General features: G+C 38.0%; 3 protein-coding genes and 2 pseudogenes across 3 annotated transcripts in view; 4 read left to right on the top strand and 1 right to left on the bottom strand.

Moving 5' to 3' along the window:
* Positions 1 to 235, top strand: part of LOC129085732 (heat shock cognate 71 kDa protein-like) — a 2,016-nt gene extending 1,781 nt beyond the window's left edge. Inside the window, 1 exon segment of the mRNA XM_054592169.1 lies at positions 1 to 235. This exon segment is cut by the window's left edge and continues 1,227 nt beyond it. Within this exon segment, the coding sequence (XP_054448144.1) occupies positions 1 to 205 (205 nt within the window). The 3' untranslated portion in view covers positions 206 to 235.
* A 27,846-nt stretch (positions 236 to 28,081) lies between these two features.
* On the top strand, positions 28,082 to 38,713 carry F3 (coagulation factor III, tissue factor). The gene is made up of 6 exons (XM_054592168.1): positions 28,082 to 28,334; positions 29,475 to 29,586; positions 33,482 to 33,672; positions 35,515 to 35,693; positions 36,234 to 36,393; positions 37,737 to 38,713. Exons 1-6 carry the CDS (start codon positions 28,229 to 28,231, stop codon positions 37,868 to 37,870), a joined length of 882 nt encoding a protein of 293 aa, XP_054448143.1. The 5' UTR covers positions 28,082 to 28,228; the 3' UTR covers positions 37,871 to 38,713.
* Positions 38,714 to 54,365: 15,652 nt separating this feature from the next.
* Positions 54,366 to 54,908, top strand: LOC129085730 (histone H3.3A-like; annotated as a pseudogene).
* Positions 54,909 to 55,834: 926 nt separating this feature from the next.
* LOC129085641 (fatty acid-binding protein 5-like) lies at positions 55,835 to 56,281 on the top strand (annotated as a pseudogene).
* A 5,634-nt stretch (positions 56,282 to 61,915) lies between these two features.
* ABCD3 (ATP binding cassette subfamily D member 3) lies at positions 61,916 to 128,763 on the bottom strand. Its single transcript, XM_054592167.1, has 23 exons — positions 128,526 to 128,763; positions 112,695 to 112,734; positions 105,557 to 105,655; positions 101,584 to 101,672; positions 95,809 to 95,878; positions 94,406 to 94,503; positions 93,933 to 94,056; positions 91,519 to 91,575; positions 89,447 to 89,589; positions 86,545 to 86,614; positions 84,249 to 84,318; positions 84,062 to 84,159; positions 83,293 to 83,384; positions 81,614 to 81,705; positions 81,459 to 81,522; positions 81,289 to 81,352; positions 75,391 to 75,468; positions 75,222 to 75,287; positions 75,035 to 75,124; positions 74,195 to 74,314; positions 68,074 to 68,178; positions 65,452 to 65,508; positions 61,916 to 63,508 (listed from the first exon to the last, which is right to left on the bottom strand). The coding sequence occupies exons 1-23, from the start codon at positions 128,633 to 128,635 to the stop codon at positions 63,431 to 63,433; spliced, it is 1,974 nt and encodes a 657-aa protein (XP_054448142.1). The 5' UTR covers positions 128,636 to 128,763; the 3' UTR covers positions 61,916 to 63,430.
* Positions 128,764 to 144,179: the final 15,416 nt, after the last annotated feature.

Here is a 144,179-nt window from a genome sequence, read left to right as displayed (position 1 = left end):
CTGGCTTGATAAGAATCAGACTGCAGAAAAGGAAGAATTTGAACATCAGCAGAAAGAGCTGGAGAAAGTCTGCAACCCAATCATCACGAAGCTGTACCAGAGTGCAGGGGGCATGCCAGGAGGAATGCCTGGGGGCTTCCCCGGTGGCGGAGCCCCTCCCTCCAGGGGTGCCTCTTCTGGGCCCGCCATCGAAGAAGTTGATTAAGCCAGCCTGTTGAATAGATTTAGCATTGTTCCACACAAAATACTGAAGGACCCAAATTTATAGCAAATTCCATGGCAGTTTTAAAAGTTGAGCTGCTGTATAATAAAACAGCATTTTTCATACTTGAACATGGACTGTGTGCACAGGGAAATAATACACTTTATAAGCACTGTATTGTAAAGTGGAAAATGCTATGTCTTAAATAAACTACTTAAAATTGGCACTATAAAAAAAAAAATCCTGAAGTTGAAGAGTATAAGTGAAGTGAAGAACATACTAGAGGAGGAAATAAAATCTCTAAAGAATGGGAATTCTTCACTGAGGATGTTACTTTTATTTATTTCTCAATGCACAGTAACTGAAAGAGCAAACAACGCAGTTATCTTTCCTAATGACACTGGTTGCTCTGAGCCGTTCCGAGCAGCTCACTGGGGATTAATAGAGGGCCTGCTATGTGTCAGGCACTGTTTGATGTAACAAAATAGAGAAACAGAGGTTTGGCTGGATCTGTCTTAATGAAAAGCTGCCTTCGTGGACCTGTAACTTCTAGCAAGTTCTCTCTCTCAGTCATTTCCATTTCCTAATGACTCAGGTGTCTCTGGACAGTTTCTCCTACTAACCATTCTCACACCTTACCTAACTTACCTGTTCGTTCAGCAGATATGCGCTGTGCCGCCTGTTGGAGATACAGTGAACAAGGCAGATTCAAGAACTGACATGCAGCGCGCAATGTCATGCAGTATAGGTAATGTGATGCCAGGGGGTGAATGTCCCAGGAAGAAAAACAAACCCAGGCTAGAGGGTGAGGTGCTTCTAGATAAGGTGGTCAGGAAATAACTCTGGGAAGGTGACACATGAACAGAAACCTAAATAAAATGTGACGGCCGGAGGAAGAGTTCTAGGAGGAGGGACCACCTACAAAAGCTAAGGTGGGAATGAGCTATGCCTGAAGGATTCATAAGAAGGCCAGTGTCGAGTGCAGGCTCTTCTTTCAACACATATCTTGGATTCAACCCGCCCTTCTATGCCTTCCACCCAACCCACATCCTTACCTGTAGCGCTCACATTTAGGTTATTTCAGGACTCTTCTTTGTTCTTTTTGCCCCCAGTCTGTGTTCCGCACAATTCATCCTACATCCCACTGCTAGAATAATTTGTCCCAATTTCATCACATCGCTTCACAATTAAGAAGCTCCGATGGCCCCTTACTGCAGCTGAGTCCTTTGTTTCCTCCACAAGCATTCACTGGACTCCTATTCTGTCTCAGACACTTCACCAGGCACTGTGTATACACTAATGCACAACAAACACCAGGTTCCTGCTCTCACAGGGCTTGTATTCTTGAGGAATGAGACAGACACTAAACAAATAAACAAACAAATATTAAGGTAAGTTCACATGACGATAGGTGTCAAGAAGATAACACAGAGAAATGGTGACAGTAGGGATAATCTAAGGCAGTCTGAGATGGTCTAGAAACTCTGGGGCCAGGGGCTGTTCCAGGAGTGGACAGGCCGGTGCCCAGGCCCTGAAATGGGGCTCCTCAAAGGCTGGCTCCTCACCGGCCCTCCTTTGGGAAGTCCGCCCAGCACAGCTGGGAAACAGGCCACCTCTTCTCTGAGTGACTAAAGCACAGTGTCCATATTTTCATTTGGGTGCTTGTCAAAAGGTCAAGTTTGTCTTCCTCCGGTAGATTATGAGTCCATGCAGTACAAGAACCCAACCTAATTCATGTTAGGCTACCTGGAGTACCATCAATCACCGGTAACTCTCTGTGGAACAGGATTGAATGCTTGGTGTCCTCATCTGGCAGGTAGAGTCGTCCGCTGCTGAGCAATAATCCAGCCTTCACTCACATTCCTGGATTTTGTTCAGCCATCGTCGCTGCTGCTCCTGGCCTCTTCTGGGTAAAACTGGGCAAAGTGTACAAAATTTCATTAATCTATGTCACATGAATATAAAATTCTGGAACACAAATTGTTTGCCTAGTTAGAATAACTTTCCTCTCAAGAATGAATATGTTTTAACTTCTGGATTAAAATTGTCAATAGTTTAACCTTTTGAAATTGATAGTGACATTACAGTGACTTGTGAAAATGTTTTATCTTGATTTAGTAGTTTTATTTAAAATTGTTTGTTGTAAAACTGTCCATGATCTAATCATTCAACTAATATTATTAATAATTAATATTTTAAGCACTCCTATCTACTAGATATAGTACATATCCCTGGGTATACCAGGGTGAATAAAATGTATACACTCTGTTGCCCTTGTGAAGGTCACAGTCTTGTCAGGGATACAGGTAAGAAACAAGAAAACAAACAAATGTATAATTATTGCTTATGATACTTGCTATTGAAGAAACAAACAGCACACAGGTTACAAAATAACAGGGAGAATTTTTGCACGATGAGGTCAGGGAACACATTTAAACCTTGTCTCAGCTGTGTAGAAAAGGAATGGATCTCACAGTCCTTAATACATTCTAAATAATTGACTTAATTCTGGAAGGTGGTTTCCAATGTCCTGTGACCATTCTGTTTTTCTACTTTCTTATTAAAAAAGCTTTGTCTTCCCATTAATTAGAATTCACTGTGTGTTTACAGTGTATTATGTCCCTGTGAAGTAAGCATACTTCCCAAGGAGACGACGCTCTGTTCCTCATCTCCCTAAAGCATAATCTTGATCATTCATGTAACTGGTCACATGACAGCGTTTGTGGTAGTTTCCTGATGACATTGTTCTCCCTGAGAAGTTCCAAGTGTGTGGATTTCAGTGGGCTCACATTGGTCCCGTCCCACAGCCACACAGCAGAAGCCCTTTTGGTCAGGCAGTTCACCTGCTTAGAACACGATGTCTGTGGAACGTCTTGGGGGTGTTCAGGGTGGAGCCTTGGGACCACGTCAGTCCCCTGGCCACAGGCCTCATTCCGCCCCTGACCAGAGACTTCACAGATTTGTGCTGTAGGCCCTGTGGGGGACCATGGGAAAGCGTAGATTAATTAAAGCAGATTCTATATGCCCTCACAAAGCTACTTACAGGAGGGGGCTTACGAGTTCAATTAGATGGTTCATTCTAATCTTCTCACCCCCAATCTTCTCAGAAGAAGGACAAAGAAAACACGGGAGCATGAGAAGCACAAAGCAGCTGCTGATGGCTGTGTCTGTGCACGCCCAGCCCAGACACGGAAATTACTGTGAACTCCAGTGACGTAGAAAACAAATGTGGGGTGTACCTCCCCGCATTCCTGAAAGAAATGTGTCAATATTAATAAAGAGAAGGACAATCAGATAGTCACAGGACAGGAGTTTTAGACAGAGAGTACTGATCTGGTTTTAAGCAATTGGAGGGGCCAGGAGCCACTAGCAAAGAGACACATCTAGGATTGTTGGACAACTATTAATTTATGATTTATCAAATAAGAACAATGTATGCTTATTCAGGGCCTGCAACAGGGAAGAAATGATAAGAGAAGCAATTAAGGGAGACAGGCAGGGAGACTCCAAGTGGGGCTGAGTGACATAAATGAGCAGCCATCACATTTCTGTTCAGACAAGTTATTTACCCCTGGGGAAAACAATCACTCAGTTCTAAGACTGAACTGAAATAAGGACCTTAGAAGTAAATCTATCATTATTATGAGAGCCTGTAATTCCCATAAACATTTCTCACCAGTGTTGGATTTGTCCTTTATTCATTCACAAAAATTTGTTGAGCATCTACTATGTGGCAGATACTGCTGCCGCTGGGTCTTCAGTGCCTCCAAAGGAAATAGAGGAAGTCCCTCATAGACCTCACATTGTGTTGGTTGGGGGAAGGCGGTCTAGGGGAGACAGGAAATAAACTAATAAACAGGCAATTGCTATGAAAAGCACTAAAGCAGGTAATAGGGAGCAAAGGAGCAGGGTGAGGAGAAGGGGGCCTTAAGAAAAACCCTCTTTAAGGGCTAATACATACAGTGGTCAATGAAGACCACTCTGAAATAAGTGACATTAGTGCAAAAGGTGCAGGGAGGTGTGGGAGAGAAGGTCATAAGCAGAAGGGGAGAAGCAAGTGCAAAGACTCTGGGGCAGGAGTGTGCTTGGCATTACAAGGAATAGCAACAAAAGCATGTGCCTGAGCAAATGTGGGAGAGAACAGAAGGAATGAGACCAGAGATGTGTGTAGGCAGAGGCCAGATCCAGTGGGGTCTTGAAGGCTACGAAAGGACTGGGGTGGGAGCTGTGGAAAGGCTTTGAGTAGAGACGTGATGGTATCTAACGTAGACTTTAAAGAGATCACTCTGGCTGTGTGTGCAGAATAGAAGTGGAAGCCGGAACCCCAGACTATTAGCCCATTGTTAACATGAGCTTCATCAGCCATACCAGGAAGCCCAGACTAAGGTGAGTTAAAAATTAATTCCTTGGGTCAAATGATAAAACCATAGCATTTCAATTAATCAGGAAGTTTGTAGGATGAAATAGTCTTATGACTGCACTGCCCAATATATTAGCCTCTAGCCACAGATGTCTCTCGAGATTTTGAAATGCAGCCAGTCTGAACTGAGATGTTCTGTAAGTTTAAATTACATTGAGTTCTGAAGACAGGTACTGAAAACAAAACAGAACATAAGAAAAAACCCAGAATGTGAAATATCTCATTAATAATTTTATACTGATTACATATTGAAATGATAATGTATTGATATATTGGGTTAAGTAAAACAGACACTTTTTCTCTCCTCAGATCTTTTATAACATATAACATGCATGAGCATTTTATTCCATATTATATTGTTTTCTAGCAAAAGCCTAACTTCAGTAAAATGACCAGGGCTTATATTTCTTTCTTTATACACTCCAGGGCCCAGTAGCCTGTTTGTTACACAATATGTACTTTGAAAATGCTTGACCTTGTATTGAAAGGAAGGTCGTGAATGCTAAACTGTTGGCAAACTGCTCACAGAATTATTGAGAACCAGTTCATCTTAACACAACATTCATGGAGAAACCAATAGACCAGTTGCAATAAAAAGAATAACATGGATCCCCTTCTCAAAGGAGTTAATTTGGCAAAATAATGACAGAGAAAAAAAATCTCACTTTTTAGAGAGGACCACATTTTCCAAATGAAGTCAAAGGCTTTGGTAACAGGCTCTTCCTTTTTCTTCTGCTACCTCTGGTCCCTACCACCTGCTGATCCCGTTCCTAGTGAGTTCAGTCCTGTCAGTGGTGGCTGGAAACAAGGCTTGCCCCGGAGCTCATGGAATCCAGACGTTAGGGCCAAGATATATCTTCACAACAGGGAGGAGGCAAGCCCTCATCAGTGCTAGAAAAACAAACTCTTGAAATTAATGTCACCTATTTCTTTTCATTTTTTCCTCCATATTTTATATTTTACTACAACATGACAAAAGTAGATAGAAAAATGTGTTTACTTTTTACTTTTTTAAATGTGGTTACTAGAAAATTTTAAATCACATATGCAACTCACACTTGCGGCTCACGCTGTAATTCCCATGGGACAGTACTGGTATTACAAATTGAATTATACAAAGAAATCCTTTGTTATTTCAAGACTTACTGAAAATTTTTCTAAAATGTATTGTCTGTCTTCAGACTTTAATAAACAAGTTATGCAAAGCATAGCTAATGTGACTGAATTCAGTTAATACGTGTCAGTGATTCTGTATTACTAACGCTTTATTCTGAACATTTCTCAGGAGCCCAGTGGTCTCGAAGATAGTAAAATGGCTCTTCCATGCTGGCTTTGTCCTTAGAGGGGCCCCTGGCCTGGGGCCCTCGGCTTCACAAGTTCAGTACATGCACTTGATAAATTTCTTGGCTGAGATCTTAGGAACACATACTTTGTGACTTGGTATGAGAACAGTGACTTTCCAGAACAGGTTTTTCTGGGCCATTCTTACTGGCCTCTTGCTAATTCATCTTTTCACCTCCCGAAGTTGTATCTGTCTTTGGTTGGACCCCAAACCTAGACAGGACAGTGAAAGCTACAGGGTGGATCCAGGTCTGGGAGGCTCGAAAGGTGATGGATTCACACGAGTGAAGCTTTGGCTTGGAAACGGGCTTGGGAGGCCTCCCAGAGACAGCTGCTAACATGAATCACCTCGGGCCGCACCTCTCCTAACCCTAAAGTGACTTTCCAGCATCTCGTTTCCCGGGAATGACCAACTCTCGGGAACAAGTTAAATTGTTCAAGTTCCCCAAAGAGGGCCAACTTTGCCTTTTTGGAAGGCTAATTTCTTCCTAATTTATAGGAAGAAACAAATTGTTAGGGATCAGAACGTCTGGGTCACAGAGTCCCTTTGTTCTGCTCTCTGTGAGAAAGGCTGCTCTGCTCAGGAGAGCAATCCATCGGAATTTGGAGGTTGCTTGATAGGCAAAAGCAGGGAATAGGGGAGATAGAAGGGTATCCAAAACCTTTGTAAAAAGGGAAAAATAGATACCTTCTGAAGAGTTAAACCATAAAGTCAAATCACCAAAGTGATCAGAGAGGAGCCATTGTATTGATTAACTCCGAACTCAAGATCTACTTATGTTCTGCATACACATCTCATCGAAGAGTTAGTAGAACAGAATGATTCCAGAGCAAGGCTTGATTGAAGTATTAGCATATTTCATGGAGGAATGTGCTAATAACCCATAGAAGCAGAAAAGGCGGTGTTTCAGAAACAAACTTAAGCACCATCCCAAGACACTAGCGGGTGTCCTGAGTGGAGGTGGTCTGGAGGCCAGTGGGAGCTTCGAATGCCCAGCTGTGGAGAAGGATTCATCCAGCTGTCAGAGCCCGGGCCGTTCATCAGCTGTGTCCTAGAACAATGTTCCCTGGTTCTGAATGCAGCATCAGTAAGTTGATAGTTTGGCCTCCTCTGCAACTTTTCAATGGAAAAGACCGTGCTAGTGAGCCCAGTTTGATTACCTAGTCTGCCTACGAGTTATGTTTTTCCAGCCTGGTAAGTTAATTGGACTTATGGTTGGAGATGGCCATCTCTTATGGATTTTTTAAGCATGGAATTCACTCACAAAATGAAGCACATAAATGAATTGTGTTTCCAAGGCTATAAGACTTACTGAAGTGGCAAAATCACTAAGTCCAGCCCTAGCTGCTGTGGCTCAGCAGATTGAGTGCCGGCCTGTGAATCAAAGGTTGCCGGTCCGATTCTCAATCAGGGCACATGCCTGGGTTGCAGGCCAGGCTCCCAGCAGTGGGCGCTCAAGTGGCAACCACACATTGATGTTTCTCCCCCTCTCTTTCTCCCTCCCTAACCCTCTGTAAAAATAAATAAAATCTTTTTTAAAAAATTCACTGAGTCCAGCTAGTGCATTCCTTCTATTAAGAGCCCTCTGTGTTACTAAATTCCACCACCTTCTAGTATATTCTTCAACAGTGAGCACAAAAAATCATGTTCCAATCTGGCTAAGGTGCCCAACCTGGAATCTGCGAGTCCAATCAGCTAACCACAGCCCCATATTTTGGAGAACTGTGTAGACTGCTGGTGTAGAGAAGGGAATTTTCACTGAGCTGAATTTTCACTCAGGAAAATCAAGAGTGCTTGGTGGACAGATTGCAGAATTAAAAAGTCTCAACTGAGTACTATTTTATTTCCATTTTGAGCAGGCCCATGAGAATAAATAGGTAACATGCCCTTTAAGGTTAATTTGTAAAACCTACAGACCAGGGAAGAAAGCTGAAAAGAGACGTTAATTATATTGATCACACCTATTCTAAATAAGGGTGATTTCACTTGGGTTCTCATGGTATTCTCATTAGGAAATTCTGTGCCTCTTAATCTCAGAATATCTCAGTCCTTAAATCTGTGCTAGCTCATTAGCCCAGCTATGCTCCAGACTCTTTCCTAATCGTGCCTTTCAAGTCTATGCAAATCAGCATTCCGGAGGGTGGTTTAAAATGAGGACTCCTCATCCCCACATTCTCATTCATCTACTTGGGTTTCCTTTCTAAAGATCATAATGTGAGTTGACTGGCTTACATTTTTCCTGTTAAGTAACAAAAGCAATGACTAAAAGTATTTAACAGAGAGATTAAATAAAATTAAGTTAATGGTATAGTTTGCCTATTCTCCCAACGACAGAAGTCAGTTCCTTTCAATGGAGCTCATAGCACAAGCATAACCCTGATCTCATGCCCTCCAGCTTAGAGCTTGGTCAGGCCAGAACTTAGGTTACGTCTCATTATGGAAAACACCTGTCTATACCCTCAAAGCCAGATATTTAGGACCTGTATTCCTAGTAACACCATCTAATATTTTCCAGGTCTGAGCTCAGAGCTATGCAAATTTAAGCATTCCTAACCTCTTTCTTTTCATATCCTACTTTCAAAGACTAAGCCATCAGACATATGTTTGATAAACAGGCAAGATGAGTAAACAGAAAAATAAATTAAGGAGGTTGATGTTTTAGTAGAAACAGAATTAGTGTGTCCCACCCTGACCTGGTGGCTCAGTTGGTTAGAGCATTGTCCCATACACTGAAAGAATGCGGGTTCGATTCCAGGTCATGGCACATACCTAGGTTTTGGGTTAAAATCCCTGGTCAGGGCACATGCAGGAGGCAACTGATCAATGTCTCTCTTTTCTCTCTCTCTCTCTCTCTCTCTCTCTCTCTTCCTCCTTCCCTCCCTCTCTTTCTCCCCCTTTCTCTCTCTCTCTAAACATAATTTTAAAATATCCTAGGGTGAAGATTAAAACAAAAACAAAAACAGAGTGATTGTGTTCCCGCAAAGATCTTAAGTTCTGGGTCACTTCTGAACATCTCTGGTACTGGATGGGAGCAGGCTTTGAGCTCTCGATAGACCTTACAGAACATGAGTCACATTACATACTAGAGAGTTGATGGGAAAGGAGAAGAGCCAGCTCTCAGTAGCCAAGTCTCAGATTTGTAAACGTTGACTGGGGCCCGCAGACAAGTCTTTCCTCTGAAGCAGGAAATAAGAATGTAAAGCCTTATTTCCATTTGATGTCAGAAAAAAAATTAAGGTTTAAAAAATTGAAGTAATTTTCCCAAACTTACACAGCTTAGGAGATGTGAAGCTGGGATTCAAACCCAAGGGCCATGCTCTTTCCAATGAGTCTCAACAGCCCAAACCTGCAGCCCTGAGTCATCTGCCAGGTATCTGGAGATATCTACCCTGAACCTGGCTTTGGGTGCACACTGGCATCCACTGCTGAGGGGGAATATGGCTTTGGTACAGGTACAAGGTGGCCTAGCATTGAGTGAACGACAAGTCAGGTACCATAACTACCTCCAGGCTTAGAAGGCAAGCAAAACCATTGTCAAGGGAGTGGTCCAGTCTCTTCAATCAGGGACGTCTTAAATAATTGCTCCAAAAGGAGTAGAAATTAAACATTCTTTAGCATGCATAGTATTTGGATGAATGCTAATTAATGACATAAAGCACTTACTTATACCTTACGGGCCATTCCAGGATTTCAGAGATCTTCTGTGAACAGCTGATGATGACATTACCTTATGAGGTAGGTGCTTCATTCCCCAGGGCCATCAGAAGGAAATCAAGGAGTTCACATGAAGTCAGCAGTAGTATTCGCATGCTGTATCTATTAGAGTCTAATCAGAAACCAGAAATCTCTCTGGGTTCCTAAAACAGAGTGGATTTAATGCACGGAACCATTACAACAGAAATGAAAGAACTGAGAAACCAGAGAGGACACTGGGAGGCAGTCTCAAAAGGAACAAAGCAGGCATCTGCTGCTATCCCTAGGGATGGAGGGACAACAGGTGATGGTGCCCGATTCCAGGGTAGGACTGCCACGCTGGGTCCATGGGTGAGGTGAGGCCAACAGTGGGCATGCTGACCAAAGTGAGGGCTGGAGTGGAGAGAAATACCCTGGCTTCTCCTCCCTCCTGCCCTCCAGCCTTGTACCAGTTCCTCCCAATGTCTGAACTTAGAAGCTGGAGGCCAAGGGAGGCTGGGAAATGCATTTCCCTAATACCATATAGGGCTGGACAGAGAAGGACCAGTCTTGAACCTAAGGGCAAATATACACTATGCAGAAACCAACAATGTGGTGGCAAATAAGCAGCAAGTGTGGTGATGGGCGGGATGCGGTGGAGAAGAGAGAGATTGAAAGGACTACTACAGGCCACTGATGGAAGGGGTAGGTCGCATGCAAAGACTTTCTTCTGTTCATCCCCAACAGAGTGATTATCAAATGTATTATAGCACTTTTAGGAAAGTGAGGAAGAAGGACATAATAACAGGCTAAAATCCAGGAAGCATAAACTCCAAGGAAGTATTAAAGAACGACACATGGTTGCTTTGCAAAACACAGGTCATTATAATAAAGCTGGTCTAGAAGGATGCAGATTAAAGGCAGCCCCTGACTGAGGCACAGCAGCCAAAGCAGGAGAGAAGCAGCCCCAGATCTGGTGGAGGGTGGGAGGCTGTACATCAAGGCCCCCCTCGCATCTAAGTCAGGATTGCGGAGGGCCCTGCGGAGGGCCCTGCGCAGGCTGCAGCTGTACAAGGCCCTCCTGTCCCTGGGATGGGTAGCCATCATCTATTTATTCATTTCACAGAAATCTATTGAACCCCTACCACTTGCCTCTGCGGTGTACCAGGCACTATTCTAAGCACTACAAAACAAAACAAAAAAAAGAAAAACGAAACACACAAATAGTAGGAACACCCAATCCCTCGTGTAAGCCAAAGCAATGCAGTCCACCCCATCTGGGAGAAAAGGGGAAAAGGCATGTCCTGGCAGAGTATGGGGAGAGAGAATACTCAACCTTCTTCTGCTATTCCTCATTCTGGTAGACACATTAATGTCAGTTAAACATGCAATAGGGACTTATCTGCTTCATAAATAGAGATATTACTACAAAGAACATATTTTCCCCTAGTTCAACTCAAATATTTATTGTGTGACAATTCAATGTCTGGCATTGGAGCTACAGCAATAAACATTTTCTTTAAAAAGCATTGCCCTTGCCCTCAGCATAGTAGGCCTGGCCAGTTGATCAAATTTCAAATCTGGAAATTGCTGATAGAGACCTGAGTCCTCCACGGGTTCACGGGGTGGAGAGTCATTTCCCCACAAGGGCAGAGGGGCGGTGATGCCGCTTGGGGCCAAGTGAAGACAACCTGGGCCAGCTCTGCGGCCCTCCGGTGACTACCTCTCAGGGCTGAGGGCTGATTTTCAACAAAGAAAAGCCTTTTTTATTCTGCCTCATGTAAAGAAGTTCTCCACAGCAGCATGCAGAGTAGAACAACAGAAGAAAGTTAGCATGAAGCAGGTTCATATTTTTGTGAATAGGTCAAGCACAGAGGACTTTCAGGGGTCTGTATGATACCCTAGTAACAGACACGTCTCCTAGTACATTTGTCCAAACCCATAGAATGCACACCACCAGGCGTGAACTGCAATGTAATGGGGAAGGTTGTGCATGTGTGGAGTGTAGGAAGCGTAGGGGCAATATTTGTACCTTCCACTCAATTTTGCCATAAACCTAAAACTGCCCTTAAAAAAATAAAGTCTTAGTATTAAAAGAATGATAAAAAGAAAAAAAGGAATCTGTTTGGGCAGGATAGCAGCTGAGTAAACTCCCTAGAAAAACCAGCCAGACAGGAGACGGCCCCTGAGCCGGCTCTGCAGGGGCCGGAGGGCGGTGCCAGCGGGGGCCTCCCAGCCTCCTCCCACCCCCCCACCCAAAGGCGCAGGGCTGGGCCCCAGGGTATTTTGGTCTAATTTTCTCCTTTATAATAACGATTTGCAAAAAATATCTAAGTAATTTAACTAGTCCAGTACTGTAATTTACTTTTTGATTTGTTAATATTTAGAGGAGAAGAGACATCTGATCTGAAAAGTGTTTTATGTTGTTAATCTTTTTTTTTTAATGTTTCTTCTGGGTTCATAAAGAAAAATTAGACTCCATTCGTTATCCAAGATACTCTTTCTCCTGCTTAGAATTGAATTCCTCGGATGGTACGGTTGTGTCTTAAAAGTAAAGATACATTTCTGTTTCGTAACAGAGGCTAAGTAAAGACCTTGAGTATTATCTCCCTGGATGTACTTGTTGCAGAATCTCTGCTTCCTGGAATATCTGTTTGCCTTGAAAGTTAAATTTTTAAACATAATCAGGGCTTTAGTTATCCAAGGGTAGGTCTGTTTACTGAGTTACAGAGTATTGGGTATTGTGTAGCCGTTTGTGCAGAACTCTCAGTCAGTGTTTTCCAGAAAAGATAAGGGCTGCTGGCTTTCCTCACCTCCTACAGCCTGCAGCTCAGCAAGACTGTGCATCTTCCATTTTATTCTAGCCCACTTTACCCCATGGCTTCCTGCTGCCTCACTTTAAGTGAATTTGTCTAGGAAAAAAGTTAATCTACCCAGATCTGTTCTTAATCAGTAGTTTGATCATGACATTAACCTAAGGATTTTTGTTGCTTTCATTCAAAAGAAACAAGCCCCAAATGGAATCACTTGTGTTAAACCCCACGTCAGCAAACCAAGACTTAATACCTATGCTAATCACAGTTTCAGCTTCTCCCAGGTATGTGATCCAAACCAGTCAGGCTGGCATTTCCTGGCCAGCACTAGTGGGGTCATCTGCCTGATGGACCCTTGCTTTCCTCCAAAGCAAGGTGACCTTGCCTAAAATAATCCTTTTTTTGTTTGTTTATGACTTTCTTGTCCTGCCCCATTTCTGCCTTTAAAAACCTTTCCTTTTCTGCAGCTCTTTGGAGTTCCCTTCTGTTTCCTAGAGGGGTTGCTGCCTGATTCATGAATCATTGAATAAAGCTAATTTAATACTGAAATATACTTAGTTGAACTTTGTTTTGTAACAGTTTCAGCACCTGGAGACATCTGTGAGGTTTTAGGCTTTTTCTACACGATCAAAACAATGTCACTATTGTCATTGGCCAGGGCAACCAACTCTGAACATTACACATAAATCCAACAATTCTTTGGGGCTGAGGGTTGGGTGAATTTTTGTTTTGTTTGCTTCTTTGGCTTGTTGATTCAAGCAGCTGGAGTCGTTTAACAGGTGCAGGAGGGCAAGATCTGCTTCAGGACCTGCCCTCCTCAGTGTTAATTTTAAAAGATTTTATATCAAGGTTAATGCCATGAGAATTAATGAAGTTAGCTTTCAAAGCAAGCTGAATTCACCCTTGGAGAGAATAAACAATACAAGAAAAACCTAAAATGAACAGAAGGGCGTCCAAATATTCCTGCCTACCACTTACCATGGAATACCGAGGAGAGAGTAGGTCCTGGCAACAGGCTGATGTTTGCCAGAGGGGCAGGCATCACGGAACTGGGTGATAAAGGTGAAGGAATTAAGAAATACAAATTGGTAGTTACAAAATTGTCACAAAGAATATAGTTGATAATATTGTAATAACAGTATTATTCAAAATATATGGTGCCAAGTGGTACTTGAAATATCAGAGAAAACACTTTGTAGAGAATGATTGTCTAACCGCTCTGCTCTACACCTGAAACAAATACAAAAGAATATTGAATGTAAACTGTAATTGAAAAATAAAATTTTAAAAAGAAAAAGAAAATAGGCCCTGGAATTTTATTTAAAGCCGTACAACCATTGCTTGTTTTGCTTTGTTTTTGTAAAGGCACTTTTTTTCCCTAGTTTTCAAAGTCTGGGTTGTCATTTTACATATTTACAATAATTCAAGTTAGCCCGATGAGACTGAAAAGATAAAATAGTTCCCCACCCAGAACTGGTAACTCCCTTCTCAGGCCTTTGCAGCAGTTTCTGTTTTACAGACTCAGCACAGTGTCTCCTGTGTTATTGCACATATTTTTCTGTCTTCCTTGCCCTACGGCCCTTTGAGGGCAGCAGGAGCACCTTGATCTTTCTGGTGCCCCCACAGGACCTCACCCTGAGCTGATGCATATTGAGCTCCTCGGGTGTGGTGCTGGCAGGTTGGATCATGGTCAAGTACACACACTCTGGAACCAACCAACTGACTTTGAGTCCCAGCTCAGCCACATCTCAGTGTTTTCTCAAGGGGGAAATTATATAGTGTCTGCTTCCCAGGAATGTCCAGAAAAATAAATTAGATAATCCTAGAAGAAAGTAAGCACTCAAAACATTTTGGATCTTATTAGTGACCAAATCACAACGATCTAGACAGAAATGTTTATCAATGCTGGCAAAAAAAATTACTTATGAAGTACAATGGCCAAAAGAAACCTACTCCTTTAGATTGGCACAGAAGGGATCTGGGAATGTTAGGAAGTGTGTACTAGGGGAAAACCACCATTGCTTGTCCAGCATCATCAAGAAGGCTTTGAAGAACTGAGGTTACAGTTGAGCTCTTAGTTGAAGGGAGAATCAGGTGAATTTACCTGGAAGAGTCTCATAGGCAAGTAGGAGAATCCCAGAAAATTGGTCTGTGCCTTCCTCTCTGAGCTGTCCCTCTCAAGTTCTCTCCTTCCTGCCACACTTCCCCGAATCACACATCCCTGCTGAACTTGGAAAGGATAAACACTGAGGAGAAGGTGCAGAGCCTGTCATGCAACCAGCTGCCACCTAGCCTTCCCCTAGCGCGTCAACCACCCTGTCCCCTATGTGTGATGTGCCATACAGGTGTACCTGCATAAGTTATTCTTCCCTGAGAGCAGTGCATTCATTGTGCACTAACTGCATGGCTGGGTCTCAGTCACAATGGATAGTGTTAGGGCTACAGTAACCATAATTATTGCATGTGCTAATGCTGAACTAAAATAAATAGACTTAGAAGCAAGTGACCCCTAACATCTAACTGAATTCCAGTGACAAAGAAATGGTAGGTCTTCCCTGGCAGGGCTGTTTACTTGGTTGGAGCGTCATCCTGTGCACCAAAAGGTTATGCGTTCTGTTCCCGGTCAGGGCACAAACCTAGGTTGCAGGTTTGATCCCTGGTCAGAGTGTGTAGGGGAGGTAATCGATCAATGTTTCTCTCTCACATTGATGTTTTTCTCTCCCTTCTTCTGTCTTTAAAATCAATAAATATATCCTCAGGTGAGGATATTTTTTAAGTATTAAAAAAAAAAAGAAAAGGTAGGTCTAAATTTGGTCTTTACCCATAACTACTTTATATCTAGAAATATTTGAGGCTTTGAACTAAGTCAACTTAGACAGTATGTTCACAGATTCATATTCACAGATTCATAGTTATATGAATTATATATAATTCAGTTATATAATTCATATAACTATGAATTATAATCCTTAGAAGATGTCAATTAAAAAATTTAACAAAAAGTTTGGAAATATTAACTATTCAATATGAGTATATATCAACCATGAAAATAAGCTTTGGCCCACATGTCCAAGTCTCTGAGGTAGCAAAACACAGAAGATGGGATCTGGACCACTGTTTCGTTGTGACCATTTTACACTTAGAGAAGCTGAAAACCCGAGAAATCAAGTGGCTTACACACCTGGGTGCACACACATATGCGTTTCCATAACCACTTATAATTTTAACACCTAGCTATCCACAAGGCCTTAAAGTCCATTGTACTTTTTTCTGGGATTAACTGAACTGTTTGAATTAAAGGTTTAACTTCTTAACTTCTTATAGAAATGCTGACTTAGAGAGTAAGTGTCCTGCCTACAGATCACAGGCGCAGAAGAAATTAAAGAGGCAGCATGAGCGCTTCCTTAGCGACCAAAAGTGCTTAGGTCAGAGGTCCAGGGACTAGGTCCTCACAGGGCCCATGTGAGAGCCAGTATACCATGATCAGAGATCGAAGCAGAGACTGAGGTACGTGGAGGTTACCTGGGGAGCTACCAGACGCTATGAGAAAGAGTGCAGTAGCCAGAGCTGAGACTGCAGTGAAAGAAGCTGCTGTCCTGGACAACTCAGAGTGAATGGCGTTCTCTGTGAAAGAACCGTGGAAATGACCACTTGTGCCTGCCCATTGTTATGGTGACCCCTCCTTGTACGAGGTTGTGGTGAACATCCCTACCCTGGGCTAAAAAGCAGTGGGAATCAGAATCTAAATACTGCCTGGTCTAACTGGAGTTACAGTGTGACCTTTCCTGGCCTATTTGGATGGAGGCAAAGTGACTTTCTCACGTGTGGGCACAAGGTGCTCATTTCCCTCCTGGGATATTTGGAGGCAGCCAGTAAGAACTCATAGTTCATGTCCCTACAGTCAGCTCGAAATTTTTTTCAATTATAAAAGTAAAGTTCTCTCTATCTTCCCCTACAAGTCCGCAACATCACACACACTAACTCAGTTCCTGCTGCCCCACGGGATTTTTTTCTCATGACGGCCCTAATGATTATTGGAACCTGATTTCCAAGTGATAAAAATGTTTCTGATAGGAAGGTGATTTTTCCCGGGATTAACCTCAGTCACAAGTTTTCAGACACCAGCAACGTTTTCCTACGCAGTTTTAAGGGTGATGTGGAAATGGCCCCGTAGGCAGGGAGGAGAGGCAGTGACTGTTCAACAAGTTCCATCTTCAGCCTGGACATTTGTATCATGATAACAAATAGGACACAGATTCTTAACTAAAAAAAAAAAGGCATGTGGAAGGCTGATGGATAAGTGGAGGTGATTATGGGTTAAATTGACTCATCAGCTCAATAATGCCATAAACAGAGTCAGTCAGAAGAGTCCTTCTAATCTACACTCTAGTTTATTAATTGTAATCATAATCCAAATTTCTTAATGAGTAACAGAAAGGCTGGGAAGAATTTATTTCATGTTGTCAGGGCAGGGGAGGAAGGAGCCATTTTCAGGTAGGACCTTTTTTTCATCTTTTCTTTTTCTGCTCCAGAGAAGAAAAAAATCTGGCTGTGGGAAAACATTAAAGACTGTATGAGTTGGAAACAAAGCAAAAGCAGCAGCCCTTTATTCTCAAGTAAGACCAGGTTTTGGCTTGGTTTTCATCTGGAAATTCCCCTTATTTTGAAGCCAGAAACTTCACAAAGAGTCAGCTTCACAAGGCAAGGAACATTAGGGAAAAGGAAAAAGGGACTCGACTCCACGTGCTGGTTGGCCCGGTAGTTAGGGAGGCGCACCCTGGAGCTCACCTGCTTGCTCTCGAATCCCGTCTATGTAACTTTGAGCAAGTTTCTTAACCTCCCTGGGCTTTCGGTTAATTCATGTGTATAAAATTCTACCTACTTCTCACAGGGTTGTACTGAGGATTAAATACATTACTACCTAGAGGGTGCTAAAATTATATTTTATGGCCATTTTTATACTGCTACTGAGTGCCACTGAATATTTCCAAATGATCATTTGCTTTTTCTGCTGGCATTGTGCCATCAGTGAGAGGAAGTAAAAGAGACTAACTGTTAAGAAGACAAAGTTACTTTGCAAATTTCCTGGATTCTCTGAAAGTGATATCATGGCAGGATTGTGTCTAGTTTATCATCCATTCATTTAGAAAATATTTGATGGTAGCACATAAATATTAGAAGTACTAGCCTTCAGTAAAGAAACAAAGCAGACACACCCTCACCTACGTGACTGTGTGATACTTAGACCTGAGTAGAAGAGAATGACATCAAAGCAATCTCAATACAGGGCAATGAATGTAGTAGGAGGGTAAGTGTGGGCTTCTGGCTGTTGTTCAAGTGGAAGGCTGAATCTTCAACGGCCCTGTAACCCCCAGGTGCCCAGCACCGATCAGGCACATAGTAGAGGCCCAAAAAACATTCATAGAATTAGGGATACAGCACTTGTGCTGTGTTGTATGTTTCATGTTGGTCTTTATCTCATAATCTTTAGAGCAAGAAGACCTTCATTTTTGTGTTCCCCAGCACCTAACATCATGCTTAGCAGATAGGGTAGGGAGTCCATAAACATTTATTGAAACATCTGAATGACTGATAAAACCTAATGTGTCTCCCCCTAGTCACATGTTGAGGCCATTCTTTGACCCAAAAAAGTGAGAAACTTACCAAGGTCAGTAGCCAAGTCATTTTTAGCAATTGCATCTTTTGGTACCCATTAAGATTACATGTGTAACTGGTTTTCTGCTTAGTTGCCAGGGCCTCTTTCTCTCTAAAACTCCCCTCCTTTAGTGTTAGGGTCCCATCCTCTCCTCCCCCATCCCTCTGGACATTTCTCTATTTTCTCCCTGGGCCATCTTCCTCCTCCAGCAGCCTAACATGGTCACGTCCCAGGGGCATCTATTGTTTCTGTCAAACCACTAACTTTATCAATCTGCTTTCTCCAGTAGCTAACCCATCCCCTGGCACCAAAGTGGACACAGGACCCAGACCCAGGAGTGAGGATGTGTCCCAAGCAGGGACAATCAAAGTCATTCTCTGGCACTGACAGCTGGACCCTGGTGTGATGAAGCTGAGAGGATGTGGCTCCGAGGCTGTTGGCACCATCCAGCCCTACCGCAGGGAGTTTATCTGCGGGAAAAAAAAAGAAAAGAAAAAAAAAATGGAGATCTGCTGAAATGAGAGGCAGGAGAGAGCAGGCAAGAGCAAGAGAGAGAGAGACCCAGTCTCGAAGGCCCTGTCTTCTGTAGCCCTTCCATTGGGCTATGAGCTTCCCAGACTCATAAACCTACACATTCCCCTTTCATTTGAGCTAGGCTAAGCAGGTTGCTGTGCCTGCTAAGGGATATGTTGTTACTATAGACCCTCCCTTGGAGACATTGTCCACTTTCACATCTTAGACCAAACCTCTAAGCAAATGACTCCCAATTTCTATCTGCAGCCTCAGTCTCTTCCCAAGCCTGGATACATACCCCATTTCTAGCTCTGAACATTTTTCCTGGAAGTCCACTGCCCTCTGACTTCAACATGCACTCTTCCAGGCACTCTCTTGACCTGTAGGGCCACCTTTCTCTGTCCCAAGACTCAACTCTCTCTCTCCTTCCTGCCTTACCCATAATCAGGCACTAAGTCCTACTGCTTCTTCCTTCATACTGTCTCCTATAGCTGTCCTTCCTTTCTGTTCCTCCGCCACCATGTGAGGTAGAGGCCTAGCTCCTTGATGTGTCCTCCTGACTCAATTCTTCTGACATACCAGGACAGGAGAGTAAGCTTCTTAAGATACTGTCTGCTGAATCAAGGTCAGACTTCTTCGCAGAGCCCACAAAACTGGCCACAAGGGTCTTTCCAGCTTCCAGCCACATTTCTCTCCTGGAAGACCCCTGCTCTCTAAACCCATTACGCATGGTCCCTTTCTGCTCACACCTCAGCCCTTGGCTGGCCCCTTCCCCCTCTGCGTTCCTCTGTGGTCCAGCTCAGACACTACTTCCCTCAGGGGGACCTCCTTTCACCATGGCAGTGAAAAGTAAACTCTCCCTCCGGAGGTCCCAAATACCTTTTAGATCTGTAAATAAAGCTTTATCAATATAGAAGACCTAGTAAATGCTAGGCACTGTACCCGACAGTCTCTGCTGGCAAAGAGCTCTCAACCTACTAGTGTGGGACATGGCAGCATGTCCTACTTTACTTACACTGCTGTCTCTTCTGGAAGCTTATGCATTTGTCTCAGCTCCCTGACTAGCTCCCAAGATATTTTAGAAAAGGGACTCATAAAATAGTTCCTGGTACATTGTCCTACTCAGTAATCCCTCAGTCAATATTTTTTAACTTGTATAAGGCAGGATCTTGGTTAACAAATCCATAAAGGCATATTCTTAAAATTGAGGTCCAGGCTTAAGACCAGTCCTTTTGATTTGGTCATTTTAACACCTATCTACAGAATTTACCAAATTCTAAAAACCCAGCCACTGTCACAGTAACGCAATACTGTGTCACAGTAATACTATACACTATGTGATATAGTCTTACTTCCTTTATGACAGAGACTATGAATCATTTTATACTTTGTAGCTGATTTAGAACTGTGAGTTGCTATAATACCATAACTTGAAGAGTAATGGTTTAGGATGGCAATTATAACTAGCCAAACATTATTAACATGCTTCCAGTATGGAAATAACCCCCTTTATCTAATAATTAGTTCCTGGCTTGAAAGTTCTGACTGAAGAATTGGCATAACAGACTGGAATATTATCCATTAAAGGCAGCAAGTGATTGAATGAGTAATAGGTTGAAATTTTGGAGCATCTGTGAATTATGCTATTTTATAAAATATTAACAAATGAATTATCTTTAAAAAAGCCTCCTATACAAAGCTTTTAAATTGATTATTTAACTAATGTTTTAATTCTTTATCTGAGGAACCCCACGCCCAATTATCTTTCTTGTTAGAATTGCCTTTTTATAGAGTCGTCTTTCTATATTTGGATTTTTTTTCTATGTGCAAAACTTTGAGAGAGTATCAATGAACTCAAATTGATAAAGCCCATGTACTTCAAGCTCACAGATAACTTTCTGAGTTAAAGATACCTGTTTGATGGACTGACAATGATACACCTAAATCTCATTTTTTTTAAGATTTTGTTTATTTATTTTTTAGAGGGGGGAAGAGAGGGAAAAAGAGAAGGAGAGAAACATCAGTGTGTGGTTGCTTTTCACGTGCCCCCTGCTGGGGACCTGGCCTGCAACCCTGGCCTGTGCCCTGACTAGGAATCAAACCAGCAACCTTTTGGTTCACAGGCCGGCACTCAATCCCCTGAGCCACACCAGCTAGGGCTCATTGTATGGAACCAAATGTATTAAAAAATAACATAGTTAAGATTGTTTTATTTCTAGTCCAAAATACTGACAGAAAATTATTCGAACCATTAAAATTGGAACAATAACTAGGAATGATGATATATTTCATAGGAAAAGGGCTCTGTTTTATTCTGTATATTCAGAATCTAGCAGAAAACTCAGCATCAGGTGGCTATGCAAATATTAATTGAATGCATAAATTTCTGTTCACCAAATTAGTACATATATCAGCTATAAGGAGTCATAGAAATGGGGAATTAAGGGACACCTACATAAAGTGATACCATATAAAAACTTTCAAGTCATATGTGTTATATTAATAAAAATGCAGGTTAAATATTTTCATTTTACATGACTTTTTGTTACTAAAACAATATTATTTACATTTATGTTTTTATTTATTTTGTCACTATTGTATGTAGAGAATAAAAATAATACAGATTTATTGTTAATCAAAATGAATGTTGACAAGTAGTTCAATAAACCTTAAATTGATAAAGATAATTGTGTGCTGAAAATACTAATCCTTGTCTAAGATTTGAACTGGAGTCTTTTTCTCTAAAATTACACTTTTTAGAGTACTGGTGCTATGTGATCACCTATTTGTCAAAGCTTTATTAAACAGTTAATAAAAGGATTTTGAATGACCAGGATAATAGATTTCATTGCATGGGCTTTCAACTATTTAATCTTGGCCTGAATGTAAGCTGTTGGACTATATAATTATTTTTACAAAATGCAGTATCATGACTACCAAATTTTCCATGACTAACCATACCCTGCCAGATGTGTTTTAGGTTCTGCTGAGTCACTTTCTTCCCCAAGAACTCTGTGTTCACACTCATAATTCCCTCTGGTCTTTTTTCATGTATTTCCTCTTACCTGAATTTTGGGTAGAATGGTTTCATAGCTCTTTTTACCATTTCATTTGCACATAATAGTTTTATATGAATTATTCTCAATTTCACCCACAATCATAAGCTTAATCTACCTTTTTTCTGAGGAGATAAACATGTTGTACAATTCATTCTGAAAGGTCCTTAAGTCTTGCTATGGAAGGACAGCTATCAACAGCCCCATCATGTGGCTGAAGGTCTTCTGACAGACCCTAGAATCCAGTCTTATAAAAAAATGCTAACCAGTTCCCAAATTTCTGCATTTGTTTTCTCCCTTCAGCTACCTCTCCTACTGATTAGATTTTCTGGTCGTAGCCAGGATCGATAATCACTAGAGAGCTGGAGCTGGCTGTCAAATGATGCCTTGCAATCCACAATGGATTTATATTCCCTTATCAATTTGAGCATTTTGAAACACACGCTGCCCAGCCCTGAGACAGAAAAATTTCATCTCTTGAATACCAATGAAAATATTTGGCTGCATGCATGGTTCCCAAAAGTATTCATTGATTCAAGATAATTGTGCAAAGTGCTGAGAGATGTAAAGGAAAAAGGGAAAAAAAAAAAACCCTCCTTATTCACCCAAGGAGCTACAGTGAAGACAAAGCACAAACAGTCAAAATCAAGTGAAGCACACAACAAAAATCAAGTCAGTGAAATTGGTGGGGAGTACTATAAAAGCACAGGGGAAGGGCTGCAACACTGCCCCAGTCACCTTCCGACTCCTCATCAACCACCTTTCATCACTGGTTATGCAAAGGCAACACAACCTCTTCTACATGTCTCCATGCACATGTTTCAAGGAATAACCATCATGATATTTCTGCTGCAGAACAGTGAGTTCACTAAACTGCAAGTCTGTTCCCCATCAACTGCAGAGCATTGCTAAATGCCTATGGATCAAAAAATTAATCCCATAAGCCTGAGCTTCAAAACCAATTTTACTTCCAGGCATTGGGAGTAGAAGAAAGCATGGCTGTGGAAAGAAACCTCCTGGAGTCAGAAGATCAGATCTGACACGTGAGGCTAGGCAAGCTGGTTCCCTCAGGCCCGGTGGCCGCTGTGTTCTCACTTGTAAGAAAGGTGTCTGTGAGGTCCTCTCCAGCCCTCTGGCATTCTAATATCTAATCATAAAGGGATTGGCCAGGCCAGTCTGATTATCATTATAGCTGAGGAACATTTGAAACTTCTGAAAGAGTCTCGAAGATGTATCATATATGAGAGAACATGGGTACCTGCTAAGTTTGACTTTACTGAAGGGGGTTAAAAAAATTGTGTAAGGTTAGTGAAATGTTTTAACAATCAATTTGTTAAATGAATAAATAGCAACAGTGAAATAAATATCCTGTGCAATAAATATCAACAGTGAAATTTTAGAAATTTACTTTGCATGGTGCTACGCATCTGGCCATAGTCTGATCAACCAGGAAAACAATTTGCTGCAAGATGTTATTTATCATGGCCAGTTTTCTTCCTCTGCTTCTTGAAAATAGTAATAATTTTTAACATTATTAAAATCTTGAAGAATGTCAGGAATCAAGATGGTAAAGGAGTGAGTGGAAGTCACACTGACCTCCTCCCAGGACCAACCTGGAATTACAACTAAATTGTAGAGAAATCACCTGGAACAAACAACTGAACAATGGCAAGAGAGGAGCCTTGTAACCTCGGAGACAGAAGAATCAGCTTTAGCACAATCGAACTGGTAAGGAGTGCGGTATAGACTCAGGAAGGCAGGTGGGCGCCCATGGGCGGCAGCACCAGAAAGATATTGAATCGACCAGTTGGGTCCCCCTGGGAAGGGCGGGATCTAAACCAAAAGTGGGGATCTCCAGTCCACAGCACCAGAGCCCAAAAAGTACACAGAAAACAGCCAGCTGTGAAAAGCTTGAGGGTAGCTCTCTGCCAGAGACAGGCGGCTGAAGACGCAAAGAGCCTTTTAAAGGGCCAATGCATAAATTTTTATTTGCAGCCACTTACCCTGGTATCCGGCAAAGGCGGGCGCAGAGTGGGCCAGATATACCTGAGGAGAGACTGGGAAAGGAGGCTTTGGGGAGAGAAGTGAGAGGGTAGCCGGCGGGATCTCAGTGCAGACTCCTCCCCCATATGGCAGCAGTGTGAGAGGACCCAATAACCCTGCCCCCAAGAGGGACTCCGCCCCACCCTGAGCTGTCTAAGGTGCCCTGCTGAGTGCAGGGTGAATAGATTAACAGCTGAAGGAGACAGCCACAGACAGTAGATTCCTGGAAGTCTCGAACAGACTGCCTAAGGTCAGACAGGGTTAACATCTAACATCATCAGAGGCAGATCCAGAAAGTGGAAACAGCAGTCTCCAACCATAGTGGTTCACAACACAAAGTCAGGAACTCGAGACAGACCAATTTAAGAAGCAAAAGCAAAAGAGAAGAGTCTCACAAATGAGAAGACTAAGAAATATGCCCCACTCGAAGGGAAAGGAGGAATCCCCAGACAGAAACTCAGTGAAATGGAGGCAAGTAAACTATCAGGTATTGAGTTCAGAAAAATGGTTCTAAGGAAACTCAATGAGCTCAGTGAGCTCAGAGAGAATTACAAAAAAACTACAGGGAAACTATGAGGAACTTACTGCAAACTATCAGCATGAAAAAGGACATAGAAACTATCAACAAGAGACAAGAGGAAATGAAGAATGTAATTTCTGAATTGAAGAACACAGTAGAAGGAATCAAAAGCAGGCTAGATGAAGCCGAGGACTGAATCAGCGAGCTGGAGGGCAAGGTAGAAAAGAGCTCCCAGAAAGAGCAAGAAAATGAAAGACTCAAAAAGAATGAAGAGGCATTGAGGGAAATGCAGGACAACCTGAAACGTAATAATATCCGTATAATAGGGATACCAGAGGAGAAGAGAATGAGGAAGGGACAGAGAACCTGTGGAAAACTTCCCAGATTTGAGGAGAGAAAAATTCACACAAGTCCAGGAAGCACAGAGGGCCCCATTCAAGAGGAACCCAATGAGGCCCACTCCAAGACACATCATCATTAAAATGGCAAATATCAAAGACAAACAGAGAATCCTAAAGGAAACAAGGGAGAAAGAGGTAGTAACTTATAAGGGAGCCCCTATATGGCTAGCAGCTGACTTCTCAACAGAAACACTACAAGCCAGAAGGGAATGCCAAGAAATATTCCAAGTCATGAAAAGCAAAGGCCTGCAACCAAGACTGCTCTCCCCAGCAAGGCTCTCCATTAAAATGGAAGGCGAAATAAGGAGTTTCCCAGAAAAAAAGGTTAAAAGAATACAGCTCCATCAAACCAGCACTGCAAAATATGCTAAAGGAACTGCTTTAAGATGAAGAAAATGTTTCTATGAATATCCAGTTCCTTTCAGAGTTGCCAGTACTTGATATTACCCATATTTTTAATACTCATTAATCTGATCGTGACAATGATGTCATTTTAATTGTTCCTTTACTATTTGTTGAAACTAAACCTGTTTTAGTGTATTTCTTGCCTATTTCTATTATTTTCTTAAAAAGTTTTTAAATGACTTTTTGGTATTCTTTATCCATTTATTGAGTGAAGGTTTGTAAAACTTTTCCCCAAAAAACCCAAAAACCTATTAACCATATTTTAGATGTGCTGCAAATACTTTTCTATTCTACTCCTTTTTATATGTATATTACTATATAGTTAAATGTTCAATACAGTCATATTTCAATATTTACTTTATAGCTTCTGGGTTTGAATGTTTTACTTCAGGTCATGAAATATATTAGTTCTATTTTCTTCTAAAACTCCTTAGATTCTACATATTGATTTTTAACTCACCTGAATGTTTCTTGTATAATGTGTGAAATAGGGCTCTATATTTGTTTTACTTCAAGTAATAGTGGTCCATGCACCTTATTTGTTGAATAAGCCTTATTTTACCCATTGACTTGAAATATCAACTTAATCATATATTGTTAGACAGATATATATGCTTGCCTCTAGAATGCTCAGTATATTTCATTGATCTACTTGATTATTTCTGTACTTGTGTCATGTTGGTTTAATTGCTGAGACTTTATAATGGATTTAAATTTTTTAATATTTTATGATGGATCTTGACATTTAAAAAAATAAAATAAAATCAATCTGTGTTTAAGAAAGAAAGAAAGAGAGAGAGAGATGGAACTCCTGTCTTTTGCAACAACATGGATGGAACTGGGGAATATTAAGCTAAGTGAAATAAGGCAGTTGAGGAAAGACAAATACCATAGGATCTCACCTATAAGTGGACTCTATTCAGTAAAATAAACTAATGAACAAAATAAACCACAGGCATGGAAACATGGAGCAGACTGAAAGTGTCCAGAGGGGATGGGGAAAGAGGACAACGGTGGAAAGAAGGGGAAGGGACTAGACAAAGAACATGTATGAACGACCCATGGACATGGACAGCAGAGTGGGGATTGACTGTGGCGGGGCGGGGGGGAATGGGTGGAGGGGGTAAAAGGGTAAAAAAATTGAGACAACTGTAATAGATGAACATAGACATGATTTATAAATTAAAAAAATAAATTAAAATAAAAATCTTGAAGAATGTTATTCTATTTTTACTCCAAAATCTATGCAAACTCCAGAGAAATTCCTCTCTTTTCTGCCTGATAATTTTAGAGACTGTACAAAAGGTACATTCATGTAATTTATCAGCCTTTTAGACACCTTTTTTTAATCACAATCTGATGTTAAACATATTTTTCTTATCAAATTGCTGGTCTTCACATGGCTTGAAGCCCTTTACGATTTCTGGAGAGTTGGTGGCTCCTAATATTAGAAACCCCTTAGACAGAGGAGCAATCCCTTGGGTCTTCTAACACGCTTGATTGAAGTATAACATTTTCTCCTAGTTACCTTCAATTCCAGAGTACAAAAAAATCACATTCCACATGGGGCTAACAGACTCTGGCCAGAGACTGCAAAAAGGAGGATTGCCTGACTTAGCTTCACAAATATAAACTTTGTGGGTTTTAGAGCCGGAAGAGAGCTCAAAGAGAAAAACCAGCCGTTTCAGCTTACAGTTTCCAGCACAGAAGGACTACAGGAGCTAAACCTGGATGTGCCATTTCAGTTTAGGCAAAGGGAGAAAATAAAACGTCTAAGTTGTATGTCTTTTAAAAATTAGGGCAATGCTATGTCTCATGGGCTTTATGGAAATGTGTGTACAGTCTGACTAAAGTGCAAAGCTGATTTCCCTGGGGGCAGGGAGGAGTGGAAGAGGAACACTCAGAAACATTCTCCCCCTAAAAACTCCTCAGTCTGTCTTGCAGGCAACCACAGAGTAATAATGAACGGTGTTAAGTACTTCGACAAGCCCTGTACAATGCCACTCAGTACAGCAAGAGTGGGTATTCTCTTGCGTGACCACTTTACGGCAGAGCCCAAAAGAGGAAGCCAGAAACTAGTTCAGAAAAACCAAATTTAAGATTAGTAGCACGAAAATCTGCTTTATGTATTTTAATTTCAATTTTTGTTTTTCTGCACTTAAGCGGAACTCAGTTGCACAAATGTTTCTTCAACGTGAGAACAATCCTTTCTGAAACCACAGGCTGCAGATGTCACCCTGGAATTCTCCAAGGGGCAAAATGCCAGCTTAGGAGTTGCTTTTCCACGGTCACTACCCTGGGTCGCCAAGGGCCTAACTGACCTTCAGACCTGTCGCCAGACACTTGCATCTCCACCGCCTTTCCAGACCCCCGCTAAGGGCCCTGTGGGTTAGGAAGGCAGATAACATCGCCATCGGGGTCGAAGACCAAACCGCAGCTGGGAGAGGGCCCTCGCGGCCCATGGCCCCGCGGTTACTGCGGCGGATTCCGAGGCTCAGCCCGGTTGTGGACAAAGCGCCAGGGAAACGCCTGCGACGTCCCAGCGGAGCCGAGAGCCGGTACTTGGTATTAAATTTGGCACTTTCCGCCGCTTCCTCTGGCCGGGACAACATTGTATCACCGAGGGGACGGAGGACTGTCTCTCCCTCACCTGGAGAACTCCCTCCAACGTTCCTTGTCTTTCTTCCTCCCACAGACCTGCTGCCCCGTCAGGGCGCGGCGGCGCAGTCGCCCGCCTGGGTGGCCCGCGGCCAGGAGGCTGGGGGGTCAGGGGACCGAGGGGGGCGGGGGACCGGTGCGCCTCGGCACCTGGAGCCTCCAGCGACCGAGGATCCACTGGAGCCCGCCGCCGCGGTTGAATCACGGGTGAATCATTCTTTGCAGGGTCTTGGAGTTTCCTATCGGGAGGAGGCGCGGCAGAGAGGATTCTCCGAAGCCGCCTACCTCGAGGCCAATGACCCGGCGGGGGCGGGGGCGGGGAGTCGGGAGGAGGGGCGGGGCTGGCGCCCGGGGCCGGGGAGGCGCGGGCCACCGCGCGCCCCTTTAAAACGCTCCCGGCGCGCGCTTTTCCAGACTCAGGGTCACCGCGCCACCTTCCTCTCTTCACGGCCGCCCTAGAGTGCCTTCTGCGCAACCTCTCGAGCCTCCCGAGCGCAGCGGAATCCTCCCGATCTCACCACCAGCTCATGGACATGGCGACTCCCACTGGACCCTGGTTCCCCGGCGTCGCGAACGCTGTCTCTAGAGCACTGCTCCTCGGTTGGATCCTCATCCAGGTGGCCAGAGCCTCAGGTGAGTGGCACCCGCCTCCCTGAAGTCCTGGGGCGCTCTCCCCGAAGGAGAGTGGACAGTCCGGGCTGACAGCGGGCTGCTCTGCTGCCTCGAGGTTTCCCCAGCGCCCGCCCAACTAGGCCACGCTCACCCCGTTTGAAGGAACCTGGGCCTGGGGCGGGCAGGCGGGTGTTCCAAGGTAGGTGGTTCTCGCCGGGGACCCACCTGCATCTGCTGGAGATGCTTGTCTGGAGGTGCGTTGTTGCTTACGTGGATTTGTGGCTTCAGCTTTAAAGTTTAGGGAGCGATCTCCCCAGTGACTTTGAAGGTGGTGCTTGGGTCCTCATCTGTATGGGTCAGCGGGCGACGGTTTCGATACTATCCTTAAGTGTGAACTTCTCTTAATAAAGAGCAGCCCTCGGTCTTCTCTTGGTGGTCCTTGTTTTAGATTGAGTTAGAGGCAATCCTGTTGCCAAGCGTCGCTTGGATTGAAGCAGACATTACACGGTGCATGCAAGGTAGGCAGCGACTGACCTAGGGAGTATCGGTAAAGCCGACCTTAATGATAAAGCATCCTAACAGTTGCACACCCCACCCCCACCCCCACCAAGTGTGACAGGCCGCACATCTGCCTGGGTGTCCGTGGAAGTTTCGGTATAGAGGCATTTTAGATAAAAATGAAAATGAAAAAGGTCAAGATTTGGCTTTCTCATTCTACACAGCCCTAACTCACACATGTGGGGTTTGCCCTTTTCTGTAACTTAGGAAGGCCCTTTCTAGGCGCCCCGCTGCCCAGAGTTGAACTTTCAGGACCTGCGCTCCCCCAGCGGGGCCATGGACACCCTAGGCTCCTGGGCTGTGCTTCCAGGTGAAGTTATTAACAACAGGGAGTCCCCCATGAACAGCATCGAACGAGGATTTCTAGGTCCTTGCCTGTTTCCTTACGTTGCAAGAAAGATCCGGCCATGAGGAAATTCTGCCTTTGGGGAAAATGTGAAGATTTTTTTTTCCTTGGTAATTCATTAGTGCAGCTTTTGTGGTTCAAAAAAAAATTAATGTTAGGTTTATGGTGATTTTAGGGGGGAGGTGTTTCATACACTCAGCATGAACTCACATGCTGAGACGTTCATGTAACAACAGCTGTTCCTCTGTTGTTTAAAGGCACTGCAGATGTCACGGTACCATATAATTTAGTTTGGAAATCAACTAATTTCAAGACCATTTTGGAGTGGGAACCCAAACCTGTCAATCATGTCTACATTGTTCAGATAAGGTAAGCTAAGTACAGAACAAGAAAACTAAGGTTTTTGATGTTTCCTCTTTACTGTGCTGAATACAAATGTCCTTAAAGCTGACTGATGGATGACAGTACTTAATAGATGACATGGTGATTGGCTGACCAGAGCCATACTCTATCAAGCCTACAACACTTCCAGACCTTACCACTGATAAAACATTTTCATTGTTTTTGGAGATGATGGAAAAATTCCTAAGGGGAGCATGAGCTGTGGGGAGGTGAGCCGGTGATATTGGCACTGACAGATGTGATTCTCCATGGATAACGAATCTCACCTGATCTCCCACGTCTGTTTCCAGGCTGTCTAGACTGGGAGGCTGCCCTTCTGTGTTAGGAAAGAAATGAGGAGGAGTTCGGATGTATACTTTGCTCTGGAGCAATGTTTATGCATTCATCTTTGGTTTCCTGATTCACAATTTGGTTGCATATGTGATATTGGAGGAGGTCGATTTCATGACTCACCAAACTGGAAAACACATGCTTTCTGTGTTTTCCCTCAGCTACCAGGGCTGCTTTGCTCATTTTACTTTGTGTCTGATTGACAGCTCTCCCCAAGAGCCTGTAATTGAATATATTCAGGCTAAATCTCGACATGTCTTTCTTGTTGGTTTTCACCGTATTCTTGCAAGTTTCTGCTTTCTGAAAGGTTCTGGGAGGCTTGTTGGAGATCTTATTAATTAGAGGAGAGCAGCTGTGGAAGTTATTTTAAAACTAATTGTATAAAGGCACAAAAGTATCACTGGCTACATTAAAAGTGTTTTGCTTTTTGTTTGGTTTGGTTTAGCTTGTGTCAAGCCTTTTATAGCATTAGGAATGCAACTCCTAAGTATCAAGGGGGTCTTTTGAGTGGACTTTCTTGTTTTTAAAAATGAATTTAATGACAACTGTTGCCAAACCAATAGAATTTGTGTGTGTGCACATGAATGCATGTACAGATAGAGGAAGGAGAGAAAGGAATTTCAAAACCTGAGATCACAATTATGATTATGGTCAAATTTGTCAATTCTTATTCCACTAGTCAAGAATACAGACCTGAAGTTTACGTTGGTAGATGCTTTTCTTCTGGAGAGTGAAAATAACATTTTAGGAGGAATGCTTATCTCCTAAATATAGTCAGTCTTATAGTTGGTGAACATGTGGAAACATAGTTATGAGTTTCCTGATTTTTAAACATAAACCTTTGTTAGCTCTCGGTTCTTGGACTTCCCGAGGCTATTTTAAGTGAATGTGGCCCCTAATGGGCTAACACCTGTAGAGAGCCACCGCTTGGGGGCGCCCTCGACAGGGGTTCTTGCGAGCTGAGATCTCTCCTTGCTCTTGCGCACGTGCTGGAGGACCTGTGAGCAGTCCCTCCTTCCTGCTGGAGACCTCACTCTTCTCTGTCCTCCTCATGAGGTGAACAGGGTTCCTGGGTGAAAAGAATCGCAGCAATCATTTTATAGGAGAGAAAACTGCTGCCCTAGGAAGGTGAAGGATTTGTTCAGACTGCATTAATGGTGAGTGCCCAGCCAGGTCTGGAGCCAAGGTCTCCCCAGTAGTCCACCACCAGCTTCTCTGGCGCGTCTGCCGCAGTCGATGTGAGGCCCCACGACTGGGAGGAGGAAGGAGGGTTGGTGCCAAAACACCAAGTTTTTCATTTCTCAGGCTTTTCCGTGAGGCTCCATCTCCTCTGTGGCCACTTTCCCTCTCAGTTTTCCTTCTTTAGAAGGAAGCATGTTAACCTGCTGCTCCTCTTCACCGACGATTGGTCCCTCCCAGCCACGGGATGCTACTGCTGGGCCTCAAGACACTACTGGAGATCCAACTATGTTTTTCCCATTTAGAAACAGTTTCAGTGATGGTTGCAGAGTGTGATTGGCTCAAGCACTGAAACATCCATCACCTGTAATTTTGATTCCATGGGAATGTTTGGATTCTAAAACTGAACTTCCAAAGCTTCTAGAAAACAACCTGTTCCTAAATTGGTGATTCTGTTGGAATTTTTAGTCATTAAGGCAGGACTTCCATTATTTCCAAAATCAGGAGATTTTGCAATAGATACCTAGAGGACCCTTAAAGGCTTTTAAAGTGTTAATCCTGGTAATAGCATTCAGAGGAACTTGCTACAGAACTGCTCCTTCGTTACCTGTTCATACAACTTTGCTGATTTTACTAGTTTCAGTGATAGAGGTCCTTGTGCTAAACTTTGCCGTGGAGCACTGTGATTCCTACGTGTCAGCCAGGAGGAGCCAAACGCAATCCCTCAGACAGGTAGAGTGCAGCCGCAGAGCTCAGCAGTCTTTCTCCTGTTATCTGAGTGGCATGTTTGCCATAGCGATGGAGATGAGTCATCACGTTTTCCTTCACTACTGTAAAGTGCATTTTGGTCACTCTGGAATTAAGACAGCCTGTCTACTTTTATACAGAAAATTGGAGAAATCTAAGACATCAAAATATTTTTGTATCAGTGTTAGTTTGTGAATTTTAGGACAAAGAGTATGTTCATCCATACCCTCTTAACCTGAATATTTAGTTCTGATTTCTGTCAAACACATATTTATGGCTCTTACATATGGATTTAGACAATTGAATTCAGCTTGTTTTCTCCCTTATTCAACCTGTAAATGCAAACCATCTAATACTCAGCAAAGCCTGGCTGCATATAAGCCCTGCAGACTTGCTGCCTAACAGCAAGCACAAGGGCATGGGTCCCTGGTACCAAGCTGACCATGTTGAGCAGGAAGCACTTTAATGAAAACATCATTGCTGAGGAGCAGGGAAGGGAGAGGTCAATTCTGAGCAAGGAGATCTGGAAATTCCTGGGGAAAGTGGGATTGGGACATGGCCTTAAATGATGGCTAGGGCTGTGGCAGTGAATGATGTTGAAAATCATTCAAGGGGAGATCAAGAAGGGGAGAGCAGCGTAGCCATCAAGTTATAGGGGGCAGACGTGTGCAGATCACATTGCAGTAACATTTCTCTCTTAATTGTTTTGGTCCTTTAAAATAATTTTAAATTTATAGAAGTTCTTTAAATAATTTCCTCTTCAATGAGGTCTTACAAAAGAAAGATCATTAGCCTCTCAGTCTTTCAGACTTTTGTTAGAGTGATACTACCTGTTTACTATAAAGATTACTGTTACTCTGTAATCTGTAATAGGATATGTTCACATCTTGTAAAAGTGAAGGGGAAGTGTCGTAGAATGAGAGGAACAGACCCAGTTCTCACCTCATTAGTTATATGACCTTGGACAAGCTCCTTAGCATCTCTGAGCTTCAGTATCCTTGTGTGTAAAAAAGATCCAGTACCTTCTTGGAAGGATTATATCAAATGAAACGTGTGTAAAGGGCCTACTGCAGTACTTCCTGGCATATAGTAAATTCAATAAATGTTAAATAACCACACCAACAATTGTTATGATAGAATGTAAGGTATAGGATATATTAGATAGACTCCATTATTACTACACTGACTATTCTACCGAGACTGTAGAATGTGATATAATAAGTAGAATATAGTACAATATAATAAGTAATAAATAATTGAGTCTTAATTTTAAAAAACTGTCTACATTTTAAGAAAGATATTTAACAAAATGGTTAAAAGCACAGACCCAACAGTCAAACTGCTCTCTGACTCAAAGGCCAGTTGTGTGCTTTTGAGCTGGCCACCTAATCGCATTTTGCTGCAGTCACCTTTCCTGTGAAAACAGAGATGATTACAGAGCCATCCCAGGTTACTGTGAGGACTCGAGTGTATCTGAAGTGCTCAGCATAGCAAGCGCCTGCTCACGAGTAGTTGTGGATGCTATTATTGTAACAGCACCACAGCCAGAAAGCCTTGTCTCTTGTTGGATGCAAATCATAACATTTCTCTCCCTTCCTTCCTTTAGCCATAGATTAAGAAATTGGAAAAACAAATGCTACTTCACCACAGACACAGAGTGTGATCTCACTGATGAGATTGTGAAAGATGTGAAGCAGACATACTTAGCGCGGGTCCTTGTCATGCCGGCAAATGCCACCAGTTATGCTGGGGAGCACATGTATACAAAATCCCCAGAGTTCACACCTTACTTAGACAGTAAGTAGTTTGGTTTCATTCTTGCTATTATAAGCCTCTGAATCTTTTTGTCAGCCTATAACCCTTAGCAGCAACTAGATAATAAAGCATTTCTCCATGAACACATTTTCTTTCTCGGAAACTTGGAAGTGCCACTTTCTGATTCCCGTGTGATAGGAGGTTCACAGAGCATGAACTTTGGAGTCGAAAACAGTGTCATCAGGTACCTTTCTCCACTGGTCTGTTCCCAGACTGTACCAGTAACAGGCTGGATGAGACCAGGGGGACTTGGAAATCCACCAAGACTGGGGTTTCAGCATTTCCCCATATCTATTTCAGAGATTATATTTACATATATATACATGCACACATAAATGTCCTAAAAATTCTGTCCCATCATCAGACCAGAAGTCCCAGTTTAAGGTTTTTCACCGTCACAAATGCACAGGGAAAGTTCTATTTCCCTCTGATCTCATAATGAGGCTGCTGACCTTTTTTAATCAGTTGGCCATGGCTTGCCTCCCGTGTTGTGGCCGCACTTGCCCAACCAGCTCTCAGCCTGCCTCCTTCATGCTGGTTTTTGCAAGTACAGAATGCTTTCCTCCCCAGCCTTTGCCCCAGTAAACTGACCTTAGCACCCCCTGAGGGAATGCACAAGATTTCCTGCCAAGCAGGAGATTACTATTTTTTGTCATGACTATGGTTCTGAACTAGGTATTTTAAATAAATATGTAGCCCATTGAGAAGAGTGGGACCTTTAGGGTCTTTTAGGTCTTTCAGTCTTCAAAGGCCTTTGAAGAAGACCTAGACTGAAAGGTTAAAATGAAAGTGTCATGTTATTGGTGCTTTTATATCTATCCCTCTGATCACCCAGTGAGAGGAAAATACCTTCTCCAGGCAGGGATGGTGAGAAGGGGTAGAGGGACAGTCAGCCAGCCTTTCCCCTTGAGTATCTACTCTGAGGGTGGACATAAAAGGGAGCCTTCACTCAGGTGAATCTGGCTGCCTTCCCTGAGCCCCTGTTGGCCAGAACCTGTCTTCAGACCCTTGTGGTGTTTTCTCCTTGTGTGTCTGCCGAGGCGCTTGGCTGGCGCCTCCACACGACACCCGCAGCCCTCTCCAGCAACTCTGCCGCATCGATTGTCCTGCCTTTGATGGCATCCTTGCGATTTTCTGTTACAGTTCTTGAGGTTTCTATGAGCCACTTCAAATCCTTTTTTGGTTCAAGATAAATATATTTTACATATTTATTGTTCATACTTGCATATAATTTGTGTTAAATTATTGGGATTGGTTGTACTGTCGTTCAACCAAAGTGCATGAGATAATTAGAGTCCGAGGGGTTAAAACTGCCTGAGGTACCAAGGACACTTCCTGGGTTTTCCCACAGCCCCTAATTTATTGTACCTACCTAAAAATGGACTCTTCTGCAACTGTATTGTTTCATAAAATAGCCACTAACCACATGTGGCTCTTGAGCACTAGAAATATGCTGTAAGAGTAAAATACACACTACATTTTTAAGAATGTCTCCAAGAGTTTTCATAGTGATTATATGTTAAAATGATAATATTTTATTTATATTGGGGTCAATAAAATATATATTATTGAAGTGGATTTCACCAGTTCCTTTTCACATTTTCTCATGTGACTACCAGGAAGTGACATCGGTGGCTCCGGTTATATTTCCAGTGCACAGCACTGCTGGAGGCGGTCTCGGGGTTCAGCTCTGGTGCCACTTAGCTTGCTGTAGCCAGGGGCTAATTCTGTGTAGGTGATTTAAGGGGGATGACCAGGTATTACTAACCATGATAAGTAAACGGGATTCTTTGGTTCCAACAAAGTTTATTTTCTGTGTTTCAGCAAACCTCGGACAGCCCACAATTCAGAGTTTTGAACAAGTTGGGACAAAACTGAATGTGACTGTACAGGATGCACGAACCTTAGTCAAAATGAACGGCACTTTCCTAAGCCTCCGGGATGTTTTTGGCGAGGACTTAAGTTACACACTTTATTATTGGAAAGCGTCAAGTACAGGAAAGGTGAAGATTCTTCCATTTGATTTTGTGACTTGCTTTAATCGCGGGTCCTTGGTTTTTACAAGCTATTTATCCTCCAATTCAGAAATGGCAGAACTGGGTGGATGAGAATGTGGTGGCATGGGAGGGGCGCTGGCTGTCCTGTTTCTACCTGACTTTGAGCGACCTTGTGACTTTGAGCAGGGCCCCATTGGATACTCAGGTTCTTCAGCCAAGAGGCTGGCCCAGGTAACCTCTGAGGTTCCTGTCAGGGCTCACATTTCTTTATTGAGGATCACAGATAAAATTTATTGTCCATTCAATAATTAATGTATCATTTTTTTCCTTTACTGCAAGTATCTTCTAAAGGGGCTAAGTTGGCCATGTTTAGTCTTGGAAAAAGCACCCTCAGCAGTTATCACAGGGAACTGTTTAGCCAAGTCACTTCTAACCCTGTATATGTCACACACGTCCATGTAGGCTTTTACTTCCACAGTGACTTAGTAAAGGAGGAAGAACTCAGTTGGAGCCCAGATGAATTATGAACTCTTTATCTTTTAACAGAAAGCAGTCAAGTCAAACACTAATGAATTTTTGATTGATGTGGATAAAGGAGAAAACTACTGTTTCAGTGTTCAAGCTGTGATTCCATCACGAAAAGTCAACCAGAAGAGTCCAGAAAGCCCCATTGAGTGCAGTGGCCATGGCAAAAGTGTGTTCAAAGGTGAGCAGCTCTGCTGAGCAGGCACGGACACACAAGCACCTTCCAGAGGACTGGTTCCTCCCTCAGGACCAGGATGTGCTTTTGTTCAGAGAAAAACTGTCTTGATTTTTCTTGTGTTTGTAAGGGTATTATTCTGGGCGGAGGGTGGGGAGTACTCATAATTTTAGGCATTGAGGAATGTTTCTATGTTGTTCCCTTGTAGTAGCAAGTGTTTTCTTGAGCACCTACCACAGGCTAAGCTCTCTGCTGAGCACTGGGCACACAGTCTGTGTTTGGAGTTTATCATCAATCACAGATTTCTATGGTCATGTTTTCATACTAAAATTCTAGTTTGTGGGTTTGTGGGGAGCATCTGGACCAGCTGTGAGCACCCACAATGGGCTGTTGCCACAGAGATAAACCGACTAACCCATGGAGGGAAGCGATTGAGTCTATCGCTTATATCCATATATGTATGTCTGTGCATGTGCACACTCTGGGGCCCACACATGGCAGGAGGGGCTCCACACTGGAATTGCTGTGGGTGTTCAGACATGTACATGAGGCTGAAAGCTTGGGAGTCTCCCTCCAGGCTTTGTAAGGACAGCGCTTTGAGTACTTTCAAGGAGTCCGAGTCAAAGGATAGTAACGATGACCTAGCTCCTTGCTAAGAGGAGATTTAAAAATTCAAAAACACTTAAAAATAAATTCTCTTCCATTTAGTGACACTAGTGGAAGGAAAGGAATCTCCTCCTCTCTGGTCCTGCACCCTCTGGCCCATTGTACCCACAGCCCTCACATCCATCCTTCTAAAGCCAACTCCAGTTCCACTGCCTCTGTCTTCGTGCACACCCTGATCACTGCTTTCCAGGTCTCCTCTCTATCTGCTGAGATGTGCCCTTTGAGAACCATTGTAAATACAACCTCCACCAGCAAGCCTTCTTATTGCCCCAACCAGTTATCATCTCTCTTCACCTGAATTCTCGTAGCACTCTGTCTCTTTGCACAAATGGTTCATCTTCTACTGTAATCATTGCCACCAAACTCAGCATTATTTTTAGCCACTTGTTTCTAACAGCTGTTCTTACTTCAGTCTACGTGTACCTTCTCTAGACTGTGAACATTATATTTTACTAAATGGCCCATTTAGTGCTTTTGGCCATTGTCAATTGCCCTGCGTCATCCAGGGTTTGACAAATTCTTTCCTAATCAAAATGTGCTGTGGTGGAAAGAGTGGAGAGAAGACATTCCAAATTAAGCAAAAACAGGATGGTGCGATTTGGGGTTTAGCCCTCCATCCTGCCCTCTGATAAATGGGATTCGAGCTCTCTTTCCTCGTTGACTTGGTACCTTTTATTTTTCAGACAAATTCTTCATCATCGGAGCAGTGGTGTTCGTGGCCATCATCTTCATTGCCACCCTGTCTCTGTGTCTGTACAAGTGCAAGAAGGCCAGAGCAAAACAAAACAGCAAGAACTCCCCATTCTCTGTTGCGTAAAGCACACGACGTTGGAGCTGCCAACTTCTGCAGAGTTTATATTGTGCGGTGACCAAGAACTTTTAAGAGAACGGCATATATGGAAACAAAAAGAAGTATTTGGAGCATGGAGACACTTGGGCCCAAAGAAAGTTCTTTTTCTGGCTGTTCTCATGATTAACATTCTGGTTTTGACACCAGCCCTTGTCACATTAGAATGTAATGAACGGTACGACCAATTCCAAGGTTTTTAAATTTATTTTTTTAACACTATGGCACCTTTTGCACATATCATACTTTAGACTGAATGTTCTACACTCAAGACAAAACCAGGTCATCTGAGCGAAAACAAATGAACAAATGCCTTACAAATCCTGGTGGACTTTTGGAGAACTTTCAAGAGGCTGACTTCAAACCATGTGGGAGAGTAAAATGGAAATTGGGTGACTTTTCTAACATATGTCTGTCTTTTTTTTAACATGGTGTTTAGGTACCTCTCCTTTTTTTAAGAAGTTTTTTGGAAGTTCAAAACAATTGGCAAAGTTTCATATGAATGTATTAAATGCAGAAGACTTCTATTTAGGGCACATTCCTAATATGCATTACAGTTTAGCACTTTAACTGACATAAATGCTATTGATTAAACACTTGACAGCTAACTACAATATATTTTTATAAGACTACTATACAGGCCACATAGAGTGTGATTTAAGGTACTTAAAACTTATATGGTCAACATTGTATATATTTATATAATTTTTGAAAAGGTTTTATATGTGGGGATTTATATTTATAGAGGTAATATTGTTCTGTTTGTATATATTGAGATAATTTATTTAATATACTTTTATATAAATAAAGGTGACTGGGAACTGACCATTGCAGTTATGATACCTTCCATTTATTGTTAATTATTTGGTCTTTGTTTTAGTTGGCTCAGCTGCAGTAACAAAGGACCTTGAAATCCTCAATGGCTATGACAATATTATTTTTATATTATTTTTACTTCTCACTTACATTGGTTTGCTGGCTGTGGGCTGACTGCAGCTGTTCTTATATTCTCATTCTAGGACCCAAACTAAAGTGAAGCCCATATTTGGATCACAGCAGGGGAAAGGCAAAAAGAAGCCATCAGAAACAGGCAGCTACATCGTCAAGCTTTAAGCCACCTCTTAAAACTTGTGATCCATGTTGGCTCTCTGTCACTTCTGCTCCCATGACACTGGCCCAAGCAAGACACATGACCAAGGCTGACAATACCCTGCCTACAGGGAGGCACCACAACTCCCAGCAGAGTGGGCCGGATAGTGTTACAGGAAAGGCAGAACTTACACAGTCTACTGCAGGTTTAGCAGGGGAGAATTCTTGCCATAGACATTAGTTTGAATTGCAGATGAAAGTTGGAGAGGAGAAAGAAAGGAAAATTCTTTGGATTATTGCCTTAAAAGAAAATTGGATAAAAGGACAATGTAAGATAGGGAGAGAGGGAAGCAGAGTGGAGTCTCTAGATTTAACTAAAAGCTCTTTGAGGGCAGGACTGAGTCAAGCAAGTGTCCACTGCTCCTCTAGGGTGACCGGGCCAATGGGCTCTTAGTCATGGTGGAGTTGAGTGCATTACCTCCCACTAGAACATAAAAACTGAGTCCTCCATTCAAATGCAAATAAAATATAGCAGAACCATCCTGTTCTCTCAACCCTATGTGAAAGAGGATTCTAACTCGAGATGAAAATGAGGTTCCCAGCACCTAGTTGCCCTATTTGCTGCCTGCTGTGGAAGGCTGGGCTGGGAGAGTCCAGGAAAAGCATCCAGGTGGCACACCTACCTGCGCGTGGTCCCACAAGGAGACACTGAGCAAGCATTAAAATGAGCAAAGACTCAGCTCACTGTCCAGCCATTCGTAACATTAAATCCATTTTGTTCCTTTGCTGAAAAGAACTAAGCATTGGCAACAGAACTCTGAACATGAAATGTTTGATATAACATACTGTTTTAAGGAAGAATGGACAAAACACACCTTTGATATTCCCTAAAAATGGTAGCCCGAAAGGGAAAAAAGGTACACACTTTGAAGAAATTAAAGAAAGCAGACCAGTAGTGGGTTGACTGAGCTGGTTTTGTTGGTTGGTTTGCAATGATCAACCTGTGTTGATGCTGGAGAGGATGAATCGTACAATGTAGCAGCATGTGTTGTGCCAGAAAAAGAGGGGATGCGTATGCAGCAGAATCAGCCAAAGTGGGGTGGGGCATGTCCTGAAAGCAGTGTGCTTTGCCTGTTATCTTGATTTTCCGCCTATGGGGCTGCCCAGTTCAAAGAGCTTAGTTAGCACTGCTCTAGTGTAAAACAAGCTCCCAGAACTGCTGTCTGACAGGGCACCTCTATTAAGATGCATGTTCCCTGCCAGGAATTATTACAGCATTATGCAATCCTGTGGCCTCATAATCTAAGGAATTTCAATAGTTCTGCTAAAGAAAATATTCGCAAAATGAAAGCAGGTCTGAGAAGTAATGAGAGGTGTCTGGCTGTTCACAGGGAAGGAATCCATTACAGATCCCAATGAGGCCTCACTATAGTGGACAGGAAGCCTCAATACTGCAAATTTTAACCCTGACTCAGGTTGCCACAGCTCTCCTTATCACTGAGCTGAAACAGCTGCTGCAGATAACACCATCCTGAGTGCCAGAGCAGAAAACCATACTATCAGTTGTTGGCTGGTACTCAGAAACTATACCACCTTCCAGTGGGCCAAATTCTACTGCATTACTTAGCCTGGCCCTTAAAGGATCCCATACATCTAATTGTTATTAAACAAAAATTCCATGCTTTGAAGAGAGATTTTTTTTTACCATCTTAATTTATTGACCAAGTCTGACTTACATTTAAGAAGCTAATACTTGTGGCATCCAAAGACATTTTACCTTCCAGCTGATGGCCTACAGTCTAAGTACCTGTCTCTTGAATAAAGAAAAAAATCTCTATCCATCAAATAGATAAACTCATTCCCAAATGTAATTTTTACCTGTTCTAGCATAAGTATAGTTAGCATGTGTTATTTTTCTCCAGTGGTTGCCTAAGATGGTTTATTAGTGTTACAATGGGACCTTCATTCAGATGTATGTAGTGATTACTTCTCTTTTCCCATAGCCCCTGCTTTTCAGATGGGTGTCTAGGTGATTCTGGCTTTGCCATGCGGCACATTCTCATGGCTGCAGAAATTGGTTTAGAGGTCAGCACATGGCCTAACCTAGTTCAGGAAGGGTAAATCTCAGTTTTTGTTGTTTGTTTTTTTCTGGGAATATTGAAATACTTTCTTTCTTGATGAACATAATGGAGAAACATGTAACCCCAAGAGCTATTGGCAATTATCTTGAGACCATAAAGGGAGTATCCTCGATTGGAGTTGACACACAGGAGAGCAAAGCAAAGTGATGGGCAGAAACTAAGTTACCAAGCCATCGAATCAAGCCTTGACTAAAGTTATCACCACCTGTGCATACTTTTCATAGGCTTATTATAAGCCAATGCATTGTTTACGCAAGCTTGATTCTGGTTTTCTTAACTTTGGCTTACAGTCGAAAGCACCCTAACTGATGCTGTGTAAGCTTTGACCATGGAATATAAAGAGAGGAAGAAGGTGCCTATAATGAAAGTTTATAATACAAACAGCTTCCAATGTAAAATAACATTCCATTCTCAACTACTAAAAGACTTTACATTTAAACTATCCCCTCTTTCTGACAACATCAGGTTCTTCTTTAATAGTCCATCATTTTTGTTGGAACACAAACATGCTGTATTATTTTTCCTCTTTAAAAAATAATATTCCTTTGACCTTATAAAAGCCCTCACCTGGATTTCCTCCTCACTCCTTACTCCTTTGATACCCTCCTCTTCCTTCTGACTTCTAAATATTGGCTTACCTTCCTGCTCCAACCTGTTCTCTATCAATAATCACTCTCTAGGTGATACACCCAAGCCCATGGGTCTATCATCGAGCTCTATCATGCTTCATGTCCACAGCGTCTGTATGCTGATGACTCCCAAATGTATAGCTCAGCTCACAGCCTCTTTCCTAGGCTCCAGAGTTGAACTGTAGATCCAATTACTTACACAACATTTTATGAGGGTATATAACAGTCATCTTAATTTTAATATGGCCAATGAGAGTCTATTTCTCCCAACTCCAAAACCTGTTTCTCCCCCAATATTTCCCAACGTTACCACGATGGTGGTAAGAAACGTTACCACCATCGGCTCAGGCCAGAACCCTTGGTGTCATCACTGACTTTTCTCCTCCCGTGCCACATTCAGCCCATCAGCAAAGCCTGTCTGCTGTACCTTTGAAATATATCCCAGTTCCCAAGGTCACCTCCTTCGCTGCCATTCCTCTCCTTCAAGCCGCTCTAATCATCTCCTGGATTGTTGCACTAGCGTCCTCGCTGGCCTCCCTGTGTCTACATTTGGTCCCCTGCAGTCCATTTTCCTCACCACGATCAGAGTAATCCTTTTAAGATACACAAATTATATTTTTATGGGTACTGCTCTCAACCCCCCAAGAGGATTCTTAGGGGGGGGGTTCAGTAGAGTCTCAATTTGGCTAATCTGGAAGCACATTTCCAAGTTTTTTCTCTGCATGGTTCTAGCTTAGAGTTAACCAAAAGAGAAATGTGTGCAGGATTGGAGCAGCAGCATTTGAAGGTTGGCTTTATTAAAGGTGGGCTAGACCGATGCAGAGGCCCCAGCAGATCCCAGGCTGTCTCACCCTCCCCTACTCTGTAACTGGCTTTTCTTCCTGACTTCCAACCCTGCTGGATCAGGTGCAGAAAGAACAACTTTACATGGGTCTTTCCACCAGGTCTTTCTTGGGAGTCCAAGGAGGGAATAGGCATATTCTCCTGTGGGGATCCAAAAGAGGGAAGTGTAAGCTGACACTCTTTTCCTCCCACAGTCTCCCCAGCTTTTTGGGAGGAGCACTCAATTCTCAGGAGGCTGCCCTGGCGGTAGGAGGACCCAAGGACTGCTGAGCAGAGGCCCGTCTGTGCGCAGCAGCCCCTGCCCAGGCCTCCACATTCTGGCCCTCCCTCCGTGCTCCGGAGCCCTGCGTCCTGATGGCCTCCGGCACAAAGGCCCCTATAGTGATGTAAACAGCAGTACGTACGTAGGCCCTGGACACAGCAATTGTAACGTTCCTCATTTTTCTAACCCTTGATTTAATTTTTTTAAATTTAAGTTTCCTTTCCACAGGAGGGCGGAAAGCATTCCAAGCAGTTTGGAGAGTCCTCCCCGTCTCCAACATCATTTTCCGCTGTAGTCGTGCCACCCCCACTGCCACCGTCCCTGGGCTCTGGGTCACTCCACCTCCCCTCTAACTAGCCTCTCCCACCAGCTGGGGTGGGAAAGCCTCACTCTTGTTGCCATTTTCTCTTTTTTAATTATTATTTTATATTTGTTTCTGATGTATAGTATAGTGGTTATATAATTCAAAATTTACAAAGTGGTCACATTGATAATTCTAGTACTCACCTGACCTCATACATAGTTATTAAAATGTTATTGACTATATTCCCTATGTTGTACTTTAATGCCTGTGACTGTTTTGTAACTATGTTTGTATTTCTTTTCTTTTTTTAATTTTATTTTTAAATCATGTTTATTCTATTACAATTTTTCCCCTTTTGCCCTCCTCCACCCATCCCACCCCACCCCCCGACAGTCAATTCCCACTCTGTTGTCCATGTCCATGGGACCTTCATACATGTTCTTTCTTTAGTCCCTTCCCCTTCTTTCCATTGTCCTCCTTCCCCATCCCCTCTGGTCACTTTCAGTCTGCTCCATGTTTCCGTGCCTGTGGTTTATTTTGTTTGTTAGCTTATTTCTGTGGAATAGATTCCACTTATAGATGAGATCATATGGTATTTGTCTTTCACCGACTGGCTTATTTCACTTAGCATAACATCCTCCAGTTCCATCCCTGATGTCACAAAAGGTAGATCTGTCTTTCATTCTTTTAAATGCAGATAGATTCTATTTATTTATTTTTTTAAATGTCAAGATCCATTATAAAATATTAAAAAATTTAATTCCATTATAAAGTCTCTGCAATTAAAACAACATGACACCAGCGCAGAAATAATCAAGTAGATCAATGAAATAATGAGCATTCTAGAAACAAATGTATATATATCTGTTAACAATGTAATATATGATTAAATTGATATTTCAAATCAATGGGTAAAGTAAGGCTTAATCAACAAATAAGGGGCATGGACCACTCTTACTTGAAATAAAACAAATAGAGAGCTCTACTTCACATATTACACAAGAAATATTCAGATGAGTTAAAAATCAATGTGAAAAATCTAAGGAGTTTTCAGAGAAAATTCAAAATAATATTTTTCTTACCCCGAAGTAAAACATTCAAATGAAGAAGCTATAAAGTAAAATATTGACAATAAGACTATATTACACTTTTAAGACTATATCATAATATACTATAAAAGAAGTTAAAGGACAAGTAATAGACTAGGAAAGTATTTGCAATACATCTAAAAAAGGGTTAATCGTTTTTTTTCTTTAAGGACAAAAATTCTACAAACCTTTCATCAAAAACTGGATAAAGGATACCAAAAAGTCATTCAAAAGTTTTAAAAAATAGGAGGCAAGAAATATACAAAAACAGGTTTAGTTTCAACAAATAATTAAGTCAAAATTAAAATGACTCATCATTGTCACGGTCATATTACTAAGTATTGAAAATATTAGTAATATCAAGTATTGGTGACTGTGAAAGGAACTGGGTATTCGTAGACTCTTTTTCTTCATCTTCTTAAAGGAGTCCCTTTAGCATATTTTGCAATGGTGGTTTGGTGGAGATGTATTCTTTTAGCCTTTTTTTGTCAAGGAACCTCCTTATTTCGCCTTCCATTTTAATGGAGAGCCTTGCTGGGGAGAGCAGTCTTGGTTGCAGGCCTTTGCTTTTCATTACTTGGAATATTTCTTGGCATTCCCTTCTGGCTTGTAGTGTTTCTGTTGAGAAGTCAGCTGCTAGCCATATAGGGGCTCCCTTATAAGTTACTACCTCTTTCTCCCTTGTTTCCTTTAGGATTCTCTGTTTGTCTTTGATATTTGCCATTTTAATGATGATGTGTCTTGGAATGGGCCTCATTAGGGTCCTCTTGGATGGGACCCTCTGTGTTTCCTGGACTTGTGTGACTTTTTTCCTCCTCCAATTAGGGAAGTTTTCCATCATGACTTTTTCAAACAGGTTTTCTATCTCTTGCTCCTCTTCTTCTCCTTCTGGTATCCCTATTATATGGATATTATTACGCTTCAGGTTGTCCTGCATTTCCCTCAATGCCTCTTCATTCTTTTTTAGTCTTTTTTCATTTTCTTGCTCTTTCTGGGAGTTTTTTTCTACCTTGTCTTCCAGCTCGCTGATTCAATCCTAGGCTTCATCTAGCCTGCCTTTGATTCCTTCCACTGTGTTCTTCAATTCAGAAATTATATTCTTCATTTCCTCTTGTCTCTTATTGATAGCTTCTATGTCCTTTTTCATTCTGATATAGTTTGCAGTAAGTTCCTCATAATTTCCCTGTAGTTCTCTGTAATTCTGAACTCACTGAGCTCATTGAGTTTCCTTAGAACTGTTGTTTTGAACTCAGTATCTGATAGTTGGCTTGTCTCTATTTCATTTAATTCTCCTTCTGGGGATTCCTCCTTTCCCTTTGACAGGGGGTGTTTCTTTGTCTTCCCATTATTTGTGGGGCTCTACTCGTTTGCTTCTGCTTCTTAAATTGATCTGTCTTGATTTCCTGACTTTTTAGTGTGAACTTCTATGGAAGGAAATCGCTATTTTTCTCTTCTCTCTGGATCGGCTTCTGATAATGTCAGATGTTGACCCTGTCTGACCTTAGGCAGCCTGTTCGAGACTTCCAGGAATCTACTGTCTCTGGCTGTCTCCTTCAGCTATTAATCTAGTCCCTCTGAACTCAGCGGGCCGGCTTAGAGACACCACAGGGCGGGACCACGGCCCTCCTAGGGGTGGGGTTATTGGGTCCACTCAAGCTGTTGCTGCTCAGGGACGTGGTCCACCTGAGCCAAATGGCTGCTGCCACATGGAGGATGAGTCAGCACTAGGATCCCCCCAGCTACCCTCTCAGTTCTCTCCCCAAAGCCTCCTTCCCCAGTCTCTCCTCAGGGGTCTCTAGCCCACTCTGCCCCAGCCTTTGCTGGAGATCAGGGCAAGTGGCTGCAAATAAAAATTTATGCGTTCATCCTTTAAACAGCTTTTTGAATCTCCAGCCACCTGTCTCTGGCAGAGAGCAACCCTGCCGCTTTTTGCAGCTGGCTGTTATCTGTGTACTTTATGGGCTCCGGTGCTGTAGGCTAGAGGTCCCCTCTTTTGGTTTAGACCCTGCTCTTCTCAGGGGGATCCAGTTGGCCGTTTGAATATCCTTCTGTTACTGCTGCCCGTGGGCACCCTGCCCGCCTTCTCGAGTCTCTACCACACTCTTTACCAGTTAGGTTGTGCTAATGCTGATTCTTCTATCCATCTGCGGTTATAAGGCTCCTCTTTTGCTATTGTTCAATTGTTTGTTCTGGGTGATTTCTCCACAATTTAGTTGTAATTCCAGGTTGGTCCTGGGAGGAGGTCAGTGTGACTTCCACTAACTCCTCTGCCATCTTGGTTCTTCTAAGTTTGTATTTCTCAATCCCTTTATTTCTTTCACCCAGATCCCCAAACCCCCTCTCCTCTGACAACCATCAGTCTGATATCTGTATCTATGAGTCCATTTCTGCTTTTTGTTTCTTTATTTTGTTCTTTAGCTCCCACATACAAGCGAAATTATATGGTATTTGTCTCTCTCTGTCTGACTTATTTAACTTAGTATAATACCCTCTAGGTCCATCTATGTTGTCCTAAATGGTAAGATTTCATTCTTTTTTATAGCTGAGTAATATTTAATTTTATATATGTACAAAATCTTCCTTATTCAATCATCTACTCATGGGCACTTTGGTTGCTTTCATATCTTGCCTATTGTGAATAAAGCTGCAATGAACATAGGGGTGTATATATATCTTTTTTGAATTAGTGTTTTGGATTTTTTTTTTAAATCCAAAAGTGAAATTGCTGGGTCATATGGTTGTTCTATTTTTAATTTTTTGAGGAAACTCCTTACTGTTTTCCACAGTGGCTGCACCAGTCTGCATTCCCACAACAGTGCATGAGACTTTCCTTTTCTCCACATCCTCGTCAGCACTTACTGTTTGTTGATTTATTGACTACAGCCATTCTGACAGGCATGAAGTGTAATTCCATTGTGATTTTAATTTGCATTTCTCTGATGATTAGTGACATTGAGCATCTTTTCACGTCTGTTGCTTATCTATATGTCTTCTTTGAAAAAATGCCTATTCAGGTCTTCTGCCAATTTTTTAATTGGATTGTTTGTTTTTTTGGTGTTGAGTAAGTAGTGTGAGTTCTTTATAAATTTTATCAAATATATCATTGGCAATATATTCTCCAGTTCAGTGGGTTGTCTTTTCATTTAGTTGATGGTTACCTCTGCTGTGCAAAAACTTTTTAGTTTGATGTAGGCTCATTTGTTTATTTTTTCTTTTGTTTCTCTTGCCCAAGATGATATATCAGAAAAAATATTAGTAAGAATAATGTCAAAGAATTTAATGCCTATTTTTTTCTACAAGTTTTATGGTTTCAGGTCTTACATATAAGTCTTTAATCCATTTTGAATTTAGTCTTGTATATAATGTAATAAGGTGGTCTGGTTTCTCTTTTCTTTTTTTTTTTTTTTTTTTTTTTTTTTGCATGTGTCTGTCCAATTTTCCCAGTACCATTTATTGAATAGACTGTCTTTATCTCCATTGTATATTTTTGCCTCTATGTCATATATTACTTGACCATGGAGATATGAGTTTATTTCTAGGCTCTCTATTCTGTTCCATTGGTGTATATGTCTGTTTTTATATCCATCCCATGCTGTTTTGAGTACTACTGCCATCTATTATAGTTTGATATCAGGTAGCATGATGCCTCCAACTTTGTTCTTCTTTTTCAAGATTGCTGTGGCTATTCAGGGTCTTTGGTGGTTCCATATAAATTTTAGAATTATTTAATCTAGTTCTGAGGAGAATTCTATTGTATCTGTAGATTGGTTTGAGCAATATGGATATTTTAACAATGTTAATTCTTCGTATCCATGAATATAGCATATACTTCCACTTATTTTTATCTTCAATTTTGTTCTTCATTATAATTTTCCAAGTACAAGCCTTTTACCTCCTTTGTTAAATTTATTTCTAGGAATGTGTTTTGATACAATTGTAAATGGAGTTACTTTCTTAATTTTCTTTTTCTGGTAATTCATTATTTGTGTATAAAAATGCAACCTATTTCTGGATATTAATTTTGCATCCTGCCACTTCACTGAATTCTTTTATCAGTTCTAGTGATTTCGTGATGGAATCTTTAAGGTTCTCTATGTACAGTATCCTGTCATGTGCAAATAGTGACAGTTTTACTTCTTTCTTTCTATTTTGGATGTCTTTTATTTCTTCTTGTCTGATAGCGGTGACTAGGACTTTCAATACTATGTTAAATAAAAGTAGTGACAGTGGACAACCTTGTCTTACTCCTGATCTTAAGGAAAACACTTTTAGATTTTGCCTGTTGAGTATAATGTTAGCTGTGGATTTATCATATATAGATTTTACTATGTTGAGATACGTTTCCTCTATTCCCACTTTGTTGGGAGTTTTTAATTATAAAGGCTAGATTTTTCAAATGCATTTTCTGCATCTATCGATATGATCATGATTTTTATCTTTCATTTTGTTTACGTGGCGTATCACTGTGATTGAATTGCAGATACTGGACCAACCAGGCTCCCAAGAATAAATCCCACTTGATCATGGTGTACGATCTACTGTACATTCAGATTTGACTGGTGGTGGGAGTGCCAAACACAGGAAATATGGAGTCTGTCAGCTGCACGGCAGGACAGCTTAACACAGGGACAGTGGCAGCCGTCCCTTCAGCCCTGGCGCTGAAGCCACACCACTCAGTCTCCCCCTGTGTCTCTCTGGCGCTCCCCTCCCACTCTGGAGCACTGCCCCTCCTCCCGAGTCCAGGGAGCATGTCTGCAAGGGGGAGTTTGTGCGCTGGCCCTTAAGAGGATGCCTGGGTTTCCAGCAGCCTTCCTCTCACCAGGAAAGACAGAAAATTCCTTGCTGGTTTTCATAGCCAGATGCTATGTGGGCTCCTCTTCCCAGCGCTGGTGTTCAAGGCTGGGAGCGCAATGTGGGGCTGAGACCCGCCGTTCCTTGGGGGGGCCTCTACAGCTGAGGTATCCCTCTGAATTTTCAACCTCTGCATGTGAGTGCGGGGCCAGCATGCTTCAGGTCTCTGCCCCTCCTGCCAGTCTCCACATGGCTTCTTCTGTGTATCTTTAGTTAGAGGGCTTCTGTTCAGCTTGTCTTCAGATGGTTATCCAGGATGACCGTTCTGTAATTTAGCTGTAATTTTGGTGGGGGGAAGTGACTGCAGCATCCACCTAGCCCACCATCTTGGCTGGAGCCTCCATAAATATTTTTTCACCATGTTCTCTTTTAAGTCTGTTATTTGTGCTCTAGTCCTGTCCTGAACCAGAAGAGACTCCACTCTTCTCAGCTTTCACCTGGCTTTTCTTTTCTTGGGACAATGACCACAGAACTGTGACCGACTGAACCAGAAGGGTCAAGGGTACAAGAACAAACCAGGGAAAAAAGTATAGATTTATATTTCAAAGGACATCATACCACCATTCTGACCAAAGAAAAGATTTAAAAATTGCTCACATTAAAATGTCAATGGCTCATAATAATATTTTACCAAGAGTCATACCCTTCAAATAAAAAGAGTAAGAGAACAACTGTGGAATTTCACTCATCAGTTGTTGTGAGAGTTTCTGGTGGGAAGGCAGAAAAGGTGCCCTCTCTTTCCTAAACCTGACCTCAGGCTGCAGGGCAGGCCGCATGCCTTCTGGATTCCCCCCCTTACTCTGCTCACACTTCCTTCCATGCCTGGATTCCCACTTGTCCACATTTTTAATATCTTCTTATTTTCCCTCTATGAGAAGCTAAGCCATGCTGTTTTCTTTTAAAAGGAAGCTGTCTGCATGGTGGCAAAGATTAAATCTTCTGCATATATCTGATCCCCTGAAGAAATTAATTCATTTTCCTGGTTATTTACATACCATCATACTTTTTTTTGGATTGTTAGCTTAATCCAGTGGTTCTCGAAGCACGGTTCCCAGACCAGCAGCATTAGCATCACCTCAGAGCTTCTTAGAAAAGCAAATTCATAACCCCGACCTCAGAGATACTGAATTAGCAATCTGTTGGGGTTTGTTTTTTTTTTGAGATATAATTCACATACATTGCTATGTAAGTTTAAGTGCTCAGCATGATGGTTTGACTTACATATATTGTGAAATGACAATAACAATGGGTTTAGTTACCAGCCATCATCTCATATATGGTAGATACAATAATAAGAAAATTTCTCCTTTAATGAGAACTCTTATCTACTATCTTAAGTTTCCTATATATCATACAGTAGTATAATCTATAGTCATCATGTTATACATTACATCCTGGTACTTATTTATCTTAAAACTGGAAGTTTGTACATTTTGACCATCCTCCTCCAATCTCCCTTCCCCCACCTCCCACCTGTGGTAACCACAATCTGGTCTTTTCTTATGTGTTCAGTGTGGGCGGCGGGGGGGGGGGGAAAGGTTGTTTATTTTTATATTCCACATATAAGTGAGATCATCCAATATTTTTCTTTCTGTGTCTGACTTATTTCACCTAATGCTTTCAAGGTCCATCCAATCCATGTTCTTGAAAATGGTAGAATTTCCTCAATAATGCACACACACACACACATTACCTCTTCACCTCTTCTTTATTCACTCATCTACCCATGAACATCTAGGTTGTTTCCATGCCTTAGCTATTGTAAATAATGCTGCTATGAACGTGAGTATATAGATATCTTTTTGAGTTACTATTTGCATTTTCTTTTGTCAGAGTCCCAAAAGTGGAAATGCTGAATCACATGCAAGTTCTATTGTTAATTTTCTGTGGAACCTCCATACTGTTTTCCGAAGTGGCTTTGCCAATTTACAATCCCACCAACAGACCACAGAGATTTCCTTTTCTCCATACCCATGCCAACATTTGTTGTCTTTTGCCTTTTGATAATAGGCATTCTAACAGGCATGAGGTGATATTTCACGGTGATTTTAATTTGCATTTCCCTAATCACTAGTGATGTTAGGCACTTTTTTATGTACCCATTGGGCCATTTGTATATCTTCTTTAGAAAAACATCAATTCATGTCCTTTACACATGTGTATTTTAAAAGTGGATTATTTGGTTTTGGGAGTTCTGTTTGTTTTTTGGGGGGGGCTCCTCTTCTTTTTCTTCTTCTTCCTCTGTTGTTGTTGCTATTGAGTTGTATGAGTTCTTTACATATTTTGCATATTAGTCCTTCATCTGATATATGGTTTGCAAATATTTTTTCCCATTCCATAGGTTGTCTTTTCACTTTGTTGGTTTCTTTGCTGTGCAGAAGTCTTTTGTTTTTATGTAGTTCCACTTATTTTTTATTTTCATGCTTATGTTTTGGGTATGCTTTCCAAAGGTTCATTACTAAGACCTATGCCAAGGGCAGTTTTCATATGTTTTCTTTTAGGAGTTTTATGGTTTTAGGTCTTACATTTAAGTCATCAATCCATTTCAAGTTAATTTTTGTGAGGGGTGTCAGATGGGGGTCACTAATCTGTGTATAACAATAAGTCCTTCAAGTGATTCTAATGCACAGCAAAGTTGGAGAGCTGCTGGCTTAATCTATTATTTACTGAAGTGAGACAGGGAGTAGCTACAGATCTAAGCGGGGCATTGCTAGACCTTGGGGAGTCAGAACGCAGCCTGCTGTGAAACCAACATCAAATTACAAATACACACAGCACAGACAACGTTCTCCATCTGTAGACTACACACTCCCCAGAGAAGGTTGGTCATATAAGGGTCTGCTAGGATTATTCTCATTGCAAGGAACAGAAGCTTCTTCAAGAGAACTTAAGCAAAATTGGAAAGACTTTTCTCTTTTTATCAAGTGCACTAATTGGTCTAACGCTGTTCAACCCCTTTTAGTGTAAATTCCGTAATTACACATTATTAGACCATCAATAACCATTAAAAATAATTTCTCTGAGAAAAATTTTTTTAAAAAATTTTAATCCAGGAATTTTGAAATTGAGAAATCATGATTCATCTTGAATATACTGAATTGAATAAACTTTAAAATAGGGTTTTAAAATTCCTTTGTGTATATATATGTATCACAATGCTTTTATTGAATGATCTATTGATGGGCACTTGGGTTGCTTCCATATCTTAGCTATTGTAAATAATGCTGTAATGAACACAGGGGTGCATATATTCTTTTGAATTAGTGTTTTAGGTTTCTTCATCTATATACCCAGAAGTGAAATTGCTGGGTCATAAGACAGTTCCATGTCTAATTTTTTGAAAACCCTGCCTACTCAGGAATACTCAGGAATATGTTGGAATATTACTCGGCCATAAAAAGAATGAAATCTTACCACTTGCAACAGCATGGATGGACCTAGAGGGTATTATGGTAAGTGAAATAAGTCAGAGAGAGATACAGGCCATATAATTTCTCTTATATGTGGAATCTAAAGAACAAAATAAAATAAAAAACAAAATTGGAACAGACTCATAGATACAGAGAACGAACTGACAGTTGCCACAGGGGAGGGGGTTGGAGGGCTGGGGGAAAAAGTGAAGGGATTAAGTACCAATTGGTAGTTACAAAATAGTCACAGGAATTAAAATACAGCATAGGAAATACAGTCAATAATATTGTAATAACTATGTATGGTACCAGGTGGGTACTGGAAATATCAGGGGACCACTTTGTGAAGTATGATTACTTAACCCCTATGCTGTACCCATGAACTAATATAAGAAGTATTGAATGTAAACTGTAATAAAAAAATAAAATTAGAAGTTCTTTTTTAAAAAAATAAGGATTCTAAAGAAGCTTTTTAAAAACGTTTCTTGACATAACAATCTTTTTCCAGCCTAATTTCCAAAAACTGCCAAATAACTGTGCTCCATCTGCAAAGTAATGTGTCTTCTCTAAGCATATATCAGGCCATAGGATAAGAAATAGAACATCCAGAGGGGCGGGAAAATGCCTTGCATTATTAGCAGCGTTTGGACGCGAAGTCTCCTTTCTATAGCTAAGATTGTGGCGCCATCTTCAGTTCTGAAGAGGATCAACAACCTGACCAAAATGTTTAAACTGGATTATATGAGTAAAGGAATCGTTAAAAATAAAATAAAAAAAATAAAAATAAAACACTTGTGAATGATTAAGAATGAAGGAACATGGAGGAGGAGGGGTCCAAATCATTGAACCAGAGAACCTCCTCCAAGTTGCTGCAACTCAACCTATGAGAGTCTCTTTACTGCCCAGCTAGAGCTCCCACCCCAGACCCTGCTACTTACAAAGCGCGGTCTGGGGACAGCAGCGTTAGCTTCCTGAGAACTACGTAAGTCATGGAAAGCTCAGGCCTCACCAAGACCTACTGACGCACAATTTGCATTTTCCAGCTGACGCGTGTGCTCACTGAGAATTAGAAGAAGCTCTGCTCTGCGTGCTTTTCCCAATTTCACAAAAGTAGGGTAGGGGATGTGGGGTGGAGCGGGAACACAGGCACCTCGCCAATGCCCAGAACTGCACAGCCTTGATGAGAAGGTGCCATTTATTAAACTTAACTATCAGCAAGTTAAAAATCCATGCCAAAAGTAAATGCAGAGCCAGGATTATTCTGCAAATACTACACATTTCCCAAAGACAGGACTTGCAACAACCTCTGCCTTAATCCACAGTTTTGTAAAGACCCAAAGCTTTGCTGCTTGAATTCCACTGATTCGTGTGCCGGCTTCTACCGACCCATCCTTCAAGACGCTTCGTAAGGTCTCCGGGACGTCACCCCGGAGCCCCCCACCCCCTCTCCCGGATTCCCTGTGCACTCTCCCCGCCTCCTTGCTACTCTCACAGCTCCTTCTAGACCCGTGTGTCATACAGGACAGTCTTTCATCTGCCGTGACCCCTTTCCTAGATCCTAATTTCCTTGGCAAGAACAATGCTTATGCATTTGAATTCATTTATTTATTCCTTAACTTATTATAATACTAAGTACATACTATGTGCCAGGCATTATGGATTTGATTGAAATTCAACAGGCATAATCCCAGCTCTGTATATGCACTCGTGTATTTTTAGGGTAAAACAACAAAGTAACATAATATAAAATAAATATTGTGACAGAGAAAGCATAGAGTGTTTGGGGGAACTCACGTGGGGCCATCTAGGTTGGGCGTGGAAGGGCTACATCTAAAATCCCAGGTGTTCGCAGCGGCCGTTGCTCTCTAACGCCAGCGCCTCCTCCAGCTCACCGAGCTCCAGCCGAAGGAGAAGGGGGGTAAGTAAAGAGGTCTCTGTACCATGGCTCGTACAAAGCAGACTGCCCGCAAATCGACCGGTGGTAAAGCACCGAGGAAGCAACTAGCTACCAAAGCCGCTCGCAAGAGTGCGCCCTCTACTGGAGGGGTGGAGAAACCTCATCGTTACAGGCCTGGTACTGTGGCACTTCGTGAAATTAGACATTGTCAGAAGTCCACTGAACTTCTGATTCGCAAACTTCCCTTCCAGCGTCTGGTGCGAGAAATTGCTCAGGACTTCAAAACAGACCTGCGCTTCTAGAGTGCAGCTATTGGTGCTTTGCAGGAGGCAAGTGAAGCCTATCTGGTTGGCCTTTTTGAAGACACCAACCTGTGTGCTATCCATGCCAAACGTGTAACAATTATGCCAAAAGACATCCAGCTAGCACGCCGCATACGTGGAGAACGTGCTTAAGAATCCACTATGAATGGGACACATTTCATTCTTTAAAAAAAAAAATTCTCTTCTTCCTGTTATTGGTAGTTCTGAACGTTAGATATTTTTTTTTCCATGGGGTCAAAAGGTACCTAAGTATATGATTGCAAGTGGAAAATAGGGGACAGAAATCAGGTATTGGCAGTTTTTCCATTTTCATTTGTGTGTGAATTTTTTTTAATATAAATGCGGGGACATAAAGCATTAATGCAAGTCGAGATGTTTCAGTGAACAAGTTTCAAGCAGTTCAACTTTATAACATATAAATAAACCTGTTAAATTTTTCTGGAAAAAATAAATAAAGTAAATAAAATCCCAGCTAAAGGACACCAAGTTAATTGGGCAAAGGGGAGAAAAGGAAGGAGAAAGTATGGGAGTGTCCAGGAAGCAGGAATGCCTGCATCATTAAAATCATACCTTGGGCATAGGATAATGCCAAAAATGGGTGTGTTTGACAAAGTTTGGTGTTTTATGTGGCCTCAAGCACCTAGAAGTCAATGCTGTTTCGCAAAATGCTTTGGCTAAAAGAGAGAGTCAGGCCAATTAACTTAGCTTTTTAAGAAAAAGCAGTGTTTAAAATATGGGTTATATCTTTTTTTTAATTTAGGCTGCATGCTAATTTTTAAAAGCATTTTTAGAGAACCAGGATGACCAGGTCAGAGTTTCCTCTTCCATTCTAAGAACTAGCAGAAGCAGCTTTCCCTGAATGAACAGAAAGTGCTAAGAAATTAAACATTGTGAGTCTGCTCTACATAGTCACTGTGAAATATGATGCTTTAATGGAATATTCCAGAATCGTGGCCCAATTATTCATTTTGAGTTTTCTTAAATGTATTATCCTGTGTATTGCTAAAATATGCAACCTTACGTGAAAAAAATTCATAAATTTAGGGACTTTGAAAACTCTCTCTGGCCCGCCAGGCTCCCAGCACTGCACTCTGCCTCTGCTCAGGTGGCCCGCACTGCTCCTGCGCCCACCACAGCCACCGCTCAGCAGCTGGTAGGACGATGCGCTGAAGTGGAAAGCAGAGACTTTCAGGAGTACATGAAGGAATGAGGCATGGGAATGGCTCTGTGGAAAATCGGTCCGTGGGCAAACCAGACTGTATCATCACTTCTGACGGCAAAAACTTCGCAGTAGAAACTGAGAGCACATTGAAAACAACACAGTTCTCATACAACCTGGGAGAAAAATTTGAAAAAGCTACAGCTGATCACAGAAAAACTCAGACCACCTGCAGTTTTGTAAACAGTGCCTTGGTTCAACATCAGGATGGGGCGAGAAGAAAAGCAGGAGTACGAGAAAGTCTTCTCGGGAAGGCGGGAAAATGGTGGTGGACTGTGTCATGAACAATGTCCCCTGTACTCGGATCTATGAAAAAAGAGAGTAAAAATTCCATCATCCTTCTGGACAGGAATTAGCTGAGGATAAACTAGCTTAATTCGAGGGGCCAATCTCTCCACGTTTTTTTTTTCCCTCCATTACTGTGTTCAGTTATCTTTATCACAAACATTTTACATGCAACTATTTTACAAGTGCTGGTTTAATTAGGACCAACTCTTTGGTTAGTAAATAAATGTTTATGCTATAAATAAAAAATCTATATAGACTTCCAGTTAAAGATGAAACATGTGTTTCTCCTCTTCTTCCCAAGATCTCACTAATATGATACTAAGTAAACTTTAAAGGTTTCAACCTATGCGGACAAAGGAAAAAGGAGAAAGGAAATAAATGGACTGGAGATTTCAGTAAATAATGGGCAAATAAATAGAAAATGTTCATAGATGGAAAAGGGAACCATACTGTGCGTGCAGTGGAGGAAAGGGGAGTAAGAAAATGAATTTGCTTTCTTAGAGATCAAGAACTGTCAGACATGGCAGAGGAGTCGTTGAGGGAGACAGCAGAAGGTCGTAGTCATGTGCAGAGGAACAAGAATCAGGATAGTGAAACTTTAAACAGCAAACTGGACATAAGGAAACAAATAGAAGAGGGAAAGGACTGTAGATATTTGTAAAAGAAAATGATCTTCAGCTTAAATTCAGCATTCCAGCTGAACTTCTCACCAAGTATAACAGAATAAAGATATTTTCAGAAATGCGAGACTTCAAAGAATTTTCCTGCCACACACCCTTTCCCAGGAAGCTGCCACAGGACATGTTCCACTAAATAAAGGAGTGAACCCAGAGCAGAGGGAGACATGGGATCCAACGCAAGAGAGAGCCCTGTCAGGCTGATAGCCCAGTGGGCCTGCAGGGCCAGGGTGGAGCAGGAGGACCGAAGCCCCGGAAGATCATCTCTGGAAAGAAAAAGAACATTGATATGATGGTACAACTGAAAGTAATTAAAGATTATGATGTTATGAGGTTATGGCAGATCAAGCAAGGTTTTTTTAAACATAAGACAATCAGAAACTAGAGAGAAAAGACAGTAAGAAAGGAACACTGTCCTCTCCTTGGCTGTGCAGTGAGCAATGTTATACACTAGTCTTTCCTTAGGCACAGAGGATGTCTGAAACCGCGGGTGGTACCAAATCCTATACAGTACCTGCTATATTTTTTTCCTGCACTTAAAGGAAGTCCTTGATGGCTTCTCTTTGTTATATCTGAACCACCACCATCACTGTCTTGCACTTTGAGGCCATTATGAAGTAAAAAAAGGGTTACTTGAACACAAGCACTGCGATACCTCCACAACCAATCTGATAACTGAGATGGCTACTAAGTGACTAACACCCGGGTAGAGTTTAGAGCGTGAAGGTGCTGGACAAAGGGGGATGATTCAGTCCTGCTGGGATGGAGCGGGATGGAGCAAAACTTTCACACTACTCAGAAAGACACACAACTCAAAACTTAGGAATTGTTTATTTCTGGAATGCTAAATTTAATATTTTCAGATTACAGTTGACAGCAGTAACTGAAACTGTAGAAAGCAAAACAGGAGATAAGGGGAAACTATTGTACATTCATCAAAAAGCAAACACTGAATTAAAATTGTTAATTTTAAATGATTTAATTAGAACTTCCGCTGCATTCTACTGGTTACAGAAGTATCCTGTCCTATAAATGGCCTAGAGGTGGCCCCTCTGTTAGCCTGTAACAGGCCCCACATTATTTACTTCTTCCCAGTAAGGCTAGGGATTGGCCCAAAGCCTGCCAATGCCAACCCCCAATCCTCACAAACCCCGTATTTTTAGCCAATTAGAGCGCACCAGCTTTATATACCTCACAAAACTGAATGGAACATCTGCTAACCATAAACAAGACAACCCTGTAACTCTGAAGACCCTAAACCACTGCTGCTGCCCCTGGGCGCAAGTGCTGCTGAGCGACGTTACCTAGATGCATGAGCCCCTCAGATTTCCCATTTCCCCCTGGGGTCCCCTTGTCTAATTCCCCTAATGGGTAGAGTTCCATGCCACCATCTCTGGAACTGGTTTTTCCTTAGTTCTGTCAGTTTTTATGTGTTCTGAGCCAATGTTGCTGGCGGGGGGAGGGGGCGGGGGGAATTCCCCTCTCATGCAATCCTGTCCAAATGCCACCCAAACTAAGTTTGTGTGGTACTGCCTCTCATGATCCCATCGCCTCCTCCATCAAACCCCAGATCCCTGAACTTACCACAAGAAATTGAGGGGGTCACAGGTTCAAGGAGGAAATGTAGACCTCACCTCCCCACAGAGGATGTTGATGCCACACCTTAAAGAGCATGTGGGATGAGCTGTATGTTGTGGGGCTGTCCTTGGCAAACAGTCACAAATATGTAAAAATTAACTGCATTTCTGTTCAGTGGCAACAATTAGAAAATGGCATGTTAAATAGATGCAATTACTAGAATCAACAAACATCAAAAGCCTAAAGCTAATGAAAGATGCGTAAGACCACTACACAGAAACTACAAAACGTTACAGGTGGACATTAAAGAAGCCCTAAGTGCAGGGAAGCCCCATCATGGTCAGGGGCTGGAAGAAAACCGCATGGCAGGGTGCATGTCAATGAAGGTCGGTTACTACCTTAAAGAAGTTATGCGGGTTTTTGCTTTTTGTGTTAATTGTTGGATCAATCTTTTTGATCGCTGTTTTAAAGTCTACCTTGTCTGACATGAGAACATTTACCTAGTAAAGGCTTCATATCTAGAATATACAGTAATGTCTGTGATATCATGGGCCAATTTATAAAAGGGGGCCCAAAGATGTAAATGAAAGAGGATATACAAATGACCAGTATGAAATGAGTTGAAGCTCATTACTCATCAGGGAAACGCAAAATTCTATCAAATGATAGCTAAATATACGTAACTAGAAATAAAATTTTTAAAAACACTCAATACCAAGTATTGGCAAGGACTGGGAAAACAGATTCTCATGCATTTAAGAAAGGACTGTAAAGTGGTACTACTTTGGAGAACCACTGGCAGTACATAAGAAAGCTGAACTTGTTCCATTCCAAAAAAATGCACGTGTGCACCAAAAGACATGCACAAGAATGTTTCTATGAACTATGTGCAATAACTCCAAACAGAAAACGCAATGTCCATCATTGGTAAGATAAATCAAGTATAGCCTATTCCTATAATTAAATATGAGACAATAAGTGAAGAACTTTTGCCACATCTACCATGGATCAGTCTCAATAAAATGAGGGAATGAAGCTGTACACAAAAGGGTTTCTAATACATTTAAAGTTCAAAAATAGACAAACTAATTTATGTGACGGAATGGCTTTTAGGGGCTAATAATTGGAAGATGACATAAAAGAGGACTTTGAAGTGTGACAGTGTGGGATTTCTTGATTTGGGAGGTGATGAGTACGCACACTTTATAAAAACGTATTGAGCGACGTGAAATAAGCCAGTCAGAGGAAGACAAATACCACATGATCTCAGTTATAAATGGAATCGAATGAACAAACTAATAAGCAAAACAGAGCCAGAGGCATAGAATCATGGAACAGACAGACAGCTGTAAGAGGGCAGGAGGGAGGTGGAGACTGGTTGAAAGAAGCTGGAGGGATTAGTCAAAGAACACGGACATGGAAAACGGTGCGGGGACTTGAGTATGGAAGCCAGGGGGTGGGACGGGCGGAAGGGAGCAATGGGGGGAAATCGGGACAACTGTAACAGCATAAACAAAACATTTTTTAAAAAGTATCGGGCTTAAGGTTTATGGACTTTTCTGCATATGTATTATAGTGCAATAAAGCGTTTGCCAATTTTTTAAAATGATTTAACCGTATGTGAGGGATGAGGCAGAACTAAGGGCAGTAGAAACGTCTAAGCTGATAAACCAAGAGATAGCTATATAGCATATTGTTTAAAAATAAAAAATTACCACAAAACACTTAAAAGTTAGAAATGGTTGCCCCTAGTGGGTGGGGAGGGGCCTGGTCTTCAGCAATTTGGGGCAATAGCTTTTCAATACTCCCCTGAGAATATATTTGATTTTAGAGCGAGGAGAGATTGCTTAGAGCAAACATCGATTGGCTGCTTTCCATATGTGCCCCAACCAGGGACTGAACCGGCAACCGAGGTACGTGCCCTGTCCAGGAATGGAATCCACAGCCCTTTGGCGCATGGGACAGCACTCCAACCACCGACCCACCCAGCCAGGGCAGTACTAGGTATTTTTTAAGTGGCATGCATATGATATGTTTACAGGTCAAAACATTTCAATTCTTCACAAAGGAAAAATTACAGATGTAGGTAGAAATGTAAACAGTTTCCTACAACTAATGATGCTAAACAAAGTCTGTCCGATGGAAGAAAATTCACTCTTGCTTTTAGGCAAATTATAGGTTTAAACATCAAGCTTACAAGTTACAAAATTATAAAAGGAAAGTATATATGCAACACTATCACCACAGTTTTAAGCCAAATGCTAATCATTCAGAAAGGGAGAAAGAGGTGAAGGTGGGGAGACTATGCCACCCCAAAACATGCCACTGTGGCATCAGGACTATTTTGAACTAAAGGCACTTTTAAGAAGTAGCAGGTGAAAGAACAGCACCCTGACGCTCCTTTTTCTTCCTGAAAACAGGAGATAAAACCTGCCTATGGAAGGTGTCCACTCAGAACCAGAAGCAGAGTAACATTCTTAACATCAAGAGCTGGAGGCTGAGACTTTGAGAATTCTACGCAAACCTTATTAAAAGAATTCTTACTTTAGCCTCCTCACGTAGTTTACTTTTCCGTAACTACCTCTCCTGGCTCAACCTGGTGTAAAAGTCTTTAGGTTCTGCCACTGCTTTGGGTCTTTGCTCCCGCTCAAGGGCTCCCGTGTCACAGCTTAATAAACTTACGATTTTTTTCTTTTAACCTGTCTTATATCAACTGAATTCTCAGACCCAGACAAAAACCCTAAGAGGGGAGAAGTTAAATGTTGCCTCTCCTGCAGAGGCAAACCCTAGGTACATTTTATTCTGTTAATACACAGCAGACAACCTTAGTTGTTTACATCCCTTTTTTCTCACTATATAGAGTAGAAGCTTGGTATGCAACACAGAATGATACACGTGGTGTGCCGTGTGTTGTTCATGGACTAAGTTCTTATTCTTTAGTTTATTCTTTAGATTAACTTCCATTTCCCAGTGCAATCTATAAAAGATGCTAATTTTAAGTGGAAAAGGATGTTCCACAGTCAATTATGTTTTGGAAACATGAGATTCCTTTACTGTGGGCCTTCTTAGAAACATCAGTCTCCTGGAGGGTCCTCCTCTGTGACTCGACTGCTGAGGTACCTTAATATTTGTTGTTAAAAAAGAAAGAAAAAATTTTAATGGAAAGAATCTATTATAGAAGGAATTGAGAGGCAGCTATTGGTAGGTTTAGGATCATCTAAATATCTGAAAATCTCAAACTTCCCCCATGCCTTAAAATTTTCCCAGAACAAATAATATAATTTAAGGCCCCCTGGCTATTTCGTAGCATTTTGTGAGTACACTAAATATTTTAACTGGCTTTTCTAAAAGAGAAATTCGTTTCATTAAAACCACACATGACATACTTTTCAAAAAAGAGACAGTAGGTGCAAAAGCAAGATTTCTGAATGTTAATTTATTTTTGTTTTTCAGGTCAAGACTGTACGACTATTGTCTGATCTACCCGTTATTTAGATACCAGAAAAAAAAACAAGCAAAGACTGTATAGGATATCTGATTTTTTTTTAATCTGAACAGAAATTAAGTATACAAGTTTGTTAAAGAGAATGGTAAAAACTGAATATTATGTATTATGGAATCAGTACATCAAATTTTACTTAGGTTACTGATAATTCTTATAACTAATTCTGCAAAAAACAAAACCAGTTATGCAGAAATAAGAGTAAAATATGTCCCTTTCTGAACCTCAATTTGATGAAACTGATTTCAAATCTAGCTTATTGATAACATTCAATTTCAGTTCTCGCTGTGCAAATAATATATGTTGTCATTCATGGTGATTTGTTGAGGTGAAATTGATTTCTCCTAGGACAGTTCAACATAATAATTCAAATATTAAGAAGTTATTAAAGATTTACAGAGATAAACCAGTACCTAGGGAGTATAATTCACCCATGTGCATAATAGGTTTATAATAGACTTTTTAAATGTGAAAACACAGTCAAAGACAGTGACAGCACTGCATTCTCGGTGCATTGCTTCATGTACTGCATCCGTACGGCTCATGTGGAATAAAGGATCACATATCCACCACACTTCTAATGAATGGGTTTTAACATACACAGATCTGTCCAATTCTTAAAAAAAAAAAAAATCTAAACATCTTTTAAGACCTGGAACTTGACATGGAACGACAGTGTGTTTTACTATCCCAAACACTGGGAAGATTAGGCGTGAAACATAGTGACCATCTCTTGTAAGCAAGACTGCATATACTTTTGTTATACTGCCACAAAGAGCTCTCAAAACAACTCAATACTTCAGCCTGAGACCGGCACATTTATTATTTGGCCAAAAAAAATTCAAATGGCTTTCCTGGAGTTTAATGTACCCCAAGATATATACAAGGAATGAGCGCAACTGTGGCAGCTAAAGAAATCTGCCACTATGTAGTAAATGCTATTATGCATTGATGCTGTACATTTTAGTAATAAACTATGATTTGTTTGCTTCCCACATCATTGGGCACATGAAAATGAAACTCAAGACTATCTTGTTAGGACAGGACAAGTGATGACCCCAGTTTTAAATAGGGTTCTTCATTGAAGGAAAAGAGAGAGAGCCATAAAAGTCAAATTAGCTGACTTCAAATGGTTTACATCCCAGGATGAATCAGGTTACACTGATTTAAGCCCAATTTAATTTAGGCAGTTTTCAACCACAAGAATAAGGTCATTCTTAGTACATATTAATAATTAAACCAACATATACACAATTAGCAATACCCTATATAATAGTAAATGTTTTAACAACTTGTTCTCGATTATTTTATATTTAGTTCATTTGTTGCTTTGTTTAAAAACAAAGCTCAACTTTATTTTACAAGGTGCTTTGTACTTCTAAGTGTTTTCTGCAATTATTTCATTGAAGCAGGAACAGTTCTCCGGATTCTAAGAGCCAAACTCAACTGTATCTTCTGTTATCTGTTTAAATTCATAATTGCCTCTGCCGTCCATGTGCAGGTAGTACTGTGAGAAAGACGGGGGGAGGGAATCAATGAGTTAAGAGATTTCCTTCCTGTCAGGAATTTATGTAGAGATTATGATAAAAGTAAAATATTAGAAATGATTATTTTTAAGCCACTAAAACTTTTAAAGTTTATACAAAGAAATGCATACAGCTCTCCAAGGTAAGGCTAAATGAAGTCTGCTATTTTTAAAAATAGCAACAATATAACCCTGCTTGGAATATAGTACTTCTCCTGAGAATTAAAATACTAGACTTCTTTACTATTTTAAAAGAATCAAATCTATAAGCGTTCCATAAATTACAATGTTTCTATAACTCCATAACCAAGGATCTGATCTACCATAGGTCAAACTGAGTCAAATGCAAGTCTGTTCAAACAGGCAGCCTTTTTCTAGCCAGAAAAGACCAAAGCAGTGGCTTTTCTGTTTGTTTGCTTTTGGACTGGGCAGAGGAGGAAAAGAGCTATATAGCATGCCTATATATCCCATGCTATGGAGACACTCGGGGCAGTGGTTAATAAAGACTTCTGTTTAGTGGCTTTTTACTGACAGAAAGGACTTCTGTTTTTCCACTTTTATGTTGTCATTTCATTGTTATTCTAGCCTCTAATTGTGCTGTTATTCCTGTCACACCTTCTTCATATGACCACTGGCCTGATGGTTATTTTGCTAGAGGTAAAACCCAAGTCCTCTCTCACTCTCCCAAAGGCTGTTAGGTTTATGAACGTCTAAGAAAACACAAAGGCCTGGATATATTTCAAATTGCTTTGATTTCTAGTTATTCAATTTCTTATTCAATTCATGAAAATAAGGGCAAATTATAATGCCATAGATAATAAAAACTATCTTTAAAAGGCACACGGCTATACAGAATTTCACTACATTTTATTAAGTACTTTCAGATAGGCTACCTCTTTGATCCTCATGGTAATAATCTGAGACAAGTAGACAAGGATCAATAACTATTACATGAAGGAAACAATTGATGCCAGAAACAATGGTGCACAAGCCCAGGTTTTTTCACTTCAATCCCATGCTCCTCATTTCATCATCTGTGCACCGTCATCTAAACTACAGGTTCCTGAGGGTAAAAACAGCACTCTGCATCCCTCACATACTTAGCCGGGTACTTGGCACAAAAGGTGCTCAATCAAGCGTGTGCTTTATGGAACAAGATGCCCTCCTTTTCCCCCAACTTTTTCCAAACCCTTTTCTTTTACCTAAAATTTCTGTATCTTTAGGAAGGATAAGAAAAAAAGAAGAGGGGAAAAAAAGAAAGAAAAAACCAAAATGAATTAAACTGGGTTTACTTTTAGGGTTTGATCATCTTATATTAATAGTTGCAAAAAACTGCCTGCCATCCTGAAAATGGATGGCACTGCTGAAACAGCAGCAGAAGTTAGGTGTCTGTACCCGCGCACTCCTCACTAGGACGCCTTTGTAAGTTATGGTGACTGCCTAATGAAGGCCACTTTATCACAGTGCAGTGATAAACAAAGCTGACATGATTCAGTTTCCTTATAGTTCTGATCTCCACCAAAAATGCCCCTAGGCATTTTGGGAGCTAATCCTTCCTAAGGCTCTTTCTCCTTCTGTCAATACTGGATGGTAAGAAAAAGTCTACTTAGCCACAGCTGTGATAAAATTATGCAAATTTCAGTCAGTCATGTATTTATAGTCATTTATAAAACTGGAGAACCACTAACTGGTTCTCTAATCTCTCACTTAAAACAAGGGATTGTTTATATATACTATAGCTTTCAAAACTGACAACTACAATAATATTTAAGAAAATCCTATTCCATTTTATAAAACTGAATCACCCTTTTCCCTTAAGGTGTATGTATATAAGGGAATATATACCACGAAATCTAATAATAATCACCTGAATTCGTATATTTAAATAAACTTTCACAGTATCAGTCAGTGTAAGAAATACGAACCTCATGGTGCTTCCAAAGAGACTTCCTATGTGACACGGTGAAGAGTGTGATGCCAACCTAACACAAAGAAAATGACTTAGTTTGAATCAGTAGCACAGAGTACAGTTTAACCAGTCTATACAGCTTAAGCTACTAAGATGACAGTCTTCAGTATAGTTAAAAATCAGTGTCAGAGAAAAAATTACAACTGATGCCAAATGTTTAAGGTAATACAAAATACAGGCCATCAACTACATAATAAAAACTAACAGCTATCAATAAAGTTCTTTAAGGGACTAAACCTAAACTAATAGGCATTAACATTGTGTGTTACTGTGTCTTGGGCAGAAAATAATTATCCTAGCATATTTTCTACTTATTGTGAAAAATAAATGAAAAAAAGTATAGAATGATAGAAATAGCAAAAGGTCAAAGTCAGAAAAATTAAATCAATATAGTACTGTCTACAATTTGTTTTTCCAATACAGGGTCAATAATCCTTTACTGGAAACCCCAGTTTTGGAATGTGTCTTGGAATTCAAATTCTGGAAAAGCAGTATTTACCACCCCTCAGATTTCTGGGGTAGAATTCTAAAATTACACACACAAATACTTCTACAGCAACATATGTGGACAATGGTAGTTCAGGCCAGGTTTGGCTACCCAATGAGCTTGCCAGAAAATAATGAAAAATCTTTTCATTTTAAAAGTTGCTGGATTTTAGACTTTGAATAAACTTTCACAAATCTGAACTTCAGATTTTCAAAAAAAAAACCACTAACTGGTATCACTAGTTGCTCTGGATCAGTGGTTCTCAACTTGGGGGTGGGGTGTGTGTGATTTTTGGCTCTTTGGGGATATGTGGCAATGTCTGTAGACATTTGTGATTTTTGCAACTGAGAATGCTACTGTAAGCTAACGGGTAAAGGTCAGAGATGCTGCCAAATATCCGATATTGCAAAGAACAGCCTCACAACTAAGAATTACCCAGTCCAAAATGTCAATAGTGATACGACAGAAATCCTGCTCTAGATCAGTTTTTCAAAAGGGATCTCTGAAGGCTGACAGAGAATATGCTAGGGTATCTAGGAAATTTCCATCATGAATTCTAAATTTTATTTCCAATTGATAATTTTTTAAAAATCAGCATTAAGTATATTCTGGTCACTTCTATCATGAGTTTGAAGTGCCCAAGTTTGTATTTACACTTGTGCTGGACGAAGTGATGACAAGGTAATATCACTTAAAACTTTAAATGTGTCATAAATTTGGCTGCCATGTGGAAAGGTTCTCAAATTGGTTAGAAACTGCATGACAAAATTATTATCAGTTATTAATACAACATACATTTCCAACAATACAATTATCTAATTTTTGAAAACTCACTTCAGATATTTCTCTTTATGATTCTGTAATAATTGAATTAGATCTTGACTTAGTGAGGCATTCTTTGTAACAGGATCACTAAAGTCAAAATACATAAAGGAGAACTGCATCTTATGTGGGGACTTAGAACCAATAGCTAGATGTTAAAGGAAATCACATGATCAAAATTATAAGCGACGAGCCTCTAAGTCACTGATCAAATAGACTACATGGTTTTATGTGTAAGAGAATACCACAAACGTCTCTACTACCTCTAAATCTGAAAATCTCTACAGACAAATGCACAAAAAGTTAGAAATGACCAAAACTGACTCAAGAATAGAAAACAAATCATCCAAGAAACCAAATCAGTGCTTAAAATCTTCCTACACAGATCAATGTAGCAAATTTATTCCTTCATCAGTATGTCAATGCTTTTCAAACTTTAATGTGCATTTGAATCATCTGGAATTTTTATTAAAATGCAGATTCTGGTTTAGAAGGGCGGGTGGTTCTGCATTTTTAGCAAGTTCACAGGGGATGTTGATGCTCCCGATCCCCAACCACACTTGGAGTAGCAGGAACAAATGCTTTTATGTGCAACACGACCTTTTATATTTATTGTAAATTCCCAAAGAACAGTTAAAAAATACTAAAAGACTCTGGTATTTCATTTACCTACATAAAATCTTTTTGGATTTTGCTCAAAATTTTGAGAAAAATTCAACAAGATCATAGATGATAGTGACAATTCCTCACAGAGGGGGAAAAGAAACAATTGAAGCTACTGACTAATTACTTAAAGAATGGAACCAAGTTAGATACTCTCAGAAAAGGCTACTAAAGGAAACTTTGGTAAAATATTGCCCAGGCCAGAGGAAAAAATGGATAAATTAAAGTTGTCATAGCATTATTGCTGAGTTTTCTTAATGAAAAAAACAAATGATATTTAGGTAAAGTTAATGGAACAAATCGAGAAAATACCAGTTTATTAATTCTGAGTATAGGGAATGAGGTAAAGGGAAATAAACTTAAATATGTTATTTCTTTCATATTTTAGACGTGGCTAAAGGGAATTACATACATAATTAATTTACTTTTTCTTTCACTCATATCTTTTATCAGTTTAAAATCTTTGCTAAAGTGAGCACCATCCATTGATAGTAATTTTGTTACTTAATAACTTAGAATCTTCCCTTTGGATAGATATATGGTTGGACACAGAGTAAACCCAGAAGGAGCACATGGTCCCTCAAACTTAGAACCGGCCCTGCTTACCTCTCGACAGTGACTGTAAATGTAGCCTTCCACATCCACACTCACTGCACTTGTGCATTCATCCAAAATGGCAAACTGGGGTTTATGATAAAATAATCTTGCCATCTGAAGCAAAAGAAGAAATATTTTGTATAATCACATGCAGAAGTTAATAAGCTCAATTAGATTTACTTTAAATTAAGTATGCACTTAGTCTTGTGACGCAAGTATGAAAATAATTCTAACTCAAAAAAATCTCTTTCCCAGAAATAAAAACAATATAAATAAACCTATTTGTTTTTATTGTCTTCCCAAACAAAGAGAGAAATGTAACGCAGGGGAAATACTGTTCAGAGTAAAGCAAAACTTTTAGGACTGATATGAGGTAAAGTTGAGTTTTAAACTAATATTAAAGAAAGTTCTCTACACAAGTTTACAGGTCACTTATTTTAACCAAGTCTTAGCATTCTGACTTAGGAATGGCTCAGGTGCAAAAATGTGTCTATCTTTAAATATTTTGTGGCTTAAGTAATGTCTATTAGTATTAAGTTGCCAATTAATATTCCCACTAATCATTTTTGAGTATATCTGTTTATAGGCTTGCTCATTCCTAAAGCCTTTGCTAATTTTTTAAGTAAAAATTAACATCAAGATTGTTATAGCTTACATTTCTTTGATTAGCAGGAATGCTGAACATTTTCTAATGTTTACTTTCCAAATGTGGTTTATTTTCTCAGAATTATTTATTCTGATCCTTTGTCTAACAGATATTCCAATTTGTCATCTGCCCCAAACAAGGATCTCCATGTTGCAAGACCAATGGACACTTTTCTATTCTTACCCAATTTATGTTCTCTGCAAAATTCAACTCAGGTGACCACTCCTTCCTTATTGAAAAAGTGACAGCAAAATCATGGTCTTAAGATCTTTCTCACTCCTTAGGCTGCTCTGTTTCTCTTCTAGCATTTTCTCTTCCTCTTAACTATTAAATGTTGGGGTTCCTCAGGGCTAACTCCTAGGTCCTCTTCTCTTTTTCTTATATTGTATCTCTCTAAGTGATCTCATCAAATCTCATGATTTCAAATACTACTTACACTTATAAATTCCCAATACATATCTCTCATTCATACTTCTCATTTCCAGATTGACATATAAAAATTCCTATTTGATCTTTCTACTTAGATATCTCAAAGGGCTCTTTAGACTTTAAAAATCTAAAATTTGTATGGATTTTCAAGATTTCCTCTTTAAAATAATTATTCCCATCATTCCCAACATTAAATATTTCAGAAAATGACACTATCAAACAGTTGCTCAGGCTAGAAAGCGATGAATCCTTCTTGATCTCTCACTATTCCCCCTCCCTTTTACCTCCCCACAATCCTCACTTTTCATCTGTTTGAGTAAGTCCTGTTGCAGGTGTAGTTCACTCACTCTTCCCCGACCTCTGCAATCATTCCCTTAGCCCAGAACACAATCATCTGCCTGGATGATCACAAACAGGCTTCTACTTCCTCTTTTACTCTTCTACCATCCATTTTCCATGTCACCAGAGAGGGTCTCAGATGCGTAAATCACAGAATTTCACTCTTCTGCTTAAAACCATTTAACAACTTCCCATTTCACTTAAAATAAAACTCAAATTCCTTGCCATGGCCTACGAGGTCCTGCACAATCTTATTCCTACTCACTCTCTCATCTCCACATTCTGGCCAACATTGACTCCTCTTGACTACAAGGACACAAGGTCTAGTCTCAGGCCTTAGAGGCTTAGTTAGCACTGTCATCTTCCTTATGTTGCAAAGGCCTTACTTTGTCTATTGCATCCTTCAAATTTTTCTCACCTATAGTCACCTCCTCAGACAACCTACCCTGACCCCTCCTTGTCCAATCCAAGTGGGTCCCTTCTATAACATCTCTGTAGCACTTCATATACTGTGAATTAAACTGTATGTTGTCTATTTCTCTGTCTAATTCCCTAGGCTAGAATATTCACATAAGGAGAAACCCCATTTTAATCAGTACTGTACACCCAACATTTTATATATGAAAACATTCAACTATCTGATAAATAACTAAGACATACAAAACAGATTACTTGGGGTTTATACCTATTTTTATGAGGTGAGGAAGGGGAAGCAGCAAGTAAAGACTATCAAGAACTTCAGCTGTACAAAGAAAGGTATAGATTATAAGGTATAGACCTTGGCTAAAGCCAAGTTTGCTTTTTAGATTAGAGAAACCTGAAAATTTCTTTTTGAAAGGAAAGACTAGAGAAATTAAATACAAGTACATCTGTGTGTGTCTGTACACTCCTGTATAACTGAAGGAAAGGGATGTGATAAAGTCAGAGGAGAAAGGGTCCAAAAATACAAATGAAGACATTCAGCTTTTCTCAAGAAGTAGGATGGTAAACCCTCCACAGATTGTGAAAGTAGGGAGGTCAGAACAGCCCAGTGCTAAGTTAATTAAGAGGAGTGGTTATTTGAAGGTTTTCCGCAAATGCCCCTCCTCTGTGTTCCCATGAGCTCTCTGCATTCTTTCATCACCACACTTACCACACACATTATGTGGAAATATTCTCATGTGTGTCTCTCTCCACTCTGCTGTCGGCTACTTGATATCACAATAAAAGAAGATTGTAAGTAACTAAGTACAGGAGGGGACAAAAGGACAGGAGGGGACAAGGTTTACAGTTGTGAGTATGCAAAACAGTTTATTCTTGTAAGATTTACTGTTGTATTATTTTCCATACGAACAACTGTAGACGTACTTTAGCCCCACCCTTATAAACACTGCAATCATACCGCTGCCTCAGCCTGACAAGCCACCCTACCTGCTTTAGTTTCTATTAGCTCTTTGCTTGGCAAGCTACTTAACTGTACTACAGTTCAATTTCCTCTGTAAAATGGGGCACTCACAGTTCTTATCTCACAGGACTTGTGGGAATTTACCAGTGTGAAGTCCTCAGAATAGTTTCTATCCTCTATCAAGCACTCTGTAGAAATGAGCTGTCATTTCACTGAACAGCTTCTCTTTTTTTCTTTAAAAAGCAGGAGGCTATTTATTTTGCTGAGAGTGGTGGAGTAAGGTAATGGGGTAGAAAGCTGGAGGTTGGTAGTTTTTAAACAATTTTCAAGAAAAATGAGAGAGAGAGCAAAACTAAGTAAAATTATTGCCAAGCCATGCTGCGAGCGTCTGCCAAGACTGCAGGCCATGAAAGTGTGATACGGGCACCAACCCGTATCATACTGATTTTTTCAGCTGTGCTGAAAAGCCCATACACAGAAATGCCACGGCAAGCAACTGCTCTTGGGTTGGGGTTTAGGTAACGTACCGAAACAAAAAGTGAAAAGGGACATTAAGGGGAAGAGATGGTTTGTTTATTCCTTAGAGAAATATCTCCTGAATACCTCCTATGTGCCAGGTCTCGGGCAAGGCCCTGGATTACTAAGTCTGTACTAGACAGGTAAGGAGGTCGAGTCAGAACTTAGCACTTGTAAGGAAAGTGTAAATATTCAAGAACTCTCAGTGAGTAAGGAGGAGGAGGATAGTTTACAATTAGGTAAAAGAAGGATTTTTGTAATTAAATGGCTTTAAAAAACACTAAGCCTTTTACCACAGAGGTATCACTGGTAAGCGGGTTTTTGCCCTTCTTTGTAATTTCATAAACACTCCAACTTTTCTATCACATAATTCACAATAAGAAAACCCATTACTAAGTAGGAAGAGCAAAAACAGGGAAGTGGGAAAGTAACTACCATTCAGAGAAATAAGATAAAACAACTTAAGATTTTAGTTGGAGCAACCCAGAATGATGATGGCTGGGGCCAACTAGGTACAATAGAAGGATATGTTACTTGACTGCAAGGGACAATGAGATGAGAACTGGACAGTGCACCTGCACACTGAAGGCTATAATGTATTGGTAAAGAGCAAGAGTTCTGGAGTCAGAGTCACCTCGCCTGTAGTTGAATCTCGTTCTGCCACTCAGTAGCTGTACGTCACTAGTACGCTGCTTAAGCTCACCAAGTCTTTCCTTAGTCTGCACCTTAGTTCACATGGCTACTGGGAGGATTAAACAGGATCTGACACTCAAAATCAACTTTTTCTCATCATTATCCCAGTGCACTTTCTTTGTAGCTATAAGACTGCCTTGCATTACAGTTAGTCGGGAATATCTGCATATCTTAACTAGACTGTAAGGGCAGGCATCTGGCTAATACTGAACTCTGTGGTATTAGTAATGTGTATTACTAATTCACCGTAATTGAGTTAGGTTTTTTACTGTTAAAATAATGGAATAGTTATCTTATTTCTCTACATTTAGACTGAAGGAACTTTTATAATTTGTCACCAGAACTACTTTTTATTCAATAGTATTATTCTGTTTCCTCAAATTCAAATCCTGACTCTCCTTACCCAAAAGTCCCTTTGGTTCACTTGTTTTACACAAATCTTCACTCTTATAAAAACTTTCACTCTTACAAATTCACTACTTTTGGTGGTTAAACTTTTCAAGTGTATTCTTCCCTTTATAATTTAGGAATATAAATGTTTATAATTTATAAAAACTGTTTTCTCTTCCCTCAACTTAGTTTGAAATGTTTTAATCCTACCAAAAAAAATGAAATAGTAAAATGAACATACATACTCTTCACCCATCTTCATCAATATTAATATTTGTTGCATTAGCCTTTTCTCTCCCCCCACAAATCCTTTGAACATAGTAGAACAATATGCTATCTTTTAAATCTCACATTGAATTTTCCAAACATTGGCCCGCACAGAACACACCCTGTCAATGGCCTGGTCATGCAGCAGTGTCATGGGTGAGCTTTCTCCATTTCCCTCGACTCCCTTACACTTTAACATATCCTCTCTCCTCTAGTCCTTGAATTCTTTACCTTCAAATAAAAACTATCCCTTCTATACCTTTATACCACACACACAGGATTATGCACATTAATTTCTTTTTCCTCTGAGTTTTCATTGTGTCCATTTATAAATCTTGACTACCCTTCCATTTTCTTTTAAGTCATGGTACCAAAATTCAAATTTGTTATTTTGACTTGCAGTTATTTTTATAGCCATCCTCTGAACTGATTCAAGAAATGCCCAATCACTTCAAGGTCTCACTCTTTCAGCCCAATTTCCATTTTGAGTATAGCTGGCATCTCTCTCTCCTTTTGCTCACTCTTCACTCTAAATTAATCTCTTATGACAGCACTAGCCAAACAAATCACAATATTAGCTTGATATTAAGTTCACATAGAACGGGTATGATTTAAGGAAAACGATTATGCAAAATCAGGGAGCAGAAGGCAACAAAAAGGTACAATAAAACCTCAAGATAATCAATAAGCAATTCTGCAATAAGCCATTTCTTCTGCTCTCTTTCCTTGGCTGCAGTTTCCTCTAATTTCCACAAGATTAACATTCTGGAAAAAAAAATTCCTCTGGATTTCCTCAAATTATAGTATGTACAGTTAGAAAATGACTCTTTAAAAGTGATCCCTCTTAACAGAATACTCAAAGTATCACTCTTCTTAGTATGTAGTGTTTTATAGCCATGTTTGATTAGGGATAAGTCAATCATAAAATTAAAAGTTTCTTTCAAATGCTTTTTTAGAGTAGGAAAATTTTAAAACTCTAAATAATTGTAGGTAGTAGATACTGAAGGAGCCCTGAAACAAGGATACATATAATGGCAGAGGGAAAGAGCAAGAACAGAATAAAGAATAAAATGATAATAAAATTAGGATTCATCACCTCTAATATCTTTAGCTACCTGAGGGAGAATAGCCTGAGTAAGACAAAGAGAGGTCTATAAGAAAAAGATACTGAATGAGAATCTCATAACCCAACCAGAATTACCGTATGTCCCAGGACCAATGTGGTATAAAGTTTCCTCAACTTTAAAAAAAACTGATGACTGTATATAATTGGATCTAAAGTTTTTCCTTTCACAGGAAAATGCAAAAATTTTTCAGAATTCCAAATTTGCATGCAAAGTTACTTTCAAGCACCTTTACTATCACTATACTATAACAATTGCTCATTGAAAAGATTAAAATAAAACTGTGTGCCTTGATTAATCAACCAGTTGCACTGCTGTGAAATGTCATCAGAGTATACTTACTGCCATCCTTTGCTTCTCTCCACCACTGAGTACATCCATCCAATCCTGAACACTGTCCCAGCCTCCTTCGCGTTCAAGGATATGACCCAACTGGACATTATCTAAGTACTCCTTTAGTACCTTTCAGCAAAATGATTAAAGATGAAATCAAGCTTAATATAAACTACCGTTCTCTATTTTGCTTTATTTTTTAAACTAAATCACTATAGTTCTATTGCCAGTATCATGTAAAGAGGAATATTTCACAAAAGAATGTAGCACAAAGGTAGCCTTGAACCCTTTACTTCCTATCTATATATTAACTTTGATAGAATATATCTAGCAACTTAAAAAGAATAATTTATTGTACATAATTAAATGACAAGGGCAATGAGAAAACAAACAAGAGTAGAAAGACAAGGTTAAACACTCAAGAAGTCATATTTAAACAAAGTGCTTAACATCTTACCTCAACTTGGAAATTATAATTAATGTCAAGAATTTAAAAGGCTTTACACATTAGGATAAACACTGGCATTAAAAAATACTTAACTGATTAAGAAAAAGAATCTCGCCCTGGCTGGTGTGGCGCAGTGGACTGACCACTGGCCTGTGAACTGAAAGGTTGCCGGTTCAATTCCAAGTTAGGGCACATGCCTGGGTTGCAGGCCAGGTCCCCAGTTGGGGGCATGTGAGAGGCAACCAGTATCTCTTACACACTGATGTATCTTTCTCTCTCTTTCTCCCTCCCTTCCTCTCTCTGTAAAAATAAATAAATAAAATCTTAAAAAAAGAAAAAGAAAAAGAAAAAGAATCTGAAACAGTATTTTTGGCAGGTCTAGTACATAAACATTTACTTACTAGGTCAGATATCCCCTTCCTTTTCTGATCTTCTCTTCCATCTGGATATATCACTTGGTCTCGAAGGGTTCCAAGGGTCATATAAGGTCTCTAATAGTGATAGAGCAAAAATTATTAGAAGTGAATTTTTAAACAATAAAAATACCTTTAAATCAAAAACTACAAAATAACTCAAGTAAAGTCTTACCTGAGGAACATAAAATAACTTTCCTCTCTCAGGTTTAGTGAGACGTCCTCCAAAAAGAGGCCATAACTATAAAAAGAAAGAGGAGGGGAGGACCAGTTATAAATTTCACAACGTGGTAGATCATATGGCACTATAAAACTGCAAAATTCTGAGGCCGATTTGTACTTACTTCACCAAGAACACGGAAAAGTGAACTCTTTCCACAACCATTTGGACCACAAATTAGAACATTGGCCCCAGATCGCACCTGAAAGAAAATTATGAATTAATGAATAGTTTAAATGGATCTAGCTTAATTAGATTAATTAATTAGAGTAAATCTATGCACAATAAACATTTCCTTAGAGTTCAGTTGTTCTTTGCTAATGAAGAGCTTTGGTAAGTTTTGTCTATAAATGTGATATTAGGTAGAAGCAGTGAAGGGTATGGTTGAAAGGACCCTTTATTTTTGTTTACTTTCAAATTTTACTTAACTTAAAAATCATTACTGATATTATCAACTGTCAATCAGAATACAAAAAGCTAAAGCTTAAAAATTCGGGAATGCTTAAAAACAATAAATATGTATATATGCATTTTTTAATTTTATTTTTGAATTAGTTTATATTCAATATTATTTTACATTAATTTCAGGTGTACAGCATAGTAAACAACCATACACTTTACAATGTGATCACCCCCTATATTGATATTTCTACCTAACACCTTATGTAGTTATTAAAATATTAACTATAATTCCTATGCTATGGATCTTTTTTCTTAAGTGGAATTGTACTATATATGTTCTAGTTATTATCTGACAATATATCACGTATTCTTCCAGGTCAGTATATTCAGATTCCTCTCACTCTTTTTTTCAGCGCTAACAGTGTATTCCATAGCAAGGATACACCATAATTTATTTAAATAATCCCCTTTTGTCAAATGTTTAGGTTGTCTGCATGTTGTTTTGTTCTTTTGGATACACAATGCAATGAACCTCCAAGACAGTGAGCAAATGTATGCACTAGTGAGAAATGTTTCTATAAATCAGATTCTCAGAGTAAGTGTTGGCTCAAAGTGTATATGCACTATAAATATTTACAAGTGCCACCAAATTGTTCTGCAACAACATAAAGGAGAAAATGTAAAGAAGACCGGTTAGGTTCTAAGCTTTCAGTCTTGTAAGTGTTAATTAACCCTGTAAAGACAGAAAGTTTGGCTTATAATCTAGCTTACACATTATACAGTAATGTGCACAGCAGGAAAGAAGACAACAAAGAGATACGAGTTACCACGGCTGTGGAAACTCATATCTTAGACAATTTTTTAACTGTTCAGCCTATTTTTAATCAATGAATATTTATTAAATGATCAGTGTCAGGCTCTGTTTTAGGCAATGGAGCTATATTAATTTAAAAAAAAAAAGGACCAAAAATCCCCCAAAACAAAAAAACTCCAAGCCCTCTCCTTATCAGTCTACATTCTAGTGGGAGAGACATATGAAAAAGATACATAAGAAATTAGTTAATTAAATATGTTAGAAAATAAGTCCTGTGGGAAAAAAAATAGGCCAGGGTAAGGAAACTTGGGAGTGGTGGAGAAGGTTGCATTTTTAAGGGGACCAGGCCAGGTAACTGGCAAAAAGTTGAAAAAAGTAATGAATTAGGAATTTATCTGGAGAAAATGTGGTAGAGTTCCAACCTCAACTCTACCACAAAAAGCTGATTCAAAGGCACTGAGCCAAGAATGTACCTATTCCAGTCAAAAAGCAGAAGAGAGGCTGATCGGGCTGAAGAAAATTGAGCAGGAGGGAAGAGTAGTAGGAAATGAGCAAAGAGAGGCGAGAAGTAGGGGTCAGGGCAGTGTCAGGCAAATCCTATAGGGCACTGAAAACAACTGAAAGGATTTTTGAATCTCATGAAATGGAAAGCCATTTGCATTATTCACAATAGCAAAACATGAAAGTGACCCAAGAGAATGAATCGATAAACAAAATGTGACATAAACATACAATGGAATATTATTTACCTTAAAAAGGAATAAAATTCTAAAACATGCTACAACATGAATAAACCCTGAAGACATGCTAAGGAAGTAAGTCACACACAAAAGGACCAATAATGTATAATTCCACTTACATGAAGTACCTAGAGTAGTCCTATATTCATGGAGAAAGAAAGTAAAACAAAGATTACCAGGGCCTGGGTGGAGGAGGAAAATGAGGAGTTACTGATTAATGGGTACTCAGTTTCTGTGTGCTATAATGAAAAAGTTCTGGAGATAGTGGTGATGGTTGTACAACACTGTACATGTACTTAATACCACTAAATTGTACACTAAAAAAAATAGTTAAAAAGAGTTGATTTTTATATTATGCATATTTTACTACAATAAAAAGAGAAAAAATGAGCTTCTAAAAATAGGTTGAGAATTACTGGCCTGCAGTATAGTTGAGCACATCTTATGCAATCAGTGTTAGAGAATAAACTTTTCTGAATGGCTTTTCCAGATGAATGAACTGAGAAGCTATATTAGAGAATCTTTTTGATGGACTTCTTTATGTGCAATTACCTATTTCCTTTTCCTGTAAAGTGGAATATAATTAATATTCCTGATAGTAGAAGGTTATTACACATAACAACTTTACTAAAATAGTGATGTCTTTACGAGCTCCAACAGTTCAGAGATCTGTTAATTAAATGATTCCCTATTATGCTTTATTTGAATAATGTTATGTATTTTTTCTTCCCCTCACTGCTCATTATAATTATCAATGGTATCCAATACTTCTTCCACATTGTTTGTTTCAATATGCCTGGAAACCCTAAAACCAACTTTGTAATGATGTGTAAAAATAACTAGACTTACGGATATCCTTAGGTACTCTATTATGCTCAAATGTCTTATATTCAGCATTAACTTTTTTTTTTATTCCATGGCTTTTGGTAATGTTAGACAAAACTTTCCAATTATGACATACGTCATGGTAAGCCAGTGATAATTTTTCCATATTAAAGATTTATTAAAATGTATTTTTTTCTGGGATGAATTAAGACCAAAAGCCAAGGGTAACTTTCACTGAAAACTGAATTCATAATAACACTTTATTATTGAGGTTCCTGGATTGTATTAATGAAACAACAAGTGCTTTCTCCCACCATATGTTTACCAATTAAAATATTCCCCTAGATCAGACAAGATCGGGTGCATATGATTCCAACAATTGCATCATAAGGGTGTCAGGAGAAGAAGAGAAAGAGCAAGAAATCAGAAATCTACTTGAAAAAATAATGAAAGAAAACTTCCCTAATTTGGTGAAGGAAATAGACATACAAGTCCACAAAACACAGAGAGTCCCAAACAAGATAGATGCAAAGAAGCCCACTCCAAGACACACCATAATTAAAATGCTAAGGTTAAAGATAAAGAGAGAATCTTAAAAGCAGCAATAGGAAAGAAGTTATTTACCTACAGGGAAATTCCTGTAAGACTGTCAGTTGACTTCTCAAAAGACACTTTACAGGCTAAAAGGGATTGGCAAGAGATATTCAAAGTTAAGAAAAGCAGCGACCTACAGCCAAAATTGCCCTACTCAGCAAAGATATCATTTAGAATCTAAGGGCAGATAAAGAACTTTCCAGACAAGAAAAAATAAGGAGTTCATTATCACCAAACCATTAATATATGAAATATTAAAGGGACTTATTTAAGAAAAAGAAGATAAAAGCTATGAACAGTAAAATGGCAATAAACACATATCTATCAAGAATGGAATTGAAAAAACAAACTGAGCAAACAAGAACAGAGACAGAATCATGGATACACGAGGGCATTTTGGTGGTTGCCAAATGGAAGGGGGACGTGGAAGAATGGGTAGAGAGGTAAGGGGATGAAGAAGTACAAATAGGTAGTTACAGAATAGCCATGGGGATGTAAAGTACAGTATAGGAAATGGAGTAGCCAAAGAATTTATATGTATGACCCATGGACACGAACAATGGTGGGGGGACTGCTGGAGGAAGAGGAGGGTGCTGGGAGGAGGGGGACAAAGGGAGAAAAATTGGGACAACTGTAATAGCATAATCAATAAAATATAATTTAAAAATATTCCCCTAGAAATAACACTTCTTCATAAATCCTACTTTCTATTAGTTTTACCATAGTAAATCATGAAAGAAAATCTACCCATAAATATGACTTAAGTAAAAGAGAGAGTCTGTTAAAAGTATGCTGCTTATGAAGATATATAGGCTGCTTATATGCTATAGATGTGCCTTACTAAAAAGGTAAAAATGTGAATAAGTTACAAAATACTACTTTAACATACATACACAATTTTCAAGTTATCTCATAGGGTCTCTTCGATCCACATCTAGACAGACAAACACATGTCTGTACTCTGGAGTTTTTATAAGAATAAGGTATAAAATTTCCTATCTCAAAGAAGCTGATATTATTTGGTTATTATGTAATCCAAAAGACAAATTAATCATAAAGTATAAAACATTTATTTTTGGTGGCCAAGTCTGTTTTATAATGCCTCTTACGAGGAGAAAGAAATCCTTATTTTCAAGTAAGCAAGGTGCGTAGAAAATAATTGGAGGTAACAAAAGACTGAAGAATGTTTGTTGAACAAAGGAAGACTACGTTAAGAATAACAATGGAAAAGACAAAATAAATAAGAAAAGCCAGGTCTAACTTAAAATACCTTAAATCAGAGACAGAAGACAAATTCATTACAGTAGATCAAAAGGTCAGAAGCTAAAGAAACAGCTCCCAGTGGAGGAAAAAACAAAACAAGAATCACAGGATAGACAACAGGTGATATGAAATATGGTCACCAAGTAAAAAATTTAAACAAGTAGGAACATAACAGGGTACTCAAATAAGACTTTCCAAATAAAATCAAGTAAGAACAAAAAAGTAAGGGCCTTTCTGAGACTATAAAAGTGAAGTTATAAGTAGGGGCTAGAAGTATATCAAATCCAAACATAAAGGCTTGAAAGGGAAGGGCATTTGGACTAAAAAGAAAGTAAGAGCTTTAATGTGGAGAGCTGATGACAAAGTGAGTAATATTACAGACCATAATCACAATCTTATCTTCTCTATGTGCATACAGGTCCCAATCCCTTCTCACTATGCTTAAACTATGTGTGCATCGGTATTGTTGGATTAGCTATTTCTGCATAAAGACAGTGACGGAAAGTGGGAGAAAGGGCTAAGAGGACAATTCAATGAAGAAATATGATGACCCTTCTACTCCTTGGGTTGTGGCAATAAAGGGACTACTGGAAATCTAACAAAGACGAGGTTCTGATCTGTTTTATCCCTGCAGTGAAGCCTAAGGGGTTTACACCAAACTGACTGAAGTACCTTGAGCAACATAAGAAAACACTTCTATAATAATTTTCGTCATTCAATATTTACCAATTTTATTTACATTTTCTGTACATCTTATGCTTTCTCAATCTAAAATAAATATAACATACAATATTCATTGTTACATAAGCTCAAAGTACTTTGCATAACTAACATTCTTCATTTATAGTTCCTTAAAAAGTAAAAATGTATTTAATAAATATCCATTACTAAAAGTAGGAAAATTGAAGACTTACCTAAGAGTGTAACAATTTAAACACCAATTCAATAATTATACTCCTTACTTTATAAACTATCAAACATTCCTTCAAATGAGAGCAGTTGAAAAGAATCCCTACACACAACACAAATTATGGGAGGCCATATACATAGGCATATAGAGAGGAATTTTAAAGCTATGCTGTTCACTAGTCGTGTACAAATTTATTAAAATTAAATGAAATTTAAAATTCAGTTCCTCAGTTGCACTAGCCATGGGACTTTATTTGCTAAAGATTTTTTTTGACAGTAATATTTGAATTTTGAAGTCCTGTCAATTAAGAAAATTAAGATTTCTAAGTCATTCCAAACACTTATATTTTAAAGCAATTTTGTAGATTCAGAGATTAAGTCAAGCCTGAAAATTATTTTAAATATTCAGACAATCACTTTTCATTTCCCATTTTGAAGATGAGTTAAGCTTTTATACAATCACTTAAAAACTTACTTCAAAATTAAGGTCTCGGATCAAGATATCTCCATTTGGCGTTGCTAAAGGAACATGCTCAAATCTACAGAAGAAATTAATAAAAAAAGGATAATTTTACATTAAACACTAAGCAAATGTAGCTGAAAGAAAAGGGTACTATGTAGCTTAACAAATATTTCTGTACATACTTTATAATGTTATCAGCATTGATGATTTCTCCAGCACCAGGTATCAAGGGAATGCTTTGTGCTCCTTAAATGGAAAATAAATATTCAAGTATCAAAATCATATCATGTATTAAAACTGAAATTTAAACTATGTGACCTAGTGCATTCATGTTTACCCTTTTCTTGTTGCGAGACCATTGTACGTTCATATTTTCCACTATTCAAATCCTTTAGTACTTGCATTAATTCTGAAATCCGAGCAGTAAAACTGAAATTTAAAAAAAAACAAAACACCTATAATCAAATCTCCAAAGGCTATCTATCATATCTTTCATATTATTTAATTACTTACTTACTTTTTTGAGGTAAAATTGACATGTACTATTGTGGAAGTTCGTATCTTTTATTTTGTATAAACTTAACTAAAGTTTCTAAAATTATAATTTAGTTTAAATAAAATAACAAGTCTCATCAACATAAAGTATTAGCAATAGTGTGCTTGTTTTACTGTTATATTTCAGCAGGAGAGCAAAAAAATTGGGCTAAGGGAAAACTTTTCATAGGATTCCTACCTCAACAGATACTTTTTAGTAGGTAAGTCAAGAAGGCGGTTTGCTGCAAAAATTGTAAGGAAGTTTCTAGTAGATACTACAAAAGGACTAGTAATAGTGCATTCTATAAGCCTAGGAAGTGTGGACTCTTGAGTTCCTGCTGGAGAGAGCTATAAAGCCTTGTATAAAGAGGGCCTTCTATATAACGAAGGTATTTATTATATATACACCAAGTGTCTGCTACCTCCCTGCAAACATGGAAGATTCAGAAGATTTCTCTCTTATAGTGAAGAGAGGAAAAAATAAACTACTCTTAATATTAGATGGAAATTACTGTGGCAATAGAGAAATAAAAACTAATGACAAGAGACTGAGGCACATAATGACATGAGAGTCAAAGAGAAAGCATTCTACACCAGAGACACAAAACAGGATTTTTCTGTGAATAACAAGTAGTGATCTCCTAAAGGAACAAGAGCACCCACATGCCATGAACTGTAAAGGCACAAAAAAATTATTAAGAAGTAGGAAGAATGTCAGCATCTTGAGTGAAAGAGACTCCGTGTGGTAGTTTACTTCTCTTTTGCTGAGAAAACTTTAACTGTCATAGGAGGAAAAGAGGAGGAATAAAGAAGAGGAAATATGCAGATCAATCACAGTCCTGAGAAAGATCTTAAGCTATAAAATTTCTCCAGATGACCTGAAATTTATGGTGCTTTTTACACTACAATGTTTTTTATACCATACCTACCCTTCATATTAAAGCTTGACACACTGAAATATTTAATTCCATTTTATAGTCTAAGAACAATTTTACTAGGCAATATGACCATATTTACAACTGTTCTTAAAGATATATGGTAACTTTTCATTTTTTTTCCATTAAAATCAATTTCATCTTCATTTTTTGCTAGGTTACCAATACAAAGATTTAAGGAAAAAAATATATAAGGGGAGATGGAAAATTCACATTTAGAAGATGGCAGTCATTAACTTAATTTTCTGTGAATTCACAAAACACTGTCATGATTCAACATTTCCCAACTTACTGAAGACCAGTGCCCATGAAGCAGTTTGAGAACCCTAACCTAGTTTAAGGCTCAAAACAACTTTCTAAAGGAAACATGAAAAGTTCACTATCAGAGAAAAACCTTCCTTAATTTTGTATCAAAACCAGGCTCCGGGGAGTAGCAGGTTCAGGTATCACTGATCTTAACCTCCATTGGGCACAATCATTAAAGGTAACATATATTTTTTTTTTTAATTATTCTCTGCAATTGTTCCTTATTACTAATCTTACTTACCCAGCCAATCTAGTCATTTCACGGCCAGCCAAAACTATTCGACCCAGAGCTTGAGACATTCGCAAAAGCATCCTTCCACTTTGGTAGTAATCCTTAAATAAAAATAAATACTAGTTTTCACTTACCATATTTTACCATGTATAATGAGCAGTTTTTTGCTCAAATTTTTGAGGGAAAAATAAGGATGCACATTATACATGGGTAGTACTGATTCTGTATCTATATAAATGTCTTTAATTCTTTTTTTTTTATTTTTCTTTAAAAAAAAGATTTTATTCATTTACTTTTAGAGAGGGGAAGAGAAGAAGAGAAACATCAATGTGTGATTGTCTCTTGGGCACCCCTCCCGGAGACCTGGACTGCAGTCCAGGAATGTGCCCCGACTGGGAATCAAACCGGTGGCCCTTTGATTCACAGGCCAGCACTCGATCTACTGAGCCACATTAGCCAGCGCTAAGTGTTTTCAATTCTTTTATTTATGCATATGCGTTAAAAGTTTAACTCCAGAAAGCAATAACAATATTTGTATACAAAATAATACTCTGGAATACAATAATCAGTTTTGTTTCTACATATAAATAAATAATTTAATTAAAAAAATGAAAATAAAAGATATTTTTCCCTGAAATTTTGGGCCAAAAAAATGGGCGTGCGTTATACAGGGGAAAGCGCTATACTCAGCAAAATACAGTAATTTCTAAGGTTAAAAAAAAGTTTTCTTTATTTTTGTATTTAAATTTTCAATTTATTACCATTACTACTACTTTACCTCTAGAAGTTCTGAATGTGTACTTTTGAGATGTCGAGGATGAGACAAATCTAGGAAAGGACGGCTAACAACTAGGTAACCAACTACAGTGGCAAGATCTGAAACAAAACAATTAAAATTTAAAATAGTTTCATACTTCACTTTTTCCACAAATCTCATTCCACCATCTCTTTTAAAACATACTTACATTTGGCAATTATGCTATCAATGAAGCCCATAGAAAACCGAAAAAAAATGAAATTATGAAGGTGTTCCACCTGGCAAAAAGCAAAAACAAAAAAATAATTATTTTCTACATATTAAAAAAATGAAATCTACCATGAGGATTAAAAAAACTGTATAATATATTTATCCAACAAATATTTACTGAGTGCATAGATTTTTTTATTATATTGTACATTTCATCAAGCACAATGATGATCACAGAGTAGGTGCCAAACAAACACTTCATGAAACCATTTTTATGCAAACAGAATGAAAATTACATAAAGAATGTTAATGGGATGTCCCTTGCATGTAATAGTACAATGATATTTATTCACAATACTGTCAGATACATGTATGCTGTTTTGTTTAGATTATTAATCAAAAAGAACTGAAGGATGAGTTCACTTGGGTGAAAAACTAGCAATCCAGATTGGCACTCAATGCTTCACTATAGTTGGAGACACACAGTCTGTGATGAATTACATTAACTCATGTAAATTAATGCCTCACAGCCTGAGTCTGTAGCTTTAACCCGAGCATGCATTATCTCAAAATTACAAGTCTAAGAATGTTCTTTATTCTGCTTTTTTAATGTTCTCAGATTTTCCATCTATCAGATTATTCAAGGTCCTGCATAATCTGGCAGTGGGCTCTATCTCAAACTTCATCTGCTTCTACTTTGCTCCTTTTCATTGAGCTCCAGGAGCAAACATGCTCTTGCCTTACAGCTTTCCTCTTGCTGTGCTCTCTGTCAGGAATACTGTCTAGATATTGATATTCTGTACCTAACACCCCCACATCAAGTGGGTTTCTGAAGAAATGCCACTTCCTCAAAAAAGACCTTCTTGCCATCCTAGCTAAAATAGCTAGGCAACAGCCTCCATCATACTCTCTACCATTTTACCCCATTTTATTTTTGGTCACCAAATTCATTACCATCTGAAATCATATCAAATATCCAGTTATTTATATGTTTATTGCCTCCTCCACTAAAAAGTGCATTTTGTAAGTACAAGGTAGCTTTGCTCTTGCTATCTTCTGCAAAAGAGCAATAGCTGGAACATTTATTCAATGAATGCTATGCATGCTGTGCTGTATACTGAAGATACAAGAATGAATAGAACCAAGTTCCTGAGCTCATGGAGTTTACATTCTAATAGAAGAGACAAACTAATAAACTAACATGATAATTATAAATTGCAATATATGCTTTTAAGGAAAGAGATCATTAAAATGGAAAGTAACTGGTGGAGGCCATTTCAGATAGACTAATCAGAGAAGGCAAGGCCTCAATAAGGTATCAGTTTTGGGGCTGAACTCTACAGGATAAGTATAAACAAGCCCTACAAAGAGTGGACTGGTGAAGAACAGCCCCCTGGAAAAATTCCTTAACTGCTTTTTAGTGAGCACTATCAAAGCACTGTCATGGTAAATACAAAGGCAAAAATTCAATTTATGTAGTAACTTAAAATAACCGTTTTAATCTTTTTAAATCACTTCAAATATATATTTAACTTCACCAGCTTCCACTAAAATGTAAGCTCCATAAAGGCAGGCTCCTGCCATCACATTCACCACTGTTAACACACTAGCACCTGGAACAAGCACAAGCACCTAAATGGCACCCAATATCTTTTGAATGAGTAATAAATAAAATTACTTGAATTCAAATTTTCCAAGTAGCAAGTAAATAAAAACAAATACAGTTTCCACAAGACACAATGTTTATATTCTAAATCAAGGGTCAACAAACTATGGTCCAAATCTAGCCTGCTACTTATTTTTGTTAATAAAAGTTTTAATAAAACATAGCCACACTCATTCTTTTACACATAGTATATAGCTACATTTGAGTGGCAGAACTGAACACTTGCAACAGAGACCATAATGCCTGAAAAGCCTAAACTTTGTGTACATTATCATGTCTTTATTGAAAGTTTGCTAACCCATGCTTTATATAATAATCTTCACAGTATTTTCATGAATGCTATAGGAACAAATTTTCCATAAGAATCACTAAATTTATCACTAAATAAGACTCCTATGTAATCTCTGTAAAAATACACTGACAATTATTTTAATAAATCTATCATTTTATAATTAGACAAGTTAATATATTGATATGATAGTTTTTATTCTATTTTTTTATGAAAACATTATAAACATAGCTATTTAAAATAAATATCTTAGAAATTAAAGACATGTATTTGTATCTTGGCATAAGCCAAAAAAGTAATCTTTCCATAAATACATGAGCCTCAAGCATGTTATCTTACCAGTTTCCGGAAGACTGTGTGGATTGTCTGCTTTTCTCTTTTATTCCCATTATAAAAGGCAATTTCTTCACTATTAAAGAAAATAATTTAGCAATTAATTTTAATGTTACCCAAGCCTAAAAAATGATTGTAATACAGTATTTTATGACTGAATATTTTTATTTAAATGGACAGTTTGTGACTAAGAGCTTATGAGGTAGGACTCAAGCCATGGTCTATACTTCAGACCTATCTCCTAGCTCAGCTGATCAGAGCACAGAACAATATACTGGACTAGATCAAAGACTAAACTGGACCTATGTGTTTATATGCCGTATGTAAACCTGGCTGGAAAAATTATGTGCTGGGCTAATTTTCAGATATCAAAACAAAGAAATAAGAAGGGAGCTTCCATGGTATACAGGAGGGCATGGCTAAGACAGCCATCATAAACTACAGATTGAGCACAGAGTCAGAAGAGAGAGGAGAAATCAACAGCTAGAAAAGGACAGGTAATGATGCCATGACATACAGCTTTTGAAAGACAGAAAAGCAAAGTAAATAGGTCCTCATGCCTTCACAATGTCAGTTCCCAGGAGACCTAACTGTGTAATTGTTCTTAGTCTTGGAACCCCACCATATCCTCATAACAACTTCCATTTTCTTAAGGGGGTCTGAATGGGTCCACAAGTGCCACAAGAATCTTGACTAGAAATAAAAAGATGTTTTTACAGATGAAGAAAGTTTCAATGCAGTTAGTAAATTTGCTAAAGTCATACAGCTGAGATTATAATTGACTGTATCTGACCCTAAAGTCTAGTCTTTCCATTTTATTCACTATGATGTAAACTTTGCTAGCAAACTCCTCTTAGGACAGCAGAAAAGAGTAAAGGTTTACATAGAAGTCCTGAAGGCACAGTTAAAACAGCCTTCAACAAACACCTAATATTTCTTTGGGGTCTCTTTTCTCTCTTAATAGTTTGTGACTTTTATATTCTACTCCAAAATATACCTGTATTTTTTTCCATCATAAAAACAAGATGGCTCCTATTTCAACCCCTTCAAGTAAAATTAACTTTCCATAAAGATGCATCATGTTTGACCTGTTTCATGCTTCCCTTGACACAATGATACAGACAGCCCCAAGGGATCAGAATCCCAGTTTAAGAAACACAATTCTGCACCTATAATTAGTTTTCTTACTTCTTTCTATCTCTGTACATTTAAGTCCATAGAGGAAGAAGAGGTGAAAACTCTACTTCTCCTGAACTGAGTCATTTTAGCCTATTCTAAACCTGAAGAGACAAAACATCATAGAGTACTGATGGCTGCCTATCCAGCATCTGTTCTCTTCCTCATCCTTTAAAGTTCCTGAGAACCCCAATTTTCTTAAAGTTATCTACCCTTTTCTGTGCATCCAAATGGTCTGGTAATGGCTTCAACTCCATCTACAGGGGAGGAGTTCCAAATGGTCTAAGCCCAATCACTTTGCTGTAATTGTTTTAGGCACAAATGAGCAAATAATAACTCTGGCCAATGAGATGTTAAAGAAAGTCCTCTGCAGGGCTTTTAGGAAAGTTTCCTTGCTTTCTTCCAGCAGAAGAGATGGCCCCATTTTTGTCTCTGGACTTTTTGCAAGGAAGGTAGGTTCATGAGATCTGAAACTGCTTTTGATTTCTTTTGATTACAAGAAGAATTAGGCTGGGGAAAAGGGCAATATACAAAGGAGGGCAAAAAGAAGAGAACATCAAGAGCCACGGCAGGGAGGGGGATGGGTAGAGAAAGACATCTGTAATAGTGTCAACAATTTTAAAAAAAGAGGAACCAGAGCCCTGATCATACTGTGCCTGAACTGCTCTACCTTAAGAGTTCTTGTGAAGTAGTAAATGTCCTTATTGTTGGAGCCCTCTCAGTCAGGGTTTTCTGTTTCTTGCAACAGAAAGAATCCTAGCTGATAACATATTTTAGTCACTTTGCCAAGTCACCTCTACTCAACTGTCTGTTCTTCTGCCTACCTAGAGCATAAAACCCCATTTAAAACTGGTATCACTTTAGCACTCCAAGTAAATAAAATAAGAGGGAACTATTAAAAGAGTAATTTCCTAAGTATTTTCGTAAATGCCTACAGAGTAGTAAATAAATATTAGAACCCTAAAAATGACTTACAGTTGACAGATCAATATATGAGAAAATTTATTGAACACCTGCTACATATCAAAAACTGTGCTGTAAGTTTTTTATATATTTCATATTCCTACAATAATCCTATGTTATTTACCTATTATAAATAAGAAAAGTGAAGCTATATAAATAACTTTCCAAAAATCACTGACTATATAATAGATAAATGGAGGAAGCAGATTTTGAAACTAGTCAGGCTGGTTCCAAAGCCCCATCAATACTCCTCCTCCCTACTTTGGACTTTTAAACAACTGGAACATAGGTAGAGGACATGCAGTGAGACTGAATTACTAAGTATTCCAAACACAGAATCAAATAAAAATATTTTGGGATACACTGAGACAAAATTTCCTTTGTAAGTAAATTTGAATTGTATTTTGACTATGTTTAAAGTGAAATTAGGTGGGAGGGGGCAAGGGAAAGAGGTGGGGGGGAGGCAGAGACAAATGTATTTAAAAAGTAAATTAAAAAAAATTATTTAAAAAAAAATAAAGTGAAATTAACAGAAAATCAGTCAATAAAGAGGAGAATCAGATACTACATAGTTAACTAGAAAAAGGGTTATAAAACTGGTATCCTTCAAAATGTGTATTTTCAGAAGTGGTAAATATATATCAAATATATACACACACGATTTCAGTAACAGTGTTACTAGACTTTTTTAAGTCAGCTTACATGCCATCAATATCCATAAAAATAAATTTTTAGTACAGCTTAATACATTTAATACATTTTTCCTTACCTGTTTGTGATCAGCCGGGAATTAACATATCTATACTCTCCTTCATACTTTTGCTCAGTTATTGTCATCTTACCAATGGGTCTTCTAAGTCGAGTTAGGAATAGCCCAGAAACAAGTAAGTAGGCCATCATACTTGCAGGGCCCTATTATTATTGCAAGGGAAAGATACAGAGTTCAAGTACATCTAATACATATACTAAATGCAACATGCACAATTTACATAGTTAACTAATGACTTTGACAGATACTAATTCTTCCCCTTGTCTCTTTTCTAAAAAAAATATACACTGGACCTCCAAGCTTTTGCTATTCATCTACTCCTCTGCTCACCACTGCCGCTCACAACCCAACTCTCCCAAATGTGCTCCCCTAGAACTCTAACTGCAGTCATCATTCTTTCTAAGGCATCTGAAACTCTTCTTATGGAATTCTTCTTGATATTTTCTCAAGATTCCACAAAAACTAAGACTTCCTTTTACTTTCTCTTTGAATATTAATATTCTCTGAGGTTTCTTCCTAAGCACTCTTTGCCCAAATTTCTATCGCTAGTCCCATCACTCCCAAGAACCCAAGACATTATTTCCAAATAAGTACTATTCATTTTCACCTCACTGCTTTGTAGGACCTCAAGCTCAGTTCCCCCAAACAAGCTCCATCTGCCCTTCCATTCTCATACATCTTGCTTCGAGTGACTTCATCACCCACTGACCAAGCTTCAAGCTGACATTTCCAGGCTCATCACAGGTACTTACTCTCCTCATTTCTATATATATCCTATGTTCTGCCATACTGAAATAATTGTTTCCTGAACACGCCCTTCAGTGAAGTTGTTCTTACGTCTGGCATGCCTGGCAAACCTAGCAAATGACTACTCATCCTTCTTAAAGCACCTCAAATATCACCTCCAGTTCTTCTGACACCAAATACTTTATTCAAACTTCTATTATTGGATTTAGCACTCTGCATTACAATTGCTTGAGTATCTGTCTCTTTTACCAGGTCATAATCCCTCCCTAGTAATATCTGTCTTACTCATCTTTGTATTCCTACTATGCAGCACAGTATATGTGGAATCAGTGTATACTCAAGGTTTTTTAAATTAAATATGATTGATTCAATACATTTCAACAATTACTACAAGTATGGGCAGAAAGATAACTAAAATATGGCTTCTACCTTCAAGAAATGCAGAATGAGATAACAGAAATACTTCAATATATGTGGAGATACATATATTTTCAATATATAGAAAAATATTGAATTATTATAAAAATCAAAACAGTTCCATAAAAACATTGCAGCACAGAGACAAGAAGGATTAGGCCTCTTCACCTCTTATAATAAAAACATGCTAAAAGAATGATTAAATCTGGATCATGAGATAGCAAAATGTTAGGATGGCAGACAATAAACGTCAAATAAAAAACTGCTTTTCCCAGCTTTTTCGAAAGGAACAAAAACCACTATACAAATTGTTTATTAATCAACTACAAAACATATACACATATACATGTATATATATTTATACATAAGCCAACTACACTATTATAGGGTTGTTATACATATATAACAATAACATTACAAATTAAATGACTGAAGTTAGATTTCAATAAGAATATGCAGAGAAAATTTAAAGGTCATTTCACCAACACAAATATCAGAGACTGGGTAATGGGACAGTCAACCATTTATATTATCATAAAATAGTCTTGAAACTGGTATAGCCACAATCCTAAAAGTATTCCTGATATTTTAACATTCAAATTTCATGTTAAAATGGCTGCCTCCAAATCTCTTTTTAGTCATTACTTTTCAACAATAAGTACATGTACGTTCAATGTTAAACACTGCACTTACTGTTATTAATACCACAAAAGTTTTCCAAGCATCTCACTTAAGGAAAAGTAAAAAGCCAAATTAGAATAATTTTTAAACCCCCAGTACAGCATTATATTTTATAACCAGACTTTATTAGGATATCTTGAGATATAGAAAAAAATTCTTACAAACCAACTGGCTATTCATAACATAGTATTATAGCAATTTAATATGCAGAATAAAAGTAAACTCACCTGAGCTCCTATTGCACTTGTTAACTTGAAGATATACAAAACTATGTCTAAAAATGGCTGCAAAATAAGTATTAGAAGGTACAATATTAAAAAGAACTAATGTACTGTCAAAGAATGTAGATTAATGAATACATAAAAGATACAGTTCTTATCGTCAAAAAACAGAAAATGGAGACTGCCTGACCAATGTCTACTGACAAGTGGGAAAAACATTCATCACTTCACATCAACTAAGGTGGCTCTACTGTGATTATTAACCACTAGTAACTAAGTAATTTCTCAAGGTAGTGCAAAGACACTAAATAAAATGACCCAGATTATAACCCCAAATCTGTTACCAGCTCTTCTGGTTTCTATATCTTCACCTGTAAATATGAGAGGCTCTTCTTGCTCTTAATACTGTTCAATTCTATTACTTTATCACAATATCTGTATGTTGAAATAATTGAGTGAACCTATCTATTAATATAATTTTACAATATAAAACTCACATTTCTAGAACTAAAACAATACGTTAAGGTTCTCACAGAGACAGCTCAACCGACATACTAAAGGTGGGGCTTTTCTTTTACTTTTTATTGAATTTATTGGAGTGACATTTGTTTATAATTGAACAGTTCTTTCAAAAAAGAAAAATGTAATCCATACCTGAGGATATGTTTATTGATTTTGGAAAGAAAGATGTGACAGAGAAACACTGATAGGGTGGCCTCTCATATTTTTGATCCCCAACCAGGGATCAAACCTGCAACCTGGGTATGTGCCCTGACCGGGGAATCAAACCCACAACCTTTTGTTATGGAACGATACACCAAACAAATGAGCCATCCAGCCAGGGCATACTAAAACTGTTTTTTGAAGTGTTTTTCAAGAAACCCAGATTGTGTTCATTCACTTAAGTCGACAGCCACCACTTTCTGACTAATCTACACTACTAGGATAGATGGCTTGATTTATTAATTGGCTTGTACTAAGATGAAGCTTTTCTTTTTGCCTTATGAATTATCCAGAAACTAGATATACTTGTGAAATTCAAGTACATTTAAAAGTTGATAAAAATGACACATGTCAGAGTTCAAAAAATTAGGTAATGTTACAAGTAAATATACTATAGTGCATAACACCACTACAATTAATTTGATATTTTAACCTATTGCAGATGTGACAAGACCTGAGCTATGGACTTGCTCAACTGACAAGATGTGAAGACTACAAATCTACAGAATTACATGAAAAATTTTATCTATACCCACTCCCCCCACCGCCCCCACACACAAATAGAACAAACTTTAAGATGTGGTAATGGGAACAGAAAAGAAAGTTGAATTACTGAACAATTTGCAATTGTCAGAGTTCCTAGATTTTGGAATCAGTTAGCAAAGGCTTTTAGAGAGCTGAAAAAAGAACAAAGTTTGGCACAAAGTGTAAAGGTATCTTAATAGTGGACCTATCAGGAGGGATGAAGCTCTTGTGGATATGTATGACTTTTCTAAGAACTGCCTATCCTCCCTCCATGTTTGAAGAAGAGCATTTCTAGTCTTACAGTGCAACCAAGGCCCTTGTATATGGATATCTGGGTCAGTTATGGCCAGAGGCAAAGATACTATAAATGGTCCAGTCTAAGACAACCTCCTACCCCAGACCAAGAGCAGTCATGTGGATGGAAGTGGAGTGCCACTTACAATGAAGAGGGGAAGGAGGGAATGCTGTGCGATCTTATAGGTGTCACTACACGCCCTAGTCAATGCAGGAGGTAATGGCAAAGAAGATGGCTTAATGAGAAGACTATAGAATTCCCTTAATTCTCTCATTGTTTTAATGAGAGAAAAGCGGTAAGGGTGGTGAAATGAGTGAGTAAGAACTGAGAAAATTAACAGGAAGAAAACTGGTTAAGGCCTATCACCTGAATCAAGAGCTTTGGCAATATTCTGGGAAGGGGGAAAAACAGTAATTAAATAACTGAGAGTAATAAAGTATTAACTTATGAAAGGTTTTTAACTATGACTTAAGTGATCTAATGGAATTAGAGATACTGAAGGAAAGGAATAGGCAGGAAGAACTGCTAGCCTAATGTCTGTTAATGGAAGTAGAACCGAAAACACAACTTGAATGCCGACCTCTAACAATTGCCACAAATACACAGGTCAAAAGATAAACATTTAAATTTCTGTTGTTTTACTAAAATCAGCCTGCAATACTCTTTGAGAGACACTAAATTCTCAGTTCCTGGTTAAAGCATCTCATAAAAATATTAAAAATTAAGTAACTGTCATTAAAACTATAATTAATTTTCTTATAAAAGCACTGAATATTTACATGATGATATTATACCCATCAAATCAACTCTACATAAACTTCAGATTCAAAATTCAACAGATTAACAAAAAATTTTAAAGAAAGAGAGAGAAACTTACCTTACTAAGATTTGAATACAGATCAACTACACTGTTACAAAACTTTTCTACATCTTGTGTAAGCAGCTGGTCTGGATTAGCTATTCTGTTGTCCAGATTTCCCATTTTATAGTATGTGAAAGCTCTAAAATAGCAATAAGAAAATAAATTTAAAACAAATGACATATTTTAAAAAACTCACATTATCCTACATAGTTCAAATTAATAGAAACAGAAAAGTTAGGAGCTGGAAAAGATTGTCCTCATTTATTTAAAGATGAGGAGGCAATTCTCGAGAAGGATGACTTGCCAAGTAATGGAAGAGCCAGAATTACAGATTCTAAATACTGAGTTTTTCCCTCTATGTTTCTGAGTCTAAGGGCAACTTTCTTGAAAAACATAGCCAACAAAAAAGAAAAACTTCTATGTCTCAATATTCTAAGAATTACTGTTCAATTTAAGTATTTTTAATATAAAAATAGGTTATTACTTACTGGAGATACTCCTCATAGAGGTATTTAGTTAGTCTTACTCGGAAGCACAGTTTGAGCTCATTTAACCCAAATTTCAAGAAGTTATTAACCAGAGAGATCTAAAACAAACAAACACATATTATTGATTTTGCTTCATTTCTTTACTAAATCATAAATTATTTCTCTGTCATTGGCTATGTCTCCAAATCCTATGATTTTTATAATAGTACAAATTAATACAGTTAAGTTCTGTTTTACTTAAAATTTAAAAAGAGACAAGAGAACATACTAAACCAAAAGCTCTATTATCCTGATATGTTAAATTTTCCTTGGGACTTAATTTTAGAATATGTTAATATCATTAATTATAAGAAGCATCTTGCTATTTTTTTTTGGGGGGGGGTAAGCAAAAAAAAAAAAAAAAAAAGCCAGTCACTTATTTAATGTAAAGGAGTTTTGTTTTTAGGATACTGACATTTATGTTTACATTTTTTGCTTCCTACTACCAGTGTTACAACCACAAACAATGGAATTCTATACAAAATGCATTTGCATTCGTTAAAAAAAGTAGTAAAAATCTTATACCAACTAATGCCATTTTTCAGATTTCTAGACTCACATTTACTACTCTTTTCTGTCATTATATTAAAATTAATTCTTCCATAGTTCCAAAGTCATATTTACATAAAAATTTTCTTAAGAAAATACTGATTTCCTGCTGACTCTCATTTTTGCTATCTAAGCTACTTATCTCAACTTTTTATATTAAAAGTTCTAAAAACCATGTATGTCCGCCTTCAAGTTTTATTAAATTTGATATATAATCTAACCAATTGGATTTTAGGATCAAGCTCCTCCTTTTTACTCCCACATTTAAAATACTGAAATTCTTAGAGTATCCCTAAAATAGAATAAAAAGCCAAGCTAAGAAAATCACTTATAATTGGACCCAACGCTCACCTTTATTTTTAATAAATTCAGATAATAATTTCCAATTTAACTTAAAATATAAGTTACTATAATACTATGGTCTAAAACAATAAATATAAATCAGGGTGATTTTGCCCCCACACACCTTCCCCCCAACCTCTGCCCCATGGGACATTTTTGCTTGTCACACTGGGAGTGTAGAGTGGGGACTACTGCCATTTAGTGGGATGTATTAAACATTAAAGAAACCCTAACTTAAAAAAATCCACATATGTATACATCCACATATATATAGATTTAAACCAAAGATAATTCCTTTTAATTTTTCTATCTAGTGTAAAGGTTTACATTGAAATAGTCCACTATTAAGTTATAAAACTAAATATGAAATAAGAACTTAGTATCGTAAATCTTTAAAGAATGTAAGTAAATATCCTTAAAGATTTTAGAAAGATGCAATTTTTCCCTGTGTAAATTTAAAGAATTCCACTTACGAGAGGCATGGCAGCGATGAAGTTGAATAAGTATCTCTTGAAATCTTTTCTGCTACGACCAATGATACCACTGCAAACCACCACATGCAATGCATTAGTTGCAAAAGAAGCAATATTTAACACTAAAAAAACTTCTGTAAAGCTCTGAAATTACTCTTGGAAATTTTTATTAAAAGAATCAATAAAAAAAGATGTTAAGAAATATTTTCTTACAAAAACATGTTTCCAACTTTTGAAATTTTATCACTTTAAATAGCTTGCTTCAAAAGTATATAAATGACAAAGTTAAATAAGTATAACTAGTTCTTTCCTTAGTAAAAATGGTAATTTTTAAAAAGGCTTAGCCTGCCACAAAAGGTAGTTTATATGGCAAAACAATTAACTCTACAGACCCAGGAATGGGTTACTATGGATAAAACAAACTAGTATTTCTTCATTTTTTAAGTATCTTAACATCCTGATTCTCATTTGTCTGAACACTTTTGTAGAATTAATCTCTATAGAGAGAGACTGAGAGATCAGCAAACTCTTACTATAAAGGGGCAGGAGTAAATATTTTAAGCTTTGTAGGCCATAGGGTTTCTATGGGCAAACACTCAATTTTCCTATTGTAGAGCAAAAAGAGCCAAAAATGAAAAAGGCTGTGTCCTAATAAAATTTTACCAAAATATATAGTATTGGGTCTGACCCACATGTCTACTTTGCTGACCCTGGGACGAAATGGTAACTCAAAAAGTAGATCAGTAGGGTTCCTCAGAGCCTCCAGTTCTGTTAACATACTTCGACTAAAGCAGCTCCTTGTTTTTTAGTTTGTTTTTAATCTATTTTACACATTTATCTGTTTTTAAAATATCTATCAAGAACTTCTAAGGTTCTTTTTTTAAGACTTTTTTTAAAGGTTTGAAAACCATTAAATCATGTAAGTAAAGAATCTTTGAGTACCATTTGGCTATGATCCAGTAAAAAGGTATAATTTATTTGATCACACACTCTTATCAAATAACATTTATTAATACTCTCAAGTATAAATAAAATACATTTTTAAAAACACTGCACTAAATGATTTAAATCTACCTCAATACACACACACACAAAAAATAATGGATATATGATAGAGAAATGATTTGCTTTTTATGAAGGAGTAGGTGAATAATGCCAAGTAATTTTAGTTGGTCTTTTAAAGCAAAAAAAGTTCCATGGTCAAGTGAATTTAGGAAATCTGGGTTAAACAAGGCTAACAAAAATCTTTATCAAAGACTTTCTCAAAATGCTTAACATATAATACGTGCATTGTAATCCTCTGAGAGGGCTTTGTAGCATGTAGCATTTCTTCTACCATAACTAGCATTCCACAGACCATACTTTGGGAAATGTTACTTTAGACTGATAGAAAAAGTAATAGTCTAATTTTGATATAACTGCTAAAAAGTAAAAAAATAAGTTGAACTAAAAAAAAAGTTAAAATAGAACCACACAAAAATGCTGTTTACAGCAATAAGAATATTAGAGACAATAAGCAATTAAGACAGAACGAAAGTTTAGAGATTTAAAATTGTTCAAACCAAACTTTACATAAACCCAAGTGCTTTAGTGCTGCCCAAGCTGCGAAACACACAAAATTATAAAACTTTGGTAAAACACATGCTATCATTCAGCAATGGTTTACCACTGGAATAGCAGCTATAAATTTAAAAAATGGTTTCTTGAATAAAGCTTTATTTCTGCTTATTATTCCACTGCAAAAAATAATAATAAAGAATAATTTTACAGTAGCCCCAGTCATTATTACTTTCAATACATGTAAGAATCTTATAAAAGATAAAGATGCTGCTTGTAGCCAAATAAGTGAAAGACATATAGTGATGATTACATATAGTAGCAGTAAGGTAGAAGGATTATCCTCCATTTCATACCATGGTATTACCATAGTTTCTTAAAGAAAAGGTCTGTCCTATTAAAATTTCCCCACATTTCAAAGTCATTAGCCGCTGCAAGCAAATAAGCCTAAAAGATGTAAAGAATATTACAATGAAGTACACTAAGGATCATAGCAGAAATAAATAAATCTAGACCTATCTTGAAAGAGGCAAAAAGGAAATGACAGATACACCCACTCACAATGTAGCTTTACTAGTAAGAGAAATGTATAAATTTTTCAAATAAATTTGTTCCATATTATGATTCACAGCATTTTAAAACTTGCAATTTGACCAAATAGCAAATATTTCATATATAGCAGAACCTCAAAAATATTTTTTAAGGACAACACTAATCAACTTTAAAATGACCATTTCACATTGGTAAATTGAGGTTAACAATATAAGAAAGTCCCTTGTACTATTCTTGCAACTTTTCTATAAGTGTAAATTGTATCAAAATAAATTTTTTTAGAAATTCTTATTTTTTAAAATTCTATAGCTATAACTAGTACCAAACAAGCTGATTACTCTAACAGAATTACAAGCTGGCTAATGCTAGATAGTAACTTTCCTCTGTCCATCATCACCAATTAAATTAATGTACCACATACTCTTAGCAAAGCCTTTTCTGCAGGACAGTCTTTTAAGAAAATATTTATTAGCAGCTACTCAGTAAAATTTGGAAATCTCTAATTTAGAAGAGTAAATATTGTCCTTTTGGATTACAAAAACATGGAATCACAAAATGTGAATGAAAAAGGAAAACTTAAAGATAATCTTCTATACTATACCATGATTGTGCAGCGTTTTTACATGTAGTATGTGATGGATTCTACACAGACATTTAACATGATGTTGCTTACAGCAGATGGAATCTATATATTTTTGCCACAGGTAATTAACAATGCTATAGTTGGGGAGTCTATTTTTAGTAACAGATACAACATTTAAATAATAAAGTCATCAAAGAAAAAAGTATACAATTCTTTAATAATGTAAAAGAGAATTTAATTATACAAAGGACTCAAATTACTCACACAGAGAGGTCATAAAAACAGAACTTAGCAATAAAATCGATCCTCTTAAAGCTGATATGCTAGCAACAATGAACAAACATTTCAATTATGTTTCTGCTGAAATTCTTCATATTTGTTAGAAGATTCCTCACTAGGGCATAAAGACACAAAACTGACCAGACTCCCTCCACAAACACCTTACAAACCTGGGAGACCAGACACTGAATAAGCCCTCAACTTGGCTTCTTACAAGATTTTTAGGCCTTCACTTTTAAATATGAACACACAGCCAAGAGTGACAAACTGCTTGAGGAAAGCTTCTAACAAGAATGACAAAGGATCATGAAGGAAACAAACAATGCAGGGAGTAAAGAAAAAAAAAAAGTCACAGGCTTGAAAGAGCAATTGCTACAAAAGTGAACACCTATACAAAAAAGTAACTCTTTGAAATAAAATTATCATAAAAAATTCACTGAATGATCAAGTTAAAAGAAATTTCCTAGAATACAGAATATCAGTAATAAAAACAGTGCAGGAATTAGAATCAGATGATTAATCCAGGGGGCCCGACAATCAACTGATAAGGATTCCAGAAAAAGTATAGGAAAAAAATGGAGAGGAAGAATAATGAATGACTTTCTAAACTGAAAAAAGCCCACCTCATGCCCAACACAATGAGTAAAAAAAGAAATCACACCAACGTTCAGTGAAATTCCCAAACACTGGCAGTACAACATTAAAAACAAATGATCGTAAAAGCTTCCTCCAAAGGGAAGGAAAAACAGATCTGCCGCTGAGGAAGGACAACAAGCAAGGGAATAGGCCCCATCACCCACATGGAACCGCGATCAGTACAAAGTTTTTAGCTGTGGCTGCACATCAGAATCACCTAGAATGTTTCAGAAAGTAATGTTTAATTGAATCAGAATACCCACGGTTGGGCCCAGCCATTAGTTCTCAGAATCTCCCAGAGATTTCTGATCATCCTGCAGCCAAGGTTGAGAAAAAGTTCTATAGAAGCAACAGGGTGATACGTTTCCAAATTCTGACAAAAAAGTAATTTCATATTTGGGATGTATAAATACAACTATATTATCAATCAAGTGTTAGAGTAGAAGACTTTATCCGATCTAAAAGGTCTCAAAAATTTATTTCCCTTGTACCATTTCTCAGAAAAAGACTGCACCTGCCAAAATGAGAAGGTAAACTGAGAAAGAGGAAAACAAAAGATCCAGAAAACAGGTTATTTAATGCAGAAGAGAAACATGAAAGAAATTCCCAAGATCATGATAAAAACAAATTCAAACACGACTGTTTAGTGGGCCTAAAGCACAACCAATCCTGATTACAGCAGGAAGATAGGAAACTAACAAGATGTATGGGGTGGGCGGTAATAGATAAAAATCTGTATTATCAGGGTGTGAGAAGATTTTACACAGTGTTATCAGTAAACTTGAGTTGAATTAGTAAGAAATAGGCAAAAACCTAAAGCACACAGAACCTTGTAATTTGTAAATGCCAGAAAAATTAAAAAGCTGTATATTAAGAAAACTACCAAAATATATGCCATATGGCTCAGCTGTAAACAATAGTCAAAATCATGGACACAATACATTCTGATTTAACAAAATATTGCAATATACCAACATTGAAAGGATGAGCACAGGCGTGGGTCAGAATGTAAAAGAGTTAATTCTCACCTTCCAAAGTAGGAAATAAATATATACTCTCTAAAACTAGAAACAGTAACACAAGTATGTTACACTGAAATGCAGAGATAAAATAAGAGATGAAACAGCAAAAAGAACAGAAAATGACTGGCTCCAAGAATGACAATTATGAGTGGGAGAAATGGTGCACAAGATTGGTATGTCTGTGACTAACTCCTGCAAGACTATCTGACATTGAGTTATGTTCACATGTTATTTTTTAAGCTGTTCATGTATTACTTCGATTAAAATTAAAAGGCCCGGGACCAACCACAGGTTTCAGAGAAACCTGTGTTGAATATAAGAGCCTACACAATTTACCCATATTCAGAAGCATGTGGTTAGGGCTTTAAACCTATGCAGATAACTTTATTCTCCTAGACAGATGAGGCAGAAAACATTTGCATAAAGCATTCTTCTTCTTCCTATAAACACTCTAAATTTGAAAATTTGGGTGCATTTTAAAACTTTAGGTGCTGTCATTCAAAAGTTATCTTAGATTAAGTATTTAAGATATTTTCTGTTAAAACACTGCATACCAGTAAACAAAATTCTAAGAAAAATCTTACTCTGGCATTCAAATTGGTATCCTGAGGAATAAATTCTTTATTAACAGATAGATGTTATTTTTGTTTTTAGATCCAAAATTATCAATTGCAGTGATTTAATAATTAACATGTAGAAGGACTATAATGAAAAAAATTTATAAACACTAACTTCAGAAACTGAAAGAAATCTCTTAAGTATTGTTTTCTTTTAATAAACATTCTCAATGTGATTCCCTAATATCCCTTGACATTTTTCTCCTAATTATCTCATTAATTTTAGTCATCCAACTTGACTTTTTTAAACCCCCAATAAAGCACTTATTATACTGCATTTTAATTTTCCTCTTACTTGTCTCTAATCCTCTATACACTGTCAACTCTGCAGGGCTTGATACAGGGAGGGTCTCTCCCGTCACCAGTTCATCTGTATCACAGAGTTCATATCCAAGTAAATGAACAGACATAATTTGACTTAAGTATTTATACCTAATTTAGAATCTATTTCTTGCTCATTAAGATATTGCTTAAATATGAGACAAATTAGTATTTCATACACATGAGAGGAAGGTGAACAGAAAAGTACCTTTCAATGAGCGTCCCATTTTGAATCATCCAAACATCACAATACGTTCGAGACACCAGCATAACAGCAATAAGTATCAAGTAACCTGTCTAAAATAAACCAGGTATAGTAAATTAAATAAATGCATTTTAGAAAGTTAAAAAAAAAAAAGAAACACATTACCTTAGTAAAGGTTTGTTATTTCTAAATTCAAAGCTTCATTCTAGCTTTAATACAGTTGGCTGACATTTTACCTATAGGAAATACTAAAATATACTTTTTAAAAAATCTAAATATAAATGGAAAAGGCCTTATAGATCATTTATTCTAACTTTCTTACCCAGAATTCAAAGGCAGGTCAAATGACTTGCCTTCATAAAACTAGTCAAGAACAGAAACTAGTAGTATAACTTAAGATTACCTGAATCACCGTGTAGTATGATTGTCTTATATTTTTAATATATGACTAATAAAGAAAAATGACAATAATTGTGAATATGCAATTAAACAACAAATACTGAAGCCTAAAAGTTTTACCTAAGCAGAATAAATTTGGTTCAGTTTGTCAGGAAAATCTCTAAGAGTGCCCCTGTGCTCACAGAGCTTTCAATTTAGTTAAGGCAAGATTTACACTAAAAATATAAGAAAACAGACCAATCAATGTAGGTATATTTGCATCACTTCATGAGCCATGTAACAGGATGGGAAGGTCTAGGGTAGCAAAAGAGGGTTATGACATTAGAAATAAATTAATTAGACTAAGTAAAACAATGGAAAGAATAAGGATTATGAGTAAAAAAAGATGAGTGATTCAATAGAAAATAAGAAATGGATTAAAACCACATGAATTAAGAGTATAACATACCCAGCAGAGTTCAGACAACATAAAACTATTGAAAGCTTCCAGTAAAACAAAATGTTTAAAAGTGTTATTTAGAAAACGTTACAGAAGTAATGCTGTACAACGTAGATCATCAAGGGGGACGAGATGAGACACTGAGTGGCTGGCTAGGAATCAATTATCTCTGTGTAAGATGAGAAGCTACCCTCCAACCTCCAACACACATTCAAAGCTGACCTTAAACTTTCAAAATCGGAAGAATATGACAGTAACATAGAAGCTAACTAATGTCAGGGAAGAGGGTGTGTCACAGGGGACTTTGGATAATGTGTTTAATTTCAAAGTTATGGAACGGAGAGGCACCTGCATCTAATACTCGTGTAATTTTTGTAAAACAAATATTGTTTTTTAAATAGGCAAATGTCCTCTTTATATAACATAGAGTCGTTATAAACTTTCAGTCTACAAAAGACTAAAGAATGTAATGAAATAAAAAAAATAAAAAGGTGACAGTACTGAAAATATAGCCCCTGAAGTGAAAGACAAGGCAAGGAGTCATAAACATAGAATAAATGAAGCTATAAGAAAGAGGACAGTGTCAAAGAAAATCTGTGATTGCTCTGTTACAGCTGCTACTCTTAATGTTTCCTAGCAAGAAACACCATCTTTCTACTCTATCCTATCATCTCAAAGTTAGGCATTCAATTGACAATGGAACAATCTATTAATTTTAATAAATTCTGTCTATATGTCACTTTAACTGTCATGCTAACTTTTAATTCAGACCTTACATACGGTCTCAACCCTAAATTAATCATTTGAGGTATAAAGGTAACATTAGACAAAGACAGTTGATTTTTTTCCTTTTTATGTTCTTGGCTTAATTTTTCCTTAAAGAAGATACCAGGTTTACTTGTCTCACTTTAGCAAAATTTGGCAAACTCTTATTACTGACAGTCCTGAAATGACTTTGTACAAAAGATGTCGTTAGAATCACCACAATTCCCATTATTAATGGGTTTGTAGACTACTACAGGAATTAAAGATTTTTACTGTTTTGGGTTCTCCCTCACCTTACAATACATATGAACTTCCACATATTCATTCATATGCCATATTTTCATTTCTCTTTCATAAATCAGTTAATCTATCTCTACCTCCAATCTTTTGTGATTTCTACAGGTGTTTATTTCACTTTCTTGAACCGAGGTTAAACTTGGATTTTATATCCCTCAAAAATAGTTCATAAAATGACTCTGTGGTATGGCACCTAAACTACACCTAAACAAAACAGGGAGGTTGGCCAAGTTAGGCCTTTCTACCTCCTTACTAACCCCCAGATTATCTATCTAACATCTTACCTTCATTTTATGGTCAGCAAATCCTTGTTAGGCAGTTAAATAAGCACTATGATGTTAACTGTTAAGGGGAGTAATATACAAATCTTTCCAGAAAAGCTTGTATTTTAAATAAGGATTCCCCAAAGTCGGGTAGGTTATAGAATGAAAAACTGATTAATTATACCTGAAGAGTCATGGGAAACCTCACAAAGAAGATAATGAGCATTAGTCTATTTGTTAAACATATGTGTTTTGTGGTGGGGGTGGAGGGAGGGGTTGGGTTGTCACAGACATGATGTCATGACAGCACACAGCCTGACTGAAAAACAGCAAAGAATCTCAGATGATACTGAAAAGAAGGCCAAAGTCAGGATGGGATTTACTCTCTAAGAAAAAAGAAGTCAAACATATTTATTACAGTTTTAGAAAGAAGGCTAGTCAGAAAAGGAGAAGTAAAAAGACCAATTAAGAGATTATAATAATCCAGTAGAAATGGAAAGAGACCAATTTAAGAGAAACTCAGGAATACCTGGAAAAAAAACACTAAAATTTTTAAAATTGGCTCTCTCCCTTTATATAGCATGGGGCAAAAGTAGGTTTATAGTTGTAAGTACATGAGACAGTTTATTCTCATATTATTGCTTATTAATTATTTTTGTTATTTTCTATACAAACAATTGTAAACCTACTTTTGTCCCACCCTGTATAAGGGAGAGAGCAAATTTTAGAAGTTTCAGTGTGACTTAATTATTATTGTGTGCTCACACACAAGACTATACACCAAAATAATGACGAGTACTCTCTGAGTTGGGAGCCTAACAGGCACCAAAAAGAAGAAAGTATCTATCTGCCTTTTTCAATTCTTCTTCAAGGAACACACATTATCTCTAATCAGAAATAAACAACTGTTATTATTTTTTAGAGTTTCCTAAGGGTGGAATTACCACAACATGATCTGAAGTGAAGGAGAAGGAAAGGTACCCCAATGTGATCGAGGAATGTTCACAGGGGAACTGCAGTATCTTTTCTTGCTCCTAATAGACTATATGGCAAATGCTTTTTTAAATTTGAACTGGAAACATTATGTTTCAAGAAAATAAATCTGGCAGAAAAGATTAGAAGGGGAGATTTTCTGAAGTGAGATTAATTAAAGAAAACTATGACATGAAGGCAAGAATGTTTAGAAGAAAAAAGTAGATCCCAGTGACTGAAAGGATAGGTACAGGAAGAAGTGAAAATCAAAGGTGATATTTTTAGTTATATAAAAGGAAGATATTGAGATGATTAGATTTCTTAATCATGAAAAACACATCAAATACAGATAAAAGGACAAAGAAAGGTATAATAAAACTTTATTCCAACAACCAGCTAATTTCCTGAAAACACTTAAAAATTTTACATATCATTTTGGTTATTTTAAAAACATATTCAGTCAAATATAAAGAAGTAACCCTCAAACACATTTCATATCAATGTGACTTGTTCACATATTAATAAAGAGATTTTCCTTTGTAAATTTAAGGTTGTTTTCATTATATTATAATAAAGCAACACCACTTAGGGTACCTGCCCTAAAGTACTCTAGTATGTCACGTAAAATATAATAGAATATTTCATGAATAAAACTATTTAAAAATTGGCACTGAATAACAAGGGTTGCATGACAGACAGTGATTTAAGACAAAAATTTAGTAATCTTCATTACCTATATAGAAAACATTTGGCCTGTAGTTTTTGCTTTATCATTTTACTGTTTTTATTTCATGTAACCTTTAAACTTAAATACTTAACATTATAATTTCGTAAGACTTACCTCTTTACAAAATGTTCTAGGGACCATGATTTTCAGAATCCGTGACAGCCTTGAAAAAAACACCTTGTCCACCATAACTCGTTCTTTTTTTCCCTCTTTCTACATTAAAAAAAAAGTTTAATACAGCTATAATAAATATACAAGATAAAAGAACCAAGTATCATCTACATCAATATAAACAACTATCAAGATGATATTACATTTAGAGAACACAGACTTGTACTGTTCTTCATATTCAAACATGCTTTCAACAAAATAGGATGTTACCAAAAACAGTAAGTTGTTTTTTTATAAATCTTGAACATGAATTTCCCTGATATCAATTACAGGAAACTTTCGAATTCCTAAATTTACCATTTAACATTTCCAATATGCAGTCTGCCAATTCATTTCCTCTTCCTTATAAATTCAAAGACAGACAAATTTTCCTCCCTCATACAGTTCATATAGCAGGGGAAACTGATAAAAAATAAAATGTTACAGGTAGACTAGGCAGGGTCATGAGAAAAAGAATGATTCAGACAAAAATGATGAGGAAGGTCTCTTTGGGGAGGTAACACTTAAGCTGAGATATGAACAAAATGAAGTTATGTGATAATTTTGGGGGAAGGAATGTAGCGAAGCCCAGGAAACACAAAGCAGAAAAGCCCAGAGGCGGGAATAAATTTGAAGCAATGTAATAGTATTGCTAGAGCAAAGGGAACAAAAATGATAGAAGTTGAATGTAGGCAAGGGCCTGTAAAGGACAAAGGGTTAAAGCCAAAGTAAGAATTCAGAGAACTGATATTTAACATTTTTCATCTCATGGCACACACATAAACTACTTACTAAAATTCTGTGGCACACCAAAAAATACATTGCATTTTTTTCCAATTTGACAAAAAAGTGTATAATTTTGATTCATTCACACCCGGCAGCTATTGTCATGTTGGCCGCGGTGATTTTCTATTTTGGCAATCTAAGGGAAAAGAGGTCAGTGCCCTGAGTAAATAGTCAGGTACTGCATGTTTTAAAAATTCTTGTGCCACACTGGTTGAAAATCACTGATTTAGAGTTTATAGTCAGGACAGAGGGAAACCACTGAAGATATTTAAGAGCAGTAATTAATCATATCATCCTCATGTTTTTCTTCATTTTGACTGGTGTGTAAAGGTAAGAAAAAAGTGGTATGAATGGTACAAACTGGGTATGGCAGAAGCTATTTACTTTATTACCCTTGGACTGTTTGGAAGAACAGGCAGGAAGGACTTCCTGGAATAGACAAGACACCCCAGAAGGAACCTATCTCCTACCTAGCTCCTTTCTCCAACTCCCATAGTCACAGCTCAATTATTCGTTAACGGCCTTTCTCCAACTTCCATAGTCACCGCTCAATTATTTGTTAACCACTATGCTCTTGATAAACAAATACTCATGATATATTAAATTTTATTAGTTAGACAAACTAGTAGCTAACTTGATGCCCTTAAGTGAATAATCTATAATCTTTATACTGAATTAGACTAATAATAAGCTACATTATATATGTGAGACATTATGCTAAGTGCTTTATAATCCTAATAGGCACTGAGTGTGGTACGAAATTATACACCAAGACAGGAAGTCTTAAGTCTGTATTTGTAGAGTTTGATCAGGAAAACTAAGACAAAAAGGACTGGAAAGAATCAGCTCACCCTGTAACTGTTGAAACAGAGTTCATTCAGGTCTTTCAAACCTTAAGGAAGGCTGCAAATACCATCCTACTGAGAATCACAGGCCTCCACTTCCTTTATACATACATGCGTTCATCCATTCAGTATTTCCTTGGCCCAAAGCACTGTTCTAAATGAATTACTGGGACATACCAGTAAACAAACCAGGCAAAGGAGCCCTAGTCAGTCTATTTACTTAGCTATTCTATTCTCCTCAAGGCAACCTTACAACTTCAACCTACATCTTCCCTCTTACTTCCCCAAACTGAAAAAAATAAAGAGAAGGCAATGCACACCAACTACCTTTAAAAAAATAAAAGTTAAACTTCTACTAGCAAATTTCCCCTCCTGTCACTGCCTCCCTACTTCGCCTCATCCCGTCAATACCTAGTTCTCCATTCCTAGCTTAAACCTTTGACAGAGTAATTCCAAGGTGAAATGTCCATCTTCTTTAAAAAAAGAAGAAGAAAGGAAAAAAGGCCATTTTCTGACTTAAACAGAGCACTATCTGTTTTCACCTGGGCTCAAAAAAAAAAAAAAAAAAGTGCAGGGCAAATAAAGAAGGATTTTCTTTTTTCTTAAAGTTATAAGCTGGTAACACTGAAGCATTTTTTTAAAATAACAACTACGGTATAGAATTCCTCCTCTTTTTTTTCTGTTCCTGTTGTCCCTGCTCCTATTTCTCAACCTGTCTGAAAGCTTGACTTGATTTTCATGACATTTCAATCCATGAAGGGAACTATATACTCCTTAAAGTCGTCACATGTTTGAAACACCTGGACTGGAGGGCTGGCTCAGAAGGGCTGAAGAAATAGAAATGCTCTACCATTCTTGAACCATAATAAAATGCATACCTAAAACCAACCTAAATGAGAATACCTACAGAGATGACACATTTTGTAAACACTAAGCATTTATTTTAAATTTACAATTGACTTTCCCCATCCTTAAATTTCCCAGTAATTTTTTAAAAATACAAAAACCGGCCTTGCTGGTGTGGCTCACTGGACTGAGTGCTAGACTGCAAACCATAGTTTTGCTGGTTCAATTCCTAGTCAGGGCAAATGCCTGGGCTGCGGGCCAGGCCCCCCAGGAGGGAGTGCGCAAGAGGAAACCACACACTGATGTTTCTCTCCCTCTTTTCCTCCCTTCCCCTCTCTCTAAAAATAAAATCTTTAAAAAAAAAAATACAAAAACCATTTTGATGCTATAAATTTTTAACATATAAATTATAGAAAACACAAACCAACTATTAGATAAAGACTACTTAAGAAGTTGAAGTAATAATGCAACCAGAAAGAATGTAGTTATATTCAGGAGGCAACAAGATCAAAGGGCATTGAGAAGTTCCTATTAATGTGTCAACCACTTAGAAAGGTGAGATGAACTAGTTGACTAAAACAGATGTTTGAAATAGCCAATAAAATAAAAAAGGCCATACAGTACTGATAGGACTATAAGCATTCCTTTATATTTTTGGGGAAAATGTAAACCAGTGCAACTATTATGTTGCATCTATCAAATGTAAAATGTATACTGACTATAAAACGCAAAATAACCCATCAAATTTACTTTTAGGGACTTATTATACAGGTACTCCTGCATGTATGCTTAAACATGTAAGTTAAAAAAATAATCTGCACAATGTTTATAATACCATAAAATTAAAAACATACATGTATATCAATAAGATATTAGAAACATTATGGTAAATTTATGTAAAAATCTACACAACTGTATAAAGCAGCATAAATTCAAACAACAGAATACTAAAGTTATATTAATCTATAGCTATCAACACAGATCTAAAAAAAGCTGAAAAAAATAGAATGATATATACAATGACTCAATTTATAAAATTTTTCAAAATGCAAAATAATTCTACTTACATTCTTTGTGGAGATATACATACCTATACCTTAAAAGTATAAAAATATGCATAGGAATGCTAAATACCAAACAGCAGTGTTTACCTGTGTTTTGAATTTTATACCATGGATATTACAACAAAATTAAATGAAAAAGTAGTTTAAACTCAAGTATCTCTTTATACAATTTTCTAACTGTATTAAACCTTTTTCTCCTTCTTAAATTTCATGTCTTATGAAAACTGCCTCACCTCACCCATCCTACAACAGATTACAACAAATTTCAATGGAAAAAAAAATCCCTTTTTAATTGTTCTCCTTCCTAAGAAACATATTCACTGAAAAAAAAATTTAGAAAATTCTGATTAGCAAAAATAAGAAACCTAGACATACCATTTAGAGAAATCAACTGTAATAACTAGCATATATCCAACCAGATTTCATTTTAGCATATATGTATAAGTGTGCATGTATGTGTGGTTCCCTAATAAATTTTACAAATGTGGTATCAGTATACATACTGTCTTATATCCTTTTTCTTTTGACCAACCATTTAATCTAACCAAAATTTATCTTGCTCAATATGACCAGCAAATATGAATTATGTTAAAAACGCTGTACAAAAAAATTTTTAAACAAGTGAATGAACTTGGGTGTACTAACTAGTTTCACTCATGTCCTATAACTTGCAGATATAAAATGCAGATACGAGACATAAATAACTAAGGTTTGATATATGAGGGGGGAATGAAAAAAACCCAGAATTTATTTTTTAAAAATTGTATATTTATTCTTACATGTTTAAACTTCAGTCACCTTCAAAATACTCTCCATTTGATGCAATATACTTATCGAGATGTTTTTTTTCTACTGCTCAAAAACAGTTTTTGAACTCATTTTTTTGATGCCTTTCAGTGCTTCTACCATTTTTTTGTTTCACCTCTACTCTTCAACAGAAGTTTCCCTTTAAGGACTTTTTTCACGTGGGAAGCATAAAAACGTTGCTAAAGGCAAGATCCGGTGAATGGGGAAGGTGAGCAAAACTGCTGAACACTCGGCATGGTATGGGGTTTGTAAATCACCCCTCATGAAATGGGCAAACATGCTGAGTCTTCAAAAACAATTCACCGAGGCCAAACACAGCCTCTTACAACGCCAGCTGGTGCACCGATAGAGATGGGCTCCTAGAACACTCACTTACCTAGCAGGGGAAGCCTGTACTAGAATGAGCCTGCCTTCCAGAAAATAATTCTGGTTTTTTGGGGGTCCTCCCTCATAAATCAACTAAGGTTTGATTACTCAGATAAATTTAGATATGAGAAATTATGAAGATGGAGTTATGCCAGACAACTGGAGATAAACACATCTGGTCCCATTTTTCAAAGCCTGGGGAAAAGATTATGGAAACTAAAGAACACCAATTTTGATGTCCATCTCTAGGATAGTCGGAAAACAGATACTAATATGGAAGATTCAGGAATACTTAAGAAACCCTAACTACTATAAACCAGCATGAGTTTACTAGGAATAAGTTATGTCAAACTTTTCTCATTTTCTTTCTTTTGAGGATACTATATTAGTATATTAGCTGGCATGTACAATGGAAGCGCCACTTACTTTTAAAATTGCTATACCCCCAGAACCAAGAAAAATACCAGGCATGTATGAAGAGCTCAATCGATATATGTTGAAAAATTAATAAATTAATTTAAAAATTAATCAAGAAATGTGAGGTTTCTTATAAAATTATTGGGGCCTTAATGGAGAAATAAGGACCAGATTCTGCTACAATTGGATATAGCCACAGCTGGATAAAACATAACAACAAAAAAATTAAGAGATTCCACAGAGAAATTTCATTGGTCCTTACCTAGTCAATACTATCAGCAATTTTGAGGAAGAATTAAATTTGTACATAATACCTGCTACCTAAGAGACTCAATGTTAGAATTACATTCAAAGTTATACTACTAGTATAAATATACTATAGTATAAACTAATAGTTTAGACCCAATAAGCTGACATTTACAGGAAAAATTGTTTATTTCAAGTAAATCAACTGATTTACCATATGACCCAACAATTCTACTCCTAGGTATATACCCGAGAGAAATAAAAACATATGTTCATATAAAAACTTGCACATGAATGTTCATAGTAGCATTATTTATAATAGCCAAAAAATGGAAACAACCTAAATTTCCCTCAAATGATAAATAACACATAGTATATCAGCACAATGGAATACTATTCAACAATAAAAAGGAATGAAATACTGGTAATGTGCAATGACACAGATGAAACTTGAAAACATCATGCTAAATGAAAGAAGCCAGTCACAAAATACCACATTTACATGAAATGTCCAAAACAGGCAAAGCAGTAGAGACAACAGCTTAGTGGCTGTCAGGCCCAGGAGGAAAAGATAATGAAGAGTGACTCCTAACAGGTACAAAATTTCTTTTGGGGGAGATGAAAATTTTCTAACATTAGTGGTGATGGTCTCTCAACTCTGAATATATTAAGACTACTGAACTTTACACTTAAATGGATTGCTTTTATGATATATAAAAATTAATAAAGCTGTTATTTAAAAAAAAAGAAATGAAGTCAACTAATGAATGCAGATGTTGGGAATTTGTCAACTGACCTGTCCATCAGAAAGATACCTGAAGGTTATAATTTACCATAAACTCCATTTAATATAAATTACAGTTATGGTTAAAGAAGTGAAACAATTTTTGGCTGACTTTTGGCAATATGGTGTCCAAGTAAGAGATTTAATAGTGCTGATATATTCCATGCCAGTTGGACCATGTCTGGTCACCCACATTCTATAATAAATATAATATCTAGAGAAACTAATGAGTATGTGTCCAGAGGAATAAATAACGAATTGAAAAATGACCAGAAACTGTCACATGAGAAACAGCTGAAAAAAATGAGGGATGTTTAGCATGGGGAAAAAGATTCAGAAGATATAATAACTATCTTCAAACAGTGTGAGAGTCTATCGGAGAAAACAGAGTAGACTTGTCCTGTGTTGTTGCAACGAAAGACAAAATAGTCAATCACTAAGTGCCCAGAGCGGGGGAAGATAAACCTCATCATGGGCTAGACCTAATATAGTTACCTACCTCCTAGGTACTCTCCAACAAATAAACATATTCAAGTAAATACTAGAAGTCTCCTACCAAGGATTCCCATGTCAGGAAGAAGTTCTACAATATGTAGTGGATTGGAGATGATATTTAAGTCTCCTCAATTCTAAAATTCTATGATTATTATTCTAATTCAAAATTATATAACAAAACAAATAGCCTTGGCTGGTGTGGCTCAGTGGACTGAGTGCCAGCCTGTGAACCAGGGGGTCGCTGGTTCAACTCTCGGTCTGGGGCACATGCCTGGGGTGCAGGTAGGGTCCTTGGTGGAGGGCATGCAAGAGGCAACCACATAGTGATGTTTCTCTCTTCCTCTCTTTCTCCCTCCCTTCCTCTCTCTAAAAATAAATAAATAAACTCTTAAATAAATAAATATGAATGCATAAAACTCCACAGAGTTAATGATTTTAAATTTTACCTCATTGTTCTGTTGTAATGGTGGTTTTCCACTTTTCTTACTGCAGAGAAAAAGAAAAAAGAAAGCACTTTATTTGCAAACGTTTCCCATCATAAAAACTGTTCTAAAATATCAAAAGAACGTGCCATATTCTCCAAATGTTTCTTCTTTCACATATTCATAGAAGATATTAAGTATAATAGTAAAGTTGCCTCTTAATAAGTATAATTTACTGAAGGTATTCAATAAATGTTAACTACTATCAGGCATTATGTTGGTAATTTTTCACACTTATTTTTCAAATTCTTCCCTGAAGAGGTGGAGTCTATTCCTCCATCCTTGAATCAAGATTTGACCATGTGAACTGCTTTGCTAATTGACACAAGCACTTGAAAACATCTGTGCATTGGACCCTCTTTCTTGATGCTGGGAATCTTTTCCCAGCCATGTGAGCAATCCCAGGTTAGTTGCCTGTAGGATGAGAGACCATATGTCATTCCTAAATTACAAAGGAAAAAACTGGCTTGGAAAAGAGAAAGTAGTATGTCCAAGATTCATGCTACTCAAATCAGTTAGTCTGACACTAACCCAGGCCTGACTACTGATCCTGGCCATCACCCTAAATGATACAATGACCAGGCTTAGGTTCTGTTTATAATACACTACCATAGCATCATATATTATGATCACATTTTAAATCTCTTGCTCAATGTATATTTCCTCCCAATAAATTAGTTCCATGAGATTAGGAACTGTTGCAGGTTGGCTTCTCCAAGGTATAGCTGAGGTGATGTGTGGGGTACAGTATGTTTAATGGGGATCAACACCTGTGAAAGGAAGGTAACAAAAGTAAGTTTGGGCAGAATTTAAACAGTGATGCAGGCCCAACAAAATTTCACCCAACAAGGTGGGAAGCTGTGACACCAAGTACTGTCCGTCCGAGTGCTCTGATTGGCTGAAATGGTCAGGTCTTTATTCCTTTTCCTTGCTCAGTGAATATATGCATGCTGCTCCAGGGAGGTCATGACCTTAGGAAGGTGGCTCTGCAGCTAAGGCAGATCCTGAAGTGTGGGCAGAAGGGGTTACCTGGTCTGCACTCCTCATGGCTGGACTAGACCTTCTCTGAAGGGGAATCTGGGCAGCATCTCTCCACGCCTACTATAGGGGTCATATATTACTCAGCCCTGTGTTCAACGTCTACTTGAGCTCCAAGAATATGTAGGTCACTGAATAAGGCTAGAAAGCTAAACTTAACTAAAATTCAAAAGAGTAGATGCCCTTATTTTAAAAGTGCTTACATTTATTATTTTTTCTAATCTCAATTGTATTACGGATTACCTGTTCTAAAACAAACACATGTCTTCTACTTTTACGTACTCATTTGGGCTACCAAAAAGATAATTTATCAGCTAAATAGGTTAAAATAAAGGTATTTAACATGTTCAAAATATATTATTGATATGCATACTAATGACAAGGTATCTGTAGTATCTGCAACAATCACTAAATATCAGTTGTCTTATTATATTTCATAGTATAGCAAACTGAAACAATTTTAAAGCCTAATTGTGCCTGTGTGAAACATAATCATTTATATAACCAGTCTATACCAATAGCAATGTCACGTTCAATCAGGAGCTGCTAACCTATTTTCTTCTTGTTCGGTAAATCAACTGATTTCCCAAACCATAACTGCAGTCCCTGAATCAATCACTTTAATTGTTTGTGCAACAGTCCTGCCTGAGCAAAGACAAGGAAAATAGAATCACAGTACCAAGACAAAATATGGAAATCCTGGCTGCTAAAGCATGAAAGGTGCATCGAAAAGATATACGTCAAATACATGTATTCTTGAAAAGATATGGAAATTACAAAAGTAACATGGTCAAGAATGACGCAGATGTTTACTAATTCCTTACTATATGCTAGGCACTATTCTAGATCGGCATCTTTCAAGACTTGTGGTCTCGAGATTCCAGAAAGCTTTTATTTATTTGTATTATATCTATGGGTATTCATCATGTGGAAATTCAACCTCAGTTTTTTTTTAAAGAATTTATTTTCTCATTTAAAGAAAATAGACAACTGATGCATTAACTAAATTTTTACAAAAACAGCTGTATTTTTCCAAACAAAACAACTAGGTAAGAAAAGTAGCACTGTTTTATATTTTGGCAAATCTCATTAATGTCTGGCTTAACAGAAGACAACTGATTTCTCATATGTGATTCTGCATTCTTTCTAGCTATAGCAATACAAGTATGTATTGTAAAAGATTATTTTAATAATTGTGAATATTTTCCTGTGACACTAAAATGTTTCAATGCAGGCTGAAACCGTATCGATGAACTTCTGTACTCTCATACAATTAAATCCATTGGTCTGTTACACTTTCAATTTTCTTGTAGCCACGGAAAATTTTGTAACATCAAGCATTAGTCAATTGGAAAATACTGGTTCAGTGAGTTATATAGTAGACCTTCCCAATGTAATACATTTTATTATGTAATATTTTATAAAATTACATTTGTTAATATTGCTACCAATCTCACCAGAAAAGTCTTGAGCGCTGGGAGGCTATCAAACTCACAGTGGCAGAGACCAGTTTTCCAAATTTTAATTTTCACCTGAAAACTTAAATCATAACATTAGCAACAAAAACTGCCAATTGCTTTTGCTTGAAGTCCTTGCAGAAAATGTGATATTCAAGGCTGAATAACAATTATTCAGTCATTCTTTCAAGTAAAAGTGATGTTCCCCACCCCACCCCCCAAAAAAAACAGTGGCCAAGTTCAGTTCACAACTCCAACAATCACACAAGTGCTTCCCTCCAGATAACCTCTGTACTTTGGTGTACTGCAAGAACTGCTTTGTGATAACTCATTTTTCTTTGGAAAAGACATTACAAAAAAAGAAGAAAAAAAGACCAAGAACCAACTATTTATAAAATGTATAAAGGGTTTTATCCAAGAAATGGAAGGTCAAGTTAACATTTGAAAAAAAAATCAATGTAATTCATCAATATTAACAATAAATAAAAACTTTAAAAAAAGAAAAAACACAATCACATCAATAGATTGCGTATCAAATACCCAAAAGGCCTTTGACAAAAACCTAGCACCTATTCATCATAAAAACACTCATCAAATTAGGAATAAAAAGGAACATCCTCAACCTGTTAAAGGACATCAAGAAAAACAACTGAGACTGTAAAATCTGTAACATAACGAAGATGCCAACTCTCAACACTTTTATTCAAAATTGCTACTGGAAGACACATAGAGTAAAATAAGGTAAGTGAAAGAAATAAAAGGCATATAGAATGGAAAGGAAGAAGTAAAACTATCTTTATTGTAGACTTTATAAACATCTACACAGAAAATCCTAAGGAATCTACAAAAAAGCTGAGTTCAATCAGGTTCTAGGATACATCTGTATATAAATATTAACTGCATTTCTATATACGAGCAAAGAACAATTGAAAACTGAAATTTTAAACATACCCTTTACAAAAGCACCAAAAATATTAAATATTTAGGGATAAATTTGAAAGAAAAAAGATGTGCAAGATCTACGTGCTGAAAACTAAACACACTGCAGAAAAATTAAAGATTAGACAGAGATACATCATGCTCATGGTTCAGAAAACTCAATATTGTTAAGATGTCAATTCTCCCCAAATTTATGTAGAAATTTAACGCAATCCCAATCAAAAATCTATCAGGCTTCTTTTTTTTTGGTAGAGAGTGACAAGCTGAATCTAAAAGCCATATATAAATGCAAAGGACCCAGAATACCAGTAAGTTTTGAAAAAGAACAAAGCTGGAGGAATTGTACCTGATTTCAAGACTTACCATAAAGCTGTAATAATAAAGACTTTGATACTAGAGTATAAATACAGATCAAAAAGATTAAAAAGTCCAGAAGTAACCACACATATGTATGGCCAAATGATTTAAGGTAACGTGCCAAGGCAAATCAATGGGAAAAGGATAATCTTTTCCCATTGATGTTACTGGTCAACTGAATAGCCATAAGCAGAAAAAAAAAAAAAAAAGAAACTCAACCCTTACTGCTCATTATATACAAAAATAAATCTGAAATGCAACACAGACTAAATAAAAGAAAACTGAAAGTTCTAGGAGAAAAATCTCAGTAACCCTGAGCAAAGATTTGTTAAATAAGACATACAAACTAAAAAAAAAAATCAATAAATTGGACTTCATCAAAATTTAAAATGGTTGCTTCTGAACAGATACAATTAAGAAAATTAAAAGACAAGCCACCAACTAGAAGAAAATATGTGCAAAACATATATCCAAGAAAAAACTTGTATTGAGAATACATAAAAAACTCTTACAGTGGAATCAGAAAATTCATTTAAATATTTAAACACTTTGTCAAAGAAAATGTATGGATGGAAAACAAACAAATGAATCATGCTGAAATTCATTAGTTCTTAGGAAAATGCAAAATCACAATGAGAAACTACTACATATATCCTCCAAAATAGCTAAGATCATACCAAGTGTTATCAAGGATGTGAAGCAACTAGAATTTCCTTACACACCTGATGGGAATATAAAATGATGCAATTACTTTGAAAATAGTTTGAAAGGTTCTTAAAAAGTTAAACACCTACCATACAACCCAGTAATTCCACTACTAAGTATTTGCTCAAGGGAAATAAAAGCATATAGCCATACACAGACTTTACATGAATGTCCACATGTAACAGCTAAAACTCAGAACTAATCCTAATATTCATCAACAAGAGAATGGATTAAAAAATTGTGGTATATCCATGAAATGTACTCAACAATTTTTAACCCATTTCCCATTCAGGAAAAAAAAAAAAAAAGTAAATGGAAACACCACTACTAAAAACAGAATGTTATAAACAGAATGATTTCATTTGTTTCCAAAGACTATTGACATACTAGAGCGATATAAAAATAATAACAGAAGCAAGATATTTCATAGGTTAGGACTGTAATCCGCAAGTTATCTCAGGGTAAACACTGTAGCTGCAAGGGCCGCCAGTGAGTATTCTCCGGACAAACGGGAAATGGGTTAAAACCAAACTATTGCTATACACAACATGGATGAATCTCAAAATCATTATGCTGACTGAAAGAGCTAGGCAAAAAAGTACATAGTGTATAATTCCTCTTACACAGAAATCTAGAGCAGCCCAAAATAACCTGTAGTTATAGAAAGCTAGTCAGCCCTGGCTGGTATGGCTCTGTGGACTGAGCACCAGCCTGTCAACCAAAGGGTCGCTAGTTTGACTCCCAGTCAGGGCACATGCCTGGGTTGAATTAATTTAATTCAAGACTGCTAATCTAGCAAGAATAAAACAAATGCATGTTTTTAAAAAACACCTATTAACATACTCACTACAGTTTATCTAACAAGGCTTCAAATCCTCTTAATATGTACAGCAGTCCCCACTAAAGAGCACAACCCACAGTAATCCAAAGCATTTTATTCTTATGATCATGGAAGGCTATGTTCTTGACAGAGATGCCTAAAACAAAAGTGATTTCCTTATTAAAAATATTTTATGATGAATGCCATATTCTTAAGCAAACACCTGATGCCTAATTTTTTTTGTAAAAATGTCTACAATATGCCACTTTTAAACCACTCTAATACTCCATAAAAATCATTCCAAAAGAAGTAATAATAGCCCTGGCTGGTGTGGCTCAGTGGACTGAGCATAGGCCTGTGAACCAAAAGGTCCTGGTGCAATTCCAGGTCAGGGCACATGCCTGGGTTGCAGACCAAGTCCCCAGCTGGGGGTGTGTGAAAGGCAAGCTATTGATGTCAATATCTATCTCAAGCATCAATGTTTCTCTCCCTTGCTCCCTCCCTTCCCCTCTCTCTAAAAATAAATATATAAAATCTTCCTTAAAAATATGCATTCTTGCGAATAATTTTGGAACATTACTTTACGGCACTAAATTAGTCAAAAAATTAAAACATCCCTTAATGATGATTAGAGGATTAAAGTAGTACTCATTCATAGTATTCTAAGGTACAATTCTTGTGTAATTTGTGGAACTAATAAGGTTCACACTCTTTCCACAAACACTAAGGACAGTTCATAACCTTCCATTCATTAATCCTATTTCTGATAATTTATTCCAAGGAAATAATTCAGCAGAGACAGAAATATTCATTTGTAAAAATATATAGTATTATCTATAAAAATTACAGATGCTAAACACTTATGATATAGTTGCACAAAGGAGTGTTTATGTATTTCACTAAAAGTATAATTCTTGACACACCACAAAGTCAGGAAGTCAAGACAAATAAATTTAAGAAACAGAAGCAAAAAAGAAGAGTCTCACAAATAATGGGAAGAAAAAGAAACATCCCCCAATCGAAGGGAAAGGAGGAACCCCCACAAAGAGAACTAAATGAAATAGAGGCAAGTAAACTATCAGCTATTGAGTTCAAAACAACAGTTCTAAGGAAGCTCAGTGAGCACACTGAGCTGAAAGAAAATTACCAAAAACTACAGGGAAACTATGAGGAATTTATTGCAAACTATATCAGCATGAAAAAAGACATAGAAAATATCAGTAAGAAGCAAGAGGAAATGAAGAATACAATTTCTGAATTGAAGAACACAGTAGAAGGAATCCAAAGCAGGGTAGATGAAGCTGAGGATCAAATCGGTGATCTGGAGGACAAGGAAGAAAAAAGCTCCAAGAAAGACCAACAAATTGAAAAAAGACTCAAAAAGAATGAAGAGGTGTTCAGAGGAATACAGTACAACCTGAAAAGTAATAGTATCCAGATAATAGGGATACCAGGAGGAGAAGATGAACAAGGGATAGAGAACCTGTTTGAAAAGAGTAATGGTGGAAAATTTCCCCAATTGGAGGAGAGAAAAAGTCACACAAGCTCAGGAAGCACAGAGGGTCCCATTCAAGAGGAACCCAATGAGGCCCACTCCAAGACACGTCATCATTAAAATGGCAAATACCAAAGACAAACAGAGAATCCTAAAGGCAGCAAGGGAGAAAGAGGAAGTAACATACAAGAGAGCCCTGATAGAGGCTCGCAGCTGACTTCTCAACAGAAACACCACAAGCCAGAAGGGAATGGCAAGAAATATTCCAAGTCATGAAAAGCAAAGACCCACAACCAAAACTTCTCTACCCAGCAAGGCTCTTAATTAAAATGGAAGGTGAAAGGAGTTTCCCAGACAAAAGAAGGCTAAAAGAATACACCTCCACCAAACCAGCATTGCAAGATATGCTAAAGGGACTGCTTTAAGAAGATGAAGAAAAAGACTGAGAAAGAGAGGAACACAGACACAAAATGAAAAAATGAGTAAGTACCTATCAATAATAACATTAAATGTAAATGGATTAAGTGCCCCAAACAAAAGATATAGGATAGCTGAATAGATAAGAAAACATGACCCACACATATGCTGCCTACAAGAAACCCACATCAAAACAAAGGACCTACACAGACTGAAAAGTAAATGGATGGAAAAAAATATTCCAAAGCAAATGGACAGGGGAAAAAAGCAGCGATAGCAATACTTACATCAGACAAAACAGATTTCAAAACAAAGGCCATAAAAAGACACCGAAAAGGACACTTTGTAATACTCATAGGAAGAATCCATCAAGAAGACATAAACATTGTAAACATATATGCACCCAACATAGGAGCACCCTAATATTTAAGGAAAATTTTGGAAGACTTCAAGAAAGATACAGACAGTAACACACTGATAGCAGGGGATTTTAACACCCCATTGTCAAAAATGGATAGCTCTTCCAAACAAAACATCAACAAGTATATTGCGGAACTGAATGATTGCATTAGATCAAATGGACTTAACTGACATATACAGAAACTTTTCATTCCAAAGAAGCAAAATACACATTCTTTTCAAATGCACACGGAACATTTTCAAAGACAGACCACATGATAGACACAAAACAAGCCTCAACAAATTCAGGGAAATTGAAATCATAGCAAGCATTTTCTCTGACCACGAGGGCTTGAAACTAGATACCAACTTCAAGGAAAAAACTCAAAATCATTCAAACTCATGGAGACTGAATAGCAGGCTATTAAACAATGAATGGGACAATAATGAGCTCAAAGAAGAAATCAAAAAGTTTCTGGAAATAAATGAACATGAACACACAACAGTCCAAAACCTATGGGACACAGCAAAGGCAGTCCTGAGAAGGAAGTTCACAGCAATACAGGGCTACCTAAAAAAAATAGAAACATTTCAAATAAAAGACCTCACCCTACAGCTTCAAGAACTGGAGAAACAACAAACAAAGCCCAGAGCAAGTAGAAAATAGTAAATAATCAAGGTACGAGCAGAACTGAATTACAGAGAGACTAAAAGAAGAATTCAAAGGATAAACCAATCCAGGAGCTAGTTCTTTGAAAAGATAAACAAAATCGACAAGACTTTAAGCGGACTCACAAGAAAAAAAAAGAGGACCCAAATAAATAATATCAGAAATGAAAGAGGAGAAATAACAACTGATACCACAGAAATACAAAGGACTGTAAGAAATTACTATGAACAATTATAGGCCAAGAGATTTGAAAACCTCAATGAAATGGACAAATGTCTAGAAAAGTCTAACCTTCCAACAATGAATGAAGAAGCAGAAACCCTGAACAGACTGATAACAGCTGGTGAAATTGAAATAATAATCAAAAAATCTTCCGGGACACAAATGCCCCGGACCAGACAGTTTCACAGCAGAATTTTACAAAACATTTAAGGAAGGGCTAACCCCTGTCCTTTTCAGACTATTCCAAAAAATTCAAGAAGAGGAAAGACTTCCAAACTCTTTTTATCCTAGTCCCAGCATCATCCTAGTCCCAAAACCAGATAAAAACACAACAAAAAAAGAAACATACAGGCCAATATTGCTGATGAATATCGACACTAAAATCCTCAACAAAACATTAGCAAACCACATCCAGCAATACATTAAAAAGATCGTCCACCATGATCAAGTGGGATTCATCCCAGGGATGCAAGGATGGTTCAATATTAACAAATCAATAAACGTGATACAACACATAGAAGGAAAAACAAAAATCACATCATCATATCAATAGATGTGGAAAAAGCATTTGATAAGGTACAGCACCCATTTATGATAAAAAACACTCAGCAGAGTGGGAATAAAGGGGGCATACCTCAACATAATAAAGGCCATATATGAAACACCTACAGCCAACCTCATACTCAAAGGGCAAAAGCTAAAAGCTTTCCCACTAAGATCAGGAACAAAACAAGGATGTCCTCTTTCACCACTCCCATTCAACATAGTATTGGAAGTCCTAGCCACAGCAATCAGGCAAGAAAAAGAAATAAAAGGCATCCAAATTGGAAAGGAGGAAGCAAAACTATCATTGTTTGCAGATGACATGCTAGCGTGTGTAGAAAAACCCAAAGACTCCACCAAAAAAACTACTCAACCTAATAAGTGAATTTGGCAAAACAGCAGGATACAAAGTCAATAATCAAAAATCAAATGCATTTTTGTACACTGAAAATGAAATATCAGAAGCAGAAATCAGGAAAAAAATCCCCTTTGCTATAGCAACAAGAAAAATAAAGTACCTAAGAATAAACTTAACCAAGGAGGTAAAAGACCTGTATACAGAAAACTATACAACACTGAAGACAGAAATTAAGGCACAAATAAATGGAAGCATATACCGTTTCATGGAGTGGAAGAATTAACATCATCAAAATGTCCATACTACCCAAAGCAATTTATAGATTCAACGCAATACCTACTAAAATACCAATGACATATTTCACAGACATAGAACATTTCACAAATGGAATCATAAACAACCCCAAATAGCCACAACCAAAAATAAAAAAAGGTTTACTTCTTAAGTTCATGTAGAAACATGTCTATGCTTTAAATGAAAATATCAAAACATGTACCTTTTAAAACATATATAAGGAATAAAGGTAATAAAAATAAAACAATATGTATTATAGTGATGACATGATAGATGATTTTTTATTTTTTTAAATTGTCTTTAATGTTTCCACTCTACTGTTAAAAGTCAAAGTTACAAAATAATGATACCATTTTTATAAATTTCCAAGACTCACTTTACCCACGCATATAAGAGGGGCCCAGCTCTTAAAAGAACTTGATATATACTTAAGGAGACAACATTTAAGAAAAATGTGTTATTTAAAACAACAGTAACCACAGCCCTAAGAAATGAACATCTCAGAGTTAAAGGTCATTCAGCAAACATCTTTTGAAAGCCTACTATATGTCAGTCATAGTTCTAGCCACTGGGACTATAACAATGAAAAAAAACAAAAATTCCTGTCCTCATGAAACATATGTTCTAACAGAGACATACAATATATAAATAAATATGCAAAATAGCACATTTGATAGTGAGAAGTGCTAAAGAGAAAAGCAAAGCCAGGAAAGTAGGCACAGTACATGTGCGGAGGATGCTATTTTAAACTGAATGGCAATGGAAAGTCTCACTGTGAGATGTCTAATAAAAGACTGAAAAGGGGAGAGAGTAAACAACGTGGATATCTGGGCAAAGAGCATTCCAGGCAGGGGAACAGCAAGTGCAAAAGCCCTGAAAAAAAATGCCTGGCCAATAATGCTAATGTGCCCAAAACTGAGAAGTGTAATTAATCGAACAGTCTGTACCCACTTCTCCCCACCAGTAGACCACACACAGAGACACAGTTCCGAGAACACTGGACCAGACATGCCTGCCATTAGTTGGTTTCAGCACACAACTGCTTTTCCTAGCAAATACTTTAAGGTCTTCTTCACCCATGGATGCTTAAGCATCTCCTTTTTATTGTGAGGAGCCAAGTGGGGCCAGAGCTCCTGTAAGACCTACTCTCAGTTCACCCTAATGGTCTCATGGACCTACAGCTCCTCACTTGACTCATGCCTGTCCTTTGCAAAACATTCAGTGGGACTGTGGAAATGAGGAAAACAGCCCCTTCCAGAGCTTCATTTAAACAGAGATCTAAGGAAGGACAGTATGTAGGGAAGTTGTAGAGGTCAGTGGGGAGAAAGCTCAAGGAATAGAAGCTGGAGATATAGAGCACCCAAGGAGTACAGAAAAGGCCCAGTAACAGGTCACAGGGCTGAGAGGCTCAGGAAAAAATAGTTAACATATTTCCAACAATGGGAATATCTAAAGAACTTGTAAATAAAAGTATGTCTCTATTTTAAGATGTTCATTATGCTGCGATATAATCCCGGCCGCTACTCCCAAATTTTCAATAAAACTCTACAAATATCTGCTTTGTGACTTATGCTTTAAAAGGATGAAGATAGCAAAAAGACAGTCTCAAGAAACAAAATGTAAATGGGACCTAAAATAGAGCAGAAGCAAAGAAGTGAAGTTAGGTATGTCAAAGAAAAACACAAGCTCCCTGAAACTCCTCTGAAACATGTGGGGGAGGAGACTGTGTTCCCATCATCTATAGACTGGAGCTTTGAAAAGGATGAAGGATCCCCCATAAGCTGGTGGACTTCGCTACACCCTGGTAACTGACAGCTAGCTAGAACACACCTACTCAAGCAATTAATAGATCAAACAAGAAAGGTATCTAATTTCCTGCTTCAGAAGGTTAAAAAGGGGGTTATCATCATTGAAAACTTATTAAATAATACTTCATGGCAGGGGTGACCCTGACCTAACCCTTAAAAATTAAGAGCTGAAGAACAGAGGGTACAGAGAGATATTCCAGGTATTACTAACATCATGAACAAAGCTCCAAAGCCAGGAATGAGTGTGGCCTGATCAGAGAACACTGCAGAAAACTGGCCTATTTGGAACACAGACTACCCATTGGCAGGCAGCAGCATATAAGATTAGCCAGGTAAGGTGAGATCAGATGGAGGAAGGATCTGAAATCCAGGATGAGAAATCTGAACTTTGACAAGCATTTATAAGAAAGAAAAGAACTGCTCTGTTTTCTTTTCATTTTTGTTTTGTTTTTTAAGATCATAAAACACTTTGGCAATGTCAATGGGTCCCTTTTTTCTGCAGTCTAAAATTGGTCCATTGATAACCCACTACCCAGCTCATGTTATATACCTCCAGGTACACAACTATCATGTCTATGAAGATAATGTCTCTACTCGTGTTTGTAATAGTCCCACATCTCCAACTTCCTGTCAAACAAGTATACCCTTACGAATTCAACTATCCTACATCATTGGTCCAACCCTTGACACGTGCAAACCAGGATTTTAAAAATGACTTAATCTGTACCCTCGAGAAACTCAGAGTCTGATGCAGGCAGAAGCCAAGAAAATGATCTAATACAATACACAATGGTAGCTACTAGAGTAGAGAAATGCTTAAGGTATCATGAGAGCTGAGGACAACAACATCAGTTTGGAGATCAGCAAAAGACAGAAAACACCTGAGAGAAAGTGTTGACTGAACTGAGTCTTGAAGGAAAAGGAACATCCAAGGGTGGGGAGAAGACCTGGGGATGACAGTGATTACCATCAGACTGCAAGAGCTGGGCAGAGGCTGCCATCTTCAGAGATTATTAATTCCATGTGGCTGGGGGAGCAGCAATATTAAAGTTCTACATCACAAACACCATTCTCTCATGCTAAGAATGTTGTATTTTAGAAGAGCTGAAAGATTTTAGTGAAAAGAAATAATATGATCATATTTGTGTTTCTTAAAAAAATAGGAGGTGGATTGAAAGGGCACCGCAAAGCTCTTTTTCTTCCTAACATAAAATACAACAAAAACCCGACAAAGGCTACTGTAACATTCCATTTATGTCTAGTTATCCATTCCTACCCCTTTTCTAAGCTTAGCTCACATCCTTCATAAAGCCTTCCCTAACTCTTCCCAAACACATTAATCTTTCTTTTCTTAGAACTTTTAAGGAATATGTGTCTGTACACTGTATTGTGTAATCACCTTACATTTTTATCTAATTTACATTTAAATTTCTTCTCCCCAACTAGTACGTAAGCTTCCTGAGGGGAAAAATGTCATGTATTTTTTTAATGTTTGTGTAATACACACACACACACACACACACACACACACACACTCCTCTTCATCCCATAGCACCTCATATAGTAATACAACATTCTGAAACAGATAATGCCTTTGAATTGAATACATGGTCTCCTTTATCCATGCATAAAAATGTTCTACTGTTCCCCATAAATGAAGTGCAAAATAAAATGTATAATTAGACAAAACTAAGATGAAATAATTAGTACAGTGTCAGCAAGAAATAAATACAAGGAACTTTCTGGGAAGATGAAAGTGCTCTAATTTATGATAGGTGTGTGTTAGGCTGTTGTACCCATTTATTTAAAATATAAATAACTAAAATTTGTACAGTTCAGTATATACAAATTTTACCTAAAAGTCTGTAAAAATAAGGGGAGGGGAACAAGGAGCTATAGATGAAACAAGACTTGCAGGATAGAATATTGCTGGTACTTCTCAGGTAAAGTTTAGAGGGGTTCATTATACTATTCTGCATCTACTTTTTAAAAAGTAATGTATGAAAAATTCCATAATAAAAAGACATATACATGTATATATAATTTAAAGGGGTGAAAAAATTGTATTAACAAAAAGTAACTCAGAACATTAGGTTACTTTTCTCTTAATATTTGAAATAATTGACATTGTAACTTTGACAGTGGCTTTACTGGCTCTATTACCTATCCAATTCTAAGAAATATCACCTAAGGCAGACCTATTGGTAGCATAGACCAAAAAGAAAAAAGAAAAAGAAAAAAGAAAGAAAAGGCTGACAAGCCACAGGTTCCTTAATTAAGCACCAGAGAGTAAAATTAATTAGCCCTGTTACCAAATATACACAAAAATCCAGTAAAATTTAAAGTTACAATTTTCTAATCTTCAAACTGTAACACCAAAGATAGCAACTGAAAAGCTATTCATAAGAGACTGGAAGTACATCTACAAAGACACACTCAACACCATTCTTAATAGTTTTAAAATAATCCAATCATTTGATCTCAGCAATTTAAACTAAGTTTATCAGCTCATAATTTGCATTCTTCTCCCACAAATTTCTGAAAAAGAGATTTCATAGCATTTTACATACTGAACAAACAAAATTATTTAATAAGGCAGATTCTGTGACACTATTTTGCTAGTGTTGCTATTATTTCCCAGTAGATTATGTTTAAAACTTCCTTTACTCAATAATATACGGTCTTATATATCAGTAGCTATCTTAGAAGAGACATAAAGAGTTTCTGGGATGCTGATAATATTCTCATGTGGGTGCAGACCTAAGTGCTTATTAGACAAGTGACTTTTATTTGTGAAAATTTTTTGAGCTCTACACTTGCGATATGTGTACTTTTCTATATATAAGTAATATTCCGACAGAGCAAAGATTTATTTTTAATCATAAAAGCCAGGACTTTAGGGGCTGTCCTCAAATTCCCGCACCTGTACTAAAACACCTGTTTTATGTACGTCTCTGCAAAACTGAAATTCAGTTATTTTACAGCATTTAACATTTTCTATTGGCATATCCTCAGACAAAAAATAACTTCCCCTTGCACCTGGGGGCTCTGAAAGCACACAATCCAATAGAAAAATGTGCTTGTATTTCTCAGAATTAACCCTTTTAAAAGCAAATTAAATAGACGTGAAAAGGTACAATACTCTTGTCTTAAGATGCACAGCACTTTGAACTTTGTTAAGCGGATTTAGGAAGGAAGAGCAATATCATCGCTTGACTTTAGTAAAATAAAGAAGACAGTAGAAGGTTAATAAGAACTTCATGGAAAGGCAGGCCACTTGTCAGTGTTTTAGTCCTAAGTCTATTATTACTAATCAGATATTTTAGGCAAACCAAAAACAGAAGGCAAGAGTACCTGCCCAGAAAGATGAATGAAATAAAACGCATGATAGCAGCATCTAAGTTAACATGAAATATCCAATGACTGGCAAGAATGCCTGGGAGGTAACCTAACTCATTTGCTGAAAGCAAGTGTCTCCCAGCAAATAAAAAATTGTAACCCCGCAACAGTAACTCAATTCTCCGCTTTGCTCTAATCTTACAGTCTCCCTAAATTAAATCTAAATATTAAAATTCTCTCGAGGTGGGAAGCAGGGGAGTATAATCAAAAAGGATCTTGATCCTCACCTAAAAAGCACTTACACAAACAGAGCCAGGAAAGGGAAACTTGCTTTCCGATTGAAATGTCAGGGCGTTCTCTGACCAACTCCAAGACCACACCACCTTAGAAAGCATTTCTGCCAAGTGGTTCCAGGATAGTTCACATGAACCATTCTCGCGACTTCAACAGCAACTACTAGGGAATCGTGCCAAACCTCGTCCGAGTGACTTAGACAACAGCCTCCAGCCTGACGAGTCCAATCCCCACCCTCAAACACAGGTTCACAAAGCAAAGCCATCGTGCGGCAGGAGAAGAGATGGCAAAACTAGAACACACCCAGAAAGTTAGTAACAGAAACAAGGTGGTTTGAGGACAGAGTCGGGGGCGACAGCCTCGAGACAGAGGCACAGGTTTGCCAGCGGGTTCAGAGGACTCTGGCGGCAGAGTAAGGGGCCGGTCAAGCCGGCAGGGGCGCAGAGAGCACGGAGGACGGCCGGCGCCGCGGACACACCCGGACACCCTGACATTGGAGCCTGGCAGCAGGCGCGGCCGCGCTCTCTGCGATTGACCCCGCGGGCAAAGGGATAGGTCCGCTGCCTCTGGGCGGGGCGGGAGAGCGCGCGAGGGGCGCCTGCTCCGGCCCGGGAAAGCGGCGCGCCACGGGCCTTCTTACCCGTGTAGGCCGAGGGTTCGGCGCCGCTTGTGGAGCAGGCAGAGCAGCAGGAACGCAGCCCCCGCCACCGACGAGTTTCGCGCCGTCAGGTACTTGCTGAAGGCCGCCATGGCACCGCCTGAAAGAACGAGCTAGTGAAGGGGACAAGGCGGTGATTGCCTTAGCGCAGGAAGCGCGGGGGTGACTGGGAGGAGAGGAGAGCGTGGAGGGAGGGCGGTGCCGGCCTCTCTGGACCGCCCCCTGATGCGCGCCGCCGCGCCCCCCGAGTTCCAAGACCCGCCCCTGTCTTTTACTCCGCGGGAGCGCGCGCGGGCGCCAAAGAGGCCCGAACAGTCCCGGGTGCTCTCTGCGCACGCGCGGACCCCCGCAGAGTCGCTTGCGACGGGGGCGCGCAGAGGCCGAGTAATCTCTCTCCGTGCTTCCTTACTCCTCCGAGGTCTGGTCGCTTGAGGCAGGAGCAGCCTCATCCCTACTCCCATCTCCCGGCGCACACACCTAGGCTTTCTCAAGAACTGGAAAAGCGGGCCTGGACTGCCTGGGGGATTTCACTGGACCTGCCAACTCCACCCGCAGTGGTGGGCCGTTACCACCCTCTTAAAGGAACCCGGAAGAAGGGAATGGCCTCATCACGAGAGTGGGCTCAGTTACCATAGACGAAAACAACCGTCGGGAACTCCGAAGAAGTGGAGGGAGATGTGGGAAGAATGGCTACAAATCGAAAACCTTTTTCCAGGCAGTATTTTCCAAACCGTGGGTTATAATTTCTAGGGGACTGTGAAATCAGTTTGGTAGATCCAAACCACCACTTTTTTGTATTTTAATGAAATTGGAAAGGAGAGAGCACGATATAAAAATCTCAGAATGCATCACGTGTAAAGGTGTTGTTTTGAAATTTTTATTCCTGTCTTTTGTATCTATGTGGCCCGAGTAAGTGATATAAAATTTATTTTTTATATGGATCAGATCAAACAAAAAGTTTGAGAAACACTGTTCTTTGCAAAGAGACATTCAGAAACAATCGTACATTGTGTTAATGCTGGCATGGCTCCCAGGATCGAAAAAAGCATTGATTATAGCATTCCTCTCCTGTCTGGCCCTAATCATGCAGAAATCTCTATTCCTGGCATTTAGACTGGCATATGTACAGTAACTAAGGGAGTTCTGTCTTCAGTTGAGGAAACTGGAGAAAAGCAATGTGTGTCAGTCAGATAATGAGCACATAAAATCTTATATAATAGACAGGCATATTTAAAGTAGCTTACGTATTAAAGTATCCCTCATTAAAATAGTTAACAAAACGGTGGTTCCAATATAAATTGGTAGTTGCCTAAACAAATAACAAGAATCACAAGGACCAGGTACAGTAACGGTGTATTTGTGTAGCCTGGATTTCCTAATAAGGGAACTAACTGGGCAATTTATTTCAAAAATATATGAAATGTTATATGACTTTTACTCCAGGCTAATGAAGCAGATCATACTGATTGAAAACGTGGACACAGAGTTGTGCCTCTTGTCTCTTTACAGTAGGTACATCCTCAAGCCCTGTGGCATGTGTGTGTTCAACAGTCTAAATTATGCTAAACTAGAGCTCCCACTAAATTCTCTATTTGCAAGGTAGACATTTCATTACCTCATTTAACAATTAGGTAATTAGGTATTCCTGGCACAGAGGATACAAAATTGATGAGATTATAATCCCTATTCTCCAGAGACTGATGGAGATGAAAAATGGGGGTGGAAGGTGGCGCTGGGGATTATCAATGTGGTATTATATTATAGGTATGAACAAGGCACGATGACAGCACAAAAGAGAAAATGCTTAGTTTTTCTAAATCCAGAGCTTTCCGTTAAGGTATGACACAGAAGATGATTTTGTAGCTGAATCCCAAAGACCAGAGGAGCCACTCAGAGGCATGAGAGAGAGAGTTACTAATTCACTAATAAATTGCAAAATAATGTAAAAGTGTTAGGAACTTTGGGAGAAAGTGACTGAATGAATTATTTTGGAGTTTGTAGCAATGAAGTAGCAGCATGCAAGGTTAGTCCAAAATGTAGTCTGTTTAAAAAATAGATTATATTTCAGAAGAAAGATATATTTAGGAAGTAGGTTATAGTTCAGAGGAAAGATAAGACTGATTCATTGCACAAGATATTCCAGAAGGTACCCTTGTTCAAGAAGCATGGTGGATTCTTAAAAAAAAAAAAAAAAATTAAATTAATATGAGGTCAAATAATTTTAGCTGCTCATGATGCCCATCAGATGAAGACCACCAGGGACAAATCTGTAACACGACAAAGTTAGGTTTATTCCTTGCTGCAGCAAAGGACACCACACAGCAGAGGAATTGTGAGAATGTCTCCAAAAAGAGAAGAAATGGGGATCATTATAGTATTAGGGGAAGGGAAGAGTTTAGGTAAAATCTGAATGAAACAATACGTAATAGACTCAGGGTCGATCAGTTCTGTATGTAAATGAGTTAATATCAGACCTCAATTGACAAGCAGACTCAGTATTCTATTTCCTCGGAAACATAAACTTAAGCTTAATGTAGAATATTATGTCCCAGAGTACTTTATCAGAACCTATGCACTGTAAATTGAGGCTGCTTCTCTAAGTCAAAGTGATGTGGATAGTTTACATTCACAAGACAAGAAAGGAAAGGAATGTTCTGAGTTCCAAATGACCAAGTTTCTGACAACCTAGGACATTTGAGAACAAGTTTCCTTTGGCACTATTTGGTTTGATAATTAATGAAAACAATGTTCAGATTCATTCTATATAATACTGAATGATTAAGAAAAAAGTTTTTATTGGGAGATCACTAGGAGCTCTGATTTTTATAGCATTTGGCCTGTTGTGAGAATAGGGGGGTGAGGGTCATATGGAGTTAGGGAATCTAGAAAGCCTCTTGAAGAGGTGTCGTGTTAGCCAGACTCCAATGCTGTCCCAAATAATCCTTGCTTTCTGGCATACGGGCCCTTGTGTAATCTCCCTCACGTTAGAACAACCTGTATAACCGAAAGAGTAGTATGGTGAAGGTGATCATATGTGACTTCTGAGACCAATCATAAAAGGCCTTGTGGCTTCCACCTTGGTCCCTTGGATTTCTTCCTCTTGGGGAAGCCAAATGCTACAGAGAACACTCAAGCAGCCCTGGAGGAGAATTGAGGACTCTCCACACCAAGAGCCAGCACCAGCCTGCCTGCCTTGGAAGCAGCTCTTCCTCAGTCAAACCTCAGCCTGCAGTCTCAGGAGCAACCACGAGCCAGCTGGCTCAGGCAAGGTGCCGCTAAATTCCTATACTAAACTGTAGGATATACTAAATGTTTATTATTGTTTTAAGCCACTAAATTTTGGAGCATTTTTTTATGTAGTTGATATGATTTGGGCCTTGGCTTGAAAAATGGAAGAAAGGGACTTTAGGAGAAGATATAATAATTAGAGCAAAGGTACAGAGACAGGAAGGTACAAAGCAGACTCAGGAAGGCACTCCTCCCCTCCAATAGATATATGTATTCTCAGTCTGTCCCAGGAGGCGAAAGCACACTGCCATTGCCCTCTGTTGTCTTCCCTTGACTATGGACTATTGACTATTGTCTTCCCTGGATTTCCTAATAAGGGAACTAACTGGGCAATTTATTTCAAAAATATATGAAATGTTATATGACATTCACTCCAGGCTAATGAAGCAGATCATACTGATTCAAAACATATGGACACACAGTTGTGCCTCTTGTTTCTTTACAGTTGGTACATCCTCAAGTCCTCTGGCATGTCATACAATATGACATTTTGTGCCTGGCTTCTTTCACACCTGTTCATCTACATTGTAGCATTTATCAATACTTCAAGGTTCATCTACATTGTTTTCAAGGTTCATCTACATTGTAGCATTTATCAATACCTCATCCCTTTTTATAGCTAAGTAATAGTACATTGTATGGGTAGACCACATTTTATTTATTCATTCTTCAGCTAATGGGTTGTTTCCCCCTTTTGGTTATTGTAGTACTGCTGTAAATATGCATGTACAAGTATTTGCTTGAGGACCTGTTTTCAATTCTTTTAGGTATATACCTATGAACAGAATTGCTGAAACATATGGTAATTCTATGTTTAAGTTTTGGGGGATGCCACCAAACTGTTTTTCAGAGTAGCTAAACTACTGAATATTCCCACCAGGAGAGAAGGTTCCAATTTCCCCACATTCTCACCAACACTTGTTTTCTGTTTGTTTGTTTGTTTGTTTGTTTGCTTGCTTGTTTTTTTATTATAAACATCCTCATGAGTGTGAATTAGTATCTTTTTTTCCTTTTGTCCTCACCCAAAGACAGGCTTCCATTGATTTTTAGAGAGAGAGTAAGCGGGGCGGTGGGGGGGGAGGAGTCATTCATGTGAGGGAGAAACATCGATCAGTTGCCTCCCATACTGGACCCAGCCACGGATCTAACAGGCAACCCTTTGGTGCATGGAACGATGCTCCAACCAACTGAACCTTGTGACCAGGGCATGAATTAATATCATGTTGTGGTAATGATTTCCTAATGTGCTCATTGGCCACTTGCATATCTTCTTTGGAGAAATGTCTGTTCAAGTCCTTCGACCTTTTAAAAACTAGGTTGTCTTTTTCTTGTGAGTTGTAAGAGTTGTTTATATATTCTGAATACTAAACCCTTATCAGATATATGATTTGTAAATAGTTTCTCCAGTTCTTTAGGATGTCTTTTCACTTTCTTGATTATGTCCGTTAATTAAGGGATCCCCAACCTCTGAGGACCAGTACCAGTCCGGGCCTGTTAGGAACTGAGCCACACAGCAGGAGGTGAGCTTGAATGTAATGAGTTTGAATTATCCCAAAACCATAACCCCCCACCCCCTCACCCCCACACTGCATCCGTGGAAGAATTGTCTTCCAGGAAACGTTCCTGGTACCAACAAGGTTGGGGACTGCTGCCTTCATGCACAGAAGTTTTTAATTTTGATCAAGTCCAAATTAGCTATTTTTTTTTTTTTGCTTGTATTTCTAGTGACATATCTAAGGCCCTCATTGCAAAATCCAAGGCCATGAAGAAACCCCTTCCCTGCTTTCTTCTAAGTGTTTTATCATTTTAGTTCTTACACTGAGATCTTTGATCCATTTTGCGTTAATGTTTGCACATGACATGAAATAGCTCTTATTTCATTCTTTTGCATGTGAATATCCAGTTGTTCCAGAACTACTTTTGAACTTATTATATTTTTAAAATAAAATTTAAATATAAAACAAACAGATAAACTTAGTTTTCTCAAGTGCATCAAAGTTCTGGAGTCTAAATAAATCACTAAGGCATTGTAGAGGTCCCCCCATTTATCAATCATCTGTCTGTACTGGCTATAACTAAAGCATCATTGCCTCAGCCTGCAGTTCCTTCCACACTGGGAGATCTTGGATGAGGCTTTGATCTTCTTCTGTACCAGCTGAGCTGGTACCCTGTGCTACTAAAGAACTCCTCTCTTTTCCAGTCTCTGGCAGGATCTTTTTATTCTCTTCAAACTCCAGTATCAGTTTAAGCTTTGACAATGAGAAGTCACAAGACCCTCCTACTGAGGTAATGAAACATAGAGGTTGCTCTCTGAATGGGAAAACCTATGAGGTCTGTCCAAAATGTATCCCACCATGTAAGATGAACACTAGAGACATTTTCTGAAGAAAATACAAGATACAAGAAACATTGGACATCGGACAATGTCACCTCAGTCCTCTTCAAAGTAGGCACCTTGTGACCTCACTCAGTTCTCCCAATCGCCATTAGCTGCCCTGTCACACATTTTCCTGAATCTCATTGATGGTCTGAAATCTGTTCCCTTTCAAAGTTGATTTTCATTTTGGGAAAAGCCAGGAGTCACAGGGCACCAAATCTGGCCTATTGTGGGGATAGGTCACCTAGGTTGTTTGGTGTTTTGCCAAAAAACTCTGCACAAGACGTGATGCATGAGCAGGAGAGTTGTTCTAATGAAGCTGCCAATCACCAGTTGCCCATAGCTACAGCTTTCTGAATCATCCAAATAGTTTCCTCAGAGGAATGTTCAAGCTTAATGCAAAATTTGATGCAGATTCACTGCTCTACTCACCTAGTCATTTTGAAAGTGACAGCCACACTGTACACATATTCACTCAATGGCATCTACCTGCCCCACTGACTAGAACAGTGAGGTTGTCATTGTTAATACCTCAGCATTCAGTCCATTCTCCATGGCTGCCAGTTACATTGATGCTCTGCAAACCATTCTCATTATATTAATAATGGCTGGACTTTTTCTAGACAGATCCCATACAGGGAGAAAACATAAACTGGCATCTCAAGAAATCCTGCTATATATGTATTTGGAACCTACCTATGAGAAATTCAACAGTAAATAAAACAGTATGCAATCTCTTGAAATTAACAATATAAACACTAATACAAGCTAGGGAGTTATAGGGAGGCAAGTTTCTGACTATATATATTCCTACATTTACATTTATGTTTATTGCGGTTCCTCTCTTGTCTACTGTGCCCCACACTTGCATGCTGAGTTCCAGTTATTTTAAAGCAAATCCTGATACTAGATAGTCTGTTGCTATGTCCAGCAGGCTTAATGCTCAGTCATTCACCTGTACATGGGATCCAGTTAACCAGACAGAGCTCCTGGGCCTTGATAAAGATTAGTTTGACTCACTATTCAGCCCAATACCACCATCCCCCTCTTTAGGACTGAAATGATACCAGCTGGGATTGAACACTTTGCTGAGCCCCATCAGGCCTCCTTCTCAGAAACAGAGCTGCACAGTAACTGGGCCAGCTTGGGGTCCTGCTCCCCAGTCCCCTTGAATGACAATTGGCTGTTGTCTGATTCTTGAATTCTCTACTACTTACTATTTACTGTATGCTACCCACAAAAGTAGAACCTTAAAAAGGCTGCTAAAACTTTGTGTGTCAGAAAAACCATCATAATGCCAGAAGTTTTAAAAATAAAAGAGCTATAACAAGGTCAATGGAGCCTTTATTATTTTCATATGTATAATTTTTTAAAGACTGCAATGAGCCCTGACCAGTGTGGTTCACTTGGTTGAGCATCATCTTGCAAAGCAAAAGGCCCTCGGTTCAGTTCCTGGTCAGGGCACTTGCCTGGGTTGTGGGCCAGTCCCCAGTTGGGGTATGTGTGAGAGGCAGCCGATCGATGTTGCCTCTCACACACTGATGTTTCTCTCTCTCTCTCTTTCTCTTTCCCTTCCCCTAACTCTAAAAGTAAATAAAAATAAAATCTTTAGAAAAAGACTGCAATGAGTGCAGTTTCACCAATATAGTTATATATTATAGTAATAACTTCTGAGATAATAAAAACATAAATTGGCTTACAATAAAAATATGGACCTAGATTAATTCATATTATATTGTATCAATTACCTATACTATAAATGCATCAAAGATCTATCAATGATTAATCTTTAGGGAGAAAACACTGAATCATAAAACAGCTAAAAATATAAGGTGACTAATGATTTAGTATAAAAGTGACCATAGAAAAAATGACTTAGAAGGTATAAGAAGATTAATATGGGTGGCATTAGTATGGGAGAAAGGTCTCTGTTCTGTGAACATTCCCTTCATAGAATCTTATCCTTAGGCCATGAATGATAGTTCTTTACTTTTAAGGTGTAGTTTATGTAGACTCTTTCATCCTCGTTGTTATTTCTATCATGCCTTTATCTTCCATGTAAGAACTTTTTCTCTGATGTCTGATAATCCTTGGTTGTATGCTCATGATCCTTGATTGTGTGGCCCAATCTTTAAAGCCTAAAAACCGTGACTGATTAAAAAGAAAATTATAATCAACATCTAGGCATTGTACTTTATTCAACCAACTTTGTTTACTTTATTTACACCTTGGCATCTGTTCTTATATTTACTCAATTCCTGTTCTGTGAAACAGGTACCATTATTTAACTAATAATGGCAACTATGTGGGGAGATCTATAAGAAAACAAGCACAAACAGATTTTAGGGCTACAACGGACCTTTACATCCAGATCCATGACCTTATTTACAAATGAAACAATGGAGTTAGGAAGAGGTGATGTGACTTGGCCATGTTTTGTAACTAATTAGTGACAGACTTTTCCATCATTTGTGTCTATACTTTCCCACTTCCTTCCCCTATAATATAATTACAGGAAGACAGACCCAGAGTAGTAATGTAATCAATGTTGGTACCCACTTGGATTTAGATATTTATGTTTAAAGTGAGGCTTTAATAATCAAAACAGGCTTATTTTAAATTAAATTTAAAATGATACCATAATGTTTCATTAAACAATTTCATTTAAGAATATTTCTTGTAGCATTATTTGAAATTATAAAATAATGGTAACTAATCAAATAATCAAACATAGGACATGATCAAAAAAATCTTTGGAACAGGCATACAATGAATTTTACTCAGCTGTAAAAAAATAATAGAGGAGATCTCTATGAACTGAAATGAAGTAATTTCAGAAAGAATCATTAAGTTACAAAAAGTAGAAGAGCTTGTATAGAATGCTACCTTTTATGTTAAAAAAAGGCAAAATAAGGATATATACATACATATTTGTTTATCATTTAAAAAGAAACACTAAAAGGAGAAAAAAGATAACAATGAAATTGGTGGTGTACAGGGGTGGGAGGAAACAGAGAGGAAGGGATATGAAGAGAGAATCACTTCTCGGAGAGTATCTTTCTGCATAATTCTGATTCTTGAAACATATTTATGTTCTTCATATTCTAAAATTAAATTAAACCACTAAGAATGAGGGGAAAATGAAAAACTGAAAGGAAAACAAAACAAGTGGACCTAATTGTATTTCAAATGAATATTATAACCTAAACTGGGAGGAAAAACAGTAAGAGCTAAGACAGGAAGGAAAGATAGAAGGAAACCAAGTAACTTATGAGCAAATTTTGACTATGCACCCTCAGTCTTGACAGGGTGAAGGGTAGGAGAGTATTAAGTGAATCTTGAGCTTATGTTAGAAAGTCGTTTATTGTAGTTATATAGGCAAAATGATTCTGAAGCTATTTTAGGATATATTATAGGATTGGAAAAATGTATTAATGTTATTGGGAACTCCACATCTCAGGAGGAAGATGGGACATGGTATATTATCTCACTTATATATGGAATCTAATGAACAAGATAAACTGATGAACAAAATAGGACCAGAGGCATGGATAACACAGCCTGACAGGTATTAGAGGGGAGGACAGGAGGGCGGCATGGAAGGGATTAGTCAAAGAACATATATATATATATTATATATATATTATATATATATTCTTATATATATATATATAGGCATAGCCCACGAACACAAACAACAATGTGGCGAAGGCCAAGAGGGGCTGCTGGATGGAGGGGGGCAAAGGGAGGTGGGGATGGGAGCTTCGTAATACTGTCAACAATAAAAAAGAAAGAAATAGGTAATGGAAGAAGACAAGAAAAGACCCTGAAGGGATAGATTGGAATTGGCAATCTCAGGTGTGACTTTATGATTTCTAAAACATGTATATAGTGTGTGTATGCATCTATGAAGTGGATATATATAAGAATGTATGTATATAAGAATGTATATATATTATATATGTATTTGCAGATATTGAAGAAGAAGAAACTTTCCTCTGCCCTTCAAGCTTCTTTTGGCTGGTCTAATAATTAAATCTACATGAGACAGATTAACAAGTAAATTACCAAATTTAATTACATATGTATGTATAAGAGAGTCAGAGACCCTGTGTACATGAAAGATTCAGAGATATAAAAAAAAAAAACCCGAAGTATATATGACATTCTGAGCTAAGCATGTGATAAGGCAGCTTGGGGCTTTAGAAGGGGGAAGGGAGGTCATTTGCAAGATAAAAAGAAGAGCAGAAGTTCAATAATTAGTAGTTCTCCCTGCTTAAGGATAGGTCAAAAAGTTTATCTCTGATAATCTCTTATTTAGTGCAAGGCTCCTAATTTAAATTCTTCTAGGTAGTTAAGGTTGGGAGGAGGTAGAGTTTCTTTTGAGACCATAGATGATTTTAACTGTAAATAATCCACATATCACAGGGGCACATCTACGGGTCACTTTTCTGAACCCCTGCACAGGTGTACATGTATAAAACATTTATGTATTTCTTTTTTTAATTTTTTTATTGTTGTTCCATTTATGTATTTCTTAATTCTGCCCACTGAAAGGGCCAAGAAGCAAAGATACTCTGGGAGCAGTGATCATACCTAGTACCTAGATCTTGATCTTTAATACCATTCTTTGCTAAGACAAACCAGGGCTCCTCAAAAAACCCCAGCTAATTCCATGGATGGAACATGATAAGTATAAGATGAGCCTGGAACATCTACTTATTCCAGAAAATAAGAAAATGATTTTAAAAATTATGGGGATGTGTCACATGAACAAAAGAGCCATCTACAAGAGACTCCTTTTGCCCAAATCTGGGATAATTTGTGCACCAAAATAAATACAGTAATAAATTAAAAATGATTCAAGAAATAGAAATTAATAACTTCATATCTATAACAAATTAATAATGCAGAGGGCTCTTGATACCACTGAATGCCAAGGGCCAACTGGTATACATGGAAGAATATGCAAATGGAAACTTAGCATTTTGCAACAATTATAGTAAGGATTGAGTCAGGCAAGAATCACTAATGGATGCTAAATCTAGGATGAAATTTTGGTGAGAAACAGAATATTTTTACAATCCTAAATTATCTCCCATTAGTCACAACAGAAAAAATAGTAATTTTACGGTGAAGAAAATGGACATCTTGACTGGAGAGTACAAATTAATATCATATGGGACAGATGGACATCTCACGCCCCTAAACGAGCTACTCTATACTTGATCTTAGCCAAAAGGCTGAGAAGTAATGAAATGAGCTACTCTAAAAAGGATACATCTCTTATACATCTTTGACCTAGATGGCATATTGTGAATTTAGACATGAGCAAACTCAGAACCTATATGAGGAACATTTAAAAAAAAAAAAGAGAGGGGTACTGTACTTGTCAAAAATGTCAATGTTGTAAAGACAAAGAAAGGCTTTAGAAATATTCCAGATTAAAGAAGGCTAAAGAGAAGTGACAATTAAAAGCAATAGCTAACCCTAAACTGGATTTCTGTATTGGTAGTAGAGGGGAGTAGGGAATTTTGTTAAGGATATTATTGGGTCAATTATTAGGTCAATAACTAACAAAACCAGAAAATTATTGGTAGATTACAGTATTAAAATGATAAATTCACTAAAATTGATAACTATACTGTGATTATATTATTAGAGAATATCCATATTCTAAGAAATATACACTGAACTTTAGGAGAAAAGGACCACAGTTTCGGAGTAAAAGGACTTCAAATGGTTCGGGGAAACACACACACACACACACACACACACACACACAGATAGCATACACCAAATGACATAGCAAAGGTTAAATATTTACACTAGATAAATCAGGAGAAAAAATATGAATGTTCTGTGCTATTTTAATTTTTGCAACTTTCTGTAAGTTTGAAATTCTTTCAAAATAAGAAGTTTTTTTAAGAAGAGAAAAATTAAAGATTAATTCAGGAATATCCACAGCAACCTTATTCATAGCAGCCCAAAAGTGGAAACTCTAGTGTCCATCAACAAGAGAATGAGTAGTCCTGGTTTGTGTGGGTCAGTTGACTTAAGCATTGTCCCATACACCAAAGGTCTCTGGTTTGATTCCCAGTCAGGGCACATACTTAGGTTGTGGGTTTGATCCTTGTTCAGGGTTTGGATGGGAGGAAACCAGTCAATGTTTCTCTCTCACATTGATGTTTCTCTCTCTCTCTCTACCTCTCTCTCTCTCCCCCTTGCCCTCTCTCTAAAAAAAAATCCATGAACATGTCCTCAAGTGAGAATTAAAAAAGAAAAAAGAAAGAGTGAATAAACAGGTAGTGGTATATCCATGCAGTGGAATACTACTCAGCAATAAAAAAGGAAGATCTACTGATAAGTACAGCAGTATAGATGAACCTCAGAAACACTGAGTGAAAGATATGCTTGCACATGAACACACATGTACATACACAAAAATACTTGATTAAATGAAGTGCAAGAACAGGCAAAATAAGTTTATTATAGAAGTCAGAAGGTAATTACATTTGAAAGTCAAGTAAAATTGGCTAGAAGCTAGTATAAGGGAACTTTTGGGGGGTAATGAAAATGTTTTGTATTTTGTTTTTGAGTGATGGTTTCATGGTTATTTACTAATGTCAAAACTCATCAGACTGAACACTAAAGATCTATGCCTCCTAGGGAATGAAAGTTATAAATGCAACTAAATGAATAAACAAACAAGGTAATAACTTTTTTAAAGGAAGATTTCTCAAGGTAAATTCAGGTTGAAAAAGAAGTTGCACCCACTTACACATTCCTGGAATTTGTTTCAGTGTTAATACCACTGAGGAAGACGTGAGGTATCTAAAATTGTGAAAGGGAAATAATTCCTTTTAAGAAACCTAAGATACCTGAAAACATGGCAGGAAAATCATTTATCTTAACCTTCCCTCAAATAACCTTTAGAATATTTAGAATGTCTGTAAAATGTACAATTTCAAAACATAACTAACTAGTTTCTAATACAGAAAGGTTCATATATTGCTATACTTCCTGGAAGGATTTCTAAATTTTGCTGCTTTGGGTTTTGTTTCCTACGTGTAAGGAGTGGCACGTCTGCATAAAATGAGGGCCTGTGTGGGCGTCATCCTGCGCGGGGCGTGTTGTCCCCGTCTGACCACCCAGGGCTGCAGCCACGCAGTTTAGCAAGTTCCACCCAGTTAAGGCATATATCTTTTTTTTTTTTAATCCTCACCTGAGGGCATTGTTTTTAGAGAGAGAGAGAAAGGGAGAGTGCGAAACATCAACGCGAGAAAGAAGCTTCAATTGGCTGCCTCTGGAACATGCCCCGACCAGGGATTGAACATACAACCTCGGTATGCGATGTGACCAGGAATCAAACCTGCAACCCTTTGGGTATGGAACGATGTTCCAACCAACTTAGCCACACTGGCCAGGCCCATTTATCTTTAACAGTTCAGGGAGTTCACTTTATTCCGGTGATAAAAGAGTTAGTTCAGAAAAACTAAATTCCGCAATGGAAATAATGTAATTTTAAATATCTGTGCCATGTTGCTGGTGCTTCCAGCTATAATGATAGTATAGTTTTAGAGTTGCAGCAGCTACTCCAGATGCTGATGAAACTCCAGCCACAAGGTAGTAGTAGGTCCTGTCTGGTCCTGTGGCAGCTCTATGTCTGTGGTTAGGCTAGCACCGGGAATTCTTTCCCCACCTCTTTGGCTTCAGAGTGCCACACTGGTCCAGTCGTGGGGTTGCTTCATAGCTAGTATACAAATTCTGGAGTTTCTTATTCTGTTTAGTTCCTCAACATTCAACATTAAAGGGCACATATTTTATCAATGATTTTTTTATTGGTCTAGAATGTTATGTTCCTAATTGTTACTCCTCAAAACTGCAAAACAGGAACTTCCATAAGAAAATCTTCCTAATGCTTTGTGTCTGAGCTTCTCTACAAATGCCTACTAAACCCATACTACAGCCAGAGGGGAGAGGTTTTTATAGCCTTCCATGCCATAACATGGAAAATAAAAATGATCTGGATGAGACTACCTCAACATACAAATGCCTTTTTATCTACAGCTCTAGCAGCTGAGGTCAAAGCAGCCTACTTACCACCTCATGGATATTTTGCAAGTTTTCTATTTCACACGCATCCATATTTGGGTTGCAGATTAATCTGAATATATGCCTTTGAACAAAAATACCATGAGGTAGAAAGAACAATGGGCTGGGAATCTTGAGTCTAGGTTCCACCTTAAGTTTCATCATAACTAACTGTGTGACCTTAATATCTGATTCTCAGCTTTCTTGTATGTAAAATAAGAGGCTCAATACTAGTTACTTCTAAGAATGGGGCTTGGAATCATTCAGCTACTGGGAGAGATTTCCAGGTTTAAAAGTCCAACACTGGGCCAGACAAGGACATGCTGATGGAAATAAAAAGAATCACAGGAGACAAGCCTTTACTTATTGACAGATGCAAACAAATGAGAGAAAATTGGTTTTCATGTTATACCTTTTTTTAACCATTAAACAAAAACATATATGTATTACTTTTATACATTTTTAAAGTACCCCAAATTTCAAAATAGAAAACTTTTGGGTAAGTTGATTCCTAATATTCCTTACTAGTTAAAAATATTTTTATTGAAAATATGACCATAATGTGTTAGGACAGGGGGAAGGAGTTCACTACAAAGGGGCTGCAGGGGTGAACACATGACTCTATGCATTTAGTAAACTACCATACACCACAAAAAGCAAACGTTACTGCATGCACCTTTAAAAAAAAAGTCAGAATGTCAGGGATTCCCAAGGCAGAATGTAGACTGACCATAACAAATGAGTCTAACAAATTTGTCTAACAAAACCTCATGAGAATGGGGGAAAGGGCTGACATAGGTGATTTGGGGAAAAAATGCTTTTTACCATAAACTATATCACCAAAGACAAAAGGGACTGACAAAACCACTTCAGTGCAACTTGGTAACTGTTTCCTACAGGAATACAGGTTAGCAAGTCTGATACTGCTTTACAAGTGTACTGGGGTTGAACAAGGAAGTACATGGTTTGTGCATAATGGAAGTGATGTTTCTCATGGTCATAGAAAGTAAGTTAACAAATAAGCATGGAGGTGAGGCTGGAATGGGTCTTGTGGATTGAAGGAGTCAAAGATATCAGCATGGACTCATGTAGACGGAGACATAGGTAGGCCAGCAGACAGACAGGCAGAGACAGACAGATAATACAGAAATAAAAAAAGGCGTATCGGCCAAACTTGGAACAACTGGAGCAACAAAATTAATAACAATAGCATTCGATTATAACACAAAGAATAAAATAAGTATCCATTAGTTTATACTGATATAAATAATGATTAAATAAATAAATTGGAGAGAAGGGAAACCTCTTCCTGACAGAAAAATTCCAAGATTTCAAATAATAAACCTAGACAGAATAAAGACAATAGAAAAACCACCATTTGCACACCGCCAATTATAGAGGGCAAGATTCAAGGATGAATGCTAAAATTCGTGAGTAAAAGTTTAAGGAGAAACAGAATATTTGAAACACCTCAAAGTATTTCTCCCAAAAAATTTATTAAATGCTTTGGTGGTTTTAAAAAAATGTCCACAAATTCTTTGATACTCCTCCCTCCAGGAGCTGTAATTTATTTATCCAGCCTTTGAGTGTTATTAACTTGACTTAGTGACTGCTTCTAGAGAATAGAATATGAAAAGAGAAAAAAATATTAATTTTACAGTTGAGAAACTTGGCAGATACCACCTTCACCAAGTGACAAGTTTACCATCTGCAGTAATAGGCTATCATACCTAACATGACGCAATGAGACAAGCACTTCATCTCTGCAGCATTCTACAGAATCCATACACCTAGTCTAACTACGAGAAAACATCAGACAAATCCAAACTGAGCGACATTCTGCAAAATACCTGGCAGTGCTCTTGAAAAGTGTCAAG

This window comes from Pteronotus mesoamericanus, unplaced genomic scaffold (genome assembly GCF_021234165.1).
Source record: "Pteronotus mesoamericanus isolate MK-2021 breed Mesoamerican mustached bat unplaced genomic scaffold, CSHL_Meso_final scaffold_31, whole genome shotgun sequence".
Taxonomy (NCBI): Eukaryota; Metazoa; Chordata; class Mammalia; order Chiroptera; family Mormoopidae; genus Pteronotus; species Pteronotus mesoamericanus.
Note: the sequence above shows the minus strand (reverse complement) of the source record. Positions and strands in the feature narration are given on the sequence as shown.

Coding starts and splice junctions, on each gene's coding strand:
- F3 (XM_054592168.1), top strand. CDS start 28,229: ATGGACATGGCGACTCCCACTGGACCCTGGTTCCCCGGCGTCGCGAAC. Junction 33,673..35,514: donor GTTCACACCTTACTTAGACA/GTAAGTAGTTTG, acceptor TCTGTGTTTCAG/CAAACCTCGGACAGCCCACA. Junction 35,694..36,233: donor AAGCGTCAAGTACAGGAAAG/GTGAAGATTCTT, acceptor ATCTTTTAACAG/AAAGCAGTCAAGTCAAACAC.
- ABCD3 (XM_054592167.1), bottom strand. CDS start 128,635: ATGGCGGCCTTCAGCAAGTACCTGACGGCGCGAAACTCGTCGGTGGCG. Junction 86,615..89,446: donor TCCCGGCTGATCACAAACAG/GTAAGGAAAAAT, acceptor TTTCTTTAATAG/TGAAGAAATTGCCTTTTATA. Junction 63,509..65,451: donor CTCTTTGGAAGCACCATGAG/GTTCGTATTTCT, acceptor TCTTTCTCACAG/TACTACCTGCACATGGACGG.